General features: G+C 41.8%; 4 protein-coding genes across 6 annotated transcripts in view; 3 read left to right on the top strand and 1 right to left on the bottom strand.

The window, feature by feature from the left end:
- The window catches only part of SPATA3 (spermatogenesis associated 3), a 15,931-nt gene extending 12,589 nt beyond the window's left edge, over positions 1 to 3,342 (top strand). Inside the window, exon 2 of the mRNA XM_088841844.1 lies at positions 3,227 to 3,342. Coding sequence (XP_088697970.1) covers positions 3,227 to 3,342 — 116 coding nt within the window. The remainder of the gene's footprint in view (positions 1 to 3,226) is intronic.
- Positions 3,343 to 37,257: 33,915 nt separating this feature from the next.
- Positions 37,258 to 47,134, top strand: LOC129538584 (uncharacterized protein C2orf72). Of its 3 annotated transcripts, XM_088844914.1 has the most exons (4): positions 37,258 to 37,944; positions 41,371 to 41,484; positions 43,895 to 43,930; positions 44,079 to 44,173. In XM_088844914.1, exons 1-3 carry the CDS (start codon positions 37,341 to 37,343, stop codon positions 43,897 to 43,899), a joined length of 723 nt encoding a protein of 240 aa, XP_088701040.1. In that variant the 5' UTR covers positions 37,258 to 37,340; the 3' UTR covers positions 43,900 to 43,930; positions 44,079 to 44,173. The 3 variants fall into 3 exon arrangements, with proteins under 3 accessions (XP_088701040.1, XP_088701039.1, XP_088701037.1); XM_088844913.1 differs by lacking the exon at positions 43,895 to 43,930 and having other exon boundaries at positions 41,374 to 41,484; positions 44,079 to 47,134; XM_088844911.1 differs by lacking the exon at positions 43,895 to 43,930 and having other exon boundaries at positions 44,079 to 47,134.
- An 8,248-nt stretch (positions 47,135 to 55,382) lies between these two features.
- PSMD1 (proteasome 26S subunit, non-ATPase 1) lies at positions 55,383 to 143,541 on the top strand. Its single transcript, XM_088844910.1, has 25 exons — positions 55,383 to 55,558; positions 59,674 to 59,717; positions 60,321 to 60,394; positions 60,582 to 60,751; positions 63,755 to 63,960; positions 67,107 to 67,250; positions 69,307 to 69,533; positions 70,896 to 70,956; positions 71,859 to 71,987; positions 73,442 to 73,530; positions 74,004 to 74,082; positions 75,040 to 75,213; positions 76,793 to 76,904; positions 78,571 to 78,767; positions 80,046 to 80,141; positions 81,966 to 82,030; positions 112,107 to 112,221; positions 116,909 to 117,025; positions 124,073 to 124,175; positions 131,107 to 131,276; positions 133,223 to 133,315; positions 134,946 to 135,032; positions 136,471 to 136,617; positions 141,324 to 141,479; positions 143,338 to 143,541. Exons 1-24 carry the CDS (start codon positions 55,543 to 55,545, stop codon positions 141,468 to 141,470), a joined length of 2,862 nt encoding a protein of 953 aa, XP_088701036.1. The 5' UTR covers positions 55,383 to 55,542; the 3' UTR covers positions 141,471 to 141,479; positions 143,338 to 143,541.
- Positions 85,925 to 100,994, bottom strand: HTR2B (5-hydroxytryptamine receptor 2B). The gene is made up of 3 exons (XM_055397102.2): positions 100,472 to 100,994; positions 91,455 to 91,655; positions 85,925 to 86,817 (listed from the first exon to the last, which is right to left on the bottom strand). Exons 1-3 carry the CDS (start codon positions 100,992 to 100,994, stop codon positions 85,925 to 85,927), a joined length of 1,617 nt encoding a protein of 538 aa, XP_055253077.2.
- Positions 143,542 to 144,179: the final 638 nt, after the last annotated feature.

Raw genomic sequence — 144,179 nt, 5'->3', positions numbered from 1 at the left:
AGGTCCATCTAGTCAAGGCTATGGTTTTTCCCATGGTCATGTATGGATGTGAGAGTTGGACTGTGAAGAAAGCTGATTGCCGAAGAATTGATGCTTTTGAACTGTGGTGTTGGAGAAGACTCTTGAGAGTCCCTTGGACTGCAAGGAGATCCAACCAGTCCATTCTAAAGGAGATCAATCCTGGGAGTTCATTGGAAGGACTGATGCTAAAGCTGAAAATGCAATACTTTGGCCACCTCATGCGATGAATTGACTCACTGGAAAAGACTCTGATGCTGGGAAAGGTTGGGAGTGGGAGGAGAAGGGGACTACCGAGAATGAGATGGCTGGATAGCATCACCGACTCTGTGGACATGAGTTTGAGTGAACTCCGGGAGTTGGTGATGGACAGGGAGGCCTGGCGTGCTGTGATTCATGGGGTCATGGAGAGTCGGACACGACTGAGCGACTGAACTGAACTAAACTGAATCCTGAGCTGAAGCCCGGTTCTTCCATCTTCTTACTATCAGGGCACATCTTTGATATTCTTTGAGCCTCGGTTTCCTTATTTGTAAGCTGAGGATAACAGTATTCCCCATCCCAGGACTGCTGACAACAAGATGCGATGGATAATGCCATACAGAGCACTGTTCAGGTGTGAGCTATTACATGGGTGTTGTCTGTGTTATTCCCAGTAGCATGCATTGTTTCCCCAAGCAGTCGTTCCCTTCTCCTCCACACAGGCCACCGCCCCTCGCGCGGACACCTCCTGCAGCAGCGGGCCCCTCACCTCCCTCCTTCTCTGTCCAGCAGGGCCTCTGACTCGAGTGGGCCCACGCACATTCTGTTCCTGTTCCTTTTGCCCCGGCAGCTCCGCTTGCTGGCGTCGTCTGGGCCTCTGCCACAGCCGTATCTTCGATGTCCTTCTGCCTCGGGCCTGGCCGACCATGTCAGGGAGAGAATTCCCAAACCTCCTCACCTTTTACAGGTTCTGCAGCCCCTGGGGGGGGGGGTGCTGGATCTTGGGCCCACCTCGCATTTGCAGTCCTATGGACAGAGGAGCCTGGCAGGCTGTGGTCCCCAGGGTCGCAAAGAGTCAGACCAGACTAAAGCAGCTCAGCGCGCACACACGTGCACTCAGCCTCCTCTGGGGACTCCAGGGCCCAGAGGAGAGCTGCTTCCTTGGGTGCGGCTCCTGGCCTTTTCTGCCTGGACCCCCCTGCACAGAGAGGTGCCAGTTTTCTCCTTTGGGGTTCGTTCTTCTTTGCTTCAGAGCACGCTCTCCCACAGCCCCTCCGTCACAAGCTCCCTGACACTCAGAAGCTCAGTGATTAAATGCTCTGTCAGGCCACCGCCTCCTTCCATGGCCTGTGCCACAGCCGAGAGCTTCCTGGTCTTGACCCGCATGTGAACTTCCCCCAGAATTTAGAGAGACGTGTGAATGTAAGTCACGTACCCCTTGGCGAGAGGAAGTCCTCCCCCTCCTGCAGCAGGTCTCAGGCTATTCCTGGCAGCCCCACAGGGGTCTGTCCCCGGCCCAGTGGCCCCCACCGCCTCACTCTTCTCTTCCTCTCCCACGAAGCCCCAGGGTGGCTGCCACCTCCCCTGGTGGGAAGACACCTGTTCAGGGAACTTCTCCAGTGGCTTTTGCAGTGGTGCAGCACCCCACTCCAGTACTCTTGCCTGGAAAATCCCATGGGCAGAGGAGCCTGGTAGGCTGCAGTCCATGGGGTCGCTAAGAGTTGGGCACGACTGAACGACTTCACTTTCACTTTTCACTTTCATGCATTGGAGAAGGAAATGGCAACCCACTCCAGTGTTCTTGCCTGGAGAATCCCAGGGACAGGGGAGCCTGGTGGGCTGCCATCTGTGGGGTCACACAGAGTCGGACACGACTGAAGCAACTTAGCAGCAGCAGCAGCAGGGCTATATACAAGGGCTGGAGCGGGACCTAGCTCTGGAAGCCAGGGCAGCCCCACTTATACTCAGATCTCACACATGTCCAATAGGAGACATCCTCCATCTGGGCATCACCCACCCTAAAACAGAGCCCACCCACCCCCATCTCCATTCTGCTCCTCTTCCCAGCCTCTCCCTCACCAGCTCCAGTCTCTTGTACATTCTTGAAAATCAGCATCTCTCAGCCTTGTGAAGCGAGGCAAACAGATACCCAGGTGTGTTGGGAGAACACGCCAGACCTAAAATGCTCTGCTACCTGATAAGTCCTGGCTAGGAAAGGCCTGCCCCCGCCCCATTGCCATGATCAGCTATCTTTCCTGTCAGTACATTCATCCATCTGGTGCCAAGGAGTGCCATGGATTCACAAACCACCAAGGAGGAAAACCTCCTCTGCAAAGGATGCTAGGCACGGTGAGGGAAACCAGAACAGGGAACTTTACCCCTAAAAATCATGCCGTCCATACGGTATCTGATTTGTGCTCCTTCTATGGCCACCAGACCAAGGGGAAAGGCCTGCCTTTCCTCCCCGCAAGGCCAAGGCCCTAGCTGCCTGCTTCCTTTGCCCCAGGGACTGGTTCTTCACTCATCTTTCTGTTTATGAAATTGCCCTTAGCCTCAGCGGGTCATGGGCTTCCCTGGTGGCTAAGCTGGTAAAGCATTCACCTGCAATGCAGGAAACCTGGAATCGATCCCTGTCTTGGGAAGGAAATGGCAGCCCACTCCAGTACTCTTGCCTGGAAAATCCCATGGGCGGAGGAGCCTCGTAGGCTAAAGTCCATGGGGTCACAAAGAGTCAGACGTGACTGAGGGACTTCATTTTCACTTTCCTCATACTTGCTAGCAGCATCGTACACTTTCCTTTCCCACCCGCTTTGTAGGGGTGTAATGTGTGGCTTCCTCAGTTGCCTAATCTCCAGAACAGAGCTACACGGCAGGACCCCTCCACAGGGGGTTTGTGAGGCTTGAGGAGGACACTGGGTGGGAGGGAGGTGTTTAGCACAGGGCCTGGCACACAGCGGCCTTAAACACCTTGTCATCTTCTCTCTGAGTGTCCAGGGGAGCTGGCATCCCAGGCCAGCCCATCCCCGGATCCTGGAGGGAGTCTTGTGGTAGAGCGTTATTCAAAGAGGTGAAAGGAGCTGTGTTCCCTTGAGAGGAGGACCTTTAGTGGGGAGATGGGTGTTCCTGTGATCCTCAGGGGCCCCATGGTTTCCACTTTCCCCTGCCTAGGGATGAGCACTAAAGTCCAGCTGCCCCCAACCCATGGGTTCTCTGCTTTGCTCTGCAGAAGACCTTCAAGAAAACATTCCACTCATCGTAATTCGCGTGCTCCGAGCCCTCGGAACTGTTGCTGTGGCTCTGGGAGCCCTAGGAGCTGCCTACTACATCCTTGAATCTTTGTGAACAAGTCCCCAGGCCCACAGTCCGGCAGGTATGTGGACCCCTTTCATGCCCATGGCCCTTTGCAGGGTGATCCTCAAGCCCATCGACTCTCCAGCCCTGTGGCATGGGGAGCGTCTGTCCCTCCTTTGAAAGGAGGAGGTCTTTATGGGGGCACCAAGACCCCCAGCCTTTCCAGGGAAACTTCAGAGTGAGAAACTCATTTCTGGCCTCAGGGCCTACTGGCATGGCTCTCTCGGGCAGCCCTGGACACTCATGGACAACGCTAGACCCATTGTTGTGTCGTCAAAACAGAGATTTCCCTGTTCCCTGCTGACCTGGGGTGGATCCTCTCCTCACAGACACCAGCTGGGAGGAGACAAGAGAGGTGAGCCAGAGGGTCCTGCACCTCTTGGAGCTTTTCCTCCGAACTTTCTCCCTGCGGTTCCCTCTGTTTCCAGCCCTTCTTGTCCTCTGTGAACTTCGTGTTCCACAGAAACCTTCTCCCATCTTTTAAATCACTGTTCTCTCCAGCCTATTCCACCCTGTACTGTGGATGATTCTTACGTTCATAGGTGGCCTGTCTCCATGTTCTAGTACAAGATCCCTGAGGGCAGGAAGCCTGTCTTATGCAACGTCTTGGATCCTCCCGTCTCAGGCTGGGCTCCCTGGTAGCAGAGCCTGAGACAAGGATTTGGGTGCACAGGATTTAGTGAGGGGAAAAGAGTGAGGGAGGCCAGAGAGGGAGGGGACGGAGCAAAGCAAGGATGAGGTCTCAGCTGAAGTCCACTTAGCCCGGTCCAGGCAGGTCTGGAGGTTGAATGACACCCAGAGGGGGTCTAGCCTTGAGGCAAGAGGGTTGGCCTTTCTTGTTCTTCTGTGAGTCAGTCGTTAGCTACTGGGAGAGGTTGGGATTGTGTGTCTTTGTGAAAAAGTGGCTCCCGTTTGGGTGAGGACAAGTTCCTGAAGAAGGAGGCAGCTCTGGGCTGTCAGCAGACAGTTCATAATTCACAGGACTGGGCAATGGATGTGCAAGCCCACAAAGAGGATCTGAGCAGGCTCTGAGAGCACCTTTATCATCAGTTCAGTTGCTCAGTCGTGTCTGACTCTTTGCAACCCCCTGGACTGCAGCAGGCCAGGCCTCCCTGTCCATCACCAGCTCTCTGAGCTTGCTCAAACCCATGTCCATTGAGTCGGTGATGCCATCAAACCATCTCATCCTCTGTCATCCCGTTCTCCTCCTGCCTATAATTATCCCCATTGTCAAATCCATGTTCCATGAATGCTTAATAAGTGATGAAGGGGAGGAGAAGGGGAGGCTGTAATGGGAGTTTTTTTATTTTTTCAAAAAACTTATTTTATATTGGAGTATAGTCGATTAACAATAGTTACTTTCAGGTGGTTAGTTTCAGGTGAACATCAAAGGGACTCAGCCACACATATACATGTATCCATTTTCCCCCAGACTCCCCTCCCACCCGGGCTGCCACATAACACTGAGCAGAGTTCCCTGTGCTATCCAGTAGGTCCTCATTGGTTATCCATTTTAAATGTAGCAGTGTGTACATGTCCATCCCAAACTCCCTAACTGTCCCTTCCCACATCGTTCCTCACTGGCAACCAGTCCCAGACCTCTAGCAGCCACAGCAGGGCATGTGGTGGGAATAGATGCTCAAAAGCCCAACCCAGAAAATAAGCTCCAGGGAGAGCTCACCATCTCCTCAAAGGCTCTACTGCCTGCCTGATCATGGGACCATTCGTAAAACAGCAGAGAAGCACCTTAAGCTTCGCAAAATTCTACAGCAGCTGAGATCCCCGGTTTCCTCATCTGTAAACAGGAAACATCATAGAATCTTCCTCTTGAGATGGTTAGGAGCATGAGACAGGGTGCCTGGAGGGCAGAGAGCTGGCCAGGGGTCTTGTTCCTGTTATCATCTTGGAGATGGTTGGGAAGATGATGGCTTTGGTTTAGAGCCGACGGTTCTAGTCTGGCCTCCACTCCCAGGTCGCTGGGTGTTCGGGCCCATATTACTTAATTTCTGTGAGAGTTGGTATCATCTCTAAAGTGGGGAGAATAACAGCATGTTCAAGGGCAGTGGTTGTGAGGCTCAACTAAGGGATGTACAGCCCTCAGGGGCTGGTCACCGGCTGGGTAGATGGTGTGCTGTGCTGAGTCATTTCAGTCGTGTCTGACTCTTTGCGACTCTTAGCCTGCCAAGCTCCTCTGCCCATGGGATTCTCCAGGCAAGAGTGGGTTGTCATGCCCTCCTCCAGGGGATCTTCCCAATCCAAGAACTGAACCAGCATCTCTTCCATCTCCTGCACTGGCAGGCTGGTTCTTTATCACTAACGCCACCTGGGAAGCCCTGAGTAAGATGGTAGTGACTGGCATTTGAAGATGGTGCCTGAGCTAAATAAAGCGTTTCATCTTAGAATCTCCTTCCAGCAGCACTCACGGGTGTGAGCTTGGGCAGGAAACTTTGGGATCAGATCTCCATTCTACCCCCAGTATTTCTGGGGCCTGGACAAGTTTTTTAACTCTTGATGCTTCATTTTCTTGCTAAGTGCAGATAATAATAGTACAGCCCACATTGAGTGGGGGGACTAGGTGAAAAAACGCATGTGAAACACAGTGCAGTGTCTGGCACAAAAAAGACCTCAACATAGTGGCTACGTCATCATCATCATTTTTTAACTCAGTAGTCCCCAAATTTTATTGACCTTTGAAAGCTATAATGTAATTTATTTTTTAATATTTTTTAGAGTAGTATTAACCTACAATGCTCCATTAGTTATGGTGCACAACATAGTGATTCTATGCATTACAAAATGATTGCCACAGACACTATAGTTTTATTAAAACCTAAAATTGGTAACATTAGTAGATGAGAAATTTGTAAACTAGAAGTCAGAATATAGTCAAGCTATGTTTTACAGCTGATCACTTATTTTCTTTAAATTGGCTTCCTTTTCAGCTTAAATGCAGTTATCTTCAGTTCAGTTCAATTCAGTCATTCAGTCGTGTCCAACTCTTTGCGACCCCATGGACTGCAGCACGCCAGGCTTCCCTGTCCATCACCAACTCCCGGAGTTTATGTAAACTCATGTCCATTGACTCGGTGATGCCATCCAACCATCTCATCCTCTGTCGTCCCCTTCTCCTCCTGCTCTCAATCTTTCCCAGCATCAGGGTCTTTTCAGATGAGTCAGTTCTTTGTACAGAGAAGGCAATGGCAACCCACTCCAGTACTCTTGCCTGGAAAATCCCATGGACAGAGGAGCCTGGTAGGCTGCAGTTCAGGGGGTCGGGAAGAGTCAGACACGACTGAGCGACTTCACTTTCACTTTTCACTTTCATGCATTGGAGAAGGAAATGGCAACCCACTCCAGTGTTCTTGCCTGGAGAATCCCAGGGAAGGTGGAACCTGGTGGGCAGCCATCTTTGGGGTCACACAGAGTCAGACACGACTGATGCGACTTAGCAGCAGCAGTTCTTCATATCAGGTGGCCAAGGTACTGGAGTTTCAGCTTCAACATCAGTCCTTCCAATGAATATTCAAGACTCATTTCCTTTAGGATGGACTGGTTGGATCTCCTTGCAGTCCAAGGGACTCTCAAGAGTCTTCTCCAACACCACAGTTCAAAAGCATCAATTCTTCGGCACTCAACTTTCTTTATAGTCCAACTCTAACATCCACACATGACTACTGGAAAAAGCAGAGCTTTGACTAGACAGACCTTTGTTGGCAAAGTAATGTCTCTGCTTTTTAATATGCTGTCTAGGTTGGTCATAACTTTTCTTCCAAGGAGCAAGCGTCTTTTAATTTCATGGCTGCAGTCACCATCTGCAGTGATTTTGGAGCCCAAGAAAATAGTCTGTCACTATTTCCACTGTTTCCCCATCTATTTGCCATGAATTGATGGGACCAGATGCTATGATCTTGGTTTCCTGAATGTTGAATTTTAAGCCAGCTTTTTCACTCTCCTCTTTCACTTTCATCAAGAGACTCTTTAGTTCTTCTCTTTCTGCCATAAGGGTGGTGTCATCTGCATATCTAAGGTTATTGATATTTCTCCTGACAATATCCAGGATTTTGATTCCAGTTTGTGCTTCATCCAGCCCGGAATTTCCCATGATGTACTCTGCATAGGAGTTAAATAAGCAGGTTGACAATATACAGCCTTGACGTACTCCTTTTCCTATTTGGAACCAGTCTGTTGTTCCATGTCCAGTTCTGACTGTTGTTTCCTGACTTGCATAACAGGTTTCTCAAGAGGCAGGTCAGGTGGTCTGGTTTTCCCTTCTCTTGAAGAATTTTCCACAGTTTGTCGTAGTCCACACAGTCAAAGGCTTTGGCATAGTCAATAAAGCAGAAGTGGATGTTTTTCTGGAACTCTCACAGTTCACAAACTGTTGAAGCCTGGCTTGGAGAATTTTGAGCATTACTTCACTAGTGTGTGAGATGAGTGAAATTGTGCAGTAGTTTGAGCATTTTTTGGCATTGCCTTTTTTTGGGATTGGAATGAAAACTGACCTTTTCCAGTCCTGTGGCCACTGCTGAGTTTTCCAAATTATCTTCAAATTGGCCATAAATGCAAAATCCTACCCTTTGTCATTAAAAAATTCATGGGAAATATAAACACTGTAAAAATGAAATGTCCTGAAATTCTGGCTGACAGAGTGACTGAAAAAATCTCAGCTTTGATGTTAGTGTCTTGTTTGTTCAAAGATACTTGACAAGTGCTGGGTGTTAAGACTAGCCAGCTCCACAGGGAGACCCTCTTTAACCAGAGGGTTGAAAGACCACAGGAATAGGTAGTGATTCCATATTATTGACTGCGGTGTCCAGTGCCGCTCAGAGTGTCTGTGGTCCACGAGGGGGTGTGTCCAGCTCTGAGCCCTGGGGGATGGGGAGATGATAGGAGGAGAGATAGGAGGAGGGGAAGGGAAGGGGGGCGCAGGTTGCGGGGAGAATGGAGAGGAGGAGAAGGGAGGAAGGAGTGGATTGGAAACCTGCCCTGCCTGGACTAGGTCAACTCCCTGGGACTAACTGAGAATTTGCATTGGTGGCAAAGTTAATAAGGCCCCCCAGAGACTGAATCCAGGCTCCACTCCAGCCCTAAAGCTGTGTGTATGTTGCCAGCAGGGGTCCAGTTGGTGGGTGGGGCTTGTATTGGGACCCCAGCATCACTGCCATCACTTTCAAACCATGCAGTGTGCCAACATCACACAGTTCTGCCTCTTTCTTCTGCTCTGAGGGGTGACTCCTCTGTCTCCCTAGGGCAGACCCCTTTCCCAACACAGAGTTAGGACAGGTGGGTCCTCCCAGGGACAGACAGACCCTCTGTCCTCGGTCCTATGATTTCCCTGGAGGAGAGGGAGACTATTCCAGTACCCCCACCCACGTAGTAGCCTGAGACAGAGCCCTTCCCAAGTCCCAGAGCCCATGCCTGGTGATCGTGAGGAGAGGGCGCTTCCTCACCAGACCCTCTGCTTCTGTCAAATTGCTCTTCTGGTGACTGTTTGGGAACCAGTGTTGAGATTCATGCTTACTGGCATCCGGTTGCTTGAGATGTGTTTCAAACGACCTCACTTCCAGACTTGCTTCTGTCAGGGCCAGGCTGTGATGTAAAGTCCCCCGTCATTCAGTGGATGCTGAGGGTTCTGAGGGTTGGATGCAGGTACCACCAGTAGGGGGCAGGGAAGCATTTTCTGGAAGCCCAGAAGTAATAGCCACTGGTAGCCATGGTATCTCCCACCTGGCTCCCCAGTGTCCCCCCCACACCCCTCCCCTTGTAGCTATGCAAGTGGATCCGCTGGGCTGTCACACATCAGTACTGACCATGTGCCCAGCACCACATCAGGTGCTGTGAGACGTGACGACACAGTAGGGCGTGGACAGCCAAGTCCACCAACAGGCCGAGGCTAGACTTGGGACTCTGAGGTCTGGTAAAGTCTGTGGATCTAGGCCAGCCAAGGTCCCCAGGCAAAGAGATCAGGGACGACGACTCAGGTGGAGACCCACACGCTTACCTGCCATCCAAGCTAGAAGGCGGCAGAGTCCACACGGTGGGGAGTGTTTGGTAATTAAATAATGCATTCATTCATTAGATATTTCCTGGGCACCTACCTTGTGCTATAGGAGTAAACCAGGCCAGACAAGAGCTCTCCTCAGGGAGCCTACATTCTAGTGGATGCAGGCAGACTGTGGACAAGTCAGTGAATAAACAGGATCACTTGATTTGGTGGTAAATGTTGTCAAGGAATTAAAGTGGATCTGATAAAGAGCAGAGAGAGGTGGGGTGAGCAGGAGGGGCTGCTGCCGGAGCCTGGCTGTTCTGTGAAGACCTCTCTGAACTGAGGTGCGTTTGGCAGAAGGAGCCAGACCATGCAGATCTGAGGGAAGAGCATTCTGTGCAGAGGAACAGCAAACGCTACAGCCCTGAAGCAGGGAAGACTCTGAATGTTCAGTTTTAGGGCCAGAGAAGAAGCCAGTATGGCTAAGAGTTAAGGGTCAGGATGCCACTTTAGGGGAGACCGAGGTCAGGAAAGGTCTTGGAGCTTCCATTGTGTTCTAGATGTGGTGGACAGCCCCTGCTACAGAGCAACAGCAAATCCTTACATAAGCACACTTCTGGACACTTTACATTTACTGCGTGCATGCTAAGTTGCTTCAGTCATGTCCAACTCTGAGCGACCCTATGGACTGCAGCCTGCCAGACTCTTCTGTGCATGGAATTCTCCAGGCAAGAATACTGGAGCCATTTCCTCCTCCAGGGGGGTCTTCCCAACCCAGGAATTGAACCCAAGTCTCTGTGTCTCCTGCATTGGCAGGCGGGGGACTTTACCACTAGCACCACCTGGGTTGACCATAAAGATCATTCGAGATTTTCTGTAACAGTACAAAAAATCTCGAATGTTTTGGCCAACCCAATATTAACTCATTCATCCTCCTCTCAAACAGGAATATCTCAAGCTCCTGGTTTTGATTTCAAAACAGTCACAGTATCTGTTGGGTAAAGAATGGGAATGGAGGAGGAAAACCAGGTAGGATTCACTTGCACTGGTCTACACAGGCGAAGACGGTGCTTGGACCAGGGTGATGGCTGTGGAGGGAAATGTGAACAGGTACAGTGTGGGCTTCCCTGGTGGCTCAGACGGTAAAGCATCTGCCTTCAATGCAGGAGACCTGGGTTCAATCCCTGGGTCAGGAAGATCCTGTAGAGAAGGAAATAGCAACCCACTCCAGTCGTCTTGCCTGGAAAATTCCATGGATGGAGGAGCCTGTAGGTTACAGTCCATGGGGTCGCAAAGGGTTGGACACAACTGAGCAATTTCACTTGGCTTCGTTTGACAGTGTGGGGATTGAACCAGCAAGTCTGGCTGGCAGACTGGATGAAACAATGAGGAAAAAGGAAGCCTCAAAGTTGACTCCAAGAGGAGGAAGGCACAAGGGAGAGAAATCAAGAGTTCTGTTATTCTTGCTGGATGGTGGTGATGTCAAGTAGATAGAAAGATAGAGGGAGCTCACAGGAAAGGCCGGGTCTTAGCTGTGAACACAGGGGTCATTAGCAATAGCTGATGTAGGAAAGACGGATAGAGCAGAGGGCCAACGTGGAGAAGTCTGAGAGTGAAGGGGGTCCCTGCAGAGTAGACACCTGCTCCTGGTCTTCTCTGGGTCTAGGCGAGCACCTGAGGTCTCAGGAGGTTTCCAGAGGTAAGGAAAGCAGGCAGGCTCAGGTCAACAAGTGTCAACACTTGGAAAGGTCACCGAGATGTATCTCAGTGGGAGGAGCTGGTGAGCTGTGACCTCTGGTAAGGCTCCAGCTGCTTCTCTCTGCTTGTTCTCCTGTTCCCTGACAAACGTGGACAGACAGATGTGCACTTCCCCAACCTGGCACCAGGACCCATCCCCATTCGTGTAGTGAACAATGGGAGGACCCTGAACCAGCACTGGGGTTCGGGTCTCACTGCCTCTTAATTGGATGGGCTGACCCTGGTCCTCACTGAGCCCCTACTTGCCAGGCATCTTGTTGCTCATCACCTGCTCTCCATGCAGATTCTTTCAAGTGCAAAGAGTTTTCACTGCTTCTAGAGAAAATTTCCTTAGCTTGACAGTTGAACGAAGCTTACCTACCTCTCTCAGTAAAGGTGCTTCCCTGTAAATTCTGGGAAGTGTTCTACCAATGACATCACTCTGACGCCTCTCTTTTTAACTCAGCTGTAAAATGAAAGTGGGAACTGGTAGGTTTCCAAATGCCCACAAGGCCTTTTATGACTTGATTTACAAGTGGATTATGAGTTAGGTTACTTGGTGCCGCCAATTTCAGAGAATCCAGTTCAAAATGATATTAAAGAGATTATCTCACATAACAACAGGACAGCCGGCAAGTGTCAGATTTAGTTAACTCAACGGTGTCATTAGACACCTGGGGACTTTTCCAGCTTCTGGCTCTGACACCCTCAGCACCAGTCTGGCTAGTTCCCCTCCTGGGCAGATGGCTGGAGGAGCTCTCAGAATTGTATCCTCATACCTTAAAAAGCTAGGTGGCGCTGTTAGTAAAGAACCCGCCTGCCGATGCAGGAGACCTAAGAGATGCAGGTTCCATCTCTGGGTGGGGAAGATCCCGTGGAGAAGGGCATGGCAACCCACTCTTGTATTCTTACCTGAACAATCCGGTGGACAGAGAAGCCTGGCGGGCTACAGTCCATAGGGTCGCAAACAGTCGGACACAACTGAAGGAACTGAAGGGATAGCACGCATGCACACCCTGACAGCCAGAAGCAAGGGAAAAGGCCACCTCCCCTTGGGTCTCTTCTTGAGTTAAGAATCTGTTCCCAGGATGCCCCTCTCCTGGAATACTTGCTCCCTCATTGGTGGTGACAAGCCCCTGCACTAGGTCTCCTGCTCCTCCTTAAGCAAATTAATAGCATAGCGGGGTGAATTTTCGTGACTGGATTAGACCGATCTAGATGTCCCCCACACCCTGCCCCTACGGACAAGGGGGGACAAGGAAGGAGGGGCGTACCCAGCCAAAGGAGGCCCCTGCCAGGAAAGAAGACGTGAGAGTGGATATGGGAGAAGCAGACAGCAGCACCGACTATGGCAGGCAAGAGCGTTTTAAGAAGGTGATATGTTGGGCAGTGCAGGATGAACGGCCAAGTGCAGACCTGTTGCCTGGAGACCTCCCTGACTTCAGTATTTCAGCCACTGAAAGCCACCCTGAGGACGCGTGGATCAGTGCGCATGCGCATGTTGGTGGTTGGAGGAGGGATAAATTATGGGGTTTGGCCGAGTCATCCTGCGTTTCAGAGACTCAGCTCTTAGAATTCCTAAGAGGGAGATGGGCAGTTGGGTGTCCTTCTCACCCTGGAGAGTGAGGAACCATCTGATGACAGTGGCAAAACCTCCTCACAAGGGAAAGAAGTTTCCAGAACTTTCTTTCCAAAAGCTTGGTGAGCCTCTCTCTCTGTATCCCACCAGTGAATGATGTGGCACTAAAATCATCTGGCTGCTTCCTCCTCTCCTTTTGGGCACTGAGTGTAGTAAAACCACCACGGCCTTCCATTTGCGGGGAGAAAGGCTCCATCTTAGCTGCTGGGGTCCCCGGGGACAGGGAGAGGAAACAGAAGATGCCAACAGTCGCCCAGGCCCAGTTCCTGCCAGGCATTTTCATAAGCTAGTTACAGCCTGAAGGGAAAGAAACAAAGTCTCTGTGAGTTTGGACAAAAGGAAGAGGGAAGGTGATGAAAGGAAGAAATTTTAATCCTAAATAATTTATTTTCCCACGGAAGGATCTTAGCTGCTAAACCCTCACCCTGAGGCCATAAAACTGGAAAACTACCAGAACTCTGGGGTCACAGAGTGTGGTCTAAGCTAATGGCTTTGTCCTTATTTTTCTTACAGATCCAGTTTTCCATCAAGGATCTCTCTTGTCACCAAAACAGAACAACAACAAAAAAAAAATCAAAAAAAGGAGTTCTGTTTCTTTAGTGTATTTTACCCAGAGACGCAAAAGTTGGTCTTGGCAAACGGGTAGGGAAATGTGAGGGCCTTGGTGACTTTATGAGCCCCTCCTAGGTAAACCAAGGTGGGATCCTGCCCTTCCTGTTGGGGGCCACGGACCCAAGGGAGGCAACTTTCTCTGCACACACTCACAGAAGAAACGATTTCAGATTTTCCTATTCTAAATGCAGGAATTAGGCAACTTAATTCAGTACCTAAGTTAACTAGTCAACGGACACTGGTATCCACCACCACAAAACTCTGTCCCTGGGAAGTGGCTTCATTCAGCCTCGCCTGGGATGGGGGAAGTTCAGAGCGCGTCAAGGCACGGCTCGCAGCCTTGCAGTTTGTCCGGTGATGTAGCTGCACCCAGCCAGTGCCTGGTGGGTCTGGACATCTAGTTCCTGGACCAGCCAAGGCAGAAGTCTTAGTCCAAGGTGATCCCAGGAAACACCAATAGGGGAGACAGGTGTGAAACAGGTACAGTGGCCACTGGGGGCAGATGAAGCTGTATCCTTCTAACACAGTGCTAGGAAACAGAACACATACCTCAGAGTCACCCAACCCTGGAGGGGAAGGTGGGTATTATTTATACACTCATCGGTTAAGGGCTCCTGGGGGTGGGGGGGGCCAGGGGGATGCAGATGGTGGAAGTTGGGAGTTGAGAATGCACTGAAGCCTGTTACCCAAGGGGATAGGAGTGGGTGGATAGCAGGGGGCAGTGAGGACAACCCCTAACTCAAGTGAGCGAGTGCACAGAGCACCCGGGTGACCCTCTCGTCTCTAAGAAGGGGCCAGGCTTGAACCATCAGGGAAGCCCTGGGGGAGGCAGGTCTGCCTGCAACAGCACAGGTGGGATTGGGCAAGAAGGTGGGGGGTGGGAGCAGGGGCAGGCACGTTGCCAGGAATCCCAGAGCCCACCCACCACCTCCCAATCCCAAGATTTCCCTTCTTGAGCAGACACTGGGAGACTTGGAGAGGGTACCCTGGGTTGCCAGGATCCTTCTCTGGGCAGTCAGCTTTTGGGAAGAAGAATGCTGGTTTCTGCAGGGGTGGGGTGGGGTCCTGCTGCAGTCTGGCCTGCAGATCAGAATAAAAGGGACCCACAGACACGGTGGGGGGACCGGGGACCCCGAGGCTGCTGTGTCCGGTCAGCCCAGTTCTCTGGCTGAAGACATTTATTTCCTTTTTCTGGCATATTAATCAACCCTCTTTGGTTGTAAATGTCAGACAACTAACCCCCAGTGGCCGGAGCAAAAGGAGCGTGTGCGGACTCCAGTAAAAGTCAAGAGAGAGTTCAGTCCAGATGTGGTTTGTTCCCGGGGTGCAGGCCGTGCCCCCAGAGCCCGTTTCTCTCCGTCTGCATTGTTGTGTCAGTTCTGTGTTCAGGCAATTCAAGGTGCACCAGCCACAGCCACCGCCCCACGCCACCTCTGAAGTCAGGTCTGGCTGGGAAAGGCAGCCCGTCCCCAAAGCAGAAGGCCCCTGATTGGGCTCTGGTTAGGTCGGGGTCCCTCCTGGAACTGCACTTTAGCCAGGGCAATGTGGTGCTCTGATTGGCCAGGTTAGCCCTACACAACCACCTTTGGAACTGAGGGTCAGCTCCACAGAAACTATGAGGGCTGAGAGCAGGGAAGAGACCAAACAGTGTTTCGGTAACCTTTAACCAAAGGAAATGGCAGTGTGTGCTAGGCAGCTACAAACAGCAGATACTGATGCCAGGTAGTTTGGATCTGTGACCAGGGCCTTGGTGCTGGCCTCCCACTCCTGCCTCTTTCCCTTCCACCCCCACCGCTTCACCAGCATGGAAGTAGCGGGGAGCTGAGTATTACCAGCTGCTTTGAGCCCCAGACCCCTGCTGGTCAGATTCCCCCCAGCAGTGGTGACCTCGCATTACTCCCCTTCCACCCAGGGAAATATAAAATCAGTGCTGGCTGTCATAGTAATTAGGGGATACTATTGCCAACCAAGGTCCGTCTAGTCAAGGCTATGGTTTTTCCAGTGGTCATGTATAGATGTGAGAGTTGGACTGTGAAGAAAGCTGATCGCCGAAGAATTGATGCTTTTGAGCTGTGGTGCTGGAGAAGACTCTTGAGAGTCCCTTGGACTGCAAGGAGATCCAACCAGTCCATTCTAAAGGAGATCAGTCCTGGGTGTTCATTGGAAGGACTGATGCTAAAGCTGAAACGCCAATACTTTGGCCACCTCATGCGACGAGTTGACTCACTGGAAAAGACTCTGATGCTGGGAGTGATTGGGGGCAGGAGGAGAAGGGGACGACAGAGAATGAGATGGCTGGATGGCATCACCGACTCGATGGACATGAGTTTGAGTGAACTCCGGGAGTTGGTGATGGACAGAGAGGCCTGGCGTGCTGTGATTCATGGGTTTGCAAAGAGTTGGGCACAACGGAGCGATTGAACTGAACTGAACTGAACTGATGGGCCACTAGTGGTGAAGGCCAAGAACACAATGCACAGGACAGTCCCACACAATAAATAATTGTCCCACCGCAAAAGGCCAACAGCATCCTCCTTGGCAATCAGCGCCATTGGGTTCACCCCAGATACTCTGCTGTGCTGGTCTTGCCTTGGGTCTCACAGTGCTTATCATGGACCATAGCCATCACTCTTACAGAATGGGAAACCCTTCCCCCATGAGAAGAGCCACGTGCCAAGAGTCCCCCATCATCCTGCTGTGTGGTGGTATTGTCCATCTCCACCCCCCACTCTCCGCCCCCCGCCCCCCTGTTAGGTCCTGGAGGCAGAGACCAGGTGTTTTCCTCTCTCCAATCCGTCCCAGAACATAAAAGAAGCTCGTGAGTGAGTGAATAGGCCTGCCACCATTCAGACCATTTTTGAACAAACAGATTTGGCTTGGGTTATTGTATTCAGAGTGGTTTATAAATGCAATCATGGGATTGAACTAGAGTTGACCCTTGAACAATTCAGGTTTGAACTCCACAAATCCACTTGTACGCAGATATTTTTTAACAGTAAATGCTGCAGTACTACATGGCCCATGGCTGACTGAATGTGAGGATGCAGAGGAAGCGCAGATATAGCAGCCAAGTATAAATTAACTCAGATCAACCCCTCATGTTGATCAAGGGTCAAATGTAGTTTAATTACCGCCAATTTCAAGCGATAGCTCTGTGAGCGCTAAGTCGCTTCAGTCGTGTCCGACTCTTTGCGACCCCTGGGCTGTAGCCCACCAGCCTTCTCTGTCCATGGGATTCTCCAGGCAAGAATACAGGAGTGGGTTGCCATGCCCTCCTCCAGGGGATCTTCCTGACCCAGGGATCGAACCTGTGTCTCCTCAGCTCCTGCACTGCAGGTAGGTTCTTTACCACTGAGCCACCGGGGAAGCTGAGATAGCTCCAAGAGGTGCTTCTGAAGTTTAGAACTAAAGAGAAGTAGAACCAAATATATTTGTGAACATAGTGCAATAACTAAGGTTGTCATGGCTGTGAGCTTGGAGACAGCCTGGTTGAGGCTAGGCTTGAGGATTTAGCATCTTTACCAGGCTGAACTCAGACCTCAACTCTGAATATGGTCTCCAGACCACGGGTTGGTTCTTCTTGGAAAAGTCAGGTCTGTCCCACTGGATCAATCCATCCAAGGGCGGGAAATGAGAGTAGAAGAAAGAAAAGGTGGAACCAAGTCCAGAAAGCCCATCCTTCAGCACTTGCCTGTCTGGTCCACCCAGCTCATTGGTGCCAGGAGCCTAGGACCAAGTGAAAGGTGCTGAGCTTTCAGCCTTTATCCATCCCATTCCCCACCTCCAGAGGACAAACACTCTTCCACTGGTCATGAAGCATGGTGGGTTATAGATAGAGTTAGTAACTAGGATCCAGAAAACTGAACTGACAAATCCATCCATAAAGTTCATGAGGAGCACCTAAGTACAGCCTCTTCCGACTCCTGCCTAGGGTCTTGGGTTCACTGTCGTGTCAGGCAGGGCACGTCATAACCCTGTGAAGCAAGGACAGCTTTTCACGCTGCCATTGCAAGTTGTGGCTTTACCAGAAAATTCAGGCAAACCCTGTGTCCCCAGGCAACTCCTCTTCTGTATATGTGGAAACAGCATATACGTAAATAATACGCAGATTATATACGTGATCACACCTCGCACAGCCAGTCACAGAGACTCGAAGCAGGGATTTGAATCGGCAAAGTGCCCTTGTCAGCATCCCAAGATGCATTCCTGGCCAAAGCCAGGAGGAACTGAGCCATGAACTGACAGAAGGACTGGAACCAGGAGCCTTGAGGCACCTCCGCACTAGACGTGTAGCATTGCTGGCTGACAAGGAGGAAGCTCTCCAAGAAAGAGGATCACTTGGTCCCAGCTGCAGGGTTGAAGCAAGGAAGCCAAGCTCAGACTCCACCAGGAGAGAGAGCTAAAGAGTTCTATGCAAGTCTGGGGTGACTGACCCAAGTTGAGTACAAAAATAGACACACAGGAAGGCCCACCTGTCTTCCGCTGGACTCAGGGTGAAGAGTCTGGGATGGCTGATTCCATGAAAACGCTGAACCCCTCACTGGATTCTCCTGTATGCCCTCCTCCTCCACCTCGTTCCATTTTTCTGCCCTTCTCCTGCCTGCCCACCTCCAGTCCTCTAGGGAACTGCTTTTTCCATGTTCTGGGGAATCTGATTATACCCCCAAAATGGTGTTTGGACTTCAGTCTGCTGGAGAATGGCACTGGGGTGTGGTATTACCTGTAGATGTGGTTGGAGGTGATTTTAATGTGCTGATGAGCCATCTTCAAAGATGTAGTGTGTATGGACGGTTCCAGAGACTACAGTTGCTCAAAGAGCCCAGGGCTCCCAGCAGACCCTTGGCTGAGCCCTGGGAACTGGATAACGCTCACTGTCTCATCCTTCAGGGATGAAGAACCATTTGGGGTCTATTTTGGACCTTTGGGAATGGCATCCCCTCATATCAGTGTCTTCTAGGAGTATCTGAGGTCACACATGTAGTTTTGTTGTTGTTCAATCACTATGTCTGACTCTTTGCGACTCCATGGGCTGCAGCACACCAGGCTTCCCTGTCTTTCACCACTTCCCTGAGTTTGCTCAAATGTGTGTCTGTTGAGTCAGTGATGACATCCAACCATCTTATTCTCTGTTGCCCCTTCTCTTCCTGCCCTCAATCTTTCCCAGCATCAGGGTCTTTTCAAATGAGTCAGTGCTTCTCATCAAGTGGCCAAAGTATTGGAGTTTCAGCTTCAGCATCAGTCCTTCCAATGAATATTCAGGACTCATTTCCTTTAGGATGGACTGGTTGGATCTCCTTGCAGTCCAAGGGACTCTCAAGAGTCTTCTCCAACACCACAGTTCAAAAGCATCAATTCTTCACCACTCAGCTTTCTTTATAGTCCAACTCTCACATCTATACATAACTACTGGAAAAAGCAGAGCTTTGATTAGACAGACCTTTGTTGGCAAAGTAATGTCTCTGCTTTTTCATATGCTGTCTAGGTTGGCCATAACTTTTCTTCCAAGGAGCAAGCGTCTAAGAAAATAAAGTCTGTCACTGTTTCCATTGTCTCCCCATCTATTTGCCATAAAGTGATGGGACCAGACACCATGATCTTAGTTTTTTTGAATGTTTAGTTTAAAACTAAAGCCAGTTTTTTCACTCTCCTAGATTTCACTCTCATCAAGAGGCTCTTTAATTCCTATTCCCTAAGACTGGTGTCATCTGCATATCTGAGGTTACTGATATTTCTCCCGGCAGTCTTGACTGAAGCTTGTGCTTCATCCAGCCTAGCATTTCGCTTGATATACTGTGCATAGAAGTTAAATAAGCAGGGTGACAATATACAGCCTTGACCTACTCCTTTCCCAGTTTGGAACCAGTCCATTGTTCCTTGTCCAGTTCTGACTGTTGCCTTTACACATATAGACCCTCAGTAATTTGACCCCAAGTGCACCCTCAGGAGTTGAAACAAGAATTGGGACAGCAACCTCAGAGGGTCTTTCATCTTTCCAAGAGGATACACCCAACAGGCCCCGGGGTGGGGATGGGGGATGGGGTGGCAGTGGAGGAGGGGAGTTGCTAAAACACCCGCATCTTTCTCACTGTGACCTCTAGGGGGAGCCTCCTGCTTCCTCCAGCCAAGACCCCACAATGAGAACCAGTATTGGGACCGAAATCTCAGGCCAATTCGTGGCCACGAGTTTGAGCACACTCCAGGAGTTGGTGATGAACAGGGAAGCCGGGCCTGCTGCAGTCCAGGGGTCTCAAAGAGTCGGACACGACTGAGCGAATGAACTGAACTGAGGCTTTCAAGCCTCCTTCCTCCTCAAGGCTTTCTCACTCAGCCTCTCCAAAGCGGGAAGAAGACGAGCCCGGGGTGGGGCCAAAGGGAGCAAACGACATGGGCCAGGTCTCCTGACTGCCCCTTGGTTCCCACAGGACCCCAGTGAAGTGAGAAGGGACGGGAAAGGAGCCCCTCTGAGTGTGGGGCTGAATCTCTCAGAAACACCAAACAGCTAGAATCCGCCCCTCCCCAGCGCTGCCCACTGCGCTGCCCTGCCCCTCCCCACCAGGCCTGGCCCTCCAGGGAACAGGAGGCTGCAGAGCACCGAATGGTGGCGGCCCTTGGCATTGAGAATAAGGTTGCGTGTTTATCTCATGCAAAGCAGCTCCCTGGAAACCTGCAGGGGGAGGTGACTCCACACACATCCCAGAGTCCTCGGCGCTCTTGGCACACGCGCCTCCCCCACCGGCTCAGCCGCCTGATGCCCTTCACCCCTTTCTCTCCTCCCTTCTGTACCCTTCACATGGCACAGCAAACATAGAAAGACTTCATTCATAGGCTCCAAGGCTCGGCCTTCTGTGGGAAGCTTTCTGAATATGCAAATTCCTCAGTACTGGATTTCTCTTTTCAAGTGTATTCTCACTGAGAGCCCTTAAGCAGATCAAGACTTTCCTGGGCAAGAGGCTCCTTAAAAATGATATCTGCGTGTAAAGGAGAAGCTTCTGAAACTGCCAGGAAGCAGAACTTCCAGCTATCAAGTCAGGGCTGACCACGAAGGGAGGGAGCCCAGTTTCTCAGGGCTTCGCAGGTGTGAAACCTTCACTTTTGATCTTTGTACCCCACCCTTTCCGAGGCCTGGGCCCCTCTGTTCAGAGTTGCCCTGCACCAGTGGGCACGTTAGTCCTGGATAACTGGGAACTCAAAACGAGATGGCTGTCACCCACCAGAAGCTCAAATCCAGGGAGGAGGACAAGCCTTGAAATGAGCCAGCTCTCCGCTTTCCAGCTCCCTTTACCCCCACAACCAGGAGGTTCGGGTCTCAATGCCTCCTGGACAGAACAGATCCGTACTGGGGTGACTGTTGGGTCAGTAAGCTTTGGGTGTTTTAAGGCTCGATGTCCTGTCTGGGCTGCCCCCATGTTGGCATTTCCAAGACTAAGTCCCTTCCCCTGAGCTTCTCCTTGACCCTCTGACCTTCACCCTCTCACCCTCTGACCAGGTGACCCCCCAGGAGGGAGTGCCCTATCCTCCCTTTAGCCTCAGATGGGGTTTAAGCTGAAATAACCAAGGCAAACAAAATTCCTCTTTCCTGTTATGCCCTTTCCCAATGCCACCAAGAGATCACTTGGTTAAAATGGACATTTTTTCCCCTGATTATATAAGATTTCATGCCTATATTTGCTACCCGCGCTTGCCACTTCTCTTGGAAATTGTTCCGTGCAATATTTCATTTTTAATAGCTCCATGAAGTGCTGTCATCTGACTATTCCTTAACTGATCAAATGAGCCTCTGCAGGTTCCAGATATTGCTGGCTCTCAGTGCCGATCAGCGAATACTGGCTATGATGCCTGTCGGACTCACTGATGGGGGAGAGGGACCTAGCTGCATCTGGCTTAGCCAGTAAGGGAAACAGTGGCTCATGATCTGTAGAGTCTACAGATCAAGCAGGCTCTGGGGTGGGCTTAATCCAAAGATCCCATTTCTTTCTTTTTCTCCACTCTGCCTTCCATGAAGTTAGCTTCGTACTAAGACTCCTTGTGGTTGAAAGATGGCTGCCAACAGCACCTGTTACCAAACCAAACTTGAGTCTACTTGCCTGCCCACAGTAAAGCCAATCTACCACTGTCCAAGGAAAGTGCAGTGTTTATTGTAAGGTACCAGACAAGGAGTCTGAGGCAGCTAATGCTCAATGAACCTGTGCAGACATAGGGCACCACATTCTCAGAGTGGAAGCTGTCAACATAGTCTATAATATCTCCTTGCTAACAATTTTAGTTACCCCTTTACATATATACTCTTATCATCCTAATCATTAACTGCTCAGTTTTGTGCTTGGGAGGAGCCCTGCTGTGTTCTACTCAGTTTGAATATGGCTGATTCTCTGTTTAAATTCTTACCAACTCTAATATGGTTCAACTGACTATTTTTGTCACTATATGTTCACATTCTTTGAATCATTAATTCTTGAGCCAGGCTTTTGTGACTCAGGGGTGGCCTAGGTGACTACAGCTTTTCTACAAACAAGAGGCAGGCAGAGAATATGGGGAAGGAGTCATTCCCAGGAAGGTCCCATGGCCTGACACACCCAGGACCATGAAGGGTGACAGTGTATTTTACCCATAAATGCTCCATATTTGTTTTGAGCTAAAAACACTTAAAGCACAGATGATGCAAGAATGGCATCTTAATCTCCCCTTTCCTTCCTGAAAATAGGGAATTAAAAACTCCCACATGAAAGAAGCCTTCCATGTACCAGAAAGAAAGTAATATTCTTATCAAGGACAAAACTGACATTTGAGACTGAGAGACTTCTATACAAACAGGCTTTGTTAAAATAATTCATCTTCCTTTAGCGTCCCCACACAGTTTAGTAACTTTTCCACAAATGCCAGTCTTTTTTCAACTAATATAAAAGCATATATATTTTGCTGTTTTTTGGGGGTGTTCATTTCCTTATGAGGGCTCCAATGTCATATAACATTCTTGAAAATTTGTATGTTTTCCTCTTGTTAATCTGGCTCATGTCAGTTTACATCTCAAACCCAGTCGAAAAACCCTAAGAGTATGCAGGGAAAAGGTTGCCTCCCTGACAGTTGCAATGTGTCTTTGTCAACATCCAGAGAAAGGGCCCACAAGCCTCTGCCTTTCCCAGCATTCAAAGCAGCAGTCCTATAACTTGCTCTAATTGGACCCCTTTGAGTCACAAACTGCCAGTGATGGAGACCAGGGGAGTGGAGTGTGCTGATTGCCTTAGACCTCCCAGGGCCCACCTACAGATTCAGGTTGAATTAGCTTCCCCTGAAGTGAGTAGATTGCATGAGGGAAGGTATATGATCTGAGTGAAAATTAGGTTGTTTTAGTAAGGAAGCTTATTTAGTAAGGGCTTCCCTGATAGCCCAGTTGGTAAAGAATCCACCTGCTTTGCAGGAGACCCTGGTTCAATTCCTGGTTCAGGAAGATCCACTGGAGAAGGGATAGGCTACCCACTCCAGTGTTTTTGGGCTTCCCTTGTGGCTAAGCTGGTAAAGAATCCACCTACAAGGCGGGAGACCTGGGTTGGGAAGATCCCCTGGAGAAGGGAAAGGTTACCCACTCCATTATTCTGGCCTGGAGAATTCCAGGTTGCGAAGAGTCGGACATGATTGAGTGGCTTTCACTTTCAGTAAGGAAGCATGGACTGCTGAGGAGATGATCAACATGTACATTCTCAGTATTGGTTTTTTCCTTTTTAAAAACGTCACCTATTGATGGATATAATAATGTGTGTGTTGGCTCAGACGCTAAAGAATCTGCCTAACAATGCCGGAGACCTGGGTTCAATCCCTGGATGGGAACGATCCCTTGGAGAAGGGAATAGCAATCCACTCCAGTATTCTTGCCTGGAGAATTCCATGGACAGAGGAGCCTGGTGGGTTATAGTCCATGGGGTTGCAAAGAGTTGGACATGACTGAGCAACAGACACTTTCACTTTCACTGATGAAGATACACATTTTCCCAATCTTTCCCTCTTAAAAACAGTACTACCATGAACATCCTTAAACATCCACACCGTTTTGCACAGGATCCCCAACACCGTCTTCAAGCTTGCAGTGTACGTCTCTCTCCATGTCTGAGGCCCCAAGAACAAGCTGCTTCACACCTTCACTGTCATCACCTCCATGGCCTGAGTAATGAAGACAGAAATGAGTCAGGGTGGCTGACTAGGGTTGGAAAAAGTGAGGCCTGATTCTCACTGCGCAGAAGCCAATTATGGCCAGGGAGTACTCCCCGAGGGCCAGAAATCCTGGTCAGATGCCTTTGTTGGTGCCACTGCCATGTGTCTTTAGACTAATTCTGTGAAGTGCAAAGACTGATTAGCTCTCTGTTACACCCCTGACAAATAACAGTGACACAGACAGAAAACAGCAGTGCTCTCTCATTCAAAAAGTTGAGGGGAGGGCTTCCCAGGTGGTCCAGTGACAGAGACTCTGTGCTTCCTATGCCAGGGGGCCCCAGGTTTGATCCCTGGTCAGGGAACTAGATCCCATATGCTGCAACTAAGAGTTTGAATTTGGAAAAATATGATGCTTCAGTTAAAAGATCTTGCGTACTATAACTGGTAACAGCTAAACAAATATTTAAAAACAAAAACCAGGGACTTCCCTGGTGGCATAGTAGAAAAAAATTTGCCTGCCAATGCAGGAGACACAGGTTCAATTCCTGGTCCAGGAGAATCCTGCAAACTGCAGAGCAACATAGTCTGTGCCCTGAAATTACTGATCCTGCACTCTAGAGCCCACGAGCCACAAGTACACAGCCTGCAAGCTGCACCTATTGAAACCTGTGTGCCTAGAGCCCATGCTCTGCAACGAGAAGCCACTGCGATGAGAAGCTCATGCACCACAACGAAGAATAGCCCCTGCTTGCCATAACTAGAGAAAGCCCACCAAAGCAATGAAGACTCAGCAAAACCATAAATAAACAAATAAAATTATATTTTTTAATAGAACTTTGAGAGAAAACAAAGAACAGAACAACAATCAAAAGAAAAAAAGAAAAATTGAGGGAAATAGGGACATACAGTCCATAGCTATAACAAAAAAAACTTTCTACATACTGATTTAGTAACACCTCACAAATTTTGGTGTTTTATTTTTACCTTTACTCAATTAAAAATATTTCCTAACTTCACTTGTTTTCATTTGCCCCACGGGTTACTTAGAAAGTGTTCCATATATTTGAGGAATTCCTAGATATCTTATTGATGACTAATTAAAATACCTCAGATAATGTACCCTGTGTGTTTTCAATCCTTTGAAATTGATTGAAGCTTGTATGGCCCAACATAGATGGGCCATAGTGAAAGTGCTATATGTTTTTTTAATACAATCTGACAATCTCTATTTTCACCTAAAAGTATTTGGTTCATTGATATAAATATTTATTAATATGGTTAGATTTCAGTCTACCATATTGATTTAGTTTTCTGTTTATCCCTTCTGTTCTTTTTTTCTATTCATCTCTTCCCTGAGTATATTTAGTCTGCCATTTATTTCATCTATTACTTTAGCCAGACTTCTTGGTGTTGTTTCTAGTGTTGTTGTTGTTGTTTTTCCGGGACATTCATCTTTAACTTACCCATATTATTGATCCCAAGCCTGCCTACCACCACCTGCATGCTGCCTCCTACTTGTGAACTGTCTGTCCCTCAGCCACATCATTTTTCCAGTCACGGAAGCTATTCATTCACGCATTCATCTATCAGGTACACTTAATGAGCACCAGGATATTTCAGGAAGAAGGTGCTAGTTCTCAAACGAAGTATTAGTGGAAAAGGATATGTTTCCTTCTGGGCTTCCCCAGGGCTCAGCTGTAAAGAATCCACCTGTAATGTATGAGAAACAGGAGATGCAGGTTCAATCCCTGGGTCAGGAAGATCCCCTGGAGGAGGGCGTGGCAACCCATTCTAGTGTTCTTGCCTGGAGAATCCCATCAACAGAGGAGCCTGGCAGGCTACGGTCCGTAAAATCGCAGAGTTGGACACAACTGAAGCAACTAAGCACACGTGGCTCCTTCCACCACCAGAAGTGACAAGACAGTGCAATCATTATCTCTAAGACCAATATGAAATGATGCTGTCACTGTAGAAAGTAAGGCCATTGCAAGGATGAAGGCAGGCTCTCTGCAGTCGTGTCCCAAGCAGTTCTAGTCAGCTTGACTTGAATGCAAACAAGTCAGCTTCCTATACAAAATGATCACACGGGAATAGGCAGAAGTCATCGAACTAGGAAAGCAGGAATGATTATGGGTGACTTGGAGCCAATTTTCCACACTGGTGCATCTGAGGACTGTTTAAGAGCATCTTTAAAATGATGATTAAAAGCATTTTTAAATCATAAGACCAGTTCACAAGATCTGTATGTGTCAGGCTGTGCACAGAGGTGCTTTTTATAATGGCATGAAAGTCCCCAATTCTTTGGCAATGCCGAAGAATGCTCAAACTACCGCACAATTGCACTCATCTCACACGCTAGTAAAGTCATGCTCAAAATTCTCCAAGCCAGGCGTCAGCAATATGTAAACCATGAACTTCCAGATGTTCAGGCTGGTTTTAGAAAAGGCAAAGGAACCAGAGATCAAATTGCCAACATCCATTGGATCATTGAAAAAGCAAGAAAGTTCCAGAAAAACATCTATTTCTGCTTTATTGACTATGCCAAAGCCTTTGACTGTGTCCATCACAATAAACTGTGGAAAATTCTTCAAGAGATGGGAATACCAGATCACCTGACCTGCCTCTTGAGAAGTCTTTATGCAGGTCAGGAAGCAACAGTTAGAACTGGACCTGGAACAACAGACTGGTTCCAAATAGGAAAAGGAGTACATCAAGGCTGTATATTGTCACCCTGTTTATTTAACTTATATGCAGAGTACATCATGAGAAATGCTGGGCTAGAAGAAGCACAAGCTGGAATCAAGATTGCCAGGAGAAATACCAATAACCTCAGATATGCAGATGACACCACCCTCATGGCAGAAAGTGAAAAACTAAAGAGTCTCTTGATGAAAGTGAAAGAGAAGAGTGAAAAAGTTTCCTTAAAGATCAACATTCAGAAAACTAAGATCATGACATCCAGTCCCATCACTTCATGGCAAATAGATGGGGAAATTTGGGGGGGCTCCAAAATCACTGCAGATGTTGATTGCAGCCATGAAATTAAAAGGTGCTTACTCCTTGGAAGGAAAGTTATGACCAACCTAGACAGCATATTAAAAAGCAGAGACATTAATTTGCCAACAAAGGTCTGTCTAGTCAAGGCTATGGATTTTCCAGTAGTCATGTATGAATGTGAGATTTGAACTATAAAGAAAGCTGAGTGGTGAAGAATTGATGCTTTTGAACTGTGGTGTTGGAGAAGACTCTTGAGAGTCCCTTGGACTGCAAGGAGATCCAACCAGTCCACCCTAAAGGAGGTCAGTCCTGGATGTTCACTGGAAAGATTGATGTTGAAGCTGAAACTCCAATACTTTGGCCACCTAATGCGAAGAGCTGACTCATTTGAAAAGACCCTGATGCTGGGAAATATTAAGGACAGGAGGAGAAGGGGACGACAGAGGATGAGATGGTTGGATGGCATCACCGACTCAATGGACATGAGTTTGGGTAAACTCCAGGAGTTGGTGATGGACAGGAGGCCTGGCGTGCTGCGGTTCATAGGGTCGCAAAGAGTCGGACACAACTAAACGACTAAACTGAAAAGTCCCCAACATTAGAATACTGACTGAAATAAAGTATGGTTAATCATGTGTTTCCCCTGTGGCTCAGATGGTAAAGAACCTGCCTGTAATGCAGGAGACGCCAGTTGGATCCCTGGGTCAGGAAGATCCCCTGGAGGAGGGTATGGCAACCCACTCTGGTAATCTTGCCTAGAGAATCCCATGGACTGAGGGGCCTGGAGGGCTACAGTCCCTGAGGTTGCAAAAAGAGTTGAACACAACTGAAGCAACTGAGCTTGCACATGCGCATGGTTAATCATATATATGGGGCTTCCGAGGTGGCTTAGTGGTAAAGAATCCACCTGCCAATGCAGGAAACGTGAGTTCAATCCCCGGGTCAGGAATATCCCCTGGAGAAGGAAATGGCAACCCACTCCAGTATTCTTGCCTGGGAATTCCCATGGACAGAGGAGCTTGGCGGGCTACAGTGCATGGGGTCACAAAAGTGTCAGACACTATTTAGCGACTAAACAACAACAAATTACATATACGTGACACTACTTAGCCTTTTGAAATGACAGTGTCAGTCTATAGATGTTGACATGGAAAGATGTCCACAATATATGGTCTGGGGAGAAAAGCAGATACTCGAACACTGTGTGGTGCCATTTGCATGAATGATTAATGGTAGAGCAGACCTATGGTAGGAGTCATGGAGTAGGGATTGTGTCTGGTTTTGAATACTGCCACATTCCAGGACATGACACAGGGATTTACATATTCTGCTGCTGCTGCTGCTAAGTCACTTCAGTCGTGTCCGACTCTGTGTGACCCCCTAGACGGAAGCCCACCAGGCTCCCCCGTCCCTGGGATTCTCCAGGCAAGAACACTGGAGTGGGTTGCCATTTAGGCCCTCAATAAATTGTTAAATATAATCAAGACTTTGATAAAAACCCTGAAGGTTAATAATAGAACAGTGGGTGATTTTTTTTCTTTTTTATTGTCTTTATTTTCTGTTCTTTTTCTGCAAGAAACATGCTGAGAAGAGGATTGGCCACTGCCTTGAGAATTACACCGTAATGAATACATACACTCCTCTGTAAGCACACACTGCGTTTTCAGGTCCCTGTTGTCTGCGTTGCTGCCTGAGAGAGCTGGAGGCCAGCGGAGGCTCTAATGAAGCTTCAGTGACTGCACTTTGTTCTTCTCAAGTTTGCCTTGCAGACAAGCTATGACTTTCCGATGTTAATCTACCAGATCCATGACCAGAGGGGGAAAAAATGCTTAAAAACTCAAAATTCTTAGAATTCTTCCTGAGGATTATAAAGCTGCATGAGGACATGTGTTTCTGAATCCCATTCCACTATCCAGGCAATAAAGATAAGTTCATAACTATTGTGTCAAGTGTCAAGTAAACATCAGATAGAAGAAGAGGAGTTTTGAAAGTAAAAATTCTTTCTACTGCAGGAATCACAGAAATGGTAACACAATGATTATTCTCAAAGGCTGAAATAGAAACTTTCATTTCAATAAAACCCCTGAGCTTCCCAGATTAGAGAATGGCACAGAGTTCAGTATAAGCCCAAGTGAAAACATTTGAGATATTTTATGTGTATATTTATTTTTGTCCTGCCCTGATTAAAAAATAGAGAAAAAACATTTAAGCTTGCTTGCAAAATACATTAATAAAATATTTTTTAAGAAGTCACAGATGCTATTAGGAAGAAGAAACAATTAGCTTAGGAGAAATAATGTGAAGCCAGGGATAAGGTTGATACAGAAAATGCTTGCAATGAAAGTTCTACACACTTGCTAGTTATGAGCCACAGTTTGAGATTCCTAGCAGCCATGCAAAGAAAGAAACAAGACCAGCTGTTTTACTCAGGATGTCTGTGAGATTAAAAACAATCACGTGCTTAATTCCAAGACCAGAAAGGCCTTTCTTCCATGTGTTTTCATAGGAAACAAGGGGTCCCATCGAACACACAGATCTGTCAGTGGAACACACACTTCCATGCACTGAGCCCATCTTTTTGAATCCTTGATCCATCCCACTGGGCAAGAGAAGTGCCATCCAGGATCTGGTCTGAGCAAGAAATGTTACGATCAGATTCATATTTAGTGGTCAGCTCATCTTACACCAGTCCCCCTGTGAACAGTGATCATGAAGACACCGATGTCCATATGCCCAAACACACACGTCTTAGATCTCATCCACTAGGGGACTAAGGGGCTGCTGAAAATGCACCTAATGAGACATATAGGTACAGGAGCAGGGAGTCCATGGTGAGTTCTGGCCCTCAGGTCCACCCCATGGACACAGATGACCTTCTATTTGATAGTCTGTGGGGAAACGGTGGAAACTGTCAGACTTTATTTTTTTGGGCTCCAAAATCACTGCAGATGGTGACTGCAGCCATGAAATTAAAAGACGCTTACTCCTTGGAAGGAAAGTTATGACCAACCTAGATAGTATATTAAAAAGCAGAGACATTACTTTGCCAACAAAGGTCCGTCTAGTCAAGGCTATGGTTTTTCCAGTGGTCATGTATGGATGTGAGAGTTGGACTGTGAAGAAAGCTGAGCACCGAAGAATTGATGCTTTTGAACTGTGGTGCTGGAGAAGACTCTTGAGAGTCCCTTGGACTGCAAGGAGATTCAGCCAGTCCATTCTAAAGGAGCTCAATCCTGGGTGTTCATTGGAAGGACTGATGCTGAAGCTGAAACTCCAATACTTTGGCCACCTCATGCGACGAGTTGACTCACTGGAAAAGACTCTGATGCTGAGAGGGATTGGGGGCAGGAGGAGACAGGGACGACAGAGAATGAGATGGCTAGATGGCATCACTGACTCAATGGACATGAGTTTGAGTGAACTCCGGGAGTTGGTGATGGACAGGGAGGCCTGGCGTGCTGTGATTCACGGGATCTCAGAGTCAGACACGACTGAGCAACTGAACTGAACTGAACTGAAAGTGGAGCTTGCTCTGAGTCTTGACTGAGGAATGGAGATGACTCCTGTGAATACTGTCCTTTCATCCCCTCTGATCTCGAGGTGCCTGGCAGGGAAAGTGTGCCTGATTGGTGAGATCTGTACATTCATGATGTCCTGGAGAGGTATGGTCTCATTCTACTTTTAGAGCTCCCATTAGAGCTACTGTTAGAGCTTCCTGACCACTCATGACCAGCATCATCCTACCATAAAGCTGGATCTGGAGAGACTCAGGCTCAAGCTCCAAGTTGATACAACCAGGTGGATTTTTTTTCTCAGTCTTTTATTTTTTCAATATGGTAACACATTGAAGTGAGACTTGGAAAATATAGAACAAAGTTACATACAGTTCCACTATATATTATAATTATTTTTGAGTAAACAAATTAAGATTTTTTAAATTGGAATTTCAATATCAAACTCTCAAAAATTAATAGAATGAATATACAGAGAAGTAGAAGGATATAGTAGACCTAAAAAGCACCACGAACCAATTCAAATGATTAAGATTTATACAATTTTCACACAACAGTAGGATACAAACCCTATTCAAGTTCCCATAGACTGTAAACTAGGAGACACTGGAACATATCCAGGGTGCGAGAATTTCATGGTCTAAAGGTATCAAAATCCTACAGAGTCTGACCGGGTAGATTTTTAAAGGAAGACCAAGTGGAGTGGCTTTGGAGCCCTTACAGCACAGCTCAGCTGTTGTTCACTCCCTGCCCCACTGAGCCTCAGATGCAGACAGAGCCTCCTGGAGCCGCCTGGAAGCCGTGGCCCCGGCAGCGGGTGCAGATGCCCTCTTTGAGGGTGCAGGTCGAGGCTGCTTTTTGCCAACAGTGTGCTGAAGATTCAGACATGCAAGCCCTGCTCAGGGAGCTTGTCAGCTGCTCTTGGATGCTAACTAAGCAGGGTGGGCTGGTGTCCACCCTTCACCCAGATGTCCTTTCAGTTGTTGCTCCCGGGTCTTCTGCCATGAGCCCCTCAGTGGATGTGTGGGGGTGGGATGGGGTAGAATGGCTGAAATGTGGCTTGAGTGCAGGTTTCTGCTGACGGAGGGGGTGCCTCTGTGCCCCTCCCCCACGCACCCAGCCAGTGCAGGTGTGCCCTGGGGGCCTGCCCACCACTCCCCCTGACACTGCTGCACTATCGTGGGCCCCGCAGAGGCACTACAGGGGGCTTAAGTCAGGGTTTCTAGTTCAGCGTCCTCTCCCAGGCTTCTTAATAAACCTTCATTAGACCCTAGAGTTCAGGTAAGGCTGAGATGCTTAACGCCCAGAACACCAGCTGTCCCAGAGATCTGCACTCCCAGCACCCTGATGGGAACCAGTGCTGGCCAGGAAGACCACAAAGGGGAGCAGAACATGCCACCCGAAAGTGTGCCACTTTGGTGTGTGGATTATTTTGAACTGAAGGCTATTAAGAACCTGAAAACTTAGGAAAACATTTTTACCTCTTCCTTAACTGCCTGAAAAGTGAACGTGTTAGTCGCTCAGTTGTGTCCAACATTTTGTAACCCCATGGACTATAGCCCACCAGGCTCCTCTGTCCAGGTGATTCTCCAGGCAAGAATACTGGAGTGGGTTGCCACTGTCCTTCTGACCCAGGATCTTCCTGACCCAGGGATCGAATCTGCTTGGCAGGTAGATTCTTTACTGTCTGAGCCATCAGGGAAGACTAAGAGATTTTTAAAAGGAAGCCTGTACCAAAAAGACAGCTCTTACCAGAGATAACTTTTTCTAATCTGAGAGACTTACCTGCCTGGGTAATATCTGATGCCAACCATCTGCTCTTCCCATCTTCCTGTGAATGGCCCTCATCCGCCTCTGACACCTCAGACCCCTAACCCTTTCCTCAGTTCAGGATGGCAGCAAAGCCTCAAGTGGCCAACTCTCTTTGCATCTTCTGTCTTTGTGGGGCTCCAGTATGCACATAATTTGTTTTTCTCCTATTAATTTGTCATCTATCAGTTTAATTATTACCCCAGCCAAAGAATCTAGAATGGAGGAGAAGAATCATTTTCTTCCCCAACAATGAGGAGATGAACTTCTAGCACAAGGGAGGGAGGGGAAGGAGGAAGGAAGAAAAGACTGGGATGAGAAAGAGGGAGAAGAGAGGAGAAAGAGGTGCCAGCAACTCAGTCAACGTTACTCCTTGATTTTTAAGTCAGCACTTCTCTATCGCTCCTCCTCCCAAGCACCATTTGAGCAAATACATGTGCTAAATGGCTTCAGTCATGTCTGACTCTTTGTGACCCCATGGACTGCAGCCCACCAGGCTCCTCTGTCCATGGGGTTCTCCAGGCAAGAATACTGGAGTGGGTTGTCATGCCCTCCTCCAGGGGATCTTCCCGACCCAGGGATCGAACCCCAGTCTCCGGTGTCTCCTGCACTGCAGGCAAATTCATTACCACTGAGCCACTGGGAAGCTGAGCAAATATAAAGAAGCAAATTGTTTCAGAAATCCTAGTTTCACTTTACGTCTTCATTGCTAAACCAGAGACATAAGAACAAGCCTGTTTGTTTCATGATTTTTAGGGCATGAGCAGAGAGAAGGAAGAAATATTCTTGGCAGCCTACCTCTTTATCTAAGGTCTTCGTAATTTCCTGTTAATTTAAGACCTGAACCTTTGCCAGGTAAATAACACAGGTAAAGATAAACTTCACTGGCCCTGGACTCTGACCTTTGTTGAACGCCCTGCCCCCTCTCCAATCTAGCCTCCATCCCACCGCTGGAAAGTTTGGAATTGTTACCTGGAAATTTTGAGCCAGAGAATAAATAGCTGAAGAGGCAGAGCATATTGATTTTAGACCAGTGAAAGTATAAAAACACCAGCACATTTGAGAGTTCCTCTCCAGTCAGCTGATAAGTTTTCCTCTCTTTCTCAAAAAGGTAACCAAATGGAGTCAATTTCCTTTCCACTTTCCTGGTAGGGCTCCCACCTCCCAGCTTATGCCCACCTAGGCTGTGCTTTGCCAGCATTGCACAGAACAATTTACTTAGACAAGAGTAATGTAAATAAGTATTTAATCCCTTTTTCTCCCTATTGTTGAGCACACCTATATTTCTCTTCTTGTTGGAAAGCTTACTCTAACAGTGATTTCAAAGAGGGGCTGTATATGATAAAGGGGTTATATCCTTTATATAGCTGATAATCTAGGTTCCGAGTTCTTTTTCTCTGATACTTTAAAAATATTATTCAACTATTTTCTTAAATCCAGTGTTACTATTTAGAAATTTGAAGTCAATTGATTTTTGTTCCTTCCTCACCCCTCCGCTATCCTGTTGCTTGGAGCATAGAGGTAATGGCTGGAGCTTTCGCTACCAGTTTGAATCGTGAGGACAAGAAGGAGGAATAGTGATCCAGAATGAAAGCTGTGTCTTCAAAGACCCAGTAAAACAGAGCTACAACATCAGCCATGAACTATCCATCTTTAAACTTCTACAACAGAGAAAAAGAAATGTTCATTGTGTTTACGCCACTGTTATGTGTAGTCTATGTCATTAGCAGCTAAAATGAACCTGATTTCATGTATTGATTAAATCTGCATTAGCTTATACTTTCCAGAAATCTGATTAATTTTCTCAGTGAGTTCCTGTTCACCAGATATCAGCTATCTTGGCTGGCAGCGGGTAAACATGAAAGGGACTGAAATTTAGATTTTATCTTGAGCTCCCTCCTAGTGAGCTCAAGGAATATGAGTGGGCATAGGAATGGCCTCTGGCATGACCATGTGGATTTGGCAACTCCCTGTGTGCCACCACCCTCCACCCCCATTAGGGGACTTGTGGGCACACTCTCGCGGCACTACTCTTTTCACGAGCCAGGCCTTGTGGTTGGAATGCCCTGTTCCCGCCAGGGGAAAGAAATAGGCTGCAGGCCTACTTGTCTGTACTTATGCCCTCAGCCTAATGTTACCATCTGGGGCTCTTTTCAGTGCCATGGGAGGCAGGGTGGGGAGAGGCTGGAGTTGGGCAATGATCTATGGAGGCCTCTGTGGGGAGAAAAGAACACATCACAAGGCGATCGATCACTCAGCCTATCCCTTTCCAGGGCACCCAGCTCTCATCTGGAAAGGGTTTCTGTGTCTCTCCCACACATGTGGCCTCCCCGCTGTGGCCTTCAGGAAGGTGGGGTGGGGGAGGGCACATCTCATGGTTCTTAGGTTTGTCTCTTGGTCTTCTTCAACCTCCCTCTTGCTTCCATAGCATCTTCAGGTTTGTGTTCACAGGAGTGTGCCAGCATCTCAGGCACATTACCATCTTGTCAGCCCTGCATTTTTTCATTGTACCGATCACCATCTGAAGCTGATATTTATACATGTACTTGTTTATGGTCTTTCTCTCGAAACCTCCACTAGATCTGCAGCTCCACAAAGGTAGTATTTTCGCCGGGCAAAATACTGTCTTCCCAGCACCGGGCAAGTGCATGGTAGAGATGCTTGATAAATCCAGATTGTTGACTGAATCACTGAGCTGGTGCTGGAGCACAACCCGATTCCAGCACAGGGATTCCTGCTCCATATCTTGTGCTTTTCCCACCTAAGTCCCTGTATCTCCTGGGCAAAGATGGTGTAGAGAGGCAAGTTCAGTTCAGTTCAGTTCAGTCGCTCAGTCGTGTCCGACTCTCCGCGACCCCATGAATCACAGCACGCCAGGCCTCCCTGTCCATCACCAACTCCCGGAGTACACCCAAACTCATGTCCACAGAGTTGGTGATGCCATCCAGCCATCTCATTCTCCGTCGTCCCCTTCTCCTCCCGCCCCCAACCTTTCCCAGCATCAGAGTCTTTTCCAGTGAGTCAACTCGTCTCATGAGGTGGCCAAAGTATTGGAGTTTCAGCTTCAGCATCAGTCCCTCCAATGAACATCCAGGATTGATCTCCTTTAGAATGGACTGGTTGGATCTCCTTGCAGTATAAGGGACTCTCAAGAGTCTTCTCCAACACCACAGTTCAAAAGCATCGATTCTTCGGCGATCAGCTTTCTTCACAGTCCAACTCTCACATCCATACATGACCACGGGAAAAACCATTGCCTTGACTAGACGGACCTTGGTCGGCAAAGTAATGTCTCTGCTTTTTAATATACTATCAAGGTTGGTCATAACTTTCCTTCCAAGGAGCAAGCGTCTTTTAATTTCATGGCTGCAATCAGCATCTGCAGTGATTTTGGAGCCCAAAAAAACAAAGTCTGACACTGTTTCCACTGTTTTTCCATCTATTTCCCATGAAGTGATGGGACCAGATGCCATGATCTTTGTTTTCTGAATGTTGAGTTTCAAGCCAACCTTTTCACTCTCCTCTTTCACTTTCATCAAGAGGCTTTTGAGTTCCTCTTCACTTTCTGCCATAAGGGTAGTGTCATCTGCATATCTGAGGTTATTGATATTTCTCCCAGCAATCTTGATTCCAGCTTGTGCTTCTTCCAGCCCAGCGTTCCTCATGATGTACTCTGCATATAAGTTAAATAAGCAAGGTGACAATACACAACCTTGACGTACACCTTTTCCTATTTGGAACCAGTCTGTTGTTCTATGTCCAGTTCTAACTGTTGCTTCCTGACCTGCATACAGGTTTCTCAAGAGGCAGGTCAGGTGGTCTGGGATTCCCATCTCTTTCAGAATGTTCCACAGAGGTCATATTAACTAAGACCCCAACAATGATATCGGGTCCTTCCCCAAACACTGGCTGAAATCACTGCTGGATGATCAGACTTAGGGCAGGGCTCCTCTGTCCATGGAATCCTCACTGCTTGTGCTCAAGAAAGCTTTGTTTTAATTGAATAGACATACGAACTCTCCCGGAAGAGGTGTTTCAACATAATTACAGGGGGCAGGAAACAGGGTAACTACAAGAGCAGTTTGGGGTTATATGGTGAAGGAGAGAATGGAGTACTAATGTGTTCTTGACCCAAAAGGGCCTTTGTTCTATACTGTGTCATAGAGAGCAGGTGAAGAGCCTTGACCAGCACTCCTCAATGCCCTAGCCACTCATTTCATGTGGCTATTTACACTTAATTAAAATGAAATAAAATCTAAAATTCAGTTTCTCAATAGCACTAGCCAGTGCTACTGATTTCAAGTGCTCTATAATAGCCACATATGGCTAGTAGCTATTGCACTGGACAGTTGTTGTTTAGTTGCTTAGCACTGTCCAACACTTCTGCGACCCCATGGACTGGAGCCGACCAGGCTTCTCACTCCAAGAGATTTACCAGGCAAGAACACTGGAGTGGGTTGCCATTTCCTTCTCCAAGGGATCTTCCCAACCCAGGGATCGAACCTGCATCTCCGGCATTGCGGGCAGATTCTTTACTGATGAACCACTTGGGAAGCCAACACTGGACAGTACAGATAACATATAAAACACTTCCACCATCTCAGAATGTTCTATTGGACAAAGCTGACTTAGACCCTTAGAATGAAAGGAAATGCATTCCTACTGCTGACCTGGCCTACTGACATTCTCGTGTCCTCCAGCCCATCCCACGTCCCCAACACACACATAGATCAAAACAGCATCCCATCCCACAGACTTCCTGCTCCACAGGGAGCAACACTATCTGCCTTTACTTCCAGGGCCCTGCAGGTCATAGGATTTGTTAAAACGATGAGCCCTCAATACGTTTTTGTTCAAAGCTGAAGGCCCAAAAAGTGAGTCAAGGACCGAAGTAACAGAAGAGACTCCTGCTTCCCTTCTTTTCTCACCTCCGGTGCCACCCACCCCCACCCCCACCCCACCCCCGCACACACCCTCCCCAAATTCCAAAGCAGCAGTCAGGGACAGTCCCGCCTCCAAAACTTCCTGTCCCCACACCACGAGAACTCCTCAGAAATATCTGCTCCAGGTCTCAGTCCAGCCTTGCTTGTGAAGATACATTTGTTCACATGATAATTTTCTGTCTTACTCCACCTTCGACTCCGTGCACTTAGCTGAAGTGTGAGCTGCTCAGTCGTGTCTGACTCTTTGCGACCCCATGGACTGTAGCCCACCGGGCTCCTCTGTCCATGGAATTCTCCAGGCAAGAATCCTGGAGAGGGTGGCCATTCCCTTCTCCAATGCACCTAGTAGGTGTTCAGTAAATGTTGGATGAACTGCTCAGTTTCCCCTTGTCTGCCGCCGGGGGACCTCGGGAGGCGACTCTCAGAGAGCTGGGAGGAGAAAGCCCCCACCCAGTTTCTGGCTGAAGCGGGGCGATCCGGCCCTGGGGCCGGGGGTCGGGCGAGGCGCAGCCCTGGAGGCGTGTCCTCCGGGGCCGGGCGCTGCCGCCCCGAGAGGCGGGCAGCTGGCCCGGCAGGGCCGCAGCGGCCGCAGAGGTCGGGCGGCCGCGAGCATGGAGAGTGAGCTGGAGGCGCTGGCCGCCCGGCCCGAGAGCCCGGGCGAGCCGCCCTTCCAGGCGCTGGTGGAGGCGGCGGGCGGCCGCGGGCAGGTGCTGCTGGTGGGCGAGCTGTGGGAGCGCGAGCAGAGCCGCGCGCTGCTGTGGGACTTCGCCCGAGCGGTGTTCCCGCCCCAGCAAGCCGCGGGCAAGCCGGGCGGCGGGGCCGCCGAGGGCGCGGGGCCCGGGGCGCCGAGGGCGCCGAAAAGGCACGCGAGCGGGGCGCGCGCCATCCGCTCGCCGCTCGTCTTCGTGCTGTGCCGCGCGTCGTCGCTGGCCGCCCGGGGGCCGCGGCGCCACCTGCGGGAGATGCTGCGGGACGTGCGAGGCCGGCGGCGGGCCGGCGCGGCGCTGGTTGGGGTGCTGGTGGCCGAGGCGGAGCCGGAGGACGCGGCGGCCCCGGAGCTGCGGCTGCTGGAGGCGCTGCTGCGCACGGTGTTCGGCCGCCAGGCAGGAGGCCCAGTGCAGGCGGCCGCCTACCGCCCTGGCCACCCGGCTTCCAGCCTGGCGGTTCAGGCGGCCGCCTGCAGGGCCCTGCAAGCCGCCGGGCCCTGGCAGCCAGGTGAGGGGGGCGCGAGGCCCGCGGGGCGTGGGCGGGCGGCGGCTGGACCAGCACTGGGAGCTCTTCAGGCCAAGGTACCCGAGGTAAACTGAGGCCGGGAGAGAGGCGGTGCCTAGCCCTAGGCCTCCCAACTAGGGCGGAGCGGGCCCTGGGCAAGGGGCCTAGTCTGTCCCCGGAGGACCCTGAGTGCATGCGAAATACAGGGGCTTAGGAAAGCCCAAGGGACAAACAGAAGGCAGAGAGGGCTGGACGGCGCTGGGCAAAGATCTGGAAGTTTCCGGGAGGAGAAGGAGGGCGAGGAGATGGGAAAGACTTGAGAAGCGCCAGTTTAAAGGTGAGAGGAACGCAGGACTGGGAGCAGGGGGTTTCTGGTGCTGGGAGCTTCTAGCACGCGCGCTGTTAGGGATGCGGAATGCGCTGCGGATGCGATGGTGAAGCGCCGTGGGGTCAAAGGAACCAGGCAAGGAATAAATGCGGGGCACTTGGAAGTTGGGGGAAGAGGATGTGAGGGACTGAGGCACAGGCTTTCCCAGTCCTTCTTGACTGCCCACCGCGGTGTCTGCCTCTCTTCCTTCCCCACACTCCTAAGAAGAGGGGAGGGGAGTGGGAGTCTTTTCCCAGCCCCGGTGATTGCTGCCATCAGCAAAAGGGTGAGAATCTTCTCCATCCTGGTACATGAGGTCTTACAGAAGCTTTCCAGGGCCCCGAGAGTAAAATACGGACGCTAAGTACAGCTGGACCTGGCAAAGCTAGGAAATGCCAGAGTGATCTTTGCACTTCTAGCATCCTTCTCCTACTCCTCTCTCCAGCACCTGCCACCCTCCAAGCCTTCCAGCCTCTGCCAACCCTTCTTGCTACAGTTTCTTAAAATAGCGGCTGTGTTCTGCCTCCTTGGGCATTCTTGTGTTAACCCAGCAACTGGGTGATGCCAGACTTAACAGGGGTGGGGATGGGTCTGCTTTTCCAGCAAGGAGACCTGGTACTCCTGATGTCACAGGCTTCCGGCCTAGGTGAAGACCATCCCTTTCAGCTGTAGAGCCTGTCCTAACCTACCCCACCCCTTCCCACATCTATTCGGTTGAGTCTGTGAGAAAGCCAGCTAAATTTGAAACTCGGTGTCTAGCATCCTGAAAGACATAAAGAATGTCCTGAGGTGGATTGCCATTCAGATTGTTGCTGCCAGCACCTTTGCTGACCTGGCCCCATGGGGAAAGTTTTCTGTTCCTTAGTGAGTTTGTGCCTAGAAAATTATCTGAGCCCTTAGTTTCTTAGCTATCTACTATTCCCAGGGAACAACTTTTTAATTCCCCAGAGCCAAGCTTGCTCTGGCCTCTACTTTTTTTTTTATATTGCAGTTGCATGAAAAGCGTTTTCTTCCATTCTCCTTTTCCTCTCACCATTCAGAAGTGGACTTCCTCCTCCAGAAAGCCTTCCCTGATCCACTCCCATTTGCAAGTTCACAATCAAACCCCAGAACCTGCTTCTGCTCTCCAAGCTCTTACCCTGGTGGTTTTGTCACTTCCCCTTGTGAGTTTCATCACCACTGTATTCCCATTTCCTGACACCCTGCTCAGCACACAGAATCCTTGCCTCCTTTTAAACAGGAACACTTAACATCTTTTAACAGTTTGTGAGGGAACCATTCTCTATTGCATTAAAGTCAGTTATACTTTCATCAAAACATATTGAACATGAAACCTTTCATTAATGACTGAAGGTCATGGGTGTAATTATAACTCATTGTCCAGAAATTCCTTTCAGGCTTTTGCTGTAGCCTATGCCATGGGTTCATGCTGCTAAGGTTTTGCTAGTGATAGCGAAGTTTTCCAGTCTCTTCCCTCGCTGTCTGGTGGCTATTCTTAGACTTTTAGGCTACCTGCCTGTTGCTAGAGGTTGTTTATCAGTGTATGCTTAATACAGTTGTCTCTTGGTTGCAAAACTTAGGACCCAATCTTATGAAATTGGGTACAAATTAAGAGTAAATGGGCCCCACATAAAGAATTATAAATAAGGATCTTCTGTGTTTGGGCTCTCTGGAGTCCTTTTTTAAAACTTCGTTCCAGTTGACCTGATTCCAGATGGTTAGGGATCCCCAGATAACTGAGGTGATACTGTAATAAGGAAACTCGAATCAACATGTAATTATTTTGTGTGTGATTATCAAAAAGATTAATTCTATTCCTATTGAGAAATAGTTTGATGGCTTTTTCAAGAATAGTTGAATGGCCATCATTAAAAAATACAAATAATAAATGTTGAAGAGGGTTTGAAGAAATGGGAACCGCTCGCTACACTGTTGGTAGTAATGTAAAGTAGAGCAGCCACGATAGAAAACAGCATGGATGTTCCTCAAAAAACTAAAAATAGAGTCGCCCCATGATCCGGCAGTCCCCCTCCTGGCCATATATCCAAAGAAAGCCATAATTCAAAAAGGTACACGCACCCCTATGTTCACAGCAGCACTATTTGCAATAGCCAAAACATGGAAACAACCTAAGTGTCCATTGACAGACGGATGGATAAAGAAGGTGTGAGATATATATGTATATAATGAAATATTACTCAGCCATAACAAAGAATGAAATAATGTCATTTATATATATCTATAATGAAATATTGCTCAGCCATAACAAAGAATAAAATAATGTCATTTGCAGGAACATGGGTAGACTTAGAGATTATCTTACTGAGCGAATGAAGTGAGTCAGAAATATCATATGATATCACTTATATGTGGAATTTAAAATATGACACAAAAGAGCATATCTATGAAACAGAAACAGACTCGCAGACATAGAGAACAGACTTGTGGTTGCCAAGGAGGAGGGGTCATGGGGAAGGAAAGGATTGAGAGCTTGGGATTAGTAGATGCAAACTAGTATATGTAGGAGGGATAGACAGCAAAGTCCTACTGTATAGCACTGGGAGCTATATTCAATATCCTTTGATAAACAGAAATGGAAAAGAACATATTTTAAATGTTTGTATGTGTATAACTAAGTCACTTTGTGGCACAGCAGAAATTAGCACAACATTGTAAATCAACTTTACGTCAATAAAATTTTAAAAACTTGTTTGAACTAAAACATCGAGGGAGGAGGTTTACGGCTCCTTGAATTTTTTCTTTGCTGTATAATTGTAATTAACTTCACGTTGTTTTTATTACTGTAGTTTCTCCAATATGGTACCTACATAGGGTTTCTGCGAAAATGAAGTTAATATCAATATATGTAAAAACAATTGGATTTTTTAAGTTAGGTTCGAAAACCCTGCCCCCTTTTGCAAATTAGAATCTTTTTTTTTTTTTTTAGTTAGTTGAAACTAGGGCAGTTGACAGCTGAAACTTTGGTTGCTGAACTGAAAATTCTCTCAGTTGCATCAATAATCATCTGACCCACGGCCTCTGGGACTTTGTGTTCTTTCTAGCAGAAGGAGCCGGGGAGAGACCAGGCCTTCCAGCACTGCTGGCATGCTTTTCCTGGGGACCCTGGAGCCGGGGGAAGGACCCAGATACCAGCTCCCGCAGTGGCCCAGCTCAGGGTGAGTGTGTTGCCTTCTTGGCCTCCTGGACCCTGAGGGGGGACTTGGGGTTAGTCAGGTGCACACAGGGACCGGAGGGATGGAGCAGACCAACATCCATGAAGTGGGGGGGGAGTAGGGGAGTGTGTGTTGGGGGGGTTCTAGCCCCCGGAGTCTCTGCCTAAGGAAAGCCGTGTGGGCGGGCTGTAAGGCAGATGTCAGACTTGCCTGGTGGGGCACCTGGAGCCAAAAGCATTGTTCCCTGCCCTGCCCCACCCCCGCACCCCTGCCTCCATCCCCAAGGATCCTGGGAGGTTCCCCAGAGCAAGTGACTTTTGAGCTAAGGGTTGGGGGATTTTCTTAGGTGGAAATGGGAGAGCTTTGGAGAGGGAGCATCATGAACCAAGGCTTGACAGCATGATGTCAAGCTCAGAAAGGGGACCCCTGCCCAGAGGGCCGGGGTGTAAGATGCATACGAGGATTGGTGAGGGCTGAGGTTGAAGAAGAGAGTCAGAACCAAATCAGGGCCCTGGGCCCAGGTCTCTCAGAAATAGGGTGCCACTGGCAACTTCTGAGCAAAGGTGTGCAGATTAGGGTGTTAAAGAGGTGACTGGACTGCAGGAGCAGGGAGAAACCAGAGGCAGAGGCCAGCTAAGAGGGAACTGTACCCTGCTGGGGCACTGGGGTCCCTGCCTCGAAGGCTATCACCTCTGAGAGGCCCTTAAATTGCCTCCTCGCCCAGGCTGTCTCACTCATGGCGGCTGCTCCTTCCATCAGCAAGAGAATCTCCAGCCTCCTGTAACATAATGTAATCACAGGAGGGACAACCCATCACCTTTGGCACAAACTGAAATCAATGGCCTGACTATCTCATCATATTCACAGGTCCCACCCGCACACAACGGAGGGGATTATGCAGCTTAAGTGCCCCAAGGAGTGGGAAACTTGCTGTCTTAGAATTCTGCCCAAACAGGAAAGCTTAAAAAATACAAAAGGAGAAACACAAATATTAAAAATCATTCGTTTAATTCCCTCACTCACAGGTAACTATAATTTGGATAGGCTACTCTGTCTCCCTAGCTATGTATTTATAGCTGCTGCTGCTGCTAAGTCACTTCAGTCGTGTCCAGCTCTGTGTGACCCCATAGACGGAAGTCCACCAGGCTCCCCCATCCCTAGGATTCTCCAGGCAAGAACACTGGAGTGGGTTGCCATTGTACTATTTACATTTTCATAAATTCACTTCTATATAATGCATAAATAATCTGCAAAATGCATCACGTATTTAAAATATTTAATTACAAAAATGTTGACTTCAATCTCTGCATCATCATTTTGGATGTATCTGGAAACTAAAGGGAAAGAAAGTGAAGGAGTCATAAACTTTATGTAAGTCTTTGATCACTTCCCTCTGTAGCATAGAACAGATTGTTTAGTCTCATGTAGAAGTGAATACATTAAGATGCAAATTGCACGTTCAGACCATATGCATACATTTATAATATAGATCATAAATAGTAGATTATACATACATACATAAACTGTTTTAGAGTCTGCTTTCTTCATCAGTAACATAGTGTGACTGTGCAGTATTCCACAGCAACAATCACACGTCAGCATCTTTCATCTTCTTTTTTCTTTGAGGGAATCATAGATTCACACACAGTTGGAAGAGACCATATAAAGAATTTCTGTGTACATCTTGCCTAGTTTTCCCCCATGGTAACTTCTTGCAAAACTACAGGATAATATCGGCAACCTGGATATGGACTCTGAAACGATCCACAGGCCTTATTCATATCTCCCTAATTCTACTTGCGTTTGTGCGTGTGTTTAGTCTTAGGGAATTTTATACATCAATTTTAATGCCTGAATCCCATCATATGACCGAGTAAGCAATAGTTTACTCAGCCAATCCCTTTGTCAGACCTCATATCAATTAGGGTGCTTTCCGCTCCAGGTGAAGAAACCATGATGCAAACTAGTATCAACAGCCAAGGAATTCATTATCTCACCTAAAAGACAGTCTAGAGATGGAATCAGCTTCAGGGCTCATTGATTCAAGGGCCCAGTGACCCCATCAAGGACCCAGGCTCTTTCCTTCTCTCTGCCGGGCTGTCAGTGCTCTTCCGTCTGTAGGCTGGTAGTGAGATGGCTGGAGCAGTTCCACTGCTACTGGTGCTATGCTGCTGCTAAGTCGCTTTAGTCGTATCTGACTCCTTGCAACCCCACGGACTGTAACCTGCCAGGCTCCTCTCTCTATGGGATTCTCCAGGCTAGAATACTGGAATGGGTTGCCATGCCCTTCTCCAGGGGAATCTTCCTGACGGAGGGATTGAGCTCAGTCTCCTGTCTCCTGCCCTGCAGGCAGATTCTTGACTGCTGAGCCACCACCACTGGGAATTCTAATTATTCCTAATTATTTCCTTAGGATAAAATCCTAGAAGTGGAATTGCTGGGTCAAGGGGTATGTACCTTTTTAAGGTTTTTGCTACGCATTTTGTTGGGTTTTTAAAGTAGATAGTTACTGGGGCCGACTTCTTCGCCTTCATTCCCAGTGTTCACACTCAGAAACTTTGGCTTCTCACTGGGTGATTTCTTCTCTTGTGTTCCAGGTGACCCCCAGGACTCTGAGGAGGAGCTGGTACTGACGGCCGTATATCCCAACGGAGATTGCGAGGATCCCGGAAAGGGGTCAAAACCCTGTGACAGAATTGCCTCTGCTCCCACTGAGCCCGCCAGAGACTTGAGATGAAGGCTGGACCCCTCCCTGGCTGCCCCAGCTCTAACCTACAGACTTGGAGCTGGCTCTTCTCACTAAGTTGCCCTACCTCCATGTTGACCTTGGGATGCTGGTAACTACAAGGCCCCACCTGCTGGGAGCTCTTGCATTGACATGTTACCAGCCAGGCAGTGAGACTTACGAAGCTAAGTGGGACCTAGGAAAATGTATCCTCTGGGAACCTGCCCCCCACCTCGCATCTGATCCTTCTCTGGTCACAGTGGGGTTATTATTTCTCTCTGTGCCTCAATTTCTCTATGCCATTGAAACAGACAGCTATGGGCTTTGAGGTCCTGTGGTGCTGTGGCATCCTGTCGTTTGCATGAGCATCCATCATTTCGAGAGCAGATGGACCAGAAATCATCAGATCTGAGAGAGGAGCCCTGGACCTGTCACTCAACTTTGGGGCTCCTAGTTCTCAAACACATAGGAGCGCTACCAGCCCAGTGGCTCTCAAGCAGGCGACCCCTCCAGGCAGCATTGGAAATTGTGTTTTGTGTGTGTGTGTGTGTGTATTGGGAGAGTCACTGCAACTGTGAGGCACCCCTGGAATTTAGTGGGCACCTCATAATGTACAGAACAATCTCCAGTGGTGCAAAATTGTTCTATTAAAAATGTCAATCGTGGCAACTTTGAGAAACGCTGGGTGAGACTGTCTCCTCCCAGTCAAATTCTAGGAAGAGTCCCCAGGGCAGAGAGAATTGGGTTTCCTGGGGCTTTGGCTCCCAGAGAAAGCCAAAATAAAGATACACTGCCATCCTGGGGGCCTCTGGGGCCAGAGCAAAGATGGTCCATGTGCTGCAGGCCCAGAGCATAAGTAATTTTGCGCAGCTTTCTTCTCCACGTTGACATTGACTTTCGGTGCCAAGTTCTTTGAGAATAAAGATGCTGGGAACTGACCATGTCACCAAATGGAAGGAAAGTTAGGGGTAAGAATTACAAGAGCATAGGATTTGTTTTGGATCTCAGGTCCGGTCCTAATACAAGATCAAAGCTGATGAAGCCCAGAGGTGCCAAGTTCCAGAATCCTTTATGCTCTGCTTATGAGTCCATCAGAGTCAATGATGTTCGCTTAAAAGTCAGGAAGACCATCTGTGTTTACTCAGAGAGGGCACTCTGTATTACCTCGCTTGTCCTTCTCACCTGCCCCTGGAGAAATCCAGTCTTTAGAATGGTGAAGACAGCTGTGGTTTTCCCAAGTAGAAGCACTATCTGTGGGAAGCAGCTAATCCATTCATTCGTGCATGATCCATTCAGCAGACATGCAGTTGTGACTGCTATTTGCTCAGCACTTTACACGATGCTCTATAACTTGTGTTAGTTATTTCAGCTCTTGCTATGATGGCAACCAAACATGGAATAGGAAGCCTTCTGCTGCCCAGGAGCTCTTTGATGTTAAGGTGGAGGCCTTTCTGCTCCAGGCCTCCTGTTTATTCTGTCTAACAGGAAGCCTAATCCATATCGGTCTTCCCAGGTGACACTAGTGGTAAAGACTCCGCCTGCCAATGCAGAAGACGCAGGTTCGATCCCTGGGTCGGGAAGATCCCCTGGAGGAGGGCATGGCAACCCACTCCAGTATTTTTGCCTGGAAAAAGTCCATGAACAGAGGAGGCTGGCAGGGTACAATCCAGAGGGTCAAAAAGAGTTGGATATGATTGAGTGACTGAGCATACACACACAATCCATATCAATGTGAGGGCAGGTAGGATGACAGGAAGGACCCAGCTGACTTCCCCCTACACAAGAATGGATCATGAACTACTGTTGGTTTTGTTTTAAAACAAGGGGCCCCATTCCTTCGACCATGGCCACCTCCTGGGAAGAGAGGAAGCAGGAAAGGAGCCCATGTCCCCCTGTCACCCAAGTCCTCCAGCCAGGCAAGCTGTTTGCCTGCACCCCACTGCAAGCTGGATCCAGAGTTGCAGGCAGACCAGTTTCTGCATCAGTATTATTTCGACTGGAGGCTAGGACTGCAGAGGGCTCTGCGGTATTTAGTGGGGCCCAGAATGGTGTGTCTCAGTTAATCCAGAGGGAGTTCAGACCAGCGCAGTCAGCAGAGATGCTGAGATCGCGGCCACATTTATTGGTGGACTTGTGCAACAGGAGTGGCTGGTCCAGTGCAGGTATTGGAACAGTCTTCAGCAGCCTCATCACTGATTATGCCAGAAACCCTTTTCTGAAGCAGCAACTGTTCTCATATGCTATCCTGGATTTTTTTTTTTTTTTTTGGCCAAACCACATGGCATGTGGGATCTTAGTTTCCAGACCAGGGATCGAACCCACACCCCCTGCACTGCAAGGTGGAGACTTTACCACTGGACTGCCAGGGAAGTCCCTGACGATTGCTTTCTTGAATTTTGTTTCCCATGTAACAGAAAATTACTGCTTGAAATGTTGGCATTCATAGTAATTATGGATGTAATTCTGTATATGTTACTGTGACTCTGAAAATTGTAGTACTGGTGTCAGGGAAATGTACGTTATTTCCAAAGTCATTTCTTAAAGATGAAAACTTTAAAAAATAAAAAGGAATTAAATAAAATGGGAAGGCTGGTAATTTTGAAGCTGTTATATATTTCTATTTCTCTGTTAACCTCTTTGTAATAATTTGATTGAAGTTTTTTTTAATCTGGTGGGGGGCGGGAACTTTTTTTAAGTTAGGAACTTGTCTAAGGCAGAAGTCACAAGACAGCAGCCTCTGCTGTGTTTAAAAATCTTTTGTAGGGATTTCCCTGGCAGTCTAGTGGTTAAGAATCTACCTTCTAATGTAGGGGATGTGGGTTCGATCCAAAGTAAGATGGCAACTGAGCCTATGCACCGCAAAAAAGCGTCTGCCACTCCTGAGACCCGCAAGTAAGTTTGCAAGCCTCTGGTGTGAAGGGTGGATTGGTGGTGTGAAGGGTGGATTGGTGGTGTGAAGGGTGGATTGGTGGTGCTCAGTCGCTTCAGTCATGTCCCACCCTCTGCAACCCCATGGACCATAACCCACCAGGCTCCTCTGTCCATGAGATTTCCCAGGCAAGAATACTGGAGTGCATACCATTCCCTTCTCCAGGAGCTCTTCCACACCCAGGGATCGAACCCAGGTCTCCTCCATCTCCTGCATTGTAGGCGGATTCTTTACCACCAAGCCACCAGGGAAGCCCAAAGGGTGGTTTACAGGTGATTTTTTCATTACCTTCAGTATTTGCTGTGAATAGTTGAAGAGAGCAGGTCTTTCTTTACTGAGATTTGGGCTCTGCCTCCCAAATGTTGAATGAGACTGAGATCCACCTTTGCTTCCTTCGGGCGGGGTCTCCTCCCCCTCCTCACCCCCCAGTTCCTGCTTGGAAGCCCTGGCCCGCCTTCTCTGCCATCTCAAGAAATTGCTAAGACATGCCCCATCCTTTCAGGAAACATGGTTGCTGTCTTCTAGCAGACAGTAGAGCTGGGTACCAGAGGGATGCCCTTGATGGTGAGTCTCTTCTCTAAGGACCCTTCACAAGGTGCAGAGGTTGGGGTGGGCCTGTCTGAGGGGCAATTAGAACAGCGGAACCAGGAACCATCGGCGAGGGGCCTCCGGTCAGCTCCCAGTGTGGGCTCTTGGGGGCTAATCTTTCTAATATGGCAGTGGTTGTGCTACTTCTGACTTGAGTCAAGAATTCCTAATAGCTAATAAAATCAAACCCTACCTCATTGCTGTCTAATCAAAACCAAAATGGATCTTCCCTTTTATTCTCATAAAATGTTTCTTGAAGGGACCCTTCGGAGCAGGGCATCTGGGCAAATAGCAGGACCTCTGGAATCGTCTGGTCTGAAAATCCCCCAGTCCTGGCCAGGGTTATGTGTCCGCGACCACATTGGTTGGGATTGGAAAACCGGCAGCTGGAAAGTATAAGTAAACATTTAAAAAGAGACTTTCTTTTTTTTTTTAAAAAAAAGATAGCATTTAACTTGGTATTTATTAGGGTGTGTGTCTGCACATGTGAATGTTTAACAAGCCAAGATAGCCTAATGGAGTCTCAGAGACCCCTTTATACTACGGGCGTCACTGTTTCCTCTCAAAGCCTTTGTTTACAAGAGGACTCTGCACAGGGGTCCCTTGGTGATCAAACCACAAGCTTAAGGCAAAGTTGCAAAGGGGCCAGGGGCTGAGGCCCCCAAACCTGTGGTCTAAACAAGCCCCTCTTACCCGGGACAGACCACCTAGGACCCCAGGTGCCTGGAGAAGGCCACGTTAACCCGAAAGCCATCCATTCTGCAGCAGATCCCCGCTGCAGGGCTGCTCCTGTGGTCAGGAGGCTGCACTTTGTCCTGTTTGGGAGGCAAACACAGCCCGCACAGTGGAGGAAGCCAGTTATTTCGGAGGAAGCCACTTACTTCGTACTCGAGGCCTGTATAACCCCCTTGTGACCTGGTTTTGTGTGTAAGTGGCTCAAGGATTGGGACAGAAGTGGAAGCTGCCCTGGGCAGCCTGCCACATGATTACATGTGGAAAATTCAGGGGGAAACAGGGTACAAGGCAGGAGTGACGCCCAGAATCCCACATGTATCCCTGAAGCCTTTGGTCCCTGGGCCAGAACCCTCCGGTTGCCTTCTATTTGGGGCTGCCTAATTGGAGCAGGGGCTTCCCTAGTGGCTCCGTGGTAAAGAATCTGCCTGCATTGCAGGAGACGTGGGTTTGATCCCTGGGTTGGGAAGATCCGCTGGAGAAGGGCGTGGCTACCCACTCTAGTATTCTTGCCTGGAGAATCCCATGGACAGAGGAGCCTGGTGGACTACAGTCCATGGGGTCGCAAAGAGTCAGACATGACTGAACGACCAACACACACATGCAATATGGAGCAGAGGCGGAGACCGAGCTATGCTATGGTTCACAGAGATCTCGGAATTCGACTCCGAGAGACCATGGTATGTGACTGACTGAGCACTGAGGCTGCCGTGGGACCAGGGCTTTGACAAGAGCGTGAATCTTGTCTGGCTTCCTCCCTGAGCTGCCCAGTCCCAGCCAGGCCTCCTGCTGCAAGTGCAGACCAGTGCATTTCCGAGACAGAAATTCAGATTTTAAGTCTTAAGTCATGCTTGTGACTGTCCTACCCTGCATTTATTAGGAGTAATTAGGTGCTATACTTCGTCCTTGTGATCAAACCCTCATAAAGCGTCCCGGTGGCAGAAACCGGGCCTTTGTCTTGTCACAGGAGTTCTTTCTCTTCCTCAATGGTTGACAAGGTCTTCTCGGAGCAGGGTGTGGCCTCCGATCACTACCCCAACCCCAGAAGGCCTCCAGCCTGACCTCCCTGACCCTCCCCCGTCCCAGGGGCACTGCGCTCTCCAGAACTCCTAGCTGCCACGGTGGTCACTCCCGGCCCCTTAACCCCAGAGAGAGGCGGGTCTTGTGGTCAACTTTTGCCCCTGGTCTGGTCTGGCGCTGCCTGTGCCACCACCAAGGAGCAGCCGTGGCTATGAAGTAAGGCAAGCGGCCTGGCCCAAATCCAAGGGCAGAGGGACTGAGGCCTTTGGGTGAGCCTAGACCTGCTCTTCTCAGGAGAACCTTCAGGCACATCCGTAGCTTTAGCTTTTCTAGTAGCCATATTGTAAAAAAAATCAAAAGAAACAGGGGAAATCATTTTAATAACATTTTATTTAGCTCAGTGTGTCCAAAATAGTATCATTCCAACTGCAACCATTTTTAATACATTTTAATGAGACATTTTGCGTCTTTGAAATCCCAGTGAGAATTTTACACTTCAGATAAGTTTCTATTCAAAATACTTAATCTATATTTAGATTTTATTAAATTTACAGTTGCAAAAATAGATTTACATCTTCAGATTGTTCCACATGCACTTACAAATTGTCCAGTGACTGAACTGGGTGTCCATTTTTAAATTTCAATGGAAAATACTTGTAATTTAATTTAAAGTCAGTCCCTGGGTTGTACTAGCCACATTTCAAGCGGCCACCTGGGACTAGTAGCCATCAGATAGAACAGCTAGAGTGCAGGAGACCTCTCCCGAGGGTTCACTGTGACTCCTCCCACCCCTGACCACCAGCCCAGAGCTGGCTCGTCATCTTAGACCTTTCCCAGCCCCCACTCCGGAACCTATACCCCCCACGCCCTCCCCCCACCTCACAAGGGGACAGTGGCTCCAGCATCAGCTTGTCCATGGCAGACTTCCAGTTTCCCAAGATAAATGTTGCCTTCCTGGACACTGTCCTTCAAGGAAAGAGACCCTAACGTCTTCGATGGCTTCCAGGGTTCTCTCATGCTTTAGTCCATCCAGGCCAATTCCAGCCCCAGCTGGGCATTTCCCTCCAACAGAGCACCTACCCACTGGAGGCCCAAGTCCCCATCTGCATTTCCCGTTTCTGCTCCATGAATAAGTGCTTTCAGTCAAAAAAACATGTAGCCTGTGGGCTGTACGTGAAGCAACCAGTAGCCGCGTGACCAGTTTTACTGCCCGCTGTTCTCTGCCAAGCCCTTGATGAGAGCACCTCCCAGCACCAGCCCGCCTGCCACGTAGGTGGACCCACCCCCTATACAGCAGAACTACTGTGCGACAGGGATCTGATCCCTGGTGTCCTGGAACCGACAGCGGCCCTTTGCCCCTTATCACTGGGCAGCTTAGAAAGCAATCCCTGGCAGCCCAGTGATTAAAGACACATGGCTGGAAAAGAGGGAGAAAGGAGAAAGGCAGAAAGAGAGGAAGGGAAGGAGAGAGGGAGAGAGAGAAGGTAGGAGGGAGGGAGAAGCATGAGGAAGGGAAGGGGAAAGAGACAGGACACAGAAAGAGACAGAGGGGCAGAGCCAGGGAAAGGGCACGCGCACAGGCAGCCTTCTGAACATGTGCCTGTGTTTTCTGAGCTCATCACCTCTGTGGAGATCAAGATCACTCCCATGAAAAGTGGGTCTGACACGTACCCCAATGTTCATTGCGGCACTGTTTAAAATAGCCAGGACATGGAAGCCACCTAGATGTCCATCGGCAGACGAATGGATAAGAAAGCTGTGGTACATATACACAATGGAATATTACTCAGCTATTAAAAAGAATGCATCTGACTCAGTTCTAATGAGGTGGATGAAACTGGAGCCTATTATGCAGAGCGAAGTAAGTCAGAAAGAAAAACACCAATAAAGTATATTAATGCATATATATATGGAATTTAGAAAGATAGTAACGATGACCCTGTATGCAACACAGCAAAAGAGACACAGATGTAAAGAACAGACTGTTGGATTCTGTGGGAGAAGGCGAGGGTGGGATGATTTGACAGAATAGCATTGAAACATGTATATTATCACATGTGAAATAGATCACCAGTCCAGGTTCGATACATGAGACAGGGTGCTCAGGGCTGGTGCACTGGGATGACCCTGAGGGATGGGATGGGGAGGGAGGTGGGAGGGGGGTTCAGGATGGGGAACACATGGACACCCATGGCTGATTCGTGTCAATGTATGGCAAAAAACACCACAATATTGTAAAGTAATTAGCCTTCAATTAAAATAAATAAATTAAAAAAGAAAAGTGGGTCTGCCACCCTCACCTCAGCCACCAACACTGTCTTTGGCAGCCCAAGGGGGCCACTTGAAATGTGGCTAGTGCAACCCAGGAACTGATTTAAATTAAATTAAAATTTTATTCCATTGAAATTTAAATGCCTACACCCAATTTAGTCATGGGACAACGTTTAAGTATATATGTCTAATACCTCTAAATAGAGGAGCTGTCCCTTGAGTTCTGCCCCTGCCCTTGATTGGAGTGGATGGCGTCCATTGGTGGTGTTTTAAATCCCTGGTGGGAGAACTAAGATCCCCCATGCCAGGTGACAAGGCCAAAAATAAATAAGTAGATTCAATTCGCTTAAAATAGCTGTTGTAAAAATCAATTAATCAATAATTAAAAAAAAAAAAAAGGCCCAGGGCTTCCACTAGAGGGGGCAGGGCTTCCATCCCTGGTTGGGGAACTAGGATCCCGCGTGCCAAACGGAGGTCAAAAAAAAGAAATTTCAAAAAAAAAAAAATCCACATTTTTAAAAAAGCAGCGGGGGAGGGGGTGGCGGAAAGCAATCAAATCCAGTTCTTCACAGGAGGACCGAGCCCTCCGATGACCCAGGATTTAAATGCCAGAAGGCTTATGGACTGGGCGGGGGCGGAGGGGAGGGAGCAGCGGATAGAGGCTGCTTGCTTTAGAGAGCTCGCCCCTTCCCACTTTCTCCGCCTTCTGGGAAGCGCTGCAGCCACTAGAGGGCGCTGCGCGGGCCACGGAGTTACTCCCGCTACGCTTCGGACTGAATCCTGCTCAAGGTGGGTTTGAAAATGAAAGTGAAAGTCGCTCGGTAGTGTCGGACTCTTTGCGACCCCATGGACTATACAGTCCATGGGATTCTCCAGGCCAGAATTCTGGAATGTGGGTAGCTTTTCCCTTCTCCAGGGGATCTTCCCAACCCAGGGATCGAACCAGGATCTCCTGCACTGCAGTCGGATTCTTTACCCACTGAGCTTCAGGGAAGCCCCAAGGTGGGTATATCTGCAAAGAAAAATCAGAATCATGGTTTCCTACCTTCACTCTAACATAGACCCCGGCCCAGCCCATACGTGTGTGAGACCACAGCTGACCTCGTTGGGGCTTTGAGATCTTTTGTGTTACCCCTAAATCTGGAGGGAGATTGTTGTTTTATGAACAGAGCACTGGGTAGGAATCCTTTCTGTGGTCTTGCTGTGTCCTCTGAAAAGAAATCATTTTAGAGTCTTGGAGAGGCAGGGGTTTCTAAGACATAGGTCTGAGTTCTAGCTTTGTGCCATTGGTCTGCTGTTGCTGCGACTGCTAAGTCGCTTCAGCCGTGTCCGACTCTATGCGACCCCATAGATGGCAGCCCACATTTATTGATCATCTATTACATGCGTGACCCTATGCTAGTTACCATAGGGGACAGTGAGATGAATAAGATGTGGCTGTGTCCCTGAGTAGTTCCTTGTCTAGTTGGAACGTAGGCAAGGAGATATGATTATAGCTGTGGGGGTAAAGGCTGTAAGGAGACACATCGTAGGGTGGTCAAGGAAGGCTTCCTGGAGGAGGTGTGGCTTGACTGGAACTCAGGACAAGTCTGGTTAGCTGGGTGTGAGGGGGAGAAGGCCTTGAAGGTAGAAGGGTGGTCAGAGACAAGGTACATGGCTGCACAGCTGCTCAGGATGGCAGGAGTGTGGCCCACAGGGCAGAGGAGTGGGGCATGCAGATGGAGGGTAAGCAGGGTTGGGTGAAAGTCCTGGAGGAGCTTGGAGGAGAGAGCCCCTGTCTTCCTTGTTTTGAATAGTGCTCCAGGCTGGCTGTGAAGAATGGCCCGCAGAATTGTGAGATGGTGAGCAGGAAGTCAAGGCTGTTGGGAGCTGCTGCAGCCAAGAAAGAAGAGGGGAATTTTATTTTTCTTATAAATAGAAGTTTGTAGCTTTCCACCCTCTTCACCCATTTCACCCAAGTTACCAACTTAAAAAATTCCAAGGATTTCACAAAAAATTCTGATTTCCAGCCTTTCTTGGAAAAAAATCATAAGTGCACATCTTGGCAGACCACCACAGTAGGAGCGAGCAGCCACTGCTCTCTTTAAATGGGGTGGGCATGCATTCGCAATCGCTCAGTCCAACTCTTTGTGACCCTTTGGACTGTAGCTTGCCAGGCTCCTCTGTCCATGGGAGTTTTCAGGCAAGGATACTGGAGCGGGTTGCCATTTTCCTCCTCCAGGGGATCTTCTTGACCCAGAGATTGAACCTGTATCTCCCGTGTCTCCTGTATTCCAGGTGGATTCTTTACCCACTGAGCTGTCAGGAAAGCCCTGAAATGGGGCATCTTTCTTCATTTTGTCACAGTCACCACTACCCCCTACTGCCCTCACATACGAGTATCAGTTTCCACGCACTCTCCTGCTGAGCTGGTGTTTCTTACACTAGACTTGCTTCACTCATTTCCACTACCTGTTAGCATTTGTATCTGATTCTTTTAGGATTTGGGAGCACACAAGAGTCTTCATGTGAGTGATCAGTCAGAGTACCTCTGTAAAATAATACTCCCAAACACTCAGCCTATTTGTTTTTCATGCACACTTCTGAGGGCAGCGCCTTTTAATTCTTCAAAAGTGTTTAATAATTATATTTAATATATTTTAACATATAGCTTTAAGAATACTAATTTCTTTTAGTTGATGACACTCAAGTGTGTCATCAATCAAATTTTATTTCAACTGAGAAACACTGGTTTGTGTAACTAGGTTAAATTGTTTTGAAAAGACCTCAGAAATAAGCTTTAGTAATCACTATCCAGTTGAAGAGTAGCTTGATAGTGTGAGGCTAGAGGCTTTAAAATGCCACCATTTGTCACTCATGTTTGTCAAGACTTTCTCAGTACTGACTATTGAAGTAAATTTTCTCCTAAAGCTGGAATAAAACCGCGGATGGCGGTCACAACTGCCATTTCAAATCAGATGTACTAAAAACCAGGAACCCGCTGCTATGGAGGGTGACAGGAACTGGGCAGATGGAAGGCAACAACGACATTTTTTTCCCCTTTGGAACACTTTTCACTGTATATCTTTGTATACTTCCGATTTTTAAACCATTTACAATAGTCACTATTCCAAATGTAAGTTAAAACTCCTTGTTCAACTTTATGATAAACCAGCGATTACTTAGGGATTCGCTGTGATACGATAATAGAGCACTGACGTGAGGATTTCTTTTAAAGCTGGGCTCCACTTTTTAAAGAATTTGAAAATCACTTTGCGCAAAGCTCTTTGCGCTACCCAGACCCACAAAGGCTTGGCTGGGGGGCGCTGCAGGAAGACCGCCCAGGCAGCAGGTGGCGCTGCGAATACCGCGCGCAACCTCCCCTCAATCTCCCCTTTCTCAGCAATGGCGGGTGACGGTGGGGGCCTTTTTCTAGGGGTGGCTATTCTGAAGCCTGACCCCAGGTGCGGACGTGGGTTCCCGTCCCCGCGGGAGCTGTGGCCTCGAGGAGGGTTAGAGAAGACCATGGAGCTCTCCGGGCACCCCTATCCCGCGCGAGGCGCGGCGGCAGCGGCGGCCCGGGGAGACACAGGCCTGGGGGCGGAATTCGCGCCGGGCGGCAGGCGGCGTCGCGGGCAGCTCGGGGGCGGGCAGGGTCCTGGGTGAGAAGCGAGCCGGCGGCCTGAGCAGGCGACTGACTTGAGCAGGGCGCCGGGGGGAGCCAGGAGGCTCGGCGAAGCGAGCGGGCCCTGAGCTGACAGATACGCGGCGTGGCCGGGGCGGCGAGCGAGCGGGCGGGCGAGTGCGGGGCGCAGCCATGATCACTTCGGCCGGTGAGTGGGGCCGCCGCCGGCGCCGCCAGGGAGGAGCCGCCACGCCGGCTTTTAGCTGAGTCAGGGCCGGTGACTGGGCACCTCCCGGCGGAGGCGCCGCGCGCCTCGCTGTCCAAAGCCCACCTCCGGGCGGGAGCTGGCCGTGCGGCCCGGCCTCTCCGAGGGGGGCCCCGCGACCACCTCCGGCTCGGGGGGGAAAATCGCGCTGGGTGGACCGGCTCGTCGTCCCTTCCCAGCCACTCCCCCCGACCCGTGCCCGGACCCAAGGGGTATCCCGGCCGGTCTCCGACCCCGACGGCTTTTCCTTAATTCCCTCCCTCCCGAGGTTGAGCGTGTGCGGCCGTCCTATCCCAGCTCTTTCTCGTGGGTGGTTAGGGTGGGATGGTCCCCCCTGTGCAGCCGGACGGTAAGGCAGCCCATGCTCCACAGTACTTCCCGACCTGACCCAGCTCTTGTCTTCTTTGGAGTGAAATCTAAATTAAACGAGGGCTGGGGCAGGTCGTTTCTGAGTCTGTTCCAAGGATATTTTAATTAAGGCACCCCGATTACTTTCCCTGTGTACTGAGAATCAGCCTATGGTTATGAGGCTGGATGCACGGTAACTGCTACCTTGAAGGAACTCCTGGCTGTGCGGGCAGGTTTCCTCCACTTAACCCTTGCGCGCGTGGATTCGTGGAATGACGTTTGCAGTGGGATCAGCTCTGAAGTCAGTTTTCAAGTGGAGATTTTTAAGCCCCTCACTACAGATCGATCTGCACACAGTTGTCCGGAGTCTCGGTGCCTATTTTTTTTTTTTTGCCGGCTCACAGACCTTTTTCTCGTCCTGAGTTACTCTACACTTGTCCCTCAAAGTATTTTGTTGTAAACAAACTGATGATCAGAAGACAGTGACTTGTACTTTTAAGGAATCTGTGTTTCTGAGGATTGCTTAAATTGGCAGAGACCCGGGAAGGCATAATTTTACACTTGAAGAAGTGCCACCGGTACATAGAATTAGACTTTTATTTTAGTTCAGTATAAGTAAAAGTTTTTCCAGTCAGAATTCTGTAAAGGTAAAATTAGCATTAAATTTCTTACCACTTGTAAATTGGACTCATTGTTTTTCAGGTTCATCTTCTTAGTCCAGAGTACCTTCATCTGTTGGCTGGGATGCTTTGAGAGCCCTAAGATTCTATTTTTCCAACATTACATCCATATAGTTTATTCTTCTTGTAGTCAGAGTATTCTTTCTTAAACTTTAATCACATAATATTCTTCTCCTTAAAGTCCTTCAGTGCTCTCTATTGTGTTTATAATGAAATACACGTTTAAAGACCTACATTATTTGATTCCTGCTTTGTGTTGTACTACTCTACTCTTCAGTTTTACATAATCATACTGGCTTTTCTGTTCCTTGAATATGTCAGTTTCTTTCCTATGGGCCCTGTCACATGCTCTTCCCCCTTTCTAAACTCTTCTTCCTCAAGTGTTCCCTTAGCTTCTCAGTCCTTAGTTTCTGATCAGATTTTAGTCTTTCCTCATCATCCTATTAAAACATGCTGGGTCTCTCCCTCTCATCCATCCCCTTCCTTCATTACAGTCCTGTGATACTTTGTTTACTTACCTGACTACTGTCTTTCTGTCTGTGGTAGAATTTTGGGCGGGAAACCTTTCATAATTCTTAAAATAACTGTCAAGCAGATGGCAGAACTTCAAAAGTGTATCTTGAATGAAGAAATCAGTTATCTAATCAAATCAATAAATCAGTCACTAGAGTATTTGAATTAGAGGCTAAAAATAAAACACTTGTACTGAACTTAATAGAATTTAAACCTGATGATTTTTGAAGTCCTGCTGTGAGACTCAGTGATGGTAGAATAGTACATATCTGTTACTCTCATTGGTTACATTTACAGGATTACTTAATCAGCTTCTGCTCCAAACCTTTTGTCACCTGATTTCCTGTTCTTTGGCTGGCTGTGGTTTAGGATCTGTCCCTGGTGCTAAAGAGAAGCTAACAGGTTCCAGTTTGGATTAGTCAGTTTATTTGTTCATTTATGGGCTAGGCACTTGCAGGACACTACAAACACAGTGGAGACTAAAAGGTCATCTTGTACTCTTAAGTTTTTCAAGAGTTTTGGCTGTGAAAGGAAGTGGAGAGATAGAGATGTTGGCTATTAAAAGGGAGATGTGAGAATGAAATTCTTTGAGGCAACTGTTTCAACTTTTAAGCTGTGTCTTCTGGAGCATAGCTTCATGTTTTTGAATAATATGCTATTTTAAATAATGCTATAAGTTGATACAGCAACTTGTTGATACTTGCTGACTTCGTGTTATGGCAGATAGTTTAGCATCCTGAAACCTTTCCCATTCCCCAGGTGCACCCATCTTCCATCTAAAGGTGAGTTCTCCTGTTTTTAAGATGGGAAATATTTGTGTATGAAGTGTAGGTATTTTATTTCATTGTGTTCCATGGACAATGGCAGCATTTCTAAGCCAGGACAACCATGTAACACGTTAGTCATAAGTGAAACCAAACAGGAGAGTGTACAAAAATCCATCATGTCTTTTGGTAAAAACAGGTCAGGCATACTGTTGATTGTTGATACGGGAATGGGTAGGATTTTTAGTATTTTGATAAAGCAGTCTGCTGTCTACTATTTGTTCCAGATTTAAGGCACTCTTCTCTATCAGCTCTTCACTGTCACTGGATCCCAGTCTTCCTCCACCCCCCACATTGCATTCTTTAATCTGTTTTTTCTTCATGCTTTCAATTCAGCCTCTCTGTTCTGGATTTGTTATACCAACCTACAGCACCAAGAAGTTCTTTTTATCTGCATTTAAAGTTTTAGAATAGTAATATGCCCTAGCTAGAACCGTGGCATAGTTTCCTTTGCTGAATTTTGTGTCTTTTCCCATATGACTCTCTAAAGACTGCTGAAGCTGTTTGGCAAACCTACACTTAACACTTAGAAATGGCTACGTCTACTAAGGAAAGTTGCCTTGACACTTTTTGTATCAGCTTACAGTTTCAACTCACTGTTGCAGAATGATTTTCAGACCTACATGGAAAACATACCTGAGAAACAGTTTAGTTTCCTTTATGCAAGGACAGTAATTTCTCACTTTTATTTTTTCCCTTAATAATCCCTTTGATATGTGACTATATTTCAGGATGCATTTTTGGGAGAGAACAGTTATTTCCTCTACTCTCTGCTGTTGGTGCCAACACCTCAGGCTCACATGAGGATTGCTTTGCTTCAGTAACTGATGTCAGAACAAGTGAGATTGCTCCTCATTTAGCGAAACCTTCTAGGTTACTTGTGATACAACAGAGGTGCCTTAATATAAGCATCTTGAAATAGTCAAATTATTTTACTCCGTTGAGTTGACAACTAAATATTCCTGCTTCTGTAAATAATTTTATGACTCTTGGTTTATTTTGTGTGAATAATTTTATTCTAAAATTGTGTAGGAAAGTTTCTCATTTTGGTCAGTCAATTAGGCCAGTGATTCTCAAACTATTACGAATATCAGTATTGCAAGGAAGGCTTGTGGCCCCATTAATGGACCCCATCCCCACAATTTTTGATTCACTAGATCTGTAATGGGGCCAATAATTTTTTATTTTTAACAAGTTCCCAGGTAATGCTTGTGCCAATTGAGCCAGGAGCCATACTTTGAAAACTGTTGAATTAGACACATAATGTGATATATGTGGTATCATGAGAGTTTGATAACATAGTTTACTCTTGAACTTTGAAAAATAAACTTTCTGGTTTTAAAGAAAAAGAATCATTCCTATAATGAAGTCACCCCTCAAAAAATACCTATTTTCCAATTGTGATATATGTTTCATTAAGCATTAGTTTATCTTAGCATATATATTTCATAATCACAATATATAGCCTCCGTGGTGGCTTAGTTGGTAAAGAATCTGCCTGCAGTGCAGGAGACCCCAGTTTGATCCTTGGGTTTGGAAGATCCCCTGGAGAAGGAAATAGTAACCCACTTCAGTATTTTTTCTTGGGAAATCCCATGGATAGAGGAGCCTGGAGGGCTACAGTCTATCAGGTCACAAGAGTCGGACATGACTGAGCAACTAAACTAATCACAGTTTACCTTTTGTCTTGTAGCTGGAATTATTTCTCTTCTGGATGAAGAAGAACCACAGCTTAAGGTATGAGTTGAAGAAAATTAACTGGGTTTAATATTTGTACTTTGAAACTGTTTGGCTATATTGATATTTGTGTATATTCCATCATTTAAAATAGCCATCGTACTAAGTCTATAACCAGTCATTGAAATCTAGACCCAGAAGACAGTGTTTTGGCAACAGCAGTTGGTTTTCCCTAGAGTTTAGCAAAGCTGAGGCAAATAAATCTCAGTTTCTATATCAACAGAAATCACATATTTGAAAACTTCTTTGATATGACAAAAATTTGAAATATACTTTAGTTGGCTCTAGGCACCTGAATTCATTTATATCCAAACCAGCAACGTAGAGTCAATCTTACACATACTGTCAAAGAAGAAAAATGTTCAGTATGATAAGGAATGACATTATATGGCTAGTCTTATGTTCTATGATTGAAAACAGAAAGGAAGTATGTAAGCCCAAGAGAAAATGTAAGTTAGTTGGTAAACTTTTATATTTGTCATAGATTAAAACTTTTAGTAAATATGACTTAGAATTTGGCCATTGATTTGTTTGCTTTTTTTTTTTAAGGAAATATAATGATAAGCCTGTCTCAGAATTGAATTTTGGTTTTATCTTCTACAGGAATTTGCACTACACAAATTGAATGCAGTTGTCAATGACTTCTGGGCAGAAATTTCTGAGTCTGTAGACAAAATGTAAGAATTTGTTTCTATTAATTGTAATAAAGTAGATCAACCTTAATTATCCATGGATGTGGGTCTTGTGATTTATTAATTCATTTAGAAATTTGCTGCCCCTAAATTGTGACTTGGGTATATAGATTTGGAATTTTTAAAGAGAACCACAGTTTGAACTAGGCCTATACTTCCTAATTTCTTTCAGAGAAGTTTTGTATGAAGATGAAGGTTTCCGGAGTCGGCAGTTTGCGGCCTTAGTGGCATCTAAAGTATTTTATCACCTGGGGGCTTTTGAGGAGTCTCTGAATTATGCACTTGGAGCAGGTGACCTCTTCAATGTCAATGATAACTCTGAATATGTGGAAACTATTATAGGTAATTATCTTCCATCTAGTAAGGCTTTATCTTATTGGCCTGTTTCTTGCTCTCCTACATACAGCATTTTCCCCCTGAATTACTCTTTGATGTTGGCACATTTCATTTTAATTGAAAGTTCATAATCTTTCTACAATAATCTTATGCAGACTGAGTTTTTAGATCTGCCTTAGAATTCCATGCTGTTATTTTTTATCATAATGAACAGTAACATCAGTAATAGTAATTATTAATGAAAGCACTCACCTCACAAAATATTTTAAGAGTGAATCTAAGAAATTATTCAGAAACAGCTGACTTAAGGCAAAGTTAGTTATCTCAGTGGTTATGGTCATCTCTTTTCCAGTGAGCATATGCTTATGCAAAAGAATTAAATCAGGTTATTGTGAATAACAGAAATTAAATGATAGCAATTTATAGAATTGTTTCTAGCATAGGAAAACATTATTCAGTATTTCCACTGTGCTAGGCACTGTCCTGGTCATTCTTCATTTCATGGTTTATTCCACAGCTTCCCTGTGAAGGGGGAGCTCGCCCTGTTATATAGATGAGAAAACTTGGGTTTCAAGATGATAAAGGCACATAGTTATTAAATAGGAGGGTCAGAATTTAAAGCCTAGGCTTAATCACTACGAAATGCATATTGTTTCTACTAGTAACCGTTGTTGTCTTATTTGTTTCTGTGTTTTTGAAGTCAGAGGGTAGCACACAGGCAGGCCTCTGGGTTCTCCATCTTGTGAGTTGAATCAGCTCTGTAAGATTTTGTTCAGAGCTTTTGTAGCTTTAAAAATGTTTGAAAACATTTGCTCTAATAGATGAAAGAAGAGATTGTGTACCCTTTAGACACGTCTTTATAAATATCAAGCTTTAGGTCATAATTACAGATAGCCCAAGAGTGTTTTCTGGAAATGTGTATAGTATAGATAGTTTTTTGAATTCCTGATTAAGAGGAGATCTGCATTATTCCCCTGCACTCTTAAAGGAAGAAAATTGGTATTCTCTTTCAGAAATTGGGAAATGCTGCACTAGGGAGTCCAAAGGGGTACTTTTCAAATGTCCCTGAAGTTTGTAGTAAGATTTTGTGTTCACGTTTAAAAATTTTTTGTCATGATGGTGAGAGAATGTTTCAAGCTTTATTGTTGTTGGGGATTTATTAAATTGGAGTTTTCATCTGTGAATCCTGTGGAAAGAACAGATTATTTTAAAGAATAGACCATATCATTTGAAACCAAAGCACTTCCCCTGCATTGTTAAGGAATGGGAAGTTAAATACTTTTATCTCTTTTATTTGACAGATTTATTTTGATGAGTGTTGATAATTTTATCCAGCAGTGATCTGCAGGTGCTTGCAGTGTTACCGTTTTACAAATGATGATTTTAATCAGGACAGTTGGTCCATGAGGTGGTAGATTCCTTCCTGTGTATCATCTTAATCTTAGCTTATAAGAGGTGATTGTTGATGGTAGACCAGTTCTGTTTACTTTTCTTTAAGTAGAAATAGGATTTACCGTTCTAGTTTTCTTGGGACTATTAGGATGCATTTTTTTTTTCCATAACGTCAGTGAGATCTGTGAAAAGATACATAAAATAGAATTTAGGAACACCTTCCTAGGACCTTAAATGAATGTCATAAGCAGTACACTCAGAAAACTCAAGGCTAAAAATTTTCTCCCAATTGTAATAAGACTTTAGCTAGAAATGAGGCTGCAGTTAGTATATACCTGGTAAGTGAGAGCACGAGTCTCATTTGAAACTTAGGAGGTAACATTTTTCTTTCTCCATAATTAAATCTGAGATTCCTCTCTGGTGAGACAGGGGTAATGTTTCCTCGCAACTACATTTAGTTCACAAAGCTCCAGTTGGGGCCTGATGAAGATTTTCTGCAATGAAAATTGTTTAAAGTCTGTGTTGTGACTGCCACTTTGTTCTTACTAACTGTACCTGAACCTGTCTAATTCTTCCTGGATGGATCCTGAACCTGGTATATTCCAGTTTAGAAAAGTGTTCTGCTTCCCCCGAATATAGCCCCATTGACATGGGCCGTGTAGTCGACCAGCGGTTCTTCATGCTAGTTCAATCATTTCTGTTTCCTAAGGCTGTAGTTTGCAACTCATTAATCTTTTCCTTGTACCTTTCTCTTTGAAAAGGAGAGTTACAAGCCAGTGTGTTATAGAGAGGACAGCTGTTATATATCTCATTTAGCTTGAGTGGCTATCTTCCTTATGAAGGTGGAAGAAGTCTTAGGGTAATTTCCCTTTTTGGTTGCTCTTAACAAGTTTATGGTATGATGGTAAAGTAGTGTAAGTTGTAAACATGATACTTCTCCCCCTTTCATCCAAATCATTGTGAAATGTGAAAGCCACATTGTTCGTGTGCACCACTGCATGAATTTTCATACTCTGTTTGGGGGAGAGGGGAAATATGTGTGAAAGGCTCACCCTACCTCACACTGAGGCAGTGAATATTTCAGCTGATTGCTGGAAAGGGTTTTGGAAATCTTTGGGATTGCCTTTGGGACCAGTGGCACATTTCAGGTCATCTCACCATTATTCTACAAAGATGATTAAGGCAGGCTCTACTCTCAAGGAGTTAATAGTTTCATTAATGTGAAGACTGATAATTTATTGCCACATGATAATTGCTACAATATATTTTTGTTAATATTCTCAATGGCAAGTGTTTGTTTTTTGAAAAGTGAAACAGTCAGCTATTTGTAGCCAACTCTGTAAAATAAGCAGCTTGGTCAAGTTGAATAATGTAATTTTGGTCAGAGTACAGTAACAAGATAGTAACATTTTAAATAATGTCAACTTATGGAATTAGTATAACTGTTATGAAGGGAACTATTGTTGGAAGGTATAGCTTCTAGCATTTAAAAAATTTGAAATTTACTTACTTCATAAGTTATCCCATAAGTTTTCATGGTGATAAATGTCGGTATTGTCCTTTCTAGTAGTATCAGCCCAATTTACAAAGTAATCAGTTATTTTATTTTCCCTGTAGCAAAGTGCATTGATCACTACACCAAACAATGTGTGGAAAATGCAGATTTGCCCGAAGGAGAAAAAAAACCAATTGACCAGAGATTGGAAGGCATTGTGAATAAAATGTTTCAAAGATGTCTAGATGATCACAAGTATAAGCAAGCTATCGGCATTGCTCTGGAGACACGAAGACTGGACGTCTTTGAGAAGACTATACTTGAGTCGGTAGGTAGAGGGTGCAACTTTAGAGATTGTTATTGATGAAGAATCAGCAGAGCAAATTATTAAAACTGAAAATTATAGTGAAAAGAAACTCGAGCTTAGATGGAATAAGATGCGATGCTCTTTTGAAAACAGTTTATTTTTATGTTTTTAAAACATGTCTTTTTATATTTTTTATGTTTTTAATGTATTTATAAAGGAACTTTGGCTGTGCTTGTTGAATAGCCTCTTTTGTCTTACCACTTTTATTCCTATTAGGTCTTGCATGGGGAAGTTGTCTTAATTAGGCTTTCTCTAATTGCTGCGCTTGGGCTTCTCATTGTTGTGGCTTCTCTTATTATAGCGCATGGGCTCTAGGGTGCAGGCTTCAGTAGTATGGCTCATGGCTGTGGCTCTCCTAAGGCACGTGGAATCTTCCTAGACCAGGGATTGAACCTGTGACCCTTGCATTAGCAGACAGATTCTTAACCACTGGACCATCAGAGAAGTCCTCTGCCCTTTTAAAGAAGACTGTAATGATAACTACTATTGTAGTAGCTTTATTATGGCTAAAACTATACTTTCCTAGTTTGGGGGTGTTTTACAATAGTTATGACAATTGTAAGTCACCAACCAAAGTGGTCAGAGAGGTGCAAGCCTGAGTTAAATGAACATTGATCTGTTAAGTGCCCACTTAGCCTGCCTCACCCGCTGTCCTTCTCCACGAGCTAACTCTTTGTACTCCAGCCATCTTGACTTTGTCTCTTCTAGATGTACCATGCCTCATTCGCCTTACCAGAAATACTGCCCCTCCGGAAAACATCCTTTTCTTTTCCTTACCTGCTTTGTTCTTGTTCAAGATTCATAGTTCAATTCACCTGTCATTTGTTTACAGATCCTTCTGTCACTCCCTGCCAGCCATATCCTCCTCAACCCCTAGATCCAACTAGATCCACCAGATCAGAACCTACTTAAGGACAGGTGCTTTTACCACTGAGTCCCCAGAGCCTAAGGTAGCATTTAGCAGCAGTGGCAAGATTTGTTTGCTGCTACTGCTGCTGCTAAGTTGCTTCAGTCGTGTCCAACTCTGTGCGACCCCACAGACGGCAGCCCACCAGGCTCCCCTGTCCCTGGGATTCTCCAGGCAAGAACACTGGAGTGGGTTGCCATTTCCTTCTCCAGTGCATGAAAGGGAAAAGGGAAAGTGAAGTCGCTCAGTCGTGTCCGACTCTTAGCGACCCCACGGACTGCAGCCTACCAGGCTCCTCCGTCCACGGGATTTTCCAGGCAAGAGTACTGGAGTGGGGTGCCATTGCCTTCTCCAAAGATTTGTTTAAATGAGTGTAAATATATGAATGGCCCAGTGTCATAGAATGGCCCTTATTTTGCTGTTTGATTTTTGTGCAGTTGTAGTTACTCCTTGTCTTCAGATGACTAGAACTAAAATACTTGTTTTTATTCATTCAACACTGTTCTCGGCATTGGAGAGAACAGTGGGAAGCAAGGAACAAAGTTCCTGCTCAAATGGAATAATCCACTAGGGGACCCGGCAGTGACACCTATTCCCTGTAAGGTAAAGGGGTGATAAATGTTTAAAAAAAGAGTAAAGCAGAGTAAGAAGTACATCTTACTTTGTCTCCCAGTGCATATATACATATATTACTAGATGTAACTTAAGATGAAATGTGGACCCCATGGACTGTATCCCGCCAGGCTCCTCTGTCCCTGGGGATTCTCCAGGCAAGAATACTGGAGTGGGTTGCCATGCCCTCCTCTAGGGGATCTTCCCAACCCAGGGATAGAACCCATATCTCCCGCATTGCAGGCAGATTCTTTTTGTCTGAGCCACCAGGGAAGCCCATAAGATGAAATAATACCTACTTTTTCTGCTTGTGATGTAATCATGGTATTTTAAAATTGTACTTCATTTTTTTGAAAAATGTTAGTCCTATTAAGTTGATTTCATTATGTGTGCACTGATTTGTCACAGCTTGCTTACAAAATAAATTTTATTTTATCATTGAATGTTAACTTTCTTTAAATTCTATAGCAATTTACAATTTTTCAAAAGTTTTGCATGCATTTTGTATAGTCCTGTATTAACCCTTTTTAATCCCCTACTCTTCTATAACCCCTCCCCCTTCCCTGTCCCCTCTGATAACTACCAGTTTGTTCTCTATATCTGTGAGCCTGCTTTTGTTTTTTATTTTATTCACTAGTTTATTGTGTTTTTTAGATTCCACATGTAAGTGATACCATATGGTATTTGTCTTTCTCTATCTGACTTTATTTTACTTGGCATAGTGCCCTCCAAATCCATCCATGTTGCTGCAAATGGCAAAATTTCATTCTTTTTTTATGACTGAGTAGCATTCCATTGTATATATACATATGTATGTGCACGTATATATGTGTGTGTGTGCATATATATGTACACACACATAGCTTTATCCATTCATCTGTTGATGGATACTTAAGTTGCTTCCGTATCTTGGCTATTATTAATAACACTGCTATGAATATTGGGATGCACAACAGAAGTCTTTCTGAATTAGTGAATTTTGAATTTCTCAACTCCATTTTTGAGAAGTACTCCTGTAGCTCTTCAGCATGCTTGTTTATGCTCAAGAACTTTTATAGGTTGGTATCTCAAAATTCGGGCATGCTTTGAAGAACCACAAGGTAGACATAAATAATCAGGAGTCAAAACTTCCTCAGGAGAGTGCCAGTTAGATGTGACAGCACTCAAAGCTTGAGTCACTCAGAGCTAGAAAACAATTCTGTCATCTTGTGTTCCTGGCCATTGAGTATAGGCAATAAATCCTGAGGATTAGCTAGGTTGTCTGCTTGGTATATGGACAGTTGTGTAGATCTTTTTATAATAATTAACAGCACCACTCTGTTATAGTATACTGTGTTCATATAGTGATAATACTGGATGAACACTAAATATTTGTTTTCAACACATTTTTTCATGAAGACAGGGAAGTAGGTAATTTTCTTTTAAGATTTTCGTCTAAAGTAGTTAAAAATTTTAAATTTTATTTAAGTAGCAAATAAAGCTTTAGCTGCCTAGAATGACTAAAGAATATTGATTAAAATAATTTGTTTTCTAAATAAACATGCTTCAGTAACTAGATAATGATGTCTCTTTAAATGATCTCTTTCAGAATGATGTCCCAGGAATGCTGGCTTATAGCTTGAAGCTCTGCATGTCTTTAATGCAGAATAAACAGTTTCGGAATAAAGTCCTGAGAGTCCTAGTTAAAATCTACATGAATTTAGAGAAACCTGATTTCATCAATGTTTGTCAGGTAATGACATTATATTATTTTACACTGTATTACTGGGTAATGCCTCACTACCCCATGTATGTACCTCATCACATCACTCTAACTTCGTACATATATCTCTCAAGCGATCTTTACAACAGCCCTGTGAAGATAAGGTGTGTATTTATATTGTTTTACTGATTAAAAAAACTGAAGCTCTGAAAACTAAAAAGCTATTTTGTTATAATGTATTCCTTCTGTTCTCTTTTTTCATTTTGAAAATAATCCAGGCATTTAAGGAAATTGTTGGAAATTAGGTTAAAAAAAAATAAGTAGAAGAAAAGATAAAAACAGTACCTATGTTATGTCATTCTAAAAGAATTTCAGGTATAAAAATTATCTTTGGTTTCATTTCCCAAACACAAGCAGGACCTTTGGGTACTTTTTTTTTTATCTCTTTTCATGTATGGATTTCCTTGCATACTTTTAAAAAAAATTAAGACGGTACAGAAAATATATAAAATGAAATCTGTATCTATCCCTTTCCCTGGGCATTTTCCCAGTTAAAAGATTCATAGATGTTCTCCTCCAAAAACGTGGAGCTATGTCATTCTTCTCAATGACTGGATTGTATTTTTATTGACTGGAAATGCTCAGTTTACTTTTTAACAGTTACCACACTGTAAATTTCTGTATTCTACTTAGAGCATAGCATTTTATCACACATGTTTTTATTTGTTCACTATAATGTATTCTCAATATGTGTTTCTGCCCTCTATACATATTTAAAATTTAGATTAATGCATCCTTTTTTGAATGCTTTTTTTTAAAAAAATCATAGGTTATTATAAGATAGTGAATCTAGTTCTCTGAACTCTGTTGCTCATCTGTTTTATGTATAGTTTTTGATGCTTTTTAAAGCAAGTGTGAAACAGAAGAAGTTGGAAGAAAAATATACACCTTTATGTCACTTGAAGTCTACTAACATTTTAGTATATTTCCTTTCACTCTTCTCTATATAGTTTTTTTGAGTTTTGTTTGCTCTAAATAGTTTTTAATAGTTTCTTAAATGTTTTTTTAAGTTACATGAAAAACAATAGTCCTTTGCCTTCTTTTCTCAGTGTATTTCAGTTTTATTTCCCAGAAGTAATTTTATTTATTTTAGCTATTTTATTCCTTGTCCCTGTAAAAAAAAATTTTTGAATTTTACGTTTTTAAAATTTATTTTTGAACAGATGACAGTCACATGATTCGAAATTCATTAAGAACCATTGGGTATATAGCAAAAAGTCTTCCTGCCACTTCTCCCTTTGGCTCCCAAGTTCCCTTCCCTGGAAGCAAACTATCAATTATATATGTCCTTCAGTTTAATGTTTTTTCCATGTTTTAACTCTTCACAAACTCTTATAAAAACTCTTTCTTGATTATGCAGTAGTCATTCAGTGGGTGTTCTTTGTCTTTTTTATCCAGTCTCCTGTTATTGGTCTTTTATTTTGTTTCCATAATTTCCTATTCTTAGTTTATAATAATTTTGATTAATGTGTTCATTTTGAAATTTTTTAAAACAAATTTTAAATTGAACTCTTAAATATCCTAAATTTATTGGATGGCTTTTGTTAAAACATGTGGCAGATCATAAGAGTAGTAGGAGAAATGCTTCAGAGGGTTCCTTTTAGTGCCTCTTGTCCTCGCCCAGCACGATACAGTGCGTTATGAATGAATAAATGAATGGCTCCTACAGTTTATGGTGAAGCAGAAATTAGAAGTGAAACAGCACTTCATAGTGATTTATGAGTAAGTCTTAAAGAAGTCAGGATTCATTCACCAGCCAGTTATTAAGTATTGCTGATTGCCGGGCACAGTATTAGGAGCCATAAGCATAACTTGTATGGACTTTCTTATAGAAGGCAGATTCTACTTTCAGAAAAATTTTAGTGCCAGGATGAGAAATGGAATGCTATTATTAGACTAGATAGTTAGTTTGCTGCAGTTTGCCTTCACTTTTATTTATGGTTTCCTGTGTTGTTGATTGTAACTGTTTAAGTATCTTACAGACCAGGTTTTTTATTATTATGTAATTGTTCTTTATCTGTTTCAGTGCCTAATTTTCTTAGATGATCCTCAGGCCGTGAGTGATATCTTAGAAAAACTGGTAAAGGAAGACAACCTCCTGATGGCCTATCAGATTTGTTTTGATTTATATGAAAGTGCTAGCCAGCAGTTTCTGTCATCTGTAATCCAGAATCTTCGAACTGTTGGCACCCCTCTTGCTTCTGTGCCTGGGTCCACCAACACGGGCACTGTTCCAGGATCAGAGAGAGAAAGGTACGCCTATCTGTTTCTGCATAACTAATCCAGCTATCTTTATCTTATTTGGGGTGTAGACAGAATATTTCTAGATAACGTAGTCTTAAGAATAAATACCATTAGGTTTCATAGATTGTAAACTCTGAAGAAGACTATTGCTCTGTTTTGCACTCTGCTGGGCACATTAAGGAAAATGAAAAAAAAAAAAAAAGGACCCTTCTGGAAACAATGAAAGTGGTTGTTTGATGGGGTGGGTGTGGGTCCTGCATGCTTTCTTATCAAGTAAATTAAAAAATCTCAGGTAGGGTAGGTTGGGCTAGATTTTAGGTGTTTGGGTTAGATATTTTACAGGTAGAAACATTCTTAGCTTTTTAATGCTTTTATTAGAACTGATAAAAATTACTGTAATTCAGTAATCTTCATTTATCTAGGTTTTTAAAATTTTTTTCTCAACATTATTTTGTAGATTTTAGTACAGGACTTTTGTACGTTTTCCCCTAAAGTTATTCCTAAGTATATTATGTCTTTTGATACTATTGTAAGTGGTATGTTTAAGTTTCAATTCAATTTAAATTACTTATTGCTATTATGTAGAATTATCCTCGATCGTTGTATATTAAAATTGAATCCCACAACCTTGCTTAAGTTACTTAGTGGGTCGAGTAAATTGTTTTTATAGTAATATTCTTTTATATCCTGTAGTTTATCTTTACTGAAATTAGTTTTCCTAAGTATTTACAAAGGAGGCTTGGTTAGGATAGTTTTTCTAATTTCACTGTTCCTTAGTACTTTCTCTTCTGTTGTGTTTGTGGAGTTTTAAACAGAATGGTGTCTTATGTCGTGAGATCTCCTGGCTCTTTTTCCTTTCTCACTTTCATTTTGGCCTTCTTTTTCCCTCATTTCTGCTTTCTTAATTTGAATTCTATGCCCAGCATTTTCTCCTTTGTGTTTTGCTTTGACCTAGAAGAGAGTGTTGGCTGGTCGGTTTTAAAGTTGTTGGGGCTCTGAATGCTTTACTTCAGACTGGTTTTGTGGCTGGTGGTGGTGGCTCTGTTTTGGGAATCTGGGAGATACTTTGTCCCCTGGTTTTGTTGTATTGATTGTCCTTTTTTTGCTAACCTAGTTAGTTGCTTTGCATGTTTTATGAAATTATTTGGCGGAAATTTGGTAACTGAACTGCCTCCATCTTATTTTACAGTCTTTTCTGTTTCTTAACAGCAGTACTTTAAAAGTTATTTAGTGTTTTTTCCTTGGAAAATACTTATTACGGACATGGTTCAGATCTTCCATTTGATTAAAAGGAAAGAGAAAAAAGTCACCCACACATACCATTCAGAAAAGATTTATCACACTGGTAACTGTTGGTTCTCTTCGTTTTAGTGACTCGATGGAAACGGAAGAAAAGACAGGTAGTGTGCTTGTAGGAAAGACTCCAGAAGTGGTAAGTGTGCTTTTTGAAGTTGAGGTTTCCATTTTAACATAGATTTCCACGCTATATTTTAAATTACTTAAAAGTGTTATATACCTGCTTTTATGGAGGTTTATTATTAAGCTTTATATCAAAGTTATTTTATAAAAATAGATTTTCTATAAAAAGTAAAATTTAAAAAATTAATCTCAGGAACTTCCTTGGTGGTCCAGGATTAGGCCTTGGCTCTTTCACTGCTGAGGGCCTGAGTTCACTCCCTGGTTGAGTGGGGAACTAAAATCCCACAAGCTGCACAGCACAGGCAGAAAGCAAAAGATTGATCCCAGAAAACACTTGACTTAGAAGAAATCAAGTCCTCAGATCCTTACTGAAGAATGAACTCTGTTCAGAATAACTCTGAATTACGTCACAGGGTGAGAAAATCTATGGCCTCTAGCAAATAAATGGCAACTTGTAGAGAGAGAGGACAGTTTAGTTGTCTTTATTTTTAATATTCATAGTGTACTTACCAGTGAGGCAAGGATTAGAACAGTAGTCTGTTGGATGTAATGTTTCCTCCATCAGAATTTTTGGTTTCTGGTTATCAGGTATATAAATTTCAACTCATCTTGTGGTTGGAACGAGTTGTGTTGGTGGCTTGGTATAATTTGTGAGATCGTATATATGTGTTGATTAAAGGTGCTTTTTCTCAATTTTGAAGAGAGTTTCTCACCTAAACTATGAACTCATAGTTTAAAATAGTATAAAATAGTTCTTCCTGTGTATCATCATTACTCTTACAGGTTTTTAAAAAATTTTTCATATTGGAAGTGTTTTTTTATGTGTATGACTGAATTTCACTGGTTTAGGGTTATTAAAATTAGCTTACTGGATTTCAGTAATATAATAATTTTCATTTTTGTTTGTTTTGACAGAGTCCAGAGCCCAAGGACCAGACTTTGAAAATGATTAAAATTCTAAGTGGTGAAATGGCTATTGAGTTACATCTACAGTTTTTAATACGAAACAATAACACAGATCTCATGATTCTAAAAAATACAAAGGTAGAAAATTCGTCTGTAATGGAGGCTTTTTTCTTATATTTATTTCTTTGTTGATTATAAGTACTTAATACTTATTGAATAATTTGTTGCACTTTGTCAAGGAAATACATTTTTGAAAAAATAACAATGGGAGAGACACTTGATCTTACTGAAGAAGAAAGGGAATTAATACTGATTTTTTTGTTTTAGTCTGTCATTGGGAAGTTTAGTGGGTTTTTTTTTAACCCCACTTTTTTAGCTAACTTATTTTAAATTTGTTTATTTTTTAATCGAAGGATAATTGCTCTACAGAATTTTGTTAGTTTTCTGTCAAACCTCAATATGAATCAGCCACAGGTATACATATGGTTTGGTTTTAGTCACTAAGTTGTGTCCGACTCTTGCAACCCCATGGACTGTAGCCTACCAGGCTCCTGTGTCCATGGGATTCTTCAGGCAGGAATACTGGAGTGGGTTGCCATTTCCTTCTTTAAAGTATACATGTATCCCCTCTCTTTTGAACCTCCCTCCCCATCCCACCCCTCTAGGTTGATATAGAGCCCCTGTTTGAGTTTCCTGAGACATATAGCAAATTCCTATTGGCTATCTACTTTACATATGGTAATAGCTAACTTTAATTTGAATGTGTACGTGTGGCATTTGGACAGATACCACAATCAGAGCATTAATATAGGTTGTGTGTTTGTTTTTCCCAGTGAACTGCAGACTCCTTGAGAACAGGGGTTCTTAACCTTGATATTGTAATCTTTGCTGAGAATTCATCCTGACAATTGTTCATTTTAATTTTTGAACAGATAATCTATTCATCTGGTTCCAAAAAAATTTTAGCATGAAAAGATACATACTATGAAAAATCTTCCTGCCTTGCCTGTGTTATTTACCCAAATCCTTTCCCAAAGTCATTTTATGTAATCATATATTATTTCATTAATATGAAGTTGTTTGATTGAGCTATATGTAATCATGCTTCTCTAGATTTTTAAAATAATTTTTACAAGTGTGCAAGAGAAAAATTTGCATTTATGACAGTTTTCTGATGCTTATCTTTATGGTGCAGTCGAATTAAACAAAATTGCTTTGGTGACTGCCAGAGGTACAGTTCTAGAAGAGGTACATCATTGCTTCTCCAGTTACATCCATTCTTGGAGACTTTGAGCAGGATATCAAAAAGAAATGGCAAACTATTTAGAAACTAATAATTAGAATATCTGCTATTAAATTCTTACCTGAAATCTGTTGACCTCAAGTTAAGACCACAAATAAAACTTTTGACTTGCTGTTTTTTAATAGGCTAGCTATTTAATCTTTATAAAGAAATTTCCAAGATTCATATTTTAAATGCTAATTCCGTTTATTCATGTTTTCACCACAAAATAGTGCTTCTTATTGTGTGTTTAGATGCAAGCTTGCATTTGTATGAATACAAATGATGAATATCTGTGTTTGTTTTTTAGGATGCAGTAAGGAATTCTGTCTGTCACACGGCAACTGTCATAGCAAACTCTTTTATGCACTGCGGCACTACCAGTGACCAGTTTCTTAGGTAAAAGTACTCGTAGGCTCCCACTTCTGTTTAAAAGTGTCTCTGACAGAGACTCTGTTGGCACTATTACATGGATGTGGGGAACTTTACCTGCTTGCCAGTCCTGAATTTTAAATTCTACCTTTGCTATTTTATACATTTTTTTAAATTACATATACCTACCTGTTTTGAGGTAAAATTAATTTTCTTCATTAGTTGCCTTGAATACAGATTTTTTAATGAAATATATTAACCTCTGAAGTTTGATACAATTTTGCCTTTGTTCATAGTGTAATTACATATGTGTTTTTAGAAAGTCCTCAGAATATTAAGAGGCCTTAAGAGGTAAAACAGAATCATCAGTAACTTGAAATCCATAAAGTAAAATTATTTTTAACAGTTCAAGGTAAAAATGTTAGAGCTTTGACTTTAGTGTTATAAAAAGCTTTATGAAATTCATATCAATAATATTGTCAAATTTTGTTTTCTTACAGAGATAACTTGGAATGGTTAGCCAGAGCCACTAATTGGGCAAAGTTTACAGCTACAGCCAGTTTGGGTGTAATTCATAAGGTAATATATACTGATCTCTGTGAGCAGGCATCAGAACAGAAGCAATTTTTCTGTAGTTAAGGAACAAAAAAATAGGGACTTCCCTGGCAGTCCAGTGCTTGAGACTCAGAGCATCCAATTCAGTGGACAGACCAGGGAATTAAGATCCCACATGCCACGCAGTGCAGCAAAAAAAAAATAGAGAAACATGTTTACTATAATGCATTGACAGGTACATTTTGTTAAATTAGATCAGTCCTTATACAGGGAAGAATAAAGGAAATAGGAAATGTGTGTTTTTTGTTTTTTTTTTTAATAAAAAGTAGAAATCTTTTTTGTGTGAAGACTAAGCTATCTCTGCGACCCCATGAATCACAGCATGCCAGGCCTCCCTGTCAATCACCAACTCCCGGAGTTCACTCAAACTCATGTCCATAGAGTCGGTGATGCCATCCAGCCATCTCATTCTCGGTCGTCCCCTTCTCCTCCCGCCCCCAACCTTTCCCAGCATCAGAGTCTTTTCCAGTGAGTCAACTCGTCGCATGAGGTGGCCAAAGTATTGAAATTTCAGCTTTAGCATCAGTCCTTGGACATGAGTTTGAGTGAACTCCGGGAATTGGTGATGGACAGGGAGGCCTGGCGTGCTGTGATTCATGGGGTCGCAGAGAGTCGGACACGACTGAGTGACTAAACTGAACTGAACTGAAGCCATTTCTTAAAAGATGAATTGAAATAATTATTTGCAGGGTCTAAGATAAATTTGGGGAAATGTTATAAAACAAAGAGGAGGGGAATGGAAGCATTTGTTTCTCAGTAGGATATGATTTAGGATCACTTAAAAGCTGTCTTCTCCTGTGAGTGATAAAGTTGCTTAGGAGAGAACTCCACTTCCTCCTTCACTCTGGAGAAAAAGCAGTAACAGAAAATGTTTCTTTCACTTTCTTTTACTGACACCTCTGTGGTGGCTCACATTTACAGGGTCATGAGAAGGAAGCATTACAGTTAATGGCAACATACCTTCCCAAGGACACCTCTCCAGGGTCAGCCTATCAGGAAGGCGGAGGTCTCTATGCACTGGGTCTCATTCATGCCAATCATGGTGGCGATATAATTGACTATCTGCTTAACCAGCTTAAGAATGCCAGCAATGACGTAAGTATTATAATGCACAACTAAATTTCCATTACTTAAGAATGAGGAAAACATTATATTTGCCAAATTATTTCAGTGAATAGAAATCTTGTAGGATTCACAGATCAAAGATACTATTTTCATAGACTCTTATGTTTTAAAGGTAATTTCCTCTCCTCCTCTATAAGCTAAAATTGTGTTTCCAGTCCCTTAAACCTTATGTGTGAAAAGTGAAATAAAAGTATCAGATATTTATAAAATATACATTGTATGCATTGTAAGACACTTTAGAGTCTTGTTATGTTACATAAGTGATTTTCTGTTATTTTATAGGAAGCTAAAGCCCCTCCAAAATTGCCTGTACTCTTTTGGGAGTCAGAATTCTTGCTTGTGTAATCTTTTTGGTGATTTTTAAATGTAACTCTTTTGGAAAAACTTATTAAGTATCCCTGTTTTTATTTTAAGGAGCCATGACATAGGATTTTAGACTTTTTAAGCTTTTATGTTAGAGTAGTCTCTATTAGAAAGCTATTGGGAGAGTACCTCAGTGAGCCAGAAAACTTTGTCCTACTTCAGTGAAAAGACTTGAGATCAGTAGGATGGTCTGTCTCAGCTAATATGCCCCTATCCACAAATCTTACATAAATTATATATATTTTTGCCTTAAACTTCTGGTGGTCTCAGGTAAAAATTTTCTTATCAGATAAAGCTTTTTGATTACCAGCAACAAACTCTGCTGACCAACTTAAACAAGGAGTTTATTGGAACTAGCTTATATAATTAAAGGAAAAGCTGGTGAACTAGTTCTCACAAAGGTTAAAAGCAGGGTGATTCTGGGAATCTTGGTAATAGGAACTATTGGAATGGTCTCTTCGGGCCTCTACTGTCAGGATGAATGAACTTGAAATGTTTTTGGTCCTTGGGTCACTCCACTTAAGAAAGATTAGAATTCCAGAGGAGCATCTGATTGGCCTGTCTAGAGTCACAGGCCCACACTTTCCCCAGGGGAATATGAGAATTTATTTTCAATGACAGTTTCACCAAGATTTGAACCAGTAGGGAGAAATATTCCCCAAGTAGGACTGGGGTACTGTCACTAATAAAAGGATACTGTACATTCAAAAGTAATAGATCGTCACACAGATATTCTCCAAATAAAGACTAACTTTTGCTCTTGACACCATTTTCTCCCACTTTCTTCATAACCATGTTCCGTTAGATTCCTTTTTCTCCTCTGTGCTTCCTCCCTCAGTTCATAAGCATATTCACCTATCCTAAAAAGACTCTCTTCTTGTCAGTTGCTTCTCTCTTTCAGTTGTTGTCGCCTTTCTCCTCCCCTTCTCGTGTAAACTTATTAAAAGAGAGCTGTACTGTCTCCACTTTGTTTTCATTTCCTTAACTCACCATATTTTATATCAGCAGGCAACATTCTTTCGAAACTGAAATTGTGAGGTTACCACTGACCCTCTGGATCCTTTGATAATATTCACTAGGCCAAATGCTCTCCGTGCCAACAGCACAATGTATTTTGAAAGTAGAATGAAAGGTTGGATTTTAAGTGCAGTACACCAGATAAATGGAGCCCATGCATTTTCTCTAGATCGTTCGGCATGGTGGCAGTCTAGGCCTTGGTTTGGCTGCCATGGGGACCGCACGCCAGGATGTGTATGATTTGCTAAAAACAAACCTCTATCAGGATGATGCTGTGACAGGTAAGTGATTCTTTCCAAAGATGACATACTCTTTCCAAGTAACATAACTGTAACGTTTGTTTTCTGCCTATATTTTGTGGACTCTTAAACATCTAGTCAATTTCTCTACTTGTAGAAGGAGTTAATTTTGCCACATTTATCAAATTCATCTTATAAAAATATGTTCGTGATATATGCTGCTACTGCTGCTGCTAAGTCACTTCAGTCGTGTCTGACTCTGTGTGACCCCATAGACGGCAGCCCACCAGGCTCCCCCGTCCCTGAGATTCTCCAGGCAAGAATACTGGAGTGGGTTGCCATTTCCTTCTCCAATGCAGGAAAGTGAAAAGGGAAAGTGAAGTTGCTCAGTCATGTCTGACTCATAGCGACCCCATGGACTGCAGCCTACCAGGCTCCTCCATCCATGGGATTTTCTAGGCAAGAGTACTGGAGTGGCTTGCCATTGCCTTCTCCGTTGTGATATATAGGCTTCTAAAAATAGTATCAAGATTGCCGGGGGAAATATCAATAACCTCAGATATGCAGATAACACCACCCTTATGGCAGAAAGTGAAGAGGAACTAAAAAGCCTCTTGAGGAAAGTGAAAGAGGAGAGTGAAAAGGTTGGCTTGAAGCTCAACATTCAGAAAATTAAGATCATGGCATATGGTCCCATCACTTCATGGGAAATAGATGGGAAAACAGTGGAAACAGTGTCAGGCTTTATATTTTAGGGCTCCAAAATCACTGCGGATGCTGATTGCAGCCATGAAATTAAAAGACGCTTACTCCTTGGAAGGAAAGTTATGACCAACCTTGATAGTATATTAAAAATCAGAGACATTACTTTGCCAACCAAGGTCTGTCTAGTCAAGGCTATGGTTTTTCCCGTGGTCATGTATGGACGTGAGAGTTGGACTGTGAAGAAAGCTGATCGCCGAAGAATTGATGCTTTTGAACTGTGGTGCTGGAGAAGACTCTTGAGAGTCCCTTGGACTGTAAGGAGATCCAACCAGTCCATTCTAGAGGAGATCAATCCTGGGTGTTCATTGGTAGGACTGATGCTGAAGCTGAAACTCCAATACTTTGGCCACCTCATGTGAAAAGTTGACTCACTGGAAAAGACTCTGATGCTGGGAAAGATTGGGGGCGGGAGGAGAAGGGGACGATAGAGAATGAGATGACTGGATGGCATCACCAACTTGATGGACATGAGTTTGAGTGAACTCCGGGAGTTAGTGATGGACAGGGAGGCCTTGCGTGCTGTGATTCATGGGGTCGCAAAGAGTCGGACACTACTGAGTGACTGAACTGAACTGAAAAATAGTATATCTTGTGTGTAGGTCTGTATTACTTTTGCAAATGGAAATTTATTAGAGTGATCTTGTATCCTGGGACTATCTATACTGCTTGGTGATAATGTAGAAAAAATATAGCTGTAGTATCTCATTTGAAATCACTGCAGGATTTTGTGGTGTATCCTATCACAATTTAAAAGGAAAATAGCTATAAATATATGGATGGACTTCCATATAAACTATCCTCTTTTATATCTGATGACTTGAAAAAAATACTACAGAAGCTGATGGTTATTTTGATAGCTGTTAGTAGTTAGCACTTCCAGTAGAATATGTTTTATTTACATACTTCACTCTTACTATTTAATGTTTTGCTTTCTACTCACTAGGGGAAGCAGCTGGCCTGGCCCTAGGTTTGGTTATGTTGGGCTCTAAAAATGCCCAGGCTATTGAGGACATGGTCGGCTATGCACAGGAAACTCAACATGAGAAGATTCTCCGTGGTCTTGCAGTTGGCATTGCATTAGTGATGTACGGGAGGATGGAAGAGGCTGATGCTCTCATTGAATCTCTCTGCCGTGATAAGGTGAGATCACATATTATTCATCCTTTCCTCCCTGCTTTTCCTCACCCTTCAGTTATTATATCCAACATTTACAGAAACTCTTAACCTTGACTAGCAATAATCTCTGTTCCCATCAGAACTCCTAGGTACATTTATCGATGAAACTTCTCAAAAGATATATAAAGCCTAATAAAATTCAGTCAAGAAAAACACTGATTAGAAGAGGTGAGCAGGGCTAATTTGAGATTAAGACTTCACTGATTTTCAAATAAGCAGATTTAGAAAAGTTGTTTAGAAATTGTTAAGTTGATTTATTTTAGAGATAATGTTTTGGGGATGATTTCATAAACATTTGATAGGATACAAAGTTTGCTTCATTGTTTTTTCATCACAAAACAGTGCCTATCTCTGTACTTGTTTTTTGGATGAGTTTTTTTTTCCTTTGCCTTTTGTCTTGTTTTTTAAAAACTAAAAAGTGAAAGTTAGTCACACAATCATGTCCGACTCTTTGCAATCCCATGAACTGTAGCCTGCCCAGCTCCTCTGTCCATGGAATTCTCCAGGCAAGAGTACTGGAGTGGGTTGCCATTTCCTTCTGCAGGTGATCTTCCTGACCTGGGGGTCGAACCCAGGTTTCCTGCATTGCAGGCAGATTCTTTACCAACTGAGTCACGAGGGAAGCCCCTGTCTTGTCTACCTACCATATACAATATAGTAAAAATTGTTTTACTGTTGTAAAAACAAAAAACAAGATATGTGTGTGTGTGTCTTGTTTTTACAATAGTGAAACTATTTTTACTATATTGTATATAGTAGGTAGACAGTGGTAAACAGTACTGTCCTCTGTAATCTGATAAAAAAAAATCCACTGCTATAGTTTATTGATAAAACTACTAATTATTTTGCTCAGCCATCAAACTCCATATCTCTTCCACTCATTGCTCAGTGCCCAAGAATTAAGTGATATGGTAAAAAGCAAATTGGAATGTAGAATTAGAAGCAAGCTTCTTTGTTGTTTGACAAATGCAAGAATCATAGGGCAGTTGGTATTGGGCTTGAGTTTATACATCCTGAAAAGTGTGAGGCAACATAGGTGTGTTGCACAGAATACTGGGAATTAAAAGGAGTTAACTGTTCCCATGTTAGAGCTTTTAATTACCCCATTCATTTAGAAAACTACCACAAAACAGTTCTCTTTTAGTTCATTTTCTGCCTAAAACCAGCTCCCCTTGTGGATGCAACTAAGCCTGTAAGAAGTTACTATTTGAAATAAGTTGATGATGTTGAATTATTTCTTAGGATCCAATTCTTCGACGATCTGGAATGTATACTGTAGCCATGGCTTATTGTGGCTCAGGTAACAACAAAGCTATTCGACGCCTGCTACATGTTGCTGTAAGTATTCTAACCCTTTCTTGTATAGAGATGAAAGGGAAAGTTTGCAGATGGACCCTCAATGTGTTGATGACTGTAACACCCACACCACATAATCACCACCAGTGGTCTCAGATTCATATTCTCTCCCATTGAATACAGTCCGCCATAACTGAGCACCAGGTTCACTTAGCTTTTCCAGATAACGGTGTGTCTTATTTGGGTAGAAGTCCTTAGTCATTCAGGGCAACTTCTGAAACTCTGTTCCAAGGGAAACCCTCCTTAGTAAGAGACAAGACTATGTGAATGTGTGCAGCCACCCCAGGGTAGGGAAATCTGATGAACAATAGAAACAACTTCTTTTTACAGCCTGTGAAGTTAGCTTCCAGGTAACCCTGAAGGACATGCTCTGTGACAGGAGACACACTGCACAGGAGAGCCAGTGCCCATGCTTTCCAGTAGGCTTTTTCCACTTATAGTCACCCAGTTCAGGTGTAGTTTTTCAATAATGTTGTCTGATGACACAGTGGACATTCCCTATGTCTTCTCCCAGTATGTTTCTATCATCTTGGTGCTGGGAGAAGGTAGACCCAAGATCATCTTCCCATGCAAGAAAGGGTTTAATACTATTATTATTTTTTTCTTCCTAGAGATGTTCACATCACACAGTATTTATTAGAAATTTATTGTTTATCAGTGCAGCATGTGGTATGTTCTAGATGTTTGTCTTTTGCTTAAGTTTAAGGGATATTTTTTTTAAAACAACATTGAAGAAACGATTAGATTAGACATTCTAATAGAGGAATACAGTAGTCCCCCTGCCTTATACATGAATATATGTTCTTAGACAACCAATGGATGCCTGAAACACTGTGTTTTTTCATATACATATATGCATCCATACTTGGAATAAAGTTTAATTTATAAATTAGGCATAGTAGGAGAATACTTGAATTGCCAGTATCACTACTTCTGTGCTTTGGGGCCAGTATTAAGTAAACTAATATAACCTTTATTAAGTAAACCATTATTAAGTAAAATAATGTAAGTTAACTAAATAAACTTAACCATTATTAAGTAAACAATAATGAACTTTAAGTAACCATTATTAAGTAAACTAGAGGTTATTTGTGATCCTATGAACTGCAGCCCACTAGGCCCCTCTGTCCCTCGGAATTCTCCAGGCAAGAATACTGGAGTGGATTGCTATGCCCTCCTCCAGGAGATCTTCCCAACCCAGGGATCAAACCCAGGTCTCCTGCATTGCAGGTGGATTCTTTACCAGCTAAGGCACCAGGGAAGCCCAAGAATACTGGAGTAGGTAGCCTTTCCTTTCTCCAGGGGATCTTCCCAACCCAGGAATCGAACCAAGGTCTCCTGCATTGCAGGCAGATTCTTTACCAGCTGAGCTACCAGGGAATATAAGCATTGCAAAGCCCTGTGGATCTGATAAATGAGTGGGTAACTAAGTGACTGGTGGGTGGATAACAAATACAACTTGGATACACTGATCACAGGGTTCCATCCCAGGTGGGACAGCATAAGATTTCATCTCAATGCTCAGAATGCATGCAGTTTAAAACTTGTGAGTTGTTTATTTCTGGAAATTTCCATTCAGTAGATAAATTCAGACCACAGTTGATTGTGGGTAACTGAAACTGCTGAAAGTGAAACTGTGAATAGGAAGATAGCTACAGTAGTATACAAATGAGATCAAATTTACATTTAAATGATGTGGGCCACTCCTATCAGTGTATACTAGTCGTAGAATGCGTGTAATATAATAACTGTAGTCATAGAATGCATGTAGTATATACTGTAATCATCCTTTGAAATTTTTCCTAGGTAAGCGATGTTAATGATGACGTCAGGAGGGCAGCAGTAGAATCACTTGGGTTCATTCTCTTCAGGTAATAATTTCTAACTTCTGATTCTGTATTAGTAGTTACACAGCAACTGACTCTGAGAAATCTTATCTAGGTTCAGAATGTGGACCATTCAATAATAAAGTTAGTGTTGTTCCTCTGAAAAAGAAGCCAGTATGTTTTGAGAGATTGGGATGCTATTTGAGAAATGGCAACCCACTCCAGTGTTCTTGCTTGGAGAATCCCAGGGACGGTGGAGCCTGGTCGGCTGCCGTCTATGGGGTCGCACAGAGTTGGACACAACTGAAGCGACTTAGCAGCAGCAGCAGCAGTCCTCTTCCCATGTATTGATATATTGGTAATTCAAATGGGATGCTGTCTTTCACACAGGTGCGTAGAGTTCTTGAAGCTCTTTAATGAGAGTGAAAAGTAATAGGCTTCGTTAAAATGCAGACGAGTGAAAAATTTGCAGATGTGGAGATGCCCGTGGCATTATAGTATGGTTGTGATCCAGGGGACACACTCTTTAAACTAACCTGCCAGAATTGAATCTTGGCTCTGTCACGTACTAAGAAAGTCTGAGTGACTTAGAGCTTGTTACTTAGCCTCTTTGAATTTCAGATTCCTCACCTGTAAAATTCTGTAAAAGAGGTAGAGTAATAGTATCTAAGACTGTTTTTTGACAGTTAAGTGAGTTAATATATCTGAAGCCCTTAGAATGGTATCTGGCACTAGTAAGTGCTAGTCAAGTGGGTGTGAGTAGTGGCAATTGTAATAGTGGCAGTAGGTGCAATAACACCTCTTAAAATAGTTCTGCTCTCTGATCTCGCATAGTTTCTTTTCACTAAGGTACTTTATCTTAAAGTGCAACACAAGAAAATTAAAAGTACTTCTTTCAGCTCTTTTTTTGGATACTGCTGGATACTGAATACTCTTTTTTTGGATATTGTGATGAAATTACACCGTAATGTAGGGATGGGAATCTGAAGGAACAAGTAAGATAAGTTTCATGTTCTTTTAATCTCTGGTACAGATTTTCTACCCCAAGTTCCTGGAATGAACCTTTGTTGTAAAGACTGTAATGTAATTCAACAAATAATATATACACATATATATTTTTTCCAACAAATATTCATTCAACATCCACTGAACTGGTTAGAGGACCTTCTCTAAGATGCAAGATAGAAAGTTAGCCATTTACTGCAGATACTAAATACTTTTTTCCTATTCTGGATAAAAATGTTGGCTAAAACAGCAAAGCACAGATCCATATAGTATGCTAATAGGTTTCTCCTTTCACCAGTTTTGTTGAAGGAGGTTGTTTAACAAAATACTAATCTCCTTCAGTGTATTATCCTCTAACCCTCATTTGTCCAGCTTATTCACAAAGACACTGGAGAGCTTTCACTAAATCCTGAAGATGTGGTATTTATACAGATCTGGTTTTCTTGCCTGGGAAATTCCATGAACAGAGGAGCCTGGAAGGCTACAGTACATGGGCTCGCAAAAGAGTTGGATACAACTTAGTGAATAAGCAACTAGTCTGGTACCTCTAAAACAGAGTATGTGGTTAATTGGTTATTACTGATTTTAGTAAATTCATAGAAGTATCAGGTGTTCATTGATTTCTTTTCTAAGATCTGATAAAACCTATTTGTATTAAGCTATTCCACATTTTTTCAGAAGATCTACAACAGACTGCACAGTTTAAATTTCTTGATTCCCATCCCTTTTTTCTCTTTTTGAACATTAGGATATTTGCCACTTATAGTCCTTTTGTACCTTTGCCATTTTCTGTTTTTCCTCAGATTTGTCAGCAATGGTTCTGTAATTATATTCACAGGTTCTATTTCAGGGATGTGATTCATTTAGCTTAGAGACTTGAACCCATTTAAGGTAGCCAGTCTCTTCACCTATTTTACATTTTGATCAGTTTTAACAACGTTAGTTTTTTGGTCTAAAAATCATTCTCTTGAGACAAAAGATGGAAGCAGAATGGAAGCTGAGTAGTTCTGTTTCCTTCCTGTTGTCTTTGGCGTATCATTCTAGCCAACCTGTGATGCTAACCTTTCCTTATTTTTGCTCCAAGTTTAGACACAATTTAAAAACAAAAATAAACGGTTTTATTTTTGTCTTTCAGGGAGAGTTTTTTATGAGAAGATAATTTTCATATAAGAAATATATTCTTTTAGGTGTACCCTTAGTAACTATTGGCCTGTATAAAGAATCTTACTTATCAGCATCTCTTCCTTTATTTATTCATTATTAGTTACTAGTTCTTCCTATTAGTCACCTTATATTTTATATCATATAACTCAGCCACCTCATGTGTATATTCTGCCACACAGGAAGTTGAGCTTTCATGAAAACTTTTTTTTCCCTTTTTAACCTGACCGTGCTTTGATCTCTAATTAACAAAATTCATTTCTGCTCTTGTATTTACTGTAGCTCACACATGTGCTCAGTTCCCAGTTTCAGCAGCAGATGTCTTCCCTGAGCTGCTTTTAGGCTTTGCTAAGATCTCTACCACAGAGGCTACTACCAAGGATACTCAGATCCAGCTAATGAATTATGTTATTTTTAGTTCTGAAAGGCCATTCAGGGTTTTGGTATGTGTGTGTTTCCTTCATAATATGAGTCTTATAAGAAGTAGAAACTAGAAAAGATGTTAGGAATGCTTTTGTCTAAAACTTCATGGATGAAGAAAATTAAATGTAATCAACTTGTCTAAGGTGCTGCAGTTAAAACCAAATTCGCAAATTATTAATATCTAACTAGTAAATGACACAGATTGGATTCATTCCACATCTAGCAGTGCAAAGTAAAATGACAAACAGATGAATAAAAAATTCTGTGCCAGAAGTTCAACCAACTCTTTGAGCAAGCTTGGGCAGCCATGATCTTATTTAAAAATTCATTAAAGTTTAGGTTCCTGGATTAAAGTCCCATGCCTCCAGTTTATACATGCTCTTTGAGAAACATGAGGTTCATGTACCCAAGACTGTTTTCATTTGTTTTTTCTTCCTCTAGTAAACCTGCCTCTGCTCAGTAAATGCCTAGTATGAGCCATTTAACAAACAGCTGTAATTCCAAGATCCTGTTCTTTTGTGTGATATCCAACTACTCTCCTCCCTACCCCCTTTCATCAAGACAGTTTCCTGATCAGTGCAAAATTGTGGCTGCAATTAACTAAAGTGAAAGTGAAAGTGTTAGTGACTCAGTCACGTCTGACTCTTTGTGGCCCCATGGTCTATAGCCCACCAGGCTCCTCTGTCCATGGAATTCTCCAGGCAAGAATACTGGAGTGGGTAGCCATTCCCTTCTCCAGGGGATCCTCCCGACCCAGGGATTGAACCTGGGTCTCCTGCATTGCAGGCAGATTATTTACAGTGGGAAACACCAGGAAGACCACATTTAACTAAGCCAAACTGTAAATGGCAATCTTAGCTTATCTTCAGATGTGATCATTATTTTATACTCTTATTTTTAGACCTCTTATCACTGTTGTTCTGTGTTATGCCTTATGCTTTTAAGGCCTTGAAGACAAGGTTAATGCTAATTTTGTTTATTTCATTCTTGGCATAGCTTTGCATGCAGTTAGGAACTAAATAAATTCTTATGGTAACATGGTTTTTTTTGTATGGTGACCTTTTTTTCTAAACCACAAGTTTATTGATTTATTAATTTTATTTCATTTGACTGTCTTAAACATTTAACCGGTGTGCTGAATTGTTTTAATTTTCAACTACAAAAATGATTTTTTATTAATAATAGAATAATTTTGCCCAAATAAAGAAAATTAGATAATCTTAATACATAATTCTTAATTTAAAGAGATGATTTTTGATACATGATATAAAGTTCTTTATATAATTCTTGGTATATTTATATTTTCTTCATCATCTTACTCATCATTATATTAAAATTGTGCCATTACTGCTATACATAACTGATTTGCTCTTCAATTTTGTCACCTTCGTTTTCGGTGAGGAGAAGTGTATCTAGTAAAATGATGGATGAAGACTGAATGGTTGAACCTCGGAGCCTCACTGGGCTCTGGTACATGGCAGGATTAATGCCATTTCGCATTCCATGTTTCATAAAATATACAGAGTTCTCTGCCATTGGATTCCGAAAGTAAATATTACTGGAGCATTTTCCAAGGGTTTTTACTGATGTGGGGGCTCGGTAATTGCAGGTGAGGTACCGGCCAAATGCATCCCGAAATGTCTTGTTGAAGAGAGTGTAGACCAGAGGATTCACCCCTGAGGAAACATAGCCTATCCACACAAATATCTCCAGGAGCATGTTGAGAGTCTTCTGGTTGCACGAGTCACATAAAACTAAAGTTACATTTGTAATAAAAAAGGGGCACCACATAAGTAAAAAGAGGAAAAATACAATCCCGAGAACTTTTGAGGCTCTCTGTTCATTGGAAATGGTCTGCACTGACTTTTTTCCTACTGTGGACATTCTTCGCAAAAGTATGTCAGCACTTGCATTGGGCAGAGTTTTGTCCTTATGAAAACCATCCAGCATTGCCACTTTTTCTGGTGATGAGCAAGTTGTTTCATCCCTTTGGAAAACTGTGGACACAGTCAGCCATGTTAGACGTTGAGGTGGCTTGTTTTTGACCAAGTAAGCTTTCTTCTGTAAAGCATGGATAGTGAGAAAGTAGGTGACAATCATGATGGCCAGTGGTGTGAAGAAGGAAGCCAGTGAGCCAAAGAGCATGAAACTGCCAAAACGATCCTTTGTCAGCCCACAGGTGATGTTGTTTGGGTTAGCCACGTCAGTTTCTATCCCTTTAATTGGAACTGGAAGGGCAATGCCTAAGGAAAACAAGATAAACTGAGTTATGACCTTTGATTAGGTCCTTTTAAAGTTTGTCTTACTGACGTTTCACTATTAGTATATGTTAATTCCTGGTACCCACAAAGCAGAATCAAAGCACTTAATCAGTGGAAGATTTGACAAACAGAATCTAAGTAGGCAAACCTGCAGTTTTTAAAGAGACTCATTAGTGGTTTCAGTTGTCTAATTAAAGCATCCCTAAAACTATATTGTACCCATGATATAGAGAATGTCTTCATTTATTCTCCACTTCTTGGTATCTGTTTTTGTTTCTTGAGCTATCCCAGGTTAAGGAAAGGAATATGGAAGAGAAGCTGCTTTTATCTTAATATCCAGTGTGATTGAGCTCAAAAGACTTAATGCAGTATCTTAGTTCTGAGTTGATACCTATTTTTAATCTCTGAGATTAAACAGTTTCATTTAACAGACAGTTTATCTTTCGATATTTGTGAATGTCTTTTAACTTTTTCTTTCTGACTTCTTAGGGAAAACTAAGGGTTCATTGTTTTTTATTAAATGCTACTTAAGAGTTTGTGGATCATGAAATTTATTTTCAAGATTGCATTTTCCTCCATTAGAAATGAAAGAAATATATTTCATGCTAATTTTCTTATACTTTAAATATTATGAAGTAAGTATTTAAATGTGATCTTGCTTATTAGTGAAATAGCTTGTTAGAACGGAGAAGGCAATGGCAAGCCACTCCAGTACTCTTGCCTAGAAAATCCCATGGACGGAGGAGCCTGGTAGGCTGCAGTCCATGGGGTCGCTACAAGTCAGACACAACTGAGCGACTTCACTTTCACTTTTCACTTTCACACATTGGAGATGGAAATGGCAACCCACTCCAGTGTTTTTGCCTGGAGAATCCCAGGGATGGGGGAGCCTGGTGGGCTGCCATCTATGGGGTCACACAGAGTCGGACACGACTGAAGTGACTTGGCAGCAGCAGTAGCAGCTTATTAGGAAGAGAACACAAGGGTTGGCCTAATGCTTTCCCTTTGACACAGCAGATATTTTAAAGTAAGTCTGAGTTAGTTGATCTTCAGATACGTCTAGGATTCTTGAGGTATCATAGAAGGATTCACTTCTCGGAATCTGAACATACTCCTGTCATCTACATCAGCTTTTTATTGCAGCATAGAGACCTTGACAAGAATGTATTCCTCAAACCCTTTCTAATAAAGGCTGCTGCTTTGTCTGCTTTTTCTCAGGTACACCACCAGAAAGATGATCTGTATACTTTCTGTTCTACATTAGGGGTCAACAAACTGTGGCTCAACGGCCAAATCTGGCCTGCCTTCCATTTTTGTAAATAAAATTTTATTGGAACACAGCCATACTCGTTGATATATGGTATGTGGCTGCTTTTGTTCTCCTGCTGCTGAGTAGTTTTGACAGAAATCATACAAAATCTGTAAGACCAAAATGTTTACTATCTTGCCCTTTGCAGAAAAATTTCGCTGGTCCTTCTGTCCTGTTACTTCCAGTAACCATTACACTCTTCTCCTCCCCACCCCACCCCCACCCCCCAAAAGCACTTCTCTTTCAAAGCCTATGTAAGCTACTTACACTGTTCTCCATCTGGATCCTCTACCAACCTCCGGGACATATTGTCTGTTTTCCTTAATGGTTTTAGCCCTTTGCTGTAGTTTTCTATCCACTGTTCCATTGCTATCATCTTCCATAATTTCATCTCATCGATGACTCTTCTAATACCCAAGTTTTTATTTCTTGAACTCTTCACCTCCAGTTATTTGTTTGCATTCCTGAAGCCATCCATAAGTCCACTTAAAATTATCCCATATCTAAAATCATGAACTGTTATTTCCCTTTCTTGTCCTGCTGCTCTTCATTACTGTAGAAGTTATCTTGACCTCTAGTTCATCCTTCTCTTTTCCCCACCCTGCATTAACTCCCATCAAGGCTCACGTTACCTTCTCAACCAGCTTGTTGATCAGTAATGTTTGTTTTCTCTGATATTGTTTTTATACCTTACCCTGTTACTCTCCTTTCATACCTTACTGTTGTCAGGTGTTACCTGGGATAACTGTAAATCCAGAAGAAGAAAGTGAGCTCTTTTCAGCACTTTACAGAGTTTAAAAACTGAACTGACATCATTATCTGTTGTTAAATTGTCATTGGTTCTGCAGCATAGAGTGTGATGAAATGAAAATGGCATTGATCTTGGCCTTTGTGCTAAAGACCATAAGTCTTTAAGCCAACTATTTAAAACCTCTGGGTTTCTTTTCTCATATATAGAAGGAAAAAATAGGTTTGTAAGATCCCTTGTAAGCTGTAAATCTGAGGTCATCTTTTTATTCTTTTCTTCCTGTATACTTAGTACTTACTATTAGACCATCTTCCTGAGTGAAAAGATTATTTATTTTTGTATTCTTAGTGTCTAACATATAAGCACTCAATATAAATTTGATCAGTTTTATCAATATAAATTCATGTCATCCAGGCTTAATCGAGGTACAAGTTCTACCAATAGGCTGTATATTGGCTTGAACGTGTATTTCAGTTTCAAATGTTTTAATTCTTAAGAAGCCATTTCTCCTGTTTTCCCTCCACCTTTGCCCTGTCCCTCATTCCACCCCTCGCTTCCACCCTACTGCAACACACATAGTTTCCCTTTCCTTCTCTCTCATTGCCCTGAGCTTACCAAAAAGATATGGGGTTTTTGACATGAACTTCAGTTTCCTTCTCTCACTTTAAATTTTGGCAGTTGTCACCCATTATCTCTGATGCCCTTTCCATAGCTTCTTTTTTAGGGGCCTTTTCAGCCCACTGCAGTACTCTTGCCTGGAAAATCCCATGGACAGAGAAGCCTGGTAGGCTGCAGTCCATGGGGTTGCTAAGAGTCGGACAAGACTGAGCGACTTCACTACTTTTTCTGTTCTATCAATCAACCTCTTTCCCCAAAGTTAGCTTTTTCTCCGGAGAAGGCAATGGCAAGCCACTCCAGTACTATTGCCTAGAAAATCCCCTGGATGGAGGAGCCTGGTTGGCTGTAGTCCGTGGGGTCGCTAAGGGTCGGACACGACTGAGTGACTTCACTTTCACTTTTCACTTTCACACGTTGGAGAGGGAAATGGCAACCCACTCCAGTGTTCTTGCCTGGAGAATCCCAGGGACGGGGGAGCCTGGTGGGCTTCCGTCTTTGGGGTCGCACAGAGTCGGACACGACTGAAGTGACTTAGCAGCAGCAGCAGCTTTTTCTCACTGCTTGCAGATAAATAGACTTCTCCTTGACTCTTAATTTCTTCCCAAGCCAGAGTAGTAACACTCCTTACTTTAACCTCCAAACTTTTCAAAAGAGGGTTAGCCTTGGTATCTTTATTTCAAGGATATGTAGGTCATTTTCAATGTCTTTCTTGCTTTCTTGTTTTTTTTCCCCTTAACCCCAGTGTCTTTTTTGTTTCTCATTAGAGAGAGAAGTCAGATCTTTACTTGATTTCTTTCTAGCATTTCAAGTCTTTCGATTATTTCAAGTCTCTCTTGATTTTTTTCCTCTTTGAATTTTCCTTACTAGGAGGAAGTGAACATACTGGTCAGACTGTTAATGATCATAGTAACTGTTGTGAATCTGTTTGTTTCAGTGATATTAACTTATAAAATATTCGAGTTACCATTTATGCTTTACTTCATGCTCAGATACTCTAATATAGCAGCTATCTTTGAGTGTTAAAGATGGGCACAGGGGCATAAAACAGTTAAGAAATATAATTTCTTCCAAAAATTATTTCTGAACATCATTTGTATCTCTCTTAACATTTCTAATTAAACACATTCAAGGACTTCCTTGGTGGTCCAGTGGTTAAGACTCCACACTTCCACTGTAAGAGGTACAGGTTCAATCCCTGTGGTTGGAGATCTAAAATCTCACATGCCATGTAGTATAGCCAAAAAATAATTTATAAACATGTTCAAAACGCTTAAACAGACACTGATGTGTCTAGTCTATATACCAAGGTTACTATATGAACTTTGATATTGACATAAAATGTTTGATTCTTTTATCTCATTTCCTATTTATTTTCTTAGGTGTGATTTAAGATGCATGTCATTTTTTGGTGTTACTTTAATAAAATTTCAGGATTCTGCATGCTGCTGCTAAGTCGCTTTGGTCGTGTCCGACTCTGTGCGACCCCATAGACGGCAGCCCACCAGGCTCCCCCGTCCCTGGGATTCTCCAGGCAAGAACACCGGAGTGGGTTGCCATTTTCTTCTCCAATGCATGAAAGGAAAAGTGAAAGTGAAGTCGCTCAGTCGTGTCCGACTCTTAGCGATCCCATGGACTGCAGCCTACCGGCTCCTCCACCCATGGGATTCTCCAGGCAAGAGTACTGCATGCTACCTGGGCCTTAATGATTGGTTGACAAATATGTATTTTTTCAGATTTAGTCTTCCTGCATGTCAACAACAAGCCATGAACTTTTCTGGTTTTTCACCCTTTTTCTGATACAATGGTTTAGAAGCTATATGATGAATGTAATGTTATGAGGAGTTTGTATTGATGTATCACTGTCTACCAGGCCTGATAATCTCCTAGCCAAAAGGAACCAAAGGCCTGTATACACCACCCCACACCCTGACATTCCCCACATACCTATTGAAATTAACCACACCACTATAATCTTGATGAATGCTGTAGCTCCTGAGTTATATTGATTGGCCTGGATTGGCTTTTTGATGGCTATGTAACGATCCACTGAAATGGCGCAGAGATGCAGGATGGATGCAGTAGAAAAAAGAACATCAAGAAATAACCAGGCAGGGCATAGAACAAGTGGGAGGGGCCACATAGCCTCTGAAAGAAAGAAAAAAAACAAAAACATATTCTCCTGCAGTTTCTTTTTTAACTGATACATATTTTTTAACCTTTTTCAATGTTCATCTGAAATTTTACGACTTAGCTTCCAAGAAGACTTCAGATAATGAAGTTGACAACATATACATTTCTGTAGATGGTACCTTTTAAATAGATTTTGTTTTGTATGGTAATTATAACTCTTTCTAAATCAGTTTAGCATTTTTGGCATTATTTTGACCTTTGCTCTTTTGTCTATTTCTTTTGTAATTTTTAAAAAATGTATATAGTGTTACAACTTAATTTTGCTATTCTGATAAAATTAATTTTTAAGCTGCTATTAAAAAAAAAAAACCATACCTTTTGCCAGATAGAGGAAGCAGTGTAATGCGGCAAAAAGAATATTAGCATGTGAGTCTCAGGCCTGGGATTCTCATTTCTAGCATTAACTAACAGCATAACCTCGTTTATAGCAAACTCTAATTTGGTGAAGTAACTAAGTGGAATGACTTGAGTTTTCCTTTTGACAGAAATAGTTCTAAAGTAAAGTTTGCAGAAGGAATGGCTTTAGGTTATTCCAGAGAAAAGTGGATTGTTACCCTTCCAAAAGTCCATCCATCACTCTAAGCACTTGAGATATAATACAGATTTTTGGTTTAAAAAGAACATCTTATTATTAGGCATGGTAATTTATTTAACGAACTTATTTAAAAAGCATTTATTCTATACCTCATACAGTTTTAAACACTTTAGAATATTAAATGTTTTTAAAAATTCCAGGTTTAGGGTATGCTATTGAATATTTTATGTAGTTTTCCAATAAACTTACTTAGAAGAGTATCCATACATATATGAATTTGATAGACTGTACTTTGTACATATATACTCACTGCTATATTTTTTTGCAGTTTTAAAACAACTAAAAATTTATTACAGCATTTGCCCTACAGTATTTCAGTTAGAATCCATTTTATAAACACACAAATTTTAGAACTTCCTATAAAAGCACATTACTTCTGTGTAGAACAGATGCCGTACATATGAGATTATCTAAACCCTTTTTATGGTTTAATTGTTGTATGTCCACTGACGAAATGTGAACAACTTTTCCTGGTTTTTGCAAGTGTATCTGACTTTGACAGGTATAAAATGATTGAGGTAATTGGAGGGAGGGTGAAGATTATCTCAGGATTTCAGAGCACCAAAAGACCCTTCAGTTGTAAACTGTTTAAATTCAGGAAGCCTGAGGGGTGGAGAGAGATTAGTATTCCAGACCCCACCCCGCCCAAAAAAAAAAAAAAGACTATGATTTAGGGAAAGATATTTAGATAGACTTGAATTTTTTTTTTTTTTAAGAATCAAGTAGGATCTCAGTGAAAAATATTTGGATATTTCACCAAAAAAGCTAGGAAAGCTGACAAATAACTACCATTGGTGCCTTCTGCTTCTGCAGTTGGTATGTGGCATTCCTAACCAGAATACTAAAATATTTTTTTAAATCAGTATGAGATTTTTTTTAAAAAAGAATAAATGTTTCCTTTGTACTTGGTTCCATCTTCAGCAGATTGTTTAAAAAGGTTTTAAAGCATCAGATGGAGGGAGTAATTCATACTTTTAAGTAAATTACTTTAATCAGGCTTTTCCTACTTCATTGGATTGGGGTGGGGATAAGGGATGGAGATGATAAAATTTAGTCACTGAGCTGGAAGGGACCTTAGAGATTATATCACTGATTTTGCAGATGGGTAAAATCAGATACAGTTAAGTCTTTAAATGTGAGAGGGAGCATTTATTTATCAAAATTTACTAAAATGTAAGTGTTAATTTAAAGTGTTCTTTAGGACCTTGCTACTCAAGCAAGATAGGCTCTTCAAATCTGTAAGGATCAGCATCACCTGGGAACTTTTTAGAACTGCAGGCTCTTGGGCCTCATCCCTACCTGCTGAATCAGACTGCAGATGAAGGAAATACCTTAGGTGATTTGTACGCAGATTAGTGTTTGGGAAGCACTGCTTTCTTGAAAAGGTTGTTTATTGAGTTTGCTGGCATAGGATAGGCACTCAGAATTCCTCATAAAAAACTTAATGGGAGACTGCTCAAAATAAACAAAAGAAATAAAATATGGCAGAGATATTTGTGTTTAGAAAGAATCTAATCAGTTCAATTTTCTCCCTCTTAGCTGTGGTGTTCAGTTTTCTTTTTAACTAGCGGGAAAGGACCTTGAACAGTCAAAGGCAGCAGTGTATTCTTTGACCTGAGCTTCAGGAAATTAATGGCCTAAATAGAGCGAAAAGAATCATATATGACTGAGATAGTTTTGCAGTGGAAACTGCTTAAAGTGAGGCTGCATTTTAAATTGTCCTGAAGTTCAGGTTTGGAACTGAGCAGCAAACAGAAAAATACTCAAATCTAGAGCTACAGCCAGAGATTCTGATCATAGTTAAAGATTTTAAAAGGCAGATAATTCAGGTCTTAGGCTTCCTCTTGTAAAATGCCTGCTCTCTATCATCTTTTAAATGGGTTGCTAATAATTTACACTTGCCTATTTAGCTATTCTAATTTTGGATTGTATTCTTTTCAGTTAATATCTGGAAAATTCTGGTCAGAAATCTAGTAGCCATGAGCAGCAGGCCACGATAGAACTCTCATATTAAAAGTATATATCTCTGGAATTGAACTGTTTGACCTACATACTTCTCTAATTGTGAACTAAGAGGGAAAGCTCTTTAGTGTTGATTTTAGCTAAGCCTATGAAGCCTTGTTAGCTTTGTTCTCCAGCAAAATGAATTTATAAACTCTACAATTTTGGAGCAGAAAGGGGTTACTAAAATTAATGCAGATCATTAGAATGTTATTGCTTTAGTCAGTGCTTTCTTAATAACAGTAGAAATGTTGAAGCGTGATAGAGAATTTTCTTTAAGAAAGAAAGAGACTGAAATTTAGGAGTAAGAGTGATAGATCTTTTTGTTTAACCTTTATGATTCCAGGTTTCATGAAATACTAGTGAGTGGGCTGTTTTTATGAAACCAACAAAAGTAACAGATGATTGGATTAAATTATAGAAATCTTTTATACAAAGCCAAGATAATTGCCTAAGTAGAATTCATGTAATATAATAATTTATGCAAGTTAAAAATAGCTCTAGACAGTCTCAGTTTATAAAAGGACTTTTCTTGGTCCAGATATTTTCATTCTAAAATTGTCTTCTCAGTTAGTATTAATTTGACAGGCTCAAGGTCAGAAAAGTTTGTTACTCAGAGTAACTGGAAAAGGTTTTAAAGATTTATAATTTCATTTATTTGTTGCAATGTATTATGTCTAACTTATTTCCATAAGAACGTAATGTATTATTTAAAATGGAAGTTAAGACTTACATAAACAGAAAAGTGTATCTAAGAATCTGAGGGAAATAAGTTATCAGATACTTAAACTAAAGTAATTCCTGAGGCTCTATTTTTTTAAATAAAAACTATTACAGAAGAAAGAAAACATTTAAATTATATAATATGTATCATTTAATATGAAATATAACTGTAAAACAATATTGGGTTCTGCCTTGTCCCTAGATATAATTCTATGGCCCTCCTGTTAGATCAAGTTATTTAATATAAAAATGTTGCCTGCTTGCCAAATACAACAGTTTTGGTTGATACAATTTCTCATTTCATTTGAGAAAGCAGAGTAAAAGAAGTTAAGAGTGTGAATTCTAGAATTAGTTCTCCTAGGTTCAGATCATATCATTTATTTATTCCTGTGTCCTCCCTTGTAAAATGAGGATTGACAGTAATACCATTTTATAGAGCTGCTTTGAGGATTAAATACAGTGATACGTGTAAAGTGTTTAGAACAACGTCTGGCATACAGAAAGCACCCATAAATGTTAGTTCTTATTACTCTTATTGTTTGGCAGAAACTAGCTTACTAATCCAGCCATTAAAACCCTCCCACTTATAAACAATGAGCCGTATCATCAGTATGAAGCCAGTGTTTGTCTTCCCGCCTGCGGTAGCAAAATACATCCAATTAAAATGAAAACTCTATTTTAGAAAAAGGGCATGAGAACATGTTTAACTGTTCGACTTTTAGCTAAATTTGTCATGAAAGTATACCTCTTACTAAAGTTGAATTTTAACTATATCGAATATGGCTAAGAAGCATAAATAACCTATGTGCATTGCCATGCCTTTTTTGTTTTGTTTTCTTTTGGGTGAGTTGTTTGTTTATTTGACTTTCTTTTTAACTGGTATAGAAACCTGAATTTTTAAACCACAAACTTGGCTTCTTGATGACATAGACTAATTTTCATCTGAAACCTGCTTATCCTTGGGGCAAGTTTTTAGTTTGAAAAGCTGAGTTATGCTGTTAGTTTGGAAAGTAATTGACATTAATCTCTGAATCTGGGACATAGAAGATTTCCCTCTTGAGGATTTAAAGACTGTTTTTAAAGCCATTCCAAGGGGACTCTGTTCATTGAAGTACATAGTTCTTGAAGATACTGGAGCAGGACAAGTCCTAAATTGCCCTAACATCCAAAAAGGACATAGTTTTCAAGTACATATATTTTTTTAATCTCAGAAATTCTTTATCTTCTGGAAAAGACAGCTAGATCAGTGCTTAAATTTTTGTTACAAAGCTTCTTTGTTATTGTTGTTTTTTCACTGCATTTGAGCATATGAAGGATCATGGGGTGAAATGTCTAATATAGCGTTATAAATGTTTCAAGTGATTTAATACTTGTGAAAATTTTACATTGGTTTTTTTAAAATTTCCATTTTCAGAAAGAAATGCCTTTAATTGCTTTGCTCCCTTGTTTAAGAGTTAGGTAGAACAGTATTTCACTATATAAATGAATAATTTATACTGATTTTTTTCTCTTTTACTGCTACACGTTTATTTCATCTCTGGTCAAACTCATATCTAAATATTGTATTTAAGTATATAAACCCTTTCCATGTTGTACAAATACTTGCCAATTATTAGTGTATAATACGTGCTGGGACCTACTTGACAATTTCACAAGATAGTGGCAGTGGAAGATTTAGCATAGCCATTTTACACACAGGGTGCTTGAGTTCTGTTATGTTGTTAAGTGACTTGCCTAAGCCAATACAAGAACCAGGATTCAAAGCATATGGTATCTTGCTTCAAACGAACCCCCATATTTCAGCCATTTTATGTGCCCACTTTCAGCTGTACCATAGATACTGTTTCAACTTACAGATCATGAAACATTGTTTTAAATTTGTTATAAAGAAGGCAGTAATGACCAAGGAGATCCAACCAGTCCATTCTAAAGATCAGTCCTGGGTGTTCATTGAAAGGACTGATGCTAAAGCTGAAACTCCAATACTTTGGCCACCTCATGTAACGAGTTGACTCACTGGAAAAGACTCTGATGCTGGGAAGGATTGGGGGCGGGAGGAGAAGGGGACGACAGAGAACAAGATGGCTGGATGGCATCACCAACTCGATGGACACGAGTTTGAGTGAACTCCGGGAGTTGGTGATGGACAGGGAGGCCTGGCGTGCTGTGATTCATGGGGTCTCAAAGAGTCGGATACGACTGAGCGATTGAACTGAACTGAACTGAATGACCAATGGATGACCAAATGTTATATTTTCTCCCTTTACATTTTAAATAATTTGTTTAATGGGAGAAGGAAAAGTTCAGAGACATCCTTAAACTGTGAATAACCTTGACTTTTTTGTACTGGCATATGATACTCTTTTTTCCTTTGCATTCTACTCAAATATGTCTAACCTAAGCATCTTCAAGCCTTATATTATTAGCTACTAATTTGTGATCATGGTTTTTAAGAATTATAGATAAGACAGTGAAAAAACTAGAAAGTAAAGGATAAATCCAATGCTCCCAAAGAGGAAGAAGTGACAGAAAAGTTAATGTAGCACAATTTATTTGATAAACCGTGTTATATCAGTCATCATAATCTTGGTAAAATAGAAATTCAAATAGTATATAATCAAATATTATACAAACTATTGGTTAGATAAAATGTTACTCAGTGTAAAAGCCGCTTTAAAAGTGTCAGTGCTGTCCTTTTTTTTTTTTAATTTAATTTTGTTAGAATATGAAGTTTCAGTGTTATTTTCTTTAAATTTCCCTGCTGCTACTAAGTATCTTCAGTCGTGTCCGACTCTGCGACCCCATAGACAGCAGCCCACCAGGCTCCCCCGTCCTGGGATTCTCCAGGCAAGAATGCTGGAGTGGGTTGCCATTTCCTTCCCCAGTGCATGACAGTGAAAAGTGAAAGTGAAGTCACTCAGTCGTGTCCGACTCTTCGCAACCCCAGGGACTGCAGCCTACCAGGCTCCTCCACCCATGGGATTTTCCAGGCAAGAGTACTGGAGTAGGTTGCCATTGCCTTCTCCTAAATTTCCCTAAGATAACTGAAATAACTCCTATCACTATAGTGGTAGTTAATTTTTTTTTATTTCCATAACCAGGGATACTTTTGTTTGTACAGACTGAAGAAACCCTGAAGGTTTTCCCTATAATGAAAGAAAAATGCACAAAATCTACTCCTGCATTTTAGAGTTACAGACATTCTTATAAATGCATTGATTTAGTTAACACATGCAAGTCTATTAAAAAAATCACAGTATTTGAATTCGGGTCCCCATTTATCATATAGGCAGTTCCAAGTTTATGAATGCATCCTTTTGAAGCTTTTAAGAGGGCAACATGCATTTTCTCATAGAAGTAGAATATTTTCAATAATGAATTAATGCAGTCATATTTTAAATAGTGGTTCCCAGTTTAGCTTATTTTTAAAAATCTGCTAACCTTTCTATGCAGCTTAATTACTGATAGCAGAAATGTTTGGGGCTATGAAAGTTTATTTTGTGATTAAAAATTTACATTTGAAAGAACAAAATGAAGTTAAAAGTGTGTATATATAATAATTTTTTGAACATAGATAGGAAGATGTTCTACATATTGTATGTTAAAATATGTTGGATTTTCTGCTCTTATAGCTAAGAATATCTTGTGCCCTGAATATTTAAATATAAACTTAGTTTTCAGCTGCTGTATGCCTGCTGTTTTCCTGTGAAATACATGGGATTATCACTGTTACCTGCTTTTGTATTTTGTTTATCAGCCTACTTTAATGTCATGAAACTTTGCCTTTTAAGATTCCTTAACTGTCTAACTGTTGGTTAAGTGTCTACAACAGTATTTTGCAAATACTCATAGATTGATTGATATTTTGAACTCATGGATTTTAAAGTTAAAATACATTTCAATCTCATTTATTCAATATAACATGTCAATTAAATTTTGTTGTAATTGGGATGAGCATTTTAACGTTTTCTGTATGCCTAACAAAGCACAATTTAAAGAGTAAACTGCACACATTAAACTATTGTGCACATGGAGATAAGCATTTGAATTGGTGCCTGTACAGTCTTTACCAAATATGCATAAATGTTCCTACATAATCCTCATTTACTTCTTTTAAACTTTATTCAGAATTAAGATTGTTTAGGCTCTCCTAAAGAGTATATTTCTCAATCATTTTCCGTGGTTGTGTGTTGCACTAGATTTTTACAAAGTTACAAGAGAGGGGATAGAGAGAATACTAATGATGAGAGAGTCTTTTAAAGCAGAAAAGATATTACTATTTGTCCCACCAAAGAATTTAACACCTAGCTAAGAATGGGAAGTTTTAGCCTGTCACCATCTGATTGTATTTGAGGGATCAAGTGTTAATATTAGATCCCTTTCTATAATTACTTATAAAAATGTAACATTTAACCTGAATACAATCAAATACAAATCTAATTCTAGTTAATTAATTTTACTTCTATAACCTGAAATATTTTTATCTTCACCATATAAGCAATTCTAAAAAGCTCTATTTGCTATAAATAATCATCTTCTTCAGCAGTTAATGAATGGACTGTCAATTTATGTCAAGCATTAAATAAGTTATATACCCTCTTAATGCTATTCTTGGGAGCCTTCATAATTCATCATCAGAATTGTATTTACCCAAATTATATAACTAGAGATGTTATGCATGAATCATAAACTGCTTGCATCATTTTAATATCATTTTTTTATTATGACAGACTAAAACTTTAGTTCTAATTATGTTTTAAATTATTGTAATAACTCAGATTTGGTCATTTATTTTAATAACTTAGAGGTCTTATTCCTCTAACCTACATCAAGGACATGAATGATCAGAAATCATAAAAATTAAGCAGGTGGATAATCTCTTGGGATTTTCTGAGCCAGACGATTCCTTCAGCAACTAAACATAATTTTTTGTTAACAAGACACATGTGTAACACTTTAGTTTAAGTACACAAACTATAAAGAGCTATAGCAAAACTTTTCAGAACAGTTGCAATTGAAATTTGAGTTTAGAGATTTATATTGGCATTTAGTGATTCAGAGACCTTATTATTAATAATTAACCCAGCACATTAACTTTCACAGTAGTGTTCTAGCTATTGCTTTATCAAGAAAAAAAAAATACTAGTAGAATCGTCTGTTTTTCACAATAAGTTTTAGGTAATACATTCAGAATATATGAATGTTGCTAACTTGGATGACTTCTTAATGATTTTTTTAGGTGACTGAGAGGGAATAGAATTGTTTAAGAAATTATTTTTTGCCCTTTAAAACTGATGATCAACCATAGAAAATGATGAAAAGTAAGGGACTGTTTACTCTCTGTATCTTTAAATAGTCCAAGTTCATATTTAAACCCTGAATGAGTATCCATTTCTCTAATAATATATCATAGTTCCGTGGTTCAATGGCAGGAACAAAGTGAAATACTTACCAAACATTATTGTTAAGAGGGCAATTGGCATCACAAACAATCCAACCAGCAAGTCGGCCACTGCCAGGGACATTAGGAAATAATTGGTAGCATACTGCAACTTTTTCTCCAGTGAAACAGCCAGAATAACAAGGATGTTGCCACCAATTGTGGGTATTATCACCATGAGTATCAGAAGAGCTGCCCAGCGCGGCTTATTTCCCTGTTCCTCATCAGTCTGTTTCATTTTCTCTGGTATCGATTCTGTCTGTAATCCAGACCAGTTAGAAGAGATTAAGTGGTCAAATGAACTCTGCAAAACATGCCCAGGACTTGTGCGGTGCTCAAATATTCTAAAAGAGAAAGCCATTTGCTGTTTTTCTTTGATTTGATCTGATTCCGGACAGTGATCAGCATGGTCAGTAGCTAAGCTGGTCATCTGTTTTTTTAAGGCTTTGTACCCATGCCAAATACTCAAGGCCAAAGTTGACTCCTTCCTTAAAAATAGAATTTCCAGTTCTATAAAATGAAAGTGTACGTACATCTGTCCATGTCTGTAGGTGAGGCCCAAGTGGTTAGTGTTCTGCAGAGGCTCAGGTTTCGGAAGGCTTAGTGAAAGAAACTGATAGCTGTGGGAAAAAAACGACTATTTTTTGGTTTCTCTCTCTCCTTTTTTTTTTTCCTTGTTGTGGCAGAGTCGAGTTTGAATGCCAGAGAATTCTCCCTAGATATAAAATATATCAATTGCATTATTTTCTTTACTTCTTAATAAAACCCAGTTTAAAAAAGCAGTTGAATTTATTAGTAGCCCCTCCCTTCTTGATAGGTCTCTTGTGCATTTGTGACAATACAGCCAGTTCTTACAATCATATATGTGCCTGATATGTTCCAATTAATGAAGTGGGAGATACATTAATTTTTTTCAGTGGTGTAAATGAAAACCTAGGTGTTTCCTGACTCTTGATTGTCATTTTACCTTTACTTTAGAATATGTACAGAAGATTAGAAACCTCCAAACATCAAACAGAAGTTTTCATACACACTGGCCTTCTACCTAGAAACACTCCAAGCCCCCCCACCCCCACCCCCCTGCCCCACCATGATTTACCAGCATAGGAATTCTTATTTGTAATTAGATTTGGTCTGATCAGGTTTATTTTAATACTCATATAAATGCCATTTTTATAAAACATTTTTATAACTCATTCTAAAAAACAGGGGTTTCTAGAACTCCTTTATAGTTTGAAAGAAGAAGAGAAAGTATTCCTAGGATCCAAATAATTGTTTTTACTTGTTTCATCTTTCAAAGAAAGCATGTTTCTGCACAGATACTTTCGAATTCATCACTTTATGCCAAGTTTGAACCAGTTTTTTTTTTAGGTAGTAATTTCTTTTTTTCTTAACCTTCCCAGTTTCTGAGGCAAGGAGGGGAGGCTAGGAGGAAGATTAAATCATTTTTTCATAAAGCCGTACAAATCCCACATTAAAATCTTCCCTTTAACATTTGTAAATTTTTCATTTTGGTTTTTAAAGCACTGAATAGAAATAAAAATTTATGGTAGCAGAGTTTTTGAAGAAAGAAAAGAAAAGCCTTTAGATTAACTCTATATTTATCTATTGGGTACTTACCTCTTATTTGCAGGTTACTCTCCTAAGCATGTCATCTGATGTACTCCGGAGACCTGCTTGCTGCTGTGGTGGGAGTCCTCTTCCCGCTGACTTATTCTGAGCCTCCAGCACTGGTGCTTGAAATCATACAAATGTGTTGTGTAGCTGTAAGCGTGCCAAGGAGGTTGTTTCATCTTCGATCCATTCATTTTTAGAGAGTAGCAGCATTCATTATAATTCATAAAATCACCAGTTAAATATGTTGAACCAATTCATGATCCTTATTCAAGTTATATTCTTAAGAGCTGTCTTTAATTTGGGGGACTGTGATAAGCTCTGTCATTATAGCTTAAGATAGTTTTGTTTTCAATTAACCCTAGGCTGTTTTTCCTAATTGAGAAAAAATAAGATACAGTCTAGAGATACTGGAGCTTTAATTCTGTGGAGATTCTGCCCAATGGGCCTTAAAGTGATTTCCAGAGTTTTAATTACTACCAGTGAAACATGTTTCTTATGCAGTTTTCATGCCTTTGTTGTGGAACATAATTAATTTGCTCTGATTACAACCTTATATAAAAGAATTCTACTTGCATATGTAAGTTTTAGAAGAGACTTTTTCATTGCCTATTTTTAAAAAGATGAACTTTGGATTTGGCAGTTGACTCATTGGCAGTTTTTTGGGGTTGTTTTTTCTCCCCCCATGGATATATTGGGAAAAATACATGATGGGTAATGAAAATATATTTCTGCCTTATTTTAGAAAATTAGTGTAGAAGTCTTAGCAGCTATGCTATCTAAGCATCCTTAAACTAAAAGACTAGCTTAGTACTAGAACTTCGGCATTTTCAAAGCTTCCCTTTAAAAGACTGTAATAGGGAATTTGCCTGTTGGTCCAGTGGTTAAGAGTCCACGCTTCCAGTGCAGGGAGTGCAGGTTCGATCCCTGGTTGGGGAAATAAAGATCCCACATGCTACATAGAAATAAATAAAAGATGGTCATAGATCACTCATATTTTTAAGTTATTTATTTCTCTGTTGGCAATAACATTTATGCCATTTCAAATTTATGTTCCTTAGCCTGTGTGGAAGTTACCAGAAAATATTTTGTTCAGTTCTACTGAGCACTTCAGATTTTATTCAATATTTGCTGCTTTATTTTAACTCAAACTTCAATATTTTAGAAGAAAATATTTACTAATAATTTTGGGTGAAAACAGAATAATCCTCAAGAACCATCAGATAAATTTTAATGTGCCAGAATTTCTCTTCAGGAATATGGAAATACCTTAAAATCATGCTTTATTCTGAACCACAGTTTGGCTTCTGTGCTCATGCAGGCAGGTAGGTGTCTGCAAAATGAGTTATGTCAGATTGGAAATAGCACCATTATATTTAATGAAAAGACGTGTATGAAGTAAACCTTCATCAATTTGTGTTTACAGATAAGTTTTTAAAAATATTCACTGAGTATATCATAAAAATACCGACCATTATTATTATATAATTCTTTGTCAATACTAACCCTTCTAACCACATTCACTCACTTCTTTTTTTAAACCTTAACTAAAAGTAGTTAAAATTGGTTCCTAGAATGTTTTTATTTTATATTTGTATTTTTTAATTAGCTTAATGGCTAGGGACCATAAGTAGTTAGAACAACTACTTATCGTTGTAGTTAACAACAACTTTGAGTTATTAGAGGCATAGCTGACAATCAGAGAGAAAGCAAAATAATAATATTAAATAAAAGAGTAGATGAATCTAATTGACAAATAACTAAATCTGTGCTCTAAAACCTCATGCGCATTAGGTAGAAGACTGTAAGTCACCATTTCAGATCTTTTTTACACTAAACACACACAAACTTGTCTTTCCCCTGTCTTTAATGAAAAAAACCATTTGCCCATGATAGTAAATCTAAGCAGTACAAAAGAATATTCAGTAGTAAATTCACTCTTGAGACAGTTTTAACAAACACATTTCCCTCTCTTCTCCAAAATAAAGTAACAGATTAAAAGATAGATGGCTCTTTGGTGATAGTGAATAGAGCCAACTGATAAAACAGGAATTAAAAAGAATAGGCATGTAGTTCTATTCAGAATAGAGACTTGTAGCTCTCATAACTCAGCCCTCCACAATTCTTGTGTGGTATGGTAATTGATATAGTGATGACTATCACATATTTAATAAAACTTCAAATAAAAGTGAAAGTCGCTCAATCGTGTCCAGCTATTGCGACCCCATGGACTATAGCCTGCCAGGCTCCTCTGTCTGTGGAATTCTCCAGGCCAGAATACTGGAGTGGGTAGCCTTTCCCTTCTCCAGGGCATCTTCCCAACCCAGGGATCGAAGCCAGGTCTTCCTCATTGCAGGTAGATTCTTTTATTCAGCTCTGTTCTGGATGACTAGAATAAGTGAAATGCATTTTTTTTTGAGATTTCAAATATCTGGAAACTGTGTAGAATATGTTATTTAGAGAACTAGATAAGTTTATTTATTTAATTAAATAATTTATCAAGAACTCCAGATAAATTAATTCTTACTAAGTAGCTTAAAGGTCAGTTTCAAACTCTAATCTGACTATAACCAAAACACCTAATTGGTACCTTTTTTCCTAAAATACTGAATGTTATCCCTGATGCCTTTTGTTTTGTTGAACAGTCTGTCTTCTTCTTAAAGGGGCAGCACACTATCTCTTATAGGTCTAGAAAGACAGTTTAAATATCAGCCAAGGATAGTTGGCTAGTTGGATAGTTTTTACCTCTCAGTTATGATGCCTTTCAAACACTTAACACATTAATGAATCTTTGACAATATGTGGATTGTGTTCATTACATATTCATTCATGTGTAAAATAGTTGTTGAGTTCCATTTGCTTGTGGAGATAGAGTGAAGAACAGAATAAGCATGTTTTGCCTTTATGTATAATCTATAACCTATGGGGGATGCAAACAGTATGAGTGAGTGAGTGAGTGATAGTCACTCATTCGTGTCCAACTCTTTGCAACCACATGGACTGTATGGCCTGCCAGGCTCCTTTGTCCATGGAATTTTCCAGGCAAAAATACTGGAGTGGGTTGCCATTTCCTTCTCTAATCAGACACTCCAATCTGATTCTTCTAATCAGATACTCCCTTAAATACATAATAACAGTCTCTCAGAAAACCTCCTATAGAGACACAGAACTTCAGATCAAGGTACTAACAGAGTAAATGAAAATCTCTCAGGTCTCCAAAGATTTCAAAGGGAGGAAAGGAAGCCAGGTTGAAAGAAGAGGGGAGAGGTGGGGGGCAAAAGGGGTGGGAACAGTATACTGATAGTGAAGGAAATGGCACCCCACTCCAGTACTCTTGCCTGGAAAATCCCATGGATGGAGGATCATGGTAGGCTACAGTCCATGGGGTCGCAAAGAGTCGGACACGACTGAGCAACTTCACTCACTCACTCATAATATAGGTATGGTAGAGGTTAGACTAGCTCACTTCAACAGGGCCTGAACTGCAGCTCAAATACACCTTGACATTTTTTTTTTTAATTTCTTTCTTATTCATTCTTTTCTGATGAGATCCGTGAAATAACTAAACTTTCGTAAGAGTAACTTACTTAGTCTGTTCTCCTTAGACTCTTTGTGCTTATACTCCCCTGATGACTGAATTCACTGCTTATTTTCCTGAAAGGCTTAAACCAGTCTGAAAGCTCAGTCAGCTTTCAACTTCTTAAAACGTATTTTCATCCATCCTATTCTTTGGGATCATGTTGTCATCCCTCTTTTCCATAACTAACTTCTACGTAAGTTCTTAATCCCAACTCTTTATGATATTATTTGCAGTCTTGCTAAATAAAGTATCTTTTTCACACGTAGAATCCATGCCTTAAATATTTGTTTTCTCTTCTTTCTTGCAGACATGCTCAGGTTTACCACTTAATGAAAAATAAAACCTTTCTTTATCCCTTCAGTCTCTTTCCTTCATCATTTGACTTCTTCAGATAATTCCCTATCCTGTTTCCTTCTTACTGGGCTTCCTTAACGGTTCAGTTGGTAAAGAATGCACCTGCAATGCAGGAGAACCTGGTTCGATTCCTGGGTCGGGAAGATCCCCTGAAGAAGGGACAGGCTGCACTCCAGTATTCTTGGGCTTCCCTTCTATCTCAGCTGGTAAATAATCCGCCTGCAATTCGGGAGACCTGGGCTCGATCCCTGGGTTGGGAATATCCCCTGGAGAAGGGAAAGGCTACTCAGTCCAGTATTCTGGCCTGGAGAATTCCATGGACTGTATAGTCCATGGGTCGCAAAGAGTCGGACACAACTGAGTGACTTTTACTTCACTTTCCTTCTTACTACCTACCCAGTCTGTAACCCTTGTAATCAGATATTTATCCCCAACACTCTACTAAAATAACTCTTTGTTGTTCAGTTGCTTAGTTGTGTCCAACTCTTTGCGACCCCATGGACTGCAGCATGCCAGGCTTCCCTGTCCTTCACCATCTCCCTGAGCTCACTCAAATTTATGTCTGTTGAGTCATTGATGCCATCCAACCATCTCATCCTCTGTTGTCTCCTTCTCCTGCTGCACTCAATCTTTACCAGCATCAGAGTCTTTTCTAATGAGTTGGCTCTTCACATCAAGTGACAGATTTCAAACTTTTCCCCTCTATGTTCATGACTACAACCTTTTCCAAGTCACTGTTATATCTTAACCAGATTTCTGAGGTTGCCTCTTAATTAGCCTTTCTTCTACTTTTACCTCTGGTCTCAGTAGAGCAGCCAAAATGACTGTTTTTAAACAAATCAGATCATACCATTCCTTTGCTTAGAATCCTAATAGCCCTTCATTTCACTGGTAGTAAAAGCCAGCTTCCTATAACCTGACCCTCTTTTCATCTCCTCTTCCCTCTTCACTACCGTCAAACTGTTGGTGTCTTTGCCCCTCCTCAAACATGCTGGGTGTCATTCTGCCACAAGGCACTTGCATGAGCTGTTTCCACTACCTGTATTCTTCCTCTGGATAGCCACTTGGCTCACTTCTTCACTGCCTTCTTGTCTTACCTTAAATGTCCCCTCATCACTGAAGGTGCCCTGACTGCACCAATGAATGCTGCAAAATGCCCCAATCTCTTGGGTCTTCCAAGACCCTTTACCATGATTTCCTTTTTTTGTTCTCCATAGAGCTTCAGCTTTTTACTTTATCACTTATTATTGCCTGTCTCCTACTAGAGTGTAGTCTTTATCTTTTTTGTTTGAGTTTATCCTGCTTGGAGTTTGTTAAGTTTTTAGTTTTTCATCAAAATTTGGATGTTTTTGGCCATTATTTCTTTAAGTATTCTTTCAGCCTTCTCTTTTTCTTCTCTCATTGGGACTCCCGTTACGCATATGTTGGTATGTTTTGTGATGCCCACAGGTCTCTTAGGCTCTGTTCGTATTTCTTCATTCTTTTCTTTTTCTACTCAGATTGGATTGTCTCAGCCAACCTAACTTCAATTCTCAATTAACCTAAGAAAGGTAATATTATCTCTGCCTTTTCTGCTGTTGAGCCCCCTCTAGTGAATTTTTCATTTCTTAGTTTGCTTATTTAAAGGACATGGCTCGGAGACATGATGATAATGCTGTAACATTTTGAATGTTACACTAGGCTCGAAATACACCCTGAGATTTTTAAGGGCTTTGTTGCTTATTACGGGCTTCCCTGATAGCTCAGTCGGTGAAGAATCCGCCTGCAGTACAGGAGACCCTGGTTCGATTCCTGGGTTGGGAAGATCCCATGGAGAAGGGATAGGCTACCCACTCCAGTATTGCTGGGCTTCCCCTGTGGCTCAGCTGGTAAAGAATCTGTCTCTAATGTGGGAGACCTGGGTTTGACTCCTGGGTTGGGAAGATCCCCTGGAGAAGGGAAAGGCTGCTGCTGCTGCTAAGTCACTTCAGTCATGTCCAACTCTGTGCAACCCCATAGACGGCAGCCCACCAGGCTCCCCCGTCCCTGGGATTCTCCAGGCAAGAACATGGGAGTGGGTTTCCATTTCCTTCTCCAGTGCATGAAAGTGAAAAGTGAAAGTGCCCACTCCAATATTCTGGCCTGGAGAATTCCATGGACTGTATAGTCCATGGGGTCACAAAGAGTCGGACACAACTGAGTGACTTTCACTTTCTTATAGTGAAGTAGCAATTTCTTTATATAAATCTTATTAATCTACTTTCTTCTCACCTCTTTGAGAAGATTTCAGTCCGTTTTGGCATCACCTGAAAGCAATTAATCTGTCTGGAAACATACCACAAGCTTATCTAAAACTATAATAATTTCAAAGTACACTAAAGGTGGTAAAAAAGAAATATTAAAGATAGGACTAAAATCATAAGGTTTGAGGCAGGGTCTGTGTGGTTTTGTTTTCCTTATGGTACTTTACATGTAGTGGATGGATAATTCTTTAAATACTAAATTGATGGTAAAAAACTACAGTAAAAATTAATTTAAAAACTGCAAATAGCAGTAGCTTAGGATACAGAATCTCAAGGGACACTGTCTTTTGGAGATGAAACTGTTTTCTTTTTCAGTTATTTTTCTGATAATATTTTATGTATTTTTATATTGAGTTGAAAACAAAATTCAAAGTGTATACTATCACCCCTCTTTTAGTCTCTAAATCTCTTATTCTCTTTCTAAACTTTTATAAACTAGCCAAAAAATAGAGCAGGAAATGTTCATAGAGACAGATGAACTTTTATTGCTGATCAGGGATTAGTCATTTAAATACTTAATTATACTAATCCAACAGAGAAGGCAATGGCAACCCACTCCAGTACTCTTGCCTGGAAACTCCCATGAACGGAGGAGCCTGGTAGGCTGCAGTCCATGGGATCGCGAAGAGTCAGACACGACTGAGTGACTTCCATTTCACTTTTCACTTTTATGCATTGGAGAAGGAAATGGCAACCCACTCCAGCATTCTTGCCTGGAGAATCCCAAGGACAGAGGAGCCTGGTGGGCTGTCGTCTATGGGGTCGCACAGAGTTGGACACAACTGAAGTGACAGCAGCAGCAGCAGCGTACTGATCCAAAGGCATTAAAACAAGATACAGAAATTATTTTATGATGTTATCTTAAGAGATAAATGTTTACATAGAAAAACTAACATTCAAAGAATGTCAGAATTATCTCAAACAACTGAATGAAAGCCTTATGAACTGTTATTAAAGAGTTAGTGTATTTTCTACTAATTTTCAGGTTCTTCCTCCATATCTTGCCTAGCTCTCCCCACCCCCATTGCATCTCTGTGTAATATAACGTGTTTTTTGGTCTTCTGTATTTCCTATAAATTGATACGTTCAATGACTTGGTCTAATTCAGAGTCAGTTTTTGACTCCTTTCTTCTTTTCTCTCTCTCTCTTTTTTTTTTTTTTTTTAATTTAAGGAGAGGCTGGCAGTATACATAAGGTATAAGGTCTAGTTGTTTTTCCTTTCGTGATTTTAACATTCTGCTAATGATGCTGATATCCATTAATTTCATTACACATTGCAAAATATTGCCGATATTGATATAAGTTTGTCATTTATTCATTTATTAGCTTAGTTTTAAAAATTGTATATTTACCAGCATGTATGTGTGGGCTTCCCTGATGGCTATGTGGTAAAGAATCCTCCTGCCAATGCAGGAGACACAGGTTCGATCCCTGGGTCTGGAAGATCCCCTGGAGAAGGAAATGGCAACCCCCTCTAATGTTCTTGCCTGGGAAATCCCATGAACAGAGGAGTCTGGCGGGCTACAGTCAACGGGGTCACAAGAGTTGGACATGACTTAGCAACTAAACAATAACAATAGCATGTATGTATATGTTTGGATAAAGATTAACATAAGGAAGTTTTGCTTTCAGTGAATGTTTGCATTGCGATCATTGCTTGGAAAAATTCATTTGTCCTTTGAGAGCTGCCTGTTGAAAAAGTAAACCTAGAATATTATGATTTGGGGGTTTCCCAGGTGGCACTAGTGGTAAAGAATTCGCCTGCCAATGCAGGAGGCATAAGAGGCACAGGTTCAATCCCTGGGTCAAGAAGATCCCCTGGAGAAGGAAATGGCAACCCACTCCAAAATGCTTGCCTGGAGAATCCCGTGGACAGAGGAACTTGGCAGGCTGCAGTCCATAGGGTTGCATAGAGTCAGACATGACTGAAGCAACTTAGCACTCATGCATTATTTTATTTTGCTCTTGAAGAAGTTGAATGTCTAAGCTAATTTATTAATGAGTTTGTAATTCCTTGTCTTAATAAATTTTATGAAGAATGTGTCAGAGTTGGAATAATTATTAGACTGAGAAACATGAGAATTTTTTTATGTGCTTTTGAGTTTATAGCCCTCACAGCCTATCTCAATCATTATGGTAATAAACTAAGTAAAGCTCTCTGATTAGGTACCCAGACAAAACTCTGTATTTGTGTTCACAGGCAGATTTTTTTCTAAACCTCATGAAATAGTTAATACCTTTTTTTTAAGCATAATACTTTTAACACAGGGAGAGTCATAAAATAAGATTTTAGATACATTTCAGATAAACTCTTTGTGAGTTACTTTTCCCTGGACTATCCTGTCCTTGCTGCAGCTAAGGGGCAAAGTGGGTGGAGTGTTCTCTGTGCCACCAACTCCCTGAAAAGTCAGTGAAGAAATATGGATGTCAGAACCCTAGGTATAATCAGTTTCCTGGGTTTAATATCCAACTGGTTTTTACATTGTTTTAAGTGAACTTTTGGGTATGAGTTACGTTTTTTTAAAATAATAAAGTTGGGAAACAATCCAACCTTCCCTTGCAGCAAAATTCTCCCCCACCCCCACCCCTTGCCACATTTTTGAGATAGGTTGATGTATAATATTATATAAGTCTTAGATGCACAGCATAGTGATTCACAATTTTAAAAGACTGTGTTCCGTATATAGTTACCATAAAATATTGGCTGTATCCCCTGTGTTGTAGAATGTGTGTTCATAGCTTATTTATTTTATACATAGTAGTTTGTACTCTTAATCCTCTACCCCTGTCTTGTCTCTCCTCCCAAATTCACCTTTATAAACAGTTTTCATAAATTTGGCTCTACTTCATTTGAAATTTGAATTTACTATTCACTGGGGTTTGAGGCTAGAGGACAGTTTCAGCATAGAATTATAGGTTTGAATTGGTCTGTATATAATAACTGCTTTCATTCACACGATACTTTTTTTAACTTTCTGTTGAAATGTAATATATGAATAGTCTCTTTTTTAAGTTTTTATTGAAGTATATAATATACATCTAAAAACATGTGCACAATTAGCCTACAGCTTGGTGAATTTTCACAACTGAACAGCCTGTGTAACCAGACTTAGTTCAACATCAGTTCAGCACCAGCCTTTCAGAACTTCCCTTACACTCTCTTCCAGTTATTATACCCATCAGGCTGCACCTCACAAGTAACCACTCTTAACAGGATAGTCTTTCAGAGAGGAGATCAGATACTTATTTGTCAGGGTTGTCCTCTTTTCTCTATTTGCTGCAAATATGAAGAGGATAAGAAAAGAGCAACTTCTGTTTTCTTATCAACACAAAAATAATTGCTGAAGACAAAAAAAAAATCAGAATTCTGTTCACACCGACTCCTATTTACCAATGTAATATTCCGTCAGAGTAATAAATGGAAGATTTAAATCATTTGGAATCATGTTGGAGTCTCTTTAAGTGACGTTTGTCTTCTGAAACAAGTCCCAGAGTAAGCAGGAGTTATGAGTGGATGCAGAGCAGTGTTTGCCCCCGCCCCCTTCCCCCATGGCTGTTTCCCACCCTGAAGGAGACACAAGGAATGACAGATGCTGGGATGCAGAGCTGTGGTTGAGGGATCACCTGATACTTTCCCTTCTTTGCTTACAGTCTCTGAACATTGACAATAGATTCCTAGTATCAATATTAGAATTCTGTTGGAGATTTTTAATTTGGCAACTTCTGTGTTGAATATAACTGTTGTTTCCCATAACTTTCACAAAATTGATTAAAGTTGTTCCATTTTTATTTAAAATATGTCTCTGTTTCTCATCAGGACCCCTGAACAGTGCCCCAGCGTTGTTTCATTATTGTCAGAGAGTTACAATCCTCACGTGCGTTATGGAGCTGCCATGGCCCTGGGCATCTGCTGTGCTGGTACAGGAAACAAGGTAAAGCCCAAAGCCAGGCAGGCAGTTCTTTTCTGGCACCAGACTGTTTTCCCTAGCAGAAAAGTTTATGTAACAGCTGCAAAAATACAAGTGTGCTATAATCTGTACTTGCCTTGCAAGCTCAGCTTCCCCAAACTTCCCCACTTTACTGCGCCGGATTGCTGAAAGCAGTTTAAGAACAAACCACATTACATGGGTGGCTGTAGTAGAAACAATGCTGTTGAATTTTTTGAAAAGCATTGATTTCTTTAAAAAGAAGAAAAAATGTTTTTCTCTTTGAAGAACTACTCTGGCCATTTTACATTGTTATTTCACATGTTTCATTTGCATTTGCGTAATTAGTATTGTGGATATTGTGGAAATCAAAGTTCTTCTTGAGACCACCATGGTCAATTCAGTTTGATTTTTTGTGTGTGTGTTTTAACCTTATACCTAACTGTTATTTGTCTCTTTTTTCCTCAAGAATGTAATAGCTAACCTGGTATTTGTTAAGCCCTCAAAAGTGACAGAAAGAGTTGGGCTAGGCACATTGATAATTTGAAAACAGTTTGTCATGAGATTCATAAAGAAATGCACCAGTGTTTTAATAACAGGTATTCTTGATCAACAGCAATGACATAATCACCACATTTTGCCTTTCATAGCACACATGAACACATCTTGGCTAGTTCCTCAAAAGGTGTACTTTTTCTTTTAACAGCACACAAGCACGTGTCTGTGTGTGAAAGAGAGAGAGAACAAGAAAATGGTTATATCCCCAGAGTCTTTACATCAGAATGGAGCCATGTTTTATAAATCATTTCTTATCCAAACTAAAGCATAATTTTTAGTTTATTGATTGATTCCATGGATTCGATTTTAGCTTGCTTGACTTTTTCTCTAATAAGGAGGGTTAGTATTGGATAAAATAATTTTTCCTAGTCACATAAAACATTATTGAAGCTAGAAATTAAAATAGGCATTTTCACTGCGTGGCAAGAATTGTATAAAAATTTATAAAGAAACGTGCCCTTCCAGTATTCCCATTCTGTCTCCTTACCCTGCTTTATTTTTCTTCAGAGCACTTAGCACCACCTGACATATTTTTATGTCATATTTTTATGACTTAATTGAGCAAAAGAGTTCTTGGTCAAATACAATGAACAAATGCTGGGATATACAAAGCTCTAGTGGCTTCTTTCTCTCTTTTTTTTTCTTTACTTTTTATTTTGTTTTGACCTATTTATTTATTGTCTGTCTCCTCTCCACTGAAATGTAGGGTCCCTGAGAACCAAATATTCACTGCTAAAACCTAAAGTCACACCTGACACATAGTTCAGTTCAGTTCAGTCGCTCAGTCGTGTCAGACTCTGCGACCCCATGAATCACAGCACGCCAGGCCTCCCTGTCCATCACCAACTCCCGGAGTTCACTCAAACTCATGTCCATCAAGTCGGTGATGCCATCCAGCCATCTCATTCTCTGTCGTCCCCGTCTCCTCCCGCCTGCAATCCCTCCCAGCATCAGAGTCTTTTCCAGTGAGTCAACTCTGCGCATGAGGTGGCCAGAGTATTGGAGTTTCAGCTTCAACATCAGTCCTTCCAATGAACACCCAGGACTGATCTCCTTTAGGATGGACTAGTTGGATCTCCTTGCAGTCCAAGGGACTCTCAAGTGTCTTCTCCAACACCACAGTTCAAAAGCATCAATTCTTCGGCAGTCAGCTTTCTTCACAGTCCAACTCTCACATCCATACATGACCACTAGAAAAACCATAGCCTTGACTAGACGGACCTTGGTTGGCAAAGTAATGTCTCTGCTTTTTAATATGCTATCTAGGTTGGTCATAACTTTCCTTCCAAGGAGTAAGCGTCTTTTAATTTCATGGCTGCAGTCAGCATCTGCAGTGATTTTGGAGCCCCAAAAAATAAAGTCTGACACTGTTTCCACTGTTTCCCATCTATTTCCCATGAAGTGATGGGACCAGATGCCTTGATCTTAGTTTTCTGAATGTTGAGCTTCAAGCCAACTTTTTCACTCTCCTCTTTCACTTTCATCAAGAGGCTTTTTAGTTCCTCTTCACTTTTTGCCATAAGGGTGGTGTCATCTGCTTATGGAAGAAGCACAAGCTGGAATCAAGCTTGCCGTCACATAGTAGTTTCAGTAAATATTTGTCAAATGAATGATAGAGGGAAGATCATTTTAAGGATATGAGGAGCAAGTTGAACATAGTCTCTGCCCTCACAGTTTTGTTTTTTAAATGTTGTCATTTTTTGGAGGAGAATTTCTTGCATGAGAATGTATCTTCAATTTTATTAGAGAAGTCATTGTGTGTATAAAATACAGTTTATGGAAATTAGCCTTCATTTTTCCCCGGACACATCTGTTCTATAAAAAGGAAAAATATACTTGAATGTTTTGCAAAGTATTTTCTCCCTCGGGTCTTTAGTAGACATTTATGTCAGACCTCATAAGTTAAATGTAAATTAGATTTTTTTTCTTTCCAGATTATTCTGAACTTAATATGGTGTCTAGGAGCAAATGGTCTTTGAGACACAGCATCTGACAAGTTAATTCAATGAACATTTTTCATTACTCTTACTAAACAAGTCTGCTTTATTTCTAGATAGTTTGTATGATCTACTTATGAATATCTGTCTGAACTTTGGCACTTTAATTTTGTTTCTGAAAAACCTGAAACACCCTGTTTATTCTAAAATATGTCTTTGAGGTTATATCACATAGTTTAAAGGCCAAGTTAGTGTCTTCAAACTCATAAGTTGGAAATTTTGTTAATTTTTATCATGACTACTTCATAAACAATATTAACAATATATGAATAATATTTGAAAAATGTATTCTTCTAAACAACAGCACTACATTTTACAGGAAAGTGAGAAAGAATGCACTTATGTGATGTTTGTTTTATCTGTTAATCACTCTTGATTTTTTTTAAATAAATAAATTGACATGTAAAGAAATCTAAAATTATTACTCCCCACCCCCCCAAAAAGATTCAATTCATTTACCTGGCTTTGAAACAAAGGACATTTGAGAAATGACCTACTGTATTAAAATAAGTGTGATAATCATATAAACTCATTCCTCTGTTCCTCCAGATTTATACTTACTGGCAATGGCAAGCCACTCCAGTACTCTTGCCTAGAAAATCCCATGGATGGAGCAGCCTGGTAGGCTGCAGTCCATGGGGTTGCTACGAGTCAGACACTTTCACTTTTCACTTTCACACATTGGAGAAGGAAATGGCAACCCACTCCAGTGTTCTTGCCTGGAGAATCCCAGGGACGGGGGAGCCTGGTGGGCTGCCGTCTATGAGGTCACACAGAGTCGGACACGACTGAAGTGACTTAGCAGCAGCAGCAGCAAGGACCTTGTAAGAGGTGCTAAACAAAGCTCCTGCAGAGTGTTTAATAGAGCAAAAGAGTTCTTGGTCAAATATGCAAAGCTCTAGTGGTTTCTTTCTCTCTTTTTTTTTTTTGCCTTTTTATTTTATATTGGAGTACAACCAGTTAACAATGTTGTGATAGTTTCAGGTGGACAGAAAAGGGACTCAGCCATAAACATACATGTATCCATTCTCCCCCAAACTCCCCCTTCATCCAGGCTGCCACATAACATTGAGCAGAGTTCCCTGTGCTAAGGAGTAGGACTTTGTTGGTTCTTCATTTTAAATATGCAGTGTGTGCATGTCGCTTTCAAACTCCCTAACTATCCTTTCTCCCTATCCTTCTCCCCTGGCAACCATAAGTTCGTTCTCTAAATCTGTGAGTCTGTTTACTAGTGGTTCCTCTAATAAGGTTTCTTAAACCTTTTGTTATGATATATATATTTCTGGAGCCCTTGATGTGCTAGATACATTTTTGAATCTGCAAGGGAGGGTAATATATAGGATGCCGGAGTTCCCAAATTTAATCAAGGAATCCTGTTTTCATAGAACTGATATTATGAAGAATTTAATATTGGGAAAATCCCAGTAAACATTTTGGAAAATTCCACCATATGTAGTCTTTCAAAGTGCAACCATGGAATCAGTTGTAATCCTTATTGGTTTAATTTGTGTTGCCATTCTCCTAGCAAGTAAAATCTTGTTTTCAGAGTTCTGTTTGTTTTTTGTTTGTTTCAATTTAGATTTGATTTATTTAATTTTTTAAATTAGGTTTTGTAAAATCATCTTAAGATATTTTCTTACTCTAGTATTTGAAAGAAGTTGGATACAGAGTCAGACTGGCCTGAGTTTGCTACACTTGGGTGATTTTTGGCAATTTACCTTTCTGTTTCTTTGTTTATAAAGATTGTTTTCTATTGCTCTTGTTGTTTTAGTGGAAGATATTTTATATATTTAGGATGAATATACCCTCTTCATCCTGAATATGTAATAAATATATAAAATGCCTTCCACTGTACCTGGAAAATAATGTTTATCAAACATTAATCTCATTTTTTCTTACTTTCTTCTTGACCTCTTTTACCCGAAGATAGGAGCACTTGTGTTCTCTAAGCTTCCTTTTCACTTACCATCAGTTATGTTGAAACTTAAAGCATGCTCAGTTCTGACTGTTACATCCAAGTAGTCTTAAATTAACTTGTGAATACAATGTTAGATGGAAATATTGTGTTAGAAAGGCAGTAACTAATTTGAAAATTTAGCTACATGAACTTTATTAAAAGGTTTTTTTTATGCTTTCAGGAAGCAATTAATTTGCTCGAACCAATGACAAATGACCCTGTGAACTATGTGAGGCAAGGAGCTCTCATAGCTTCAGCTCTCATCATGATCCAGCAGACTGAAATCACTTGTCCAAAGGTGAGCAGACAAAAATATTCTCTAGGAGAGAACTATGCACAGGAAGTAGAGAAGTAGGAGAATGGGAGAGCTTTAAGTATATAATATTCTTTGAATGCATTTTTCATAAATTTATGGTCACTTTGTTAATTCAGCTACATAGCCATACTTGAAAAATTAGAACTCATGGGTTGGCTAAATCATAAAAATCAACTGTAATTTCTGCCTTGTGCTGTCCTTTTAAAATGTGTTCAATGGGATGACCTGTTCCTCTGATACATGATACAAACTCAGTGGTCCATGACATTTTTGGTCTGTCCTCTGAGGCAGTAAAAAGTTCTGCAGTCACTTTATATAATGTATACAGTCTCAGTTTAGGAATGCCATTGCCCTCATTGCAGAGCCCTTGGGCGGGGCTTCAGGTGGCTCCAGGAAGACTTTCTTTATCCACAAAAAGCCTCTTGCATATTTCACCCTTGCTGCAGGTGGGATTGTAGCAGGTCTCCGTGCAGCTTTGCCCGCCTCTTCCTCCCTCTCCCTCCTTCCCTTTCTTCTCCCCGCTCTTGCATTGCTTGTGCCTCAGTTGGTAGCAAATGCCTCTCACTTCATGTGTCAGATGTCAGCGCACAGTGACCACTGATCATCTCTCTGAAGCCCATTTCTAGGCTTGGAGTTAAAGCCCAGCCTTCCCCATTCACATCCTTTTCACATGTCCTTCTATCATCTAGTCCTCACATAGACTGTGTGGATGACTCCATAACAGATTTTGAGACATCTGTTTTAAAATCTCATGGGGTCTCCTCTCAGACCTCATTTCAGACTTTTGTTATCTAATGTATCTTGGCACTTCAGCCAGAACTTCTCATTTTGTTGAGAAACAGACAATGCATAGATCTTAGTTCATTTCAGTTCAGTCGCTCAGTCGTGTCCGACTCTCCACAACCCCATGAATCACAGAACGCCAGGCCTCCCTGTCCATCACCAACTCCCAGAGTTCACTCAAACTCATGTCCACAGAGTCGGTGATGCCATCCAGCCATCTCATTCTCTGTCGTCCCCTTCTCCTCCCACCCCCAATCCCTCCCAGCATCAGACTCTTTTCCAGTGAGTCAACTCGTCGCATGAGGTGGCCAAAGTATTGGAGTTTCAGCTTTAGCATCAGTCCTTCCAATGAACACCCAGGATTGATCTCCTTTAGGATAGACTGGTTGGATCCTCTTACAGTCCAAGGGACTCTCAAGAGTCTTCTCCAACACCACAGTTCAAAAGCATCAATTCTTCGGCGATCAGCCTTCTTCACAGTCCAACTCTCACATCCATACATGATTTACATATACTAAAAATTACCATGTTTGATATAATGTAATAGATGTATATAGTTTATGCAGTAATTTCAGATCTTTTAATTCTTAATTTAAACCTAGGGCATTTAACAAGCTTGTATTATTTCTGCTTCTGTATGAGCAGCAGTCAAAGAGATTGACAGCAGAAAATGCCATTGGTATACTGTCTTTTGGCTCATGAAGGAGATTTATTTTCAGCAAAGTAGATAGACTGGGAGGGGGGCAGAGGAGGGTGAAGGAGAAAAATAATTTTAGAATTCATTGATTATTCTGTGAAACTTTGTTTAATAAATTTCAGTTTCTGAGCAGTTGCTATCATTTTTGTCGCTGTTTTTTGTTTTTTTTTTAAATCCAGTTCTACTCTTTCACTTTTAAGACTTGTAAAATTGGATTATTGCAGAAATAGAATCAAACTTCTCATCCTGTTTTAATAATATATTAATGTACTATATCTGCTAGAATATAAACATCTTTTCAAACAGACCACGTTTCTTTTTGGGTTTTGTTTTTAAATACAGCAGTTTTTTGTTTTTTTTTTTTTAGATAGTCCTGGTAGTTATACATGGCACATGGCCTTTACTGAAATTAACTGCAGGCGTAAATGGGAAACATTATGCTCTGATTTTACTAAAATAATTTAAAGCATTTAACTAATGGACATTGTTCTTCAGTAAGAAGTAAATTTGTTTTTTTTTTTATGGAATAGCTCTAGCATTAGTTTATTTTTTTTTTCATTTTTATTTGATAAATGGTACAAAGCACAATGCCAAAAACATTAACAGTTAAAATTTCACCAAATGAAAAAATACTATACAATACACAGTTGTAAAAAGCTACATTAAGTTATTTTACAACTACTTCAAGCTGCGAAAAGAAAAAAAACCCAATGCCATACCTAAGTTATGTTATAATATGAGTAGCTTTTGCATCTTTTATGGATCGTCTTTTGATCGTCTGTTGATGTTTGTTAGCTAGAAGTTATCCAACTGACTGATGTTTTTAAAGAAGGAAGTTTTGTCATGGACTTCATCTCCCCTAACAGTAATATACAGATATTTATTCACTTTGACCTCCCTGTTGCTTTCATGTTGTATGTATTATGAACATGACAAATGTTTTACCATCTTCCCATCCTCTGCTGTAGGATTCATTGATTGATTTAATAACCATAAACTGTGTACCAACAATGGCTGAGTACTTTGGAATGGGGATGAGGTTAGGTTACAGTAGGTTGTGTAGTTTCAAAAAGTCTTCAGCTATTTATTCTAATAAATAAGTAAAACTTTTTCATATTTAGAAAAAGTTAAAAAGAATGCAGCAATTTGAATAATTATTATTTTGTAATCATTCGTAAACATTTTTTGAACCAAGTCTTAGCTGATGTGGATATGTGGGACACACTTCATCTTCACATTGATTCATAATCTTTGGTATTGATTAAGAATGTTGAAATGTAGTTATACCTGGCAGCCTATGCCATTAATATAAATTCCAAGGGGGAAAGTTAAATTTGTACCCCAGTGACAAAAAAGCAAAACTTTATACAACAAATGTTCTTTCTGGAAACACTATCCCTTACAGTGAAATTGTTACTCAGTTCATAATCCTTAAAGTTTAAGTTCTGTTTTGTTGTTTTCTGCTCTGAAGCATATGATCAAGAGCTTTGTAGACTATAGTTTATATCATCTCTCTTTTATCTGATAATTGCTAAGAAGACAAAATTGATATTCTGGAAATTCCATGTGATCCAGTGGTTAGGACTCCATGCTTTCACTGCAGAGAAACTGGTCAGGGAACTAAGATCCTGCAAAAAAAAAAAAGATATTCTTTTGGGGTGGTATATGTTATTGCTTAAAAGAAACAACTGTTAATAAGCTTGAAGAGAAGTAAGTTCTTGAGGCTACAGGGTCCTAGTCACAAGGTTACAACCAGTCCATGAAATAAAGTGAAAATGCCTTGAAATCAAAGGTCACGTGTTAATTTCATCAAGACTATAACCCTTTCCTCAAAGGAATCCAGAAGAGATATTTCTGAGACTTTTTGTGAGATTCTCAATGGAAATTTCCAAAGGAAATGTTTTTTATGTAATCATGATCCAAATCACATCCTTTTATAGAATGCTGTCTTAACACTAAGCTCTACACATTGTGGTCTTAGTTGAACTAACTCCAGTACATCTTTGCTTTTCTTCTGCCGGTTTCTTACTCTCACAAACATAGGCCTAAGAACCTGCATACCCTTTTGGGTGATTACAGATCCAATTTAAAAAGCTGTTATACCAGAAGATCAGAGCCATTTAACTAGAATAATGTTCTTTTATAGATCTTTGGAATTATTTTGTCTCCAGAACCAAACTCTTTATGAAGAATCTGTCTTCTGTTTTTCTTATTAAATGAACTCCACTGTTAGCAGTTACTTGAACATGTATATAGCAAGTAACATACATAGAATCAGATAAAAATATTGACGTATAAGAATAGGATCTAGTGCCCATCCTTGTCCAATATAATCAAGCTACAAGAAAGCTTCTCCCACCACTGACAGGTACCCCTTTTAGAAGTAGGATCATATTTGGCCAAGGTTGATAAGCTTTTGCAGTTCTAAAATAAATCAGCATCAAATTTTAAGGTTTATTTTACAGCAAAATACATTTATAAATAGAAATCTATATTACATACTGTTGCCTTAAGTAAGGGGATTTGGACACTACAGGTGTTGGTGGTAATATAAAGAAAAGGCACAGGCAACTAACATGAACAAAATAATGCTAATAAAATTGAGGAAGGAAGTAGAAACATGATTTGGTATATTGATAGGAGGAAATTATAATAGCACTACCAGGAATATCTTGAAAAAGAAGAAAGATAATTTTCACTTTAGTCACATTAAGTTTGAGATTATAGCGAGTCATTTAGAGATAAGGTGAGAACATAGGAAAATTATCAGAACTAAAGAAAAAATAGGAACCAGTCCAGATAAATTATGTAAGTCCAGAGCCCTTTATCTGCAATTTCAAATTCCAGAAAACTAAAAACTAAGAATTTTCTTTAAGCTCTCATTTGGCTGTAAAATCTAACCTTATATGAACATGTTTATAGCCTTTATCCCATTTAGTAAATATTGAGTCATTTTGCTGCTTCAGAAATATTAATTTGGTTAACTATGGGATACTACCCCCATACTCCACTGAGGTTATTGCATAGTGAATGGTGTATGCACCATGTTAACTGTGAATTCTGAATTCCAAAATTCATTTGGCCTCAAGGATTTTGTGGAAGGAATTAAGAGACCTAGTTGAAGTCATAAGAGCTAATGTATTAATGTAGAAAGATAAAAGGGGGCAAGAAGAACCCTCTGAAACTGATCCCTGATGTACAGCTTTATCTCTATATCCTGGAAAACTGAAGGAAAAAAAAGAGGAGGAGACATACCTAGGTGATAAGTAACAACAGAAAACACTCAGTGGAATTTTATTCCCGTCTCCCCTCTGCCTTTATTTTTCTCTCTGGCATACAAGCATGGGTTGTTTTTGTTCCCCCAACAGTATAAGGTGTGTAGAAAAAAACATGATGAATGTTTAAAATGTAGGAATTTGGAGAAGGTAGACTTTACTCAAACACAGCAGAAAGCATGGATCATAGCATTGTCTGAAATTTAATTATCTTTTCTTTGAGATTATCATGATATAAAATGGGAAATTAATATGACTGTCTTCTACAAATTGTAATTTGTTTTCTGTAGGGGCCATACTATTCATACTGATGAAGTTGAGTCAGAAAATCATGATCCTTAGCCATGAAATTCTTTATGAAGAATCATAATAATGCAAATGAAGTCACTGCTGCATAAGTAATAAAATGTGAGGAAAATTTTTAAGGGATAAACAAAAACTAGCTTTTAAGTACTAGTCTACTTAATGTTAATTTGGATAAACCCATTATATATTTGTATTGTTTTTTATTTTAAATTCCATCTTTCAGATGTTGTCTTCTTGTTTGGGGTGTGATTTTATATTTAAATTTTTCCTTATAATGTACATACAGTGCTTTGTCCAGTGTTTCTTTTTATAAGTTCATGAACTATTTCATAAACTGTTAGCACATAAAATTTCCATCCTATATAAGGTAATGTAAGTGTTCGTCTAAAATAAGTTCAGAATCAAAGGAATTTGACCTGTTGAACCAGAGTAAAAGCATCAAACCTTAGGATTTTTAAAGCTGGAAGGGAATTTGGTGATGATCTCATCATGCAGGGTTTTATATATAGTTAGAGAAAGTACAATGTAGAGAGGTGGCTTGTTTAGTGGCACAGTTAGCTCATTGTTTTCCCCATCACATTCTTTTGCTGCCTATGAATAAAAGTGAGCACCATTTTAAGAAGTATTGTTTTGTTAGAGGTAATAGTCATGGAGGACTGGTGGGATTCTTCTCTGTTAAGACAGCCGTGCTTACTGAACTATGCAATGCCTTTTACACATTACTTTCTGTATATATTACCTCATATGATCTTTACAACAGCCATGTGTTACAATTCCTGTAGAGATGAAGAAACTGAGACTCTTAAAAGATCAGTATCGAGAACTTACCCAAAAAGCTTATTAGAGCAGAGGTATTTACAAGCCAGTGTTGTCTGATCCTGTATTACTCTGTATTATAGCGCAGTGTGGCCTCCCAGACCAAGATAACTGAAAAAGGGAAGAGATTCTGAAAGATTATGTAGTGTAGATAAAATCATTTTGTTAGGAAACTCAAATTCAGTATTTTCTGCTTTTGGCAGATTTGGGGAATTCAATACATTGCTTCTTGAACAAGCAGGCTGCTTTCTGAGTACATACCATTTGAAAAGTGCTTGGTGGGAAAAGTGTAAGACATGGAAGAAACATAAAATATTTCCCTTATTGTCATCCAAAAATCATAGGCACTTTAATAAGATATATTTTATAAATCCTATTTTCTAATTATAAAAGTTAATATATGTTAATTTTAGAAAATACAGAAAATAATAAAGAAGCAAACAAATTACCCATAATCTCTCCCGAAATGTGTCACCATGTGTATTCCATTTTGGTGTGTTCTTTTGGTAAGAGTAATTATTACTCCTCAAAAAGTTAATGTGTGTGCATGATGAAAATCTGTATTGTATGTGTGAATATAAATCCAAAGCATACTCATGCAGCTGCAGTGAAGAGTAGTTTGTTTTAAGGTAGAATGGAAGGACTGTGCCACATCGGAGCCCTGTATGTGGATGGTAAGCAGAATAGCCCTAATTCACAGTGCAGTGAAAGCCTGTGTTCACTCACACAATTTCAGCCTGCTGACTAACAGTGGTGCAGTACAAAATCACATTCAGCATTCCCCCAAGTCTGAATCACCCTCTGTGGAATGAGGGTTGAAAACAGAGCTAGTGCTCTGACACCAGAAAAACCGTGACATCTGTGTTTCAACCATGGGACAGGTCTGCTGTCAAATCTGGTCCAGATCCCTCTCTCTGTGAATCAGAATTTAGGTTTCATTAACACTTGAGCATGGAGAAGGAAATGGCAACCCACTCCAGTGTTCTTGCCTGGTGGGCTGCCGTCTATGGGGTTGCACAGAGTCGGACACGACTGAAGCGACTTAACAGCAGCAGCAGCAGCAGCAGCAACACTTGAGCAATCTGTTCCCTGCTCTAAAATCACACCGCAAGTTAATAGAACTAGGCTGTAATTCTTTTTCTTGTCCTTCAGGTGAATCAGTTCAGACAGCTGTATTCCAAAGTCATCAATGATAAACATGATGATGTCATGGCCAAGTTTGGCGCTATTCTGGCCCAGGGCATACTGGACGCAGGTAAATGTTTTTAAATCTCCCAGATTTATTTATCTCTTTAAACTAAATCTAATGAAATACCTGTTCTAACTATATGACAAAGTAGAAATTGAGTCAGACAAAATTATTTCTGGAAAAAATTTGGAATCTGCAGTTCATAGAAATAATTCAGCACAGTTAAGGCTGCAGACTGTCAGGGTTTGAATCCCAGTCCCTTTACAGTCCTAGCACTATTTCCCCTCTTTATGTCTGTTTTCTTATCTTGTAGAGTCTACCTCATAGTGTTGGGAGGATTAAAAATACATGTAAAGCAATTAAAACCATTCCAGTACCTTAGTAAAGTGTTTGATGAGTGTTGGCTGATTTTTTTCCTTTAATTTTCTTAGTATGAATCAGTTTTAAACAAGTTGACATTGGAAATTTTTTGAGGAAAATAAGTTTTAGACAAATTCTAGCAGCCAAATCATCCTAAAATAAGGTACGTGTAATATTTGCCTAGTATGCATAGTACATTGTACTGGCTCCTGAATTCACATTCGTCATTACTACGCTATGGTTTGTTTCAAAAGAAATGGGCTGACTTTTCAGGATAGAATGGTGTGTTTTAGGGCCTTGGACTTGGGGTTCATTTAGCAGCATACTCTTTAACTGTTTGTTATTATTGGTGATATCTCACTCAGTAGAGTAGAAGGGAGTGAGCACAACTAAGTATTAAAGTATGAGATTCTTTCTCTAACTGTACCCTAGTTGTGTATATAATATATGAATTATATTATAAAAGAATAAAAAAGAATATAATCTTTTTTATTAACCTTTGCTGATTTGGAAGGTAAAAAATAGTATCTCAAGGTTTTCATAGTAATTCTATTAGGTGAGCTCTCAAACTTATTAGTTATCTTAATTTATTCTAATAACTGTTAACCATGTTTATTACCACTATTTTATTGATCAACTAGAAATGTGTTTATATTTCTAGTGAATGAAAAGAAAATCAGGAAAAGAAGCTGAATGTTTTGATATCTTAGGTTATTTTGGCTATTAACCTCTTCATGTTTCCACTTGGAGTACTTTTTTAGTCATATCAAGATTTTCAGTATCCTTATTTCATAAATTTAGGTAATCTCCCTTATAGATAAGGCTTTTTAAAAAAATCTGTCTCCTTTCTAATTTGATTGTTTTACCTTTTTCTTGATTAAATTTATTAGATTTTTCTTTGTGTTTGTTTATATGCTACTGTTTGTCTTTCTGCCCCCTAGATTCTTTATTTTGGCTTGACTCTTTTATTTTCTTTTCTCTCTCTTTTTTTTTTTCTTTTGTTATTTTAGTGCAGTTTTCTAAGTTTCTAAGGCAAATACTCTTCTTTTTTATCCATTTGTCTAGTGGCATTTGTTTTGTTTTAATTTTCCAAGAAGAGAATTTTCTGCTTAAATTTTTAGTGTTTAAGGTATGGTTTATATTTTTCTCTTTTCAATTTAAAAATAGGTCATTGCAGCTATATATAAATAAAGAAAATGTTCTATGGATACTTCAGATGAAGTAAAACTATTTCTGTTCTTGACGGTATTGATTCTTTCTCTCCTGTGGTTATAAACATTATAGACATTGACACGCCATAGTTTCTTCCTTCTCATTCTTTGCCACCTTTCAAGGTTTTTATGTTACACTTACATTGTCGTTGTTGTTGTTCAGTGGCTAAGTCGTGTCCAACTCTTTACAACCCCATGAACTGCAGCACTACAGGCTTCCCTGTCCTTCACTGTCTCCCAGAGTTTGCTCAAACTCAAGTCCATTGAGTCAGTGATGCCATCCAACCATCCATCCTCTGTCATCCCCTTCTCTTGCCCTCAGTCTTTCCCAACATCAGGGTCGTTTCCAGTGAGTCAGCTCTTTGCATCAGGTGGCCAAAGTACTGGGGTTTCAGCTTCAGCATCAGTCCTTATATTGAATATTCAAGTTTGATTTCCTTTAGGATTGGCTGGTTTGATCACCTTGCTGTCTAAGGGACTCTCAAGAGTTTTCTCCAGCACCGCAGTTCAAAAGCATCAATTCATCAGCATCCAGCCTTCTTTGGGCTTCCCTGGTATCTTGGCTGTTAAAGAATCCACCTACAGTGCAGGAGACCCTGGCGTCGGGAAGATCCCCTGGAGAAGGGATAGGCTACCCATTCCAGTATTCTTGGGCTTCCCTGGTGGCTCAGATGGTAAAGAATCTGCCTGCAATGCGGAAGACCTGGCTTCGATCCTTGGATTGGGAAGATCCCCTGAAGAAGGGAACGCCTACCCACTCCAGTATTCTTGCCTAGAGGATTCCATGGACAGAGAAGCCTGGCAGGCTACAGTCCATTTGGTTGCAAAGAATTGGACATGACTGAGTGACTTTTACTTCACACTCTTCACAGGCTTCTTTATGATCCAACTCTCACATACATGACTACTGAAAAAACTGTTGCTTCGACTATATGGACCTTTGGTAGCAAAGTGCTGTCTCTGCTTTTTAATACACTGTCTAGGTTTGTCATAGCTCTTCTTCCAAGGAGCAAGCGTCTCTTAATTTTGTGGTTGCAGTCACCATCTGCATTGATTTTGGAGCTCAAGTAAATGAAATCTGACACTCTTTTGATGTTTTCCATGTCTGTTTGCCATGAAGTGATAGGATCTGATGCCATGATCTTAGTTTTTTTGAATATTGAGTTTTAAGCCAGCTTTTTCCTCCATCAAAAGGCTCTTTAGTTCTTCACTTTCTGCCTTTTAAGTGTCATCATCTGCATATCTGAGGCTGTTGATATTTCTCCCAGCAGTCTTGATTCCACCTTGTGATTCATTGTCATGGCTCATAACAAATACATTCTCTTGTGACTGTGTGGATCACAATAAACTGGAAAATTCTGAAAGAGATGGGAATACCAGACCACCTGACCTGCCTCTTGAGAAATCTGTATGCAGGTCAGGAAGCCACAGTTAGAACTGGACATGGAACAACAGACTGGTTCTGAATAGGAAAAGGAGTACATCAAGGCTGTATATTGTCACCCTGCTTATTTAACTTATATGCAGAGTACATCATGAGAAACGCTGGGCTGGAGGAAGCCCAAGCTGGAATCAAGATTGCTGGGAGAAATATCAATAACCTCAGATATGCAGATAACACCACCCTTATGGCAGAAAGGGAAGAACTAAAAAGCCTCTTGATGAAAGTGAAAGAGGAGAGTGAAAAAGTTGGCTTGAAGCTCAACATTCAGAAAACTAAGATCATGGCACCCGGTCCCATCACTTCATGGCAAATAGATGGGGAAACAGTGTCAGACTTTATTTTTCTGGGCTACAAAATCACTGCAGATGGTGATTGCAGCAATGAAATTAAAAGATGCTTACACCTTTTAAGGAAAGTTATGACCAACCTAGACAGCATATTAAAAAGCAGAGACATTACTTTGCCAACAAAGGTCTGTCTAGTCAAGGCTATGGCTTTTCCAGTGGTCATGTATGGTTGTGAGAGTTGGACTGTGAAGAAAGCTGATTGCCGAAGAGTTGATGCTTTGGAACTGTGGTGTTGGAGAAGACTCTGGAGAGTCCCTTGGACTGCAAGGAGAGCCAACCAGTCCATCCTAAAGGAGATCAGTCCTGGATGTTCATTTGGAAGGACTGATGTTGAAGCTGAAACTCCAATACTTTGGCCACCTGATGCGAAGAGCTGACTCATTGGAAAAGACTGATGCTGGGAAAGATTGAAGGCAGGAGGAAAAGGGGACGACAGAGAATGAGATGATTGGATGGCATCACCATCTCGATGGACATGGGTTTGGGTGAACTCCGGGAGTTGGTGATGGACAGGTAGGCCTGACGTGCTGCAGTTCATGGGGTCGCAAAGAGTCGGACACAACTGAGCAACTGAACTGACTAACTGACTGTGAAATTATAGTTCTCAGTTTAGTCTTAGATTCATATTTAAATGAATTCATTGCTTACCACCATTTCTTTTATGCTGCTTCTTTTTCTAGGGTATCTATACTAAGACTTGACATTTAACTTACGGATTTTGTCATTCAGGTTCACTCTGTGGGTTTTGATAGATGCATAATGCTATGTATCCACCTTTACAGTATTAAACAGAAGAGTTTTACTGCCTTAAAAATCCTCTGTGCTCTACCTTTTCATCCCTCCCTCCCTACTATCTCCAGTCCCCTAGCAGCCACTACTAATCTTTTTTGCTATCTCTTAGCTTTAGTGTTTCCTTTTCCAGAATGTTATATAGTTGGAATCATACACTATGTAGCCTTTTCAGATTGACTATTTTTGGTAATTGGTTTTTAAATAGGATTTAGAAGTAACATTTTACCACTCCGTAATCTTTTATTTTTTCTTTTAGCTGCTGCTTTTTGAATTTTATGATTTTAGACTTCAACCCTTTACTCATTCATTCATTGGTTTTTACTAAATCAGAGTCATTTGTTAAGGAACTGGGGAGAGAATAATTCTTTATTTTAGCTTTATTCTGCCATCTCTACCAGAAGACCTCTCTGGGTTTTCCCCTCCTTCCTCTTTGAACCCCTCTCCCCTTCCACCACTTTTTTGTGTCTGTTTGATCTGTATTGAACCAATCAAGTTTTGGTGCTTCTTTCCATTTCTCTTTTTAGTGTTATTAAAAGTTCTGTCTTGCCATGTTCACTATTAGGAGCATAAAATTATTTCCTTACCCTTTTTCGCTTTGCTTTAGAAAAAATTTTATGATTTGTCTCAAATCAAATAGTATGATTTGTCTCAGAAGTTAATGGTAGTAGAGAAAATCCAGAGAGGGAAACTTCAAAGAAATGAGTGAAGTTGAAGTTTATGAAAACTCACTCTGATTTAGTCTCTTCATGGAGAAAAGCTGGAGATTAAGAAAGTTTATAGTTGAAGTTTATAAAACTGTGCAAATATTATCAGTAAAATAAACTTGCCCTTGTTTTATATTTATCTCACACTGTTAGAACAAAAGACGTTTCTAAGTCTGAGGAAGATAGATTTCATTGAAATAAAAGGAAATTCAGCTTCAAAACTTAGGTCAAATATCGCATTCTCTGGGAAGCCTTTCCTTCCCTTCTACCCTCTTCAGCCTCTGCCATGGGTTAGGTGGGCCTAGCTTTATGTCTGTCATAATACTTTTATGCCTTATTTTAATTATCAAATTATCCATCATCACTAGATTGGAGCTGCTTGGAATCTTTTTCAGCATTTTGTTCAGAATTCTCAATCCGTAGTAAGCATTCTGTGAATGTGGGGTCAGAATGGGGAGGAATATAAGCCAAGAGTAAAAGTAGAACTCATTCCTGTTGGAAAAATACATTTAAAATATACCTGATATTTTCTAGGTAAAATCGTAAATGAAATATCTACAGAGGAGTACTGAAAAAATCTAGGTTATTTGGTTGAACAGTAGAACCCTGATTCTTACAAAATTTTAAATGCTTTTTGGTTTAGTACAGTTTGTACTCACTTCCTCATTCCAAGCAAAATGTGAAGAAATCTGTGAGATACTGAGATGAAGTGGAATCAAGCAATAAAGAAAGTGGAAAGTGAAGTCGCTCAGTCGTGTCCGACTCTTTGCAATCCCATGGACTGTAGCCTACTAGGCTCCTCCGTCCGTGGGATTTTCCAGGCAAGAATACTGGAGTGGGTTGCCATTTCCTTCTCCAGGGGATCTTTCGAACCCAGGTCTCCCACATTGCAGGCAGATGCAATGGAGATGCAATCAAGCAGTGGAGATCCACAACTGGAATTCAGATTAAGATGTTGACTAGGCACAAACAAGCCCTGTTTTCATAGGCTGTATTATATGAAGTACAGAATTCGCATCCCAGAGTTTTGGGGTCCAACACTAACAACTGTTACTATAGACCAGAGGCAGCAACACGGTAGCCCGTGGGCCGTATCTGCCTTATACACGTTTTTGCCTGCCTAGCAAAATCTGCAAATGTTTGTCAGAAACCCAGATTCAAGTGTACTTTTAAAAACAAAATTACATGATGACCATGGCCCTATGCCCCGAGTAACATGTCCTCTTTAAATATGATACGAACTTTTCAGTTTGCTTCAGTCGTTCTGCTTTCTCATTTGTTTACCTGACCAGTTCCTAAAGACGTTCTTGTTTGCAACCTCCAGAGCATCCTAGAATCTCAGCCTTATGAGGGCCTGTAAAGATGTAGCTAACTGACACTTGGACCTTAGTTCTTTTTCACTAGCTTTCAAACTGTATTTCTCTGTACTCCCTCAGGGGATAGTCTAGGAGACATGACAGCTGGTAGATTAATAGGTCAGGTTCAAGCCCAAAATCTCTTCTGATTTAATAGAATTAGCTCTGATTTGTTTTATATATTATGCTTCCTCCAAAATTTTTTTCAATCAAATCAAGGATTGGATATTAAAATTTTTCTTTTGTTCACGGTAGTGCTCTAGTGCAGATGGTCAAGTTCAAACTCTCATTTTGCCAATGGGGCAAAAAAAACTTTTAGAGGTAAAATGATTTGTATAAGATCACAGCCTAGTTAATCTTGTTGCTACCTGCATTCAGACAACACTAAAGCTTTAGAAAGACAAGAAAAAGCAAACAGTATCTACCTCTTGTCTTATGCTGTTGTTTGCAAATATGATATGTACTAAAATTTTACTTTTCGTTTGTACATTAAAAGCCAGTGTACAGTATAGATTAATTTAGCATACAAGTTCTGATGTCCTTCAGGCTTAGTTTTTTTACAAAATGCCGTGTGTGTGTATGTGTCTAGAAGTTTTCGATTACCCTGAGTCCAGCATTTCCTTTTGGAGACCCTTCATAGATACTGGCTAATTCCAGTGACTTCATATTAGATTTTATGAACTATACTCCCAAACTAATCACCAAATTCTTTTCTAGTGCAGTACTTAGAAATTTTAGTTTGCTCTGCTAGATTCATGTCTGTGATTTCTCTCCTTTTCTGCAGGTGGACATAATGTCACGATCTCCTTGCAGTCCAGAACTGGGCACACCCATATGCCTTCTGTGGTTGGCGTCCTTGTCTTTACCCAGTTCTGGTTCTGGTTTCCTCTTTCACACTTCCTGTCATTGGCTTATACCCCTACCTGTGTCATTGGCCTGAACAAAGACTTAAAGGTATGTTTGCAAGAGCTCAGTTTTATAGTATATAATTACTGTAGCTGTTCACCACCCACTCATGAGGATTTTCATGAAAATTATAAAAATTAGTTGACATCTTATTGATAAAATATTTTCCCTTCAGACTGAGTCACCTTACTAAGAGGAGTGTGTTGGTGGAAATTTTGAAAATTAAGTCTCTTTACTAACAGTGTAACCTTGGGTAAATCAGTTAAGAAATGGTGAGGGGGGCAAAATATAAAAACATGAAAAGGCTTTATAATCATTGATGAATCTTATTTAATACTGAAGGTCTGTGAGAGCTGTTGTAGGATTTCATGCAGATAACTGACACGGTGAGATTCGCAGTTTAGAAACATCATTCTGGTATCAGTGGAAATTTGTTACAGTGCTGTTGCAACAGTCTGGGCAAGGGAGACCTAAACTAAATCTTCCTAAGAAAGGAAGGTTGCTGCTGCTGCTGCTGCTAAGTCACTTCAGTCGTGTCCAACTCTGTGTGACCCCATAAATGGAAGCCCACCAGGCTCCCCCATCCCCGGGATTCTCCAGGCAAGAACACTGGAGTGGGTTGCCATTTCCTTCTCCAATGTGTGAAAGGGAAAAGTGAAAGTGAAGTCACTCAGTCGTGTCCGACCCTTAGCGACCCCACGGACTGCAGCCTACCAGGCTCCTCCATCCATGGGATTTCTAGGCAAGAGTACTGGAGTGGCTTGCAATTGCCTTCTCCGAAGAAAGGAAGGTTAGAGACAGGGATATGTTTCACTGTTAAGTGATGCTAGAGTGTTTGCTGGAGGAAAGGATTGTTACTAAAGGGAAAACAAGATAGATGGATGTCCCTTTGGTAGTGACAAAACAGGACCGGGGAGGTGAGGAGCCAGGGGCAGGGACAGAATGAAACTAGTCACATAAGTTAAAGCTTTAAGGTGATGCATTCCCTGTCATCACGCTATTTTGGGGGGAATGGGGGGTCGTGGTTTCACTTGTGTCTTTCTCAGTCCTTTGGCCCGTGATTCACTTTCTTGGTCTTCCATCCTCTCAGAGGCTTTCTGACCTTTAAATAACTTACATTTGGTCATCACTGTTGTTAAAACATTATTTAAGTTTTCAGGGTGGAAAAATTTTAGGTAAAAAAATAACGGGTAAAGATTGAGTATTTGGATTTTTTTTTCCAGTATAGCTAAATAGCCAATTAATTGTCCTGTAAGTGTTTCAGTATTAACTACTCATATATATATTGAGCAGTTTGCTCTCTTAGATCAAGAATCTTTTGGTTTCCCAATCTCTAACATTGTGGTTAAACATACAGTGTAATCTTTAGGGACTTCTTCCTCTGGCACACAGTTTTGTGATCTCTGTCTATTCCTTACAATGAAAGTGGGATGGGAAAGACAACGTTGCTTGTCCTAGTAAATGTGGTGCTTATTACCATTCCCTATCAATGCAAATTGGGTAAATAAAGAAAAATTCAGAGAACTTTAAACCTGGTCACCAGGTAATGCAAAGCCAACTTTTCCATTAGGCTCATGCTAGACTCTGTAGTGTAAGGAAGGGACGTGGAAGCTAGGTGTGCAGATTAGATAATCAAATGACACTACAAAAAAGGTAACAGTTGACCTGATGCTCACACCATGAGTGGGACTTAACGCTCTGAAGCAGGGCACATGGTAAAATGAAAAATGAAAGGGATGCCTGTTCAAAGGCACAGAGCTTCAAGAAAGTATAGGGAACCACAGTAGTCTGTAAAGCACCTCAAAACTAACTCAGTGAAAGAAGACAGATGCCTTTAAGGAAAGTGTGGTAACATAATTAAATAGCTGTGTGATTTAACGTGAATTGAAACTTCTGGCATCCCTTTGCATCTGTATGCTTATTTAGAGTATAGAATCCTTAGACCTTGATTTTGATTATTTTAATAAAGGAGAGGAATTCTCTTATTTCTTCAGATGCCGAAAGTTCAATATAAATCAAACTGTAAACCATCAACATTTGCGTATCCTGCCCCTCTGGAAGTACCAAAAGAAAAAGAAAAGGAAAAGGTAGGTTCTTTGTTAACTTTGAGCACCATTTGTACCTATATAGGAGCTGCTTAGTGTTTTACTTGGGTTTGTTTTAAATACTGATATGTTTTAAAGTAACACTTCTTATGGTCAAATCCAGCATTACACGAGAGTATGGCATGAAAACCCTTTTCTCTGCTAGTCATCCAGGTCCCATATTTCAGGAGTCACAATTTGTGAATCCTCCAAATGTTTTTTCTGTCCACGTCAATACTTTTTATACCACAAATCGTGTTTTCTACATACTGTTCTGCATCTTACTGTTTTCATTTTAATGGTTCTTTTAATGTGTATTGATCTTGTTTTTTCCAAAGCTGCAGAGCAATCCCTTTGTGTGTATATTGTTTTACCAGTTCCTTGTCTGATAGACATTTAAGGTTATTTCTGATTTATCACTGTTACAGATGAGACTGGAATAGAGTTTTTATACATGTGTATTTGTGCACTTGTACAAGTGTATCCGTAAGTTAGGATCTTAATTGTGGAATTGCTTGATCAAAAGTAATGCACATTGTTAATTTTTATAAGTATTAACTAAATTTCCTTTCAAAATGAATATAACTGATTTATACTCCTCCCAATGAGTATAAAGATATTTATTGACATGTATTAAGTTAAACTATGGTAAAATTGAGAGCTGTGCTTGTCCCTGTAGTTTTCACAGTAAAATTATCCTTTATGACACTTCAGGTTTAGGAAAATGATTTTTTCTCTTAAGAGAATATTCTGTATTAGCCAGTTGATTGTTTGCTATAAATGTTATGGTTAAGTAAGGATAATTATGTAATTGACAAAATTTCTAGGTGGTAGGTGATAGTGTCCTTTGATGACAGCATCTTGTTCATCAGCTATGTATCTTATTCATCAGCTGTGTTTCAGGATCATCCCCCTCCCCCCACCTTTGAGTCTAAAATAAAGGCAGCTTTACACAATTACTGCCTAGCCTTTCAAGGTCCCTGTTTCACCTCTGGTTTCAGTGAGACCCATCACGGATGATAATTCCAAGTTAACCACTTACCCTCTGTGGGTTACCATTGTAGGGCATCTAGTCCAGTGAGAGAGCTTTACAACCAGGTTTGGAGAAAATTTTTGTTTTCCAGTGCTTTCCCTATAAAGTAAAAAAGGATGTGTCATCTAAATCTCTGTCTCAGAAACTTATTGTAGCAAATTAACATCGTATGCTACAGATTAAAAAAAAATTTTAGAGCTATATTGAACATAAGCCTCTAGCAACTAAAGATTTACCTGATGATTGTAACAGTAAGTTATCCTTATATTCCCAGATTATTTTGTTATTTTTGATTCTTTACTACCAGGAAACAATAGCACTGTAGAACAGAATTCTCACTGGGCTTGTGCATTTCTGTGTAAGTGAAAGTTGTTAGTTACTCAATTGTGACCCTATGGACTGTAGCCTGCCAGGCTCTTCTATCCATGGCATTCTCCAGGCAAGAATACTGGAGCAGTTTGTCATTCCCTTCTCCGGGGAATCTTCCTGACCCAGGTATTAAACCTGGGTCTCCTGCATTGCAGGCAGATTCTTGACTCTCTGAAGCACCAGGGAAGCCCATGTATATTTTACAATGGTTTACTCTGTTCACTCCTTTAGGTTTCTACTGCTGTGTTATCTATAACTGCCAAGGCTAAAAAGAAGGAAAAAGAAAAGGAAAAAAAGGAAGAGGAGAAAATGGAAGTGGTGGGTATAACTTTCTGGTGACATGGGTTGATGTAGCTGTCTCTATCATGGTCCAGATTCTTCCTTAGTTGAACATTGTTATACCTTGCTCTTGACTTCCTTTAAATAATTATCCTGTTCCAAGCATGTAAACTCATAAAATTCTCATTGAAAGAGACTTTCGAAATTAAACTCATTCATGCAGAGTACATCATGAGGAACGCTGGGCTGGAGGAAGCACAAGCTGGAATCAAGATTGCCGGGAAAAATATCAATAACCTCAGATATGCAGATGACACTACCCTTATGGCAGAAAGTGAAGAGGAACTCAAAAGCCTCTTGATGAAAGTGAAAGAAAGAGGAGAGTGAAAAGGTTGGCTTGAAGCTCAACAGTCAGAAAACAAAGATCATGGCATCTGGTCCCATCACTTCATGGGAAATAGATGGAAAAACAGTGGAAACGGTGTCAGACTTTATTTTTTTGGGCTCCAAAATCACTGCAGATGCTGATTGCAGCCATGAAATTAAAAGATGCTTACTCCTTGGAAGGAAAGTTATGACCAACCTTGATAGTATATTGAAAAGCAGAGACATTACTTTGCCAACAAAGGTCGGTCTAGTCAAGGCTATGGTTTTTCCAGTGGTCATGTATGGACGTGAGATTTGGACTGTGAAGAAAGCGGATTGCCGAAGAATTGATGCTTTTGAACTGTGGTGTTAGAGAAGACTCTTGAGAGTCCCTTGTACTGCAAGGAGATCCAACCAGTCCATTCTAAAGGAGATCAATCCTGGGTGTTCATTGGAAGGACTGATGCTAAAGCTGAAACTCCAATACTTTGGCCACCTCATGCGACGAGTTGACTCACTGGAAAAGACTCTGATGCTGGGAAAGGTTGAGGGCGGGAGGAGAAGGGGATGACCGAGAATGAGATGGCTGGATGGCATCACTGACTCTGTGGACATGAGTTTGAGTGAACTCCGGGAGTTGGTGATGGACAGGGAGGCCTGGCGTGCTGTGATTCATGGGGTCGCGGAGAGTCAGACACGACTGAGCGACTGAACTGAACTGAACTGATGGGAATAATAGTAGGATACAAATCAAGAATGAGTTCTTGGAAGGAATGACAACTAAAATGGGTTTTGAAGGGCAGAGTAGGATTTTCATCAGACAGTGCAATTATGGTAGGAGAAAGGAAAGCCCTTTCAGGCAAAGGCAGGATCATTTATTTAAATATCTCTACTAATGAAAAGACCTTCTTACCCTTTTCAGTTAAGTTAAATATCACTCTCACCCCTAAGTTACCATCTCTCTCTTCTGAGTCTGGCATCATTTTGATTCTACTTCCATATCTAAACCTGACTGCCTTTTGCACCTGATAGTTGCTCAGTAAATTTATTAAACAATGCTGTAGAACAGAAGTGAACCTTTATGGGACTATATTTTTTCCCCCCACTGTAGGATGAGGCAGAGAAAAAGGAAGAAAAAGAGAAGAAAAAAGAACCTGAGCCAAACTTCCAGTTGTTGGATAACCCAGCCCGAGTTATGCCTGCCCAGCTTAAGGTCCTAAGCATGCTGGAGACCTGTAGATACCAGCCTTTCAAACCAGTAAGTTACCAATGGCCCTTAGTTATATACCAGTAGGGTGTTAATCTGTAAGGCAATGGAATCTTTATAGAGAAGGATAAATTGCCCAAGTGTTGGAAACAGCTGTCTAATACTAATAAATCTCTTAGCAAAAGCAAACATACCCTTCCATTCATACAGAGTTGGATTCTTGACTTTTGTGAAACCATTCATCTACCAAAGGTTTACATCATAGGGTTACTAATACAGCATAGTGATTAGGACCATGGACTCTGGAGCTGGACATCCTGAGTTTAAATCCTGATTCTACCACTTTCAGCCTGTGTGACCTTAAGCCAAGAACTAATCTTCTCTCCATAAGTTTTCACTACTATAAAATAAGAATTATCATCCCTAACTCATGAGAATGTGATTGAACAACGTAATATACAAGTATATACAGTATATACAAGCTATACAAGCATATACAGAATACGCTTGAATATAAGCGTATACAGTTAATACACAAGCACAGGAGTGTTCTGTTTTACAATTAGAAAAGGATCTTCATGCCACATAATTTATTCTAGGGCAGAAAGTTTCATGTTAGGAACAAGTGCTAATCAGAAATTTGAGCTTGGTAATGTCTGTCTTTTCTGGGTTCTTGTACCTTGCAAACTGGAGAACCATTAGTAGACACACTTAGTACATTCAAATCCTGGACCAATCTGAAATGTCATAGATAAGATTTCTAGATCCTTCTGGAAAAGTAAACCCATTCTCATCGGCTTGAAGGTGGTCCCTGCTGGTGGTGACAACTCTTACTCACAATTGTGAGTCAGGGTCTTATCTGACTAGATTATCAGGAAACAAGGGCAGAGGATGGAAGATAGCTGTATGTAATGGAAGAGCTAGAATTGGGTGGAACTGAGTTTATATTGCAGCTCTGCCATGTCTTAGCTGTGTGACTGAGACAGTTCATTTAATTGCTTCCTATTTGTTTCCTCATCTAATAATTGGAATGGTGATACTACCTACCACTCAGGAATATTGTTAAGATTAAATAGGTTGTTATGCGTGAAATATCTAAAACAATATCTGTAAGTGGTAAATCCTCAGTCAGTGGCTATTACTTGGTGATGGTGACAAGTCATCAGACATCTGTGGGTAGCAGGCAGTCAGGCCAGGAAGGATAGAATAGTTTGAAGGTCTTCTCCCACCTCCTATTAATCTTGCATTACTGGGACTCAATACTACTTGGCCTGTAGTGTTGAATGAATGAATGGTAGAACCACTAGTGGAGAATGGAATGGTGACCCACTCCAGTATTCTTGCCTGGAGAATCCCATGGACAGAGGAGAGCCTAGTGGGCTACAGTCCATGGGGTCACAAAGAATTGGACACATCTGAGTGACTTTCACTCTCTCACCAGTGGACACATTAGTTACTGTCTAATCTGCAGCCCAGCTCACCTAAGTGACATGTTTCTAGAAAATACATTCTAACAGCATGCTTTCAGAACTGCTCTTGCCAGAACAGCTGTATTAGTACACAACCAGTGAACACTTTAAGCGCACACAAGGCACTTTAAGCGCACACAAGACACTCAGTGATTTTTACACTTATGAAGAACTAAAAACAGCAAAGTATATGCTCAGTGTCGTGACACATATGAGGAGGCTAGTTTGCCTCAGCTGGAACTTAAATGACTGTTAAACCTTTGCTCAAATCAGAGGAACCTGTAACAGTTGTTCACTTATGAGCCAAAATATATTTCCTGTGTCTGTGCCTGGCTGGCTGTTGAAGGTAGGACCCCAATCGTACACGCCCCTCAGCAAAGACTGGGAGACTTATTCTTCCAAGTATTTAAGGAACTCCCTCACTAGTTATTAGCTGTCTGGTCAGATAACAGAGATTTCAGTGGTCACATACAACCAAAATACTTTCTATAAAAGTCACAAAACATAAATTTTTTTTAATGGGCAAAGGATTTGAATGGGCATTTCTCCAAAGAAGATTTACAAATGGCCAAAAGCACATGAAGACTCTCAACATCATTCATCGTAAGGGAGATGTAAATCAAAAGCACAAGGAGATGCTTCATCATACCTACTAGTATACCTGTAATCAAAAAGACAGTAAATTTTAAAGTTAGCAAGGATGTGGGGAAATTGGAACCCTCAGATGGCACTGGTGTAGGAGTGTAAAGTGTTGTTGCAGCCTCTATGGAAACCAGTTTGACAATTCCTTGAAAAACTAAATGCGGGCACACCATATGACCCAGCAATTCCACTCCTTGGTGTACGCCCAAGAGAATGAAAACCATGTCCACACAAACACTTGTACACTGATGTTTATACCAGCTTTACACATAATAGCCGAAAGGTATAAACAACTCAGATGTCCATCAAGTGGTGGATGAATAAATAAAAATGATGCGCACAATGGAATTTTATTCAGCCAAAAGAAATGACATAGTGATATATACTGCACCATGTTTGAACCTAAAAACATTATCCTAAGTGACAAAAGCCAGACACAAAATACCACATGTTTTATGATTCTGTTTATTCGAGATGACCAAAACAGACTAATCCATAGAAACAGAAGTTGTTTTAATGGTTGCAAGGGCTGGAAGTAGGGAAAAATGCAGAATGACTGCTAATAGATGCAGAATTTCTTTTAGACTGAACATTCATCAGAATGTGCTCTTGAATTAGATAGTGGAGGTGGTTGTATGACTTTGTGAATATACTTTAAAAAAAACCCACTGAATTGTATACTTAAAAGAGTTAATTTATGTTATGTGAATTATATCTTAATTTTGGAAAAAAAGACTGCCTCTGTGTGTTTGTGGTGAAGAAAGGAGTACCTCCTGACTCATCTCCGCTAGTACCCTGCTGGCGGGGTCATCAGGTCCTTCCTCAGACATTGTATTTAGTCTTGAAAATGGTTTGCTTTCCTAACTGTTTCCTGTCCATCTTAAAAGACGCCTTACAGAGAGTGTGGAGCTTTTGGCAGCAGGAAGTGTCCCATTACCTCCATCTTCAGTTGTCAGTAACCTTTTCAGAAAACAGACTGTCATATATCTTATTTTCTGATTAGAGAATGTGTGAACTCTAACATATAAGGCATTAATAAGTCTAAACCATGTAGGTATAAAAAGCTCTTCCTATATGTTGGTTATACTGCAGGATTTGGGCTGGAGCATTCCAGTTAAGCACGAAATAGTACTGTTAACAACCTAGAGCCGTATATTTCCAAAATGCAGGAAGTCCTTTGCTGAATCTCCTTTAGAGGTTCATACACACTTTTAGACCATGGAGTATTAAGATAGTGGCCAAGTAACTCTGTTCTTGGGTGAATATTGGTAGTAAAGTTAGGGACCATTCATAAAATGGCTTTTTTCAAGAAAACTTTTTAAGGGAAAGGGTTATAGATTAATATGTATGGATATGCGTGTATTGAGACAGGGGAAACAGTTTAGAAATTCATGCAGGCACACCAGTTTTATAGCGTGGCAGAGCAGGGTTCTGATGGGTAAAAATTAGATTAGGTTGAACCGCAGAGATGCTTATACATATGTGAATCATTTGACTAATGTGCTTGGGCTTCTTTTCCTTCCCAGTAATGTGCTTTGGTAGAAATGTGTTTTTTCCAGATGTGCCCTCCACTGTTGACTGATTTAATTACAGAGAGCAGCTTTCCATTTCCTTTGACACAGGCAAGCAAATAGAATAAGATTGGTACACCAGAGATGGGCGAACAGTTTGGCGCTTGAATTTACCTTTCACTAATAAGTTTGGGAGAGGGCTTAATAGAATTGCTTCTACATTCTACTTCCCTTTTATTTCCCATCTAGTTTTTCACTGTCTTGCATCACAATGATTTGTAGATTAAAATGAAAAACACTCAGATATTTGTGATATTTATATTGTTCTATCATACTAAAGTTTCTGGAGAAAAATACTCTTTTCATTTATAAATTGTCTTTTGTGTCCAAAATGATGCTTTTCACATAATGATAAAAGGATCTATTAGATTGTGTGTCTTAAACTTTAGCATGCATAAAAATCACCTGAGGATCCTGTTAAAACACAGATTCAGAATTCTGAAGTAGGGCTAAGTTTTATGCATTTCTAACAAGCTCTTTGGGGTCGCGAAGAGTCGGACACGACTGAGCGACTGAACTGAACTGAACTGAACAAGCTCTGACATAATAATGATGCTACTGGCCCAGGACCACATGTTGAGTAGCACAGCATTAGACTGCCTCGTTGGATAGTAAGCATTTTCCCTGCAGCCCAGCTAAGGCCAGTACAGTACTAGGTAATGCTTCTTAAATTGGGATGCATCGGCCAAACAGAGCAACACCACGTGTTCCACCCTCCAGAGCCACTGGGTTAAATTTGCAGATACTCCTATAGCTGACAGTTATCTTTATCCTTTGTTATGTACATTGGCAGTGCCATCCACCTTCAGTCCTCAGACTAACCTGAAGGAATAGATGAGGAAGATATTATGAGCCCCATCTTACAGTTGAACAGTTAAGTTACTGGTGTAGCATCACACAGGGACAAATGCCAAGATTCCTGACTGTCATCTGGGAGATTGTAGTTCCAGTTTTCTACTTCCAAATCATTCTCGTTCTCTTGGGGTACCATTTAACAAGTATGCACTCAGATTGTGGAGCATTCTGGAAATACAAGTGGAACTTGAGCATCTTCATTCCTTGTTCTGTTTAATAGCTGTCCATTGGAGGCATCATCATTCTGAAGGATACCAGTGAAGACATTGAAGAGCTGGTGGAACCCGTGGCAGCTCATGGCCCAAAAATCGAGGAGGAAGAACAAGAGCCAGAACCCCCAGAACCATTTGAGTATATTGACGACTAAGGACCAGAGGTGCGTGTGGAGCAAAATTGTGTACCGTGAGAAGTCTCTCTGTCGCTTCTTCACAAGTGTTCTTACAAGGACGTGGCCTCACTTTCCCCTTCTGTTCTTAATCCCTATCTATGTAAATAACATTAAAACTTCTCTTTATTTGACCTCTTCCTGAATGTGTAACCACCAACTCCTTTTTCTTTTTTTGTTGATTCTTTCCCCTAGTCTAGTGTTCTGCCAGTTCTATTCAAAGTGACTGGTCTGCAAAATGTTTTCATAGGTCCCTGAGGAATGGGCTTGCTCCAGAATGTAACTCAATGCTTCGCTCATCAGAAAGCCTTGCTATCCCCTAATCCCCCAAAAATCAGCTGAACTGACTGTCTGCTCAGTAATGGAGTTGATTTCCATTCTGATGTAAGCTCCTTCTTGTGGATCAGTTATGGTTTGTGGACTGGCACTGTTCTGTAGATCACGCTTTGAGTAGCACAGGTCTGAATTTCTCATGATTCTTCTTTCCTTTGGTAATACTTCTGACTCTAAAAGCCTTCAGTTCAGTTCAGTCGCTCAGTCGTGTCCGAAAGCCTTACTACTCATTTATTCAGTGAAGCTACTGAACGTCTAATGTGTATAAGACAATAGTTATAGGTCCTTGTGGTCAGTTAGACTGTAAAAAAAGCTTTGTCCAGTTGAGAAAGATAATTATTATGCCAGTTTCCTAACCGTGTTGAAGAGGATTTTTAGGTGCAAAATATTGTAATTTCACAAAATTGTCATTCTGCTCCTCTATCTTTTTTTCAAATGGGTGTTACATATTTGAAGATGCAATTCCCTGGTGGCTCAGATGATAAAAAAATCCACCTGCAGTGCTGAAGACCTGGGTTCAGTCCCTGGGTTGGGAAGATCCCCTGGAGGAGGGCATGGCAACCCACTCCAGTGTTCTTGCCTGGAGAATCCCCATGGGCAGAGGAGCCTGGAGGGCTACAGTTCATGGGGTTGCAAAGAGTCGGACACGACTAAGCAACTAAGCACACATAAACTGTATGATCAAGGTTCTCTGATCCCACCATAGGACAAATAGGTTGTAAAACAAACATGAATTGTACTCTTCAAAGAAGATAAGAATAGTATCATTATGACAAAGGAAAAATACATTTTAAATGTCAGATTGCAGATCTAGCTCCATAAGTAACAATTTTTTTCTCAGATAAATAATTAAGGCAGAAACCCTGCTTTTAGTAGCAACACATAGTCAGACCCCCAAGAGACAATTTGCAGTTTTATAACGTCCCTTCCTGCTTTTGAAAGTTACCTTTCAGCTCTTGATGGTTTCCTAAGCTTTACCCAACCAGCACACAGCAGTATTAATACCCTGAGCTCTCAGTGCAGAACTGAGCTCACATTAGCCCCAGGCAGCCTTTCACAATCTCTTACTGAAAACCTCCCAATTAAGTCTTTCAGGGCCATGAACTACCAGATGGCTTAGAAGTTTTCAGTTGGAAATTGGATTCTTGTCAGTTTTTAAAAGGGCAAGACATTCAGTCCAATAAGAATTTGAAAGCTATAGTCTGTCTTAGTGCAAACTGGCCTATTAGGACTGTATCAGCAAGGTTAGGGGCTTGTTTTTTTTTGTTTGTTTTATTTTGTTATGTCTTGGCTGCACCAGGCCGCGTGCCCAATCCTAGTTCCCAGACCAGGGATCAAACTTGTGCCCCCTGTAGTGGAAGTGTGACGTCTTAACCATTGGACCGCCAGGAAAGTCCCTAGGGGCTAGTTTTAAACTTCAACATCTAGTGTCTTTAGGGGGTTTTTTGTTGTTGTTGTTTTTTAATGTTTTTAAATTAAGAGTAACCCTAGCTTCTCCCTCTCCCCGCTACCCCAGGATCTTATTGGTCACCTGAAGAAGATTGTCCAGGCTCATATTGGAAATGCCTGTGAGGAAATTTATGCTGAGACCTGCTATTCACTGCATGTATCATTGCCTCTGTGCTGACCTTGTCTGCAAGCCTTTGGTTGAAGAGATGGTATATGACTAGTGTTCTCTTTCACACAACATGGTTTTCAAATAAATATATTAAGATCTTCAGATGGACAAGGACTTCTTGTTTGTTTTTCAGCCTGGATTGTAAATAAATCGATCAAATACTATTTTCCCCACCATGAAACCCCTAAACCCAAAGAGCTGAATCTGATTCCTGGGATGAATAGGCATGACTTTAATATCAGTGAAGGAGTTAAACTATTTTATAAATTATTTGAAAAATAATAGGGAAAAAAAAAGAAAAACAACCACCCTTGTTTATTCAGTTCAGTTCATTTCAGTCGCTCAATCGTGTCCAACTCTTCACAACCCCATGGACCACAGCACACCAGGCTTCCCTGTCCATCACCAACTCCCTGAGTTTATTCAAACTCATGTCCATTGAGTCGCTGATGCCATCCAACCATCACATCCTCTGTCGTCCCCTTCTCCTGCCTTCAATCTTTCCCAGCATTAGGGTCTTTTCAAATGAGTCAGCTCTTTGCATCAGGTGGCCAGAGTATTGGAGTTTCAGCTTCAGCATCAGTCCTTCTAATGAACACTCAGAACTGATCTCCTTTAAGATGGACTGGTTGGATCTCCTTGCAATCCAGAGGACTCAAGAGTCTTCTCCAACACCACAGTTCAAAAGCATCAATTCTTCAGTGCTCAGCTTTTTTTATAGTCCAACTGTTACATCCATA

This window comes from Moschus berezovskii, chromosome 2, assembly GCF_049115385.1.
Source record: "Moschus berezovskii isolate FMDL1 chromosome 2, NW_MosBer_1.0, whole genome shotgun sequence".
In the NCBI taxonomy this organism is placed as follows: domain Eukaryota; kingdom Metazoa; phylum Chordata; class Mammalia; order Artiodactyla; family Moschidae; genus Moschus; species Moschus berezovskii.
The sequence above is the reverse complement of the archived record's forward strand: the minus strand, read 5'-3'. Positions and strand labels throughout refer to the sequence as shown.

Bases quoted from the DNA above. Each gene is read 5' to 3' on its own strand.
- LOC129538584 (XM_088844911.1), top strand. From the start codon at position 37,341: ATGGAGAGTGAGCTGGAGGCGCTGGCCGCCCGGCCCGAGAGCCCGGGC. The intron at 37,945-41,370 runs GTGAGGGGGGCG...TGTTCTTTCTAG, and splicing joins CGCCGGGCCCTGGCAGCCAG to CAGAAGGAGCCGGGGAGAGA. The intron at 41,485-44,078 runs GTGAGTGTGTTG...CTTGTGTTCCAG, and splicing joins CCGCAGTGGCCCAGCTCAGG to GTGACCCCCAGGACTCTGAG.
- PSMD1 (XM_088844910.1), top strand. The intron at 82,031-112,106 runs GTAATAATTTCT...GTTTCTCATCAG, and splicing joins CTTGGGTTCATTCTCTTCAG to GACCCCTGAACAGTGCCCCA. The intron at 131,277-133,222 runs GTATGTTTGCAA...TTATTTCTTCAG, and splicing joins GCCTGAACAAAGACTTAAAG to ATGCCGAAAGTTCAATATAA.
- HTR2B (XM_055397102.2), bottom strand. From the start codon at position 100,994: ATGTACGTACACTTTCATTTTATAGAACTGGAAATTCTATTTTTAAGG. The intron at 91,656-100,471 runs GTAAGTATTTCA...TCTTTCTTTCAG, and splicing joins CCTCTTAACAATAATGTTTG to AGGCTATGTGGCCCCTCCCA. The intron at 86,818-91,454 runs GTATGTGGGGAA...TGTTTTCCTTAG, and splicing joins GGTGTGGTTAATTTCAATAG to GCATTGCCCTTCCAGTTCCA.